This window comes from Hemibagrus wyckioides, linkage group LG04 (assembly GCF_019097595.1).
Source record: "Hemibagrus wyckioides isolate EC202008001 linkage group LG04, SWU_Hwy_1.0, whole genome shotgun sequence".
Classification (NCBI taxonomy): Eukaryota; Metazoa; Chordata; class Actinopteri; order Siluriformes; family Bagridae; genus Hemibagrus; species Hemibagrus wyckioides.
In genome coordinates, this window is record NC_080713.1 from 22624435 (window position 1) to 22768613 (window position 144179).

Consider the following 144179-nt stretch of genomic DNA (forward strand, 5'->3'; position numbering starts at 1 on the left):
TCTCCACTCTCTCTAGTCTAAAAGACATATGAGTTATCTGGGGCTGGGGGACTGGAGGCTGCAGAAGGCCTGGTGTCATCAGTTTAAGAGGAAGAGACACACTGTTGCTTGCACTATATAAACGACCGAGCATCCGCTGACAGTGTGTCTGTGCTGGCCTTGTCTGCTGCTCTCATTAGAACCACATTTCACACACACACACACACACACACATTTTTTCAATGTCTATGAAAATCACCCATAGACATAATGATTACGGTGTTTAATTATTGCTATGTTACATAACCTATAGTTTAAAAAAAATAAAAATAAAAAAAGGTATAAAAACACTGCATTGAGGACCAGGTGATTATCAGGGCTTTGAGTAGTCTTATGATTTAGTCTTTTAGAAAAGTTGTGTGTCAATATCCTCTTGGTCCATTTGTTGATGAATGCCAATCCCTCAAAATTTCAAGTGTATTCACGACACGGCTGATTAATTCAGTAGCAACCACAACTCCATATTAGGGAAAGTATTTTAAACAGATCAAAATGACAACATGATGACAAAATGGTGAAAGAACGGATTCTGTGTGCAGCTAAATCTTCCAGTAATGTATCACAGCTACTGCGGTGCATCAGTTACCACAGACACACAACGACTCCTGTGTTTTATACGGTTTGTTTGAATTGAATGCCCAGTTTTATTTGTCCCACTGAATGGAGTGCTTTTTTCGATTGAAGTCATTCATATGAAGTGACACACAGTTATCCTTAAGTACATGTAGAATTATCCTTAATGTGCATTTGGGCCTTTTTGGTCAGTTAAAGACATGCAATAATATAGAAATATAGACTGGTTGTGCTAGCATACGTAGTTAGTGTAGTATCCTATCTTTTACACTATCCTCTAAGTCAAACTAAATTCACTGCCTATCCTACACAGGGTCATAGAAACCTGAAGTATATATATCTTAGGGAACGCTCATGGGTGGCAACTCAAAGAAGGTAGCAATCACAGACACATTCACATGCTACAGACAATTTAGTGAAGTCAGTCTACCTCTTTGGACTGGGGGAGGAAACCAGAGCACCTGGGGGAAACACCTGAAGCATGGCAAGAACATGACAGACAGGGCAGAATCGAGGTGTGAGGCAAACATACTAACCACTAAGGCACTTCAGGCTTCAAACAAACAAACATCAAAACAAAAACCATGCAATTTTCCAATAGGGACCAGGCAAAAATCTCCACTACTGCACCACACACACACACACACACACACACACGTGTCCCCCATGTGCGGATGTAGTAAAATGGTGATGATATAACTTCCTATATAAGTGTGTCACAGATTCATGGTCTTTCTCTGGACCCCTGCTGTGTGCAGTAGTTAACTCATTCAGATGAGTGATGAGATTTAAGAGGAACTCACCCTTTACGCTCCAAACATCCGCTTCAGCTGTATCCCATGTTTAAATAAGTATAAATCCACATAGCGTCATATAATATATACAATACCTCAATATAAACCTCAAAGGTTCATTCGAAATAAATGTTCATGCTGATACCTACCATATAAGACCTTGAATATGTGTCTCTTTATTTACCATAATAATATCTTTAACTACAAATGCTGTTTCTACAATTTATGTTTGTACTATATGTTACTTACATTAGTTTATTAACAGACTAACCCCAATTAATACATTTAGGAGGTAAATTTATTATTCTTGAGAAAGTTGAGAAAGATTTAAATAGGAAATTAAAACAAATTGAATAGATTAAATAGATACTGCAACGTTCAATGACCAGACTGAACAGCTGTTATCTCATATCAAGTTATTTATTACGTATTCTTATTGGTTCACTTATTTTGAGTAATTTCTTCGATTCTTTAAACATTTATAAGCAGTGTTAGACAGTGAATGGTTTGCTTATCTGTGATAATATGACAAGCTGGATTAGAAGATAATAAGGAATTTCGTTTTCCCATACTTCTTCTATATAAGGACAATTCTATGGGCATTACGTGAACTCACATGGTGTTTATAAAAGCTGTGAACTGCAATCAACCTCACTTGCACACGTGTGGCGCTTGCAGGCATTTTCATTAAGCATCTCCTCTCTCCTCGTTCTAATTTTATGCCAAATTAATATCAGGCACAGGTTATACTCAAACTGTAATATTTATAGAAACTACTGCTTTCCCTCTTTGCAAATGCCACCTGCTTATAGTAATGGAAAAAAAAAGCCAGTTTAGATTTTCTATTTTCTAATTAGAAGAAAAAGCCTTTAAAAAGTCTCTTGTTTTTTTTTTTTGAAAAGTTTAGATTGGCAGTAGTGGGTATTTTCACTCAATACATATCTATTATAGTCCCCAAAAATATGCATTGTAAGCCTGGAAAAATCTTTCTCTCTTTCATATATCTCAACTTCAGATAAAGTTCTAGCATCTGTTTAATACTAAAAGATAAAAAAGGGAGAAAATCACATTTAAAGAAAACAACACACTGCTTGTTAAAATTCAATTCAATATTTTTTTAATTTAGCACCTTTAACAATGAACATAGCCCAACACCAGACAGAGATATATATAGAGAATTTATATTCAACCCTAATGAGCAAAGAGGTGATGGTGGCAAAACTCCCAGAGACAACATTAGGAAGAAACCTTGTGCCTCGTAGTGCAGACAAAGTGGGATGCAGAATATTTTAATGTAGGATATCTCAAAGAACAAACAGAGATTCAAGAAGAACACCCAACTAGAAAAGATGGGCTAGGCTAGGCAAGTCTTGAACACAAAAACAAAAGCTGTAATACAGTGCAAACAATAATCACAAACACATGTAAACAGAAGCACACAGCATACAATGCTCCAGTCATTAAACAGGGGAAGTAATGAAACAATACAAAACAGGTGAGTGTAATCAAGCGAGTTTTGATCAAATACAATGAAGAATAAGGGTTGACCTCTGGTGGTCTGTTGTAGGGGGAATTGTCTGTGGTCGCAATGATGCCTTGAGAAGAACCATACTCAAAAAATAATCCATCACCATTTTCTGGGTGAAGAATACAGATCGCTATTTTTTTTTTTTTAGAGTCAAGCGTAGCATAGCTTTTAAGAAAGGCTAAGACTGCATCTACAGTCATCTGCAGTGTTTCCATGTGGTGCAATCCACAAGAACTTCACAACATACTTTAGGCTATGTATGAAGGGTCATCCTCAGCAGCAGCAAGTGATTTCTTAGGTGAAGGCAGAAGCAGACCATAAGAATCAGGCAGGTCTGGAAGGCAAACATCTGAGCAGACAGCAGGAGTAATGTGTAGCTTGATAGATAGATAGATAGATAGATAGATAGATAGATAGATAGATAGATAGATAGATAGATAGATAGATAGATAGATAGATAGATAGATAGATAGATAGAGAGAGAGAGAGAGAGAGAGAGAGAGAGAGAGAGACATTATTAGTATTAGGTATTCTCTTATCCTATAGTGGTTTATACAATTTATGCTTTTTTATGCTTTCATGTTTGCCAGAATTAAGCCATAGCACAATAAATCCGATTGTTTTTTAATCACAGCCAAATACACAACTTCTCCTATCAATCCTGAATCTATTAATAACAACTGCTGTATAGAGAAATCTAATTGTGGTGGGGGTCAACAAATAACAATGGAACTGTATTTGAGAAAAAACAATGGGAAGGCTTTTTTAAATTAAAAGTAGAAATACTGAGGTAAAAGTCTAGTTGTGTGAAAGCAGCACACAAGTATCTACATATAAACATGCTCAAGAGTAGAAAAGTGAACTAATGAAAAGAGTTGACAAGTTCATCCTGCCCAATTTTACATGACTAGCAAGTTCACTACACAAAGCGTCAAGGAAAATGTTCTAGCAACTCACGCAAACCTAGAATCCGACTCGCTGCTCCTTTAATGTTTAATAGCCCATTTAGAATGAATGCTAAAGCAAATTAACAACAAAAACAACAAAAGCTAGTTATTTTAACAAGCTATTAAAAAAAAAAAAAAAACGTAAAGAGCTAGGCAGTTTAACAAGCTAATTTACAAAACTTACTTTACTGAGACAAAAATGGCATGAGATTTGTAAAAATCTGATCATCAAAATGAAAATGTATGAAGAAAAAGTGTCCTTTATAGAGTAGGGGTACAAGTATGAATACAAACACAAAAAGTACTTAAATATAGAAAGAAAGTGCAATTAACGAAAAAAAATTTTTTCCACCCCGCTATAATGGTATCATATAGTCCTGGTTCTATTATGTAATAACATAACGTGTTAAATGTGTTAAGTGTGTGTTGTGATCTATGTGCTGTGCGCTGATATACTAGATTTTAGCTGGTTTGGATGATTTGGAGCACTTCCATGTGTCTGTGTAGTTAGAACACTGCTGTGTTACTGGTGAAACTCCTGCTGTGTTACAGTCAGAAAGCCTTTCTTTTTTATAGGCACAATGCCTAAACTAGTCTGCAGACTGTTTCTCTCTCTGTGTCTCTCTGCAGGTTTATTTTTTTATCAGCCTCTAAAATCCAGTCTTTGGCTTTTATCCTAACGAATAGAGTAGGGCAGTAAAGCCTTAGAAGTCCAGATGGAGATGTTAAGCATGCAATGGGAAGTCATGGAGTGAGTTAACTTCTGCCATCATCTGAAAACCCATTTAATGAAGTGTGAATGGGATTGGTCAAGGGTCTGTGAGTGTAGAAACTAATGAAGTGCTAATTAGCTCAGTGGGCAAATCCTAAGGGTCTGAAGTATTAGGCAGTTCAGGATGACCCTTGCTGTGGTAGATCTTTGCCTGATAATTAACCATGAGCTGAAGCATTGCTTAATTACCCATTGAATTAAATCCTCCCATGGTGGAGCTGGACTGTCCTTAGTGCACGTGATCGAGTGGAAATAGAAATAAAGCTAGAAAGCCTTTCTAAAAATGATTTAAAAAACAAAGGAAGTAGAAATAAATAGATAAAGCAACCAATTAAAACACTCTTATTTGTGTACTTGAGAAGTTTTCACCAGCAATCATTCTAATTAAAATGGGTTCATGTTTTAAGTGCTATTAATCCACTGGTTTTCCTTCAGGTCTGCTTGCTACCTCCATCTCCTGAATTTCATTTTTGTTCTTCGTTTTTCCTTCTTTTGACTCCACAGATGGTGATTGGTTTGTTTATTCTCCCAACCAATTATATCAAATTACATAGAAAACTTTAGTTTTAGTGGTTTAATTTGACCACGCCAGAACATCCATGACTTTACCTTTTTGAAGTCAAGGCCAAGGCGAACTATAGTGTTCACGTCATGTCTGGTTTACTTTCCAGAGCCTGTTAAGATCAGCATTCAGTAATTCAGCCTTTAATCTGAAGAACCATATAGAGGTAAGGATCCATTTTATAATAATTAGATTAACTACATATAAACAGTATCATTGAGGTATAGTGCTTGTGAACCAGAATTGATTTACTTTTAGTGCTTACTTTATGTATGAAACTTTCTACTTAAATCATTTAAACATTTAAGTATTGTAAATGCTTAAAATATACTGATAAAGGATATATACAGATCTCTTTAAGACCCTTCGGTTTTACCCACTGGAGCAGCAGGTTTTCATTACAGCCATGTAACAGCCACATCTTAGGTCTTTTACGCTGCATGTTCACAGTGGGCTTTTAAGATTATTACTTGTCGTGCTGTGCATGATCCCACTAAAATCTTGGCCAAATTTTATAATAACAGACTCGGCGATAATCTCCTGAAGTCCTCTTTTTCAAAATATATGATGAAGATTAAAAATAAATGACTACATTCTCAAAATATCGTCTGGAGTTGTACAGAAAATGGGCTCGCCTAAGCAGAAGATTTGAGGTGAGCTTGAGGTTGTAAGGATATATTTTTCTGGCCATTAGCATGTTTTGTTTAATTTTGGCAAATTGGTAGTATTGTGAATTTAAAAAATGGCATAGTATTGGTAGCTGTTTTAGACATTTTGTATCATCTTATGTCACTCCTATTGGTCAGTTTTAGATATTAGATATAGATATCATAGCAGCGCTCTCACTGAGATTTTAATGACACTAAATTGGGTGATGATGCATTTTATGACCTTCAATCTCAAATTACGGGAAAAAAATGATCTTTTCTGATGTACAATTCTTGTCTTTGACAGCAAAATCAGGTCAAAAGTCGTTCAGTGTAAACCTGACATTATATTCATGTATTTGTATATCAAGATAAAATTGGAATAAAACCCTGCAGCCAAACCAGCTATTTCTGTAAAAGTTTGTAGAACAAAAACTTTTTAACAGACACAGAGTCAAATTTAATAGGTGGCAGTATTGTATGTTTATTACTGGATTTTGATATTGATATTTGTCTTTAACTTCTTAAGTGTTTATTTTTCCTAAGAAACCTTTTAGTTCTCACCTCCTTCAAGATCCTTATCCTTCAAAGCTTAGAGGAATTCGAGATAACTCCAGATAATGGTGTGGAGTAGATCGTATGGTTTTTCCAGACAAAGCCTGAGCATAGTCATTGACCCTGACCTTATAAATCAGAATTAATTAACTTCAAATTCTCATGCTCATATTGCTAGCAAATATGCCTGCTCTATTATTGGATTTGTGTAACTAGATGATAATAAGCATTACTGGCTTTGTATTTCTAAACAAATCTAAACAAATAAATTAGAAAATGCTGATCGACTGATATTAGTGAATCTTTAACTAGGTTATAATAAATATGCTTAAGAAGTTTGAAGTTAATTAAAGTCGAAGACTAGGTCCAGTCTGTGTCTGGAAATCCATATTAACCTAAGTTATATGCTGAGTTATAGCATATTAAATTCTAAAGTTAATAAATGCCATGTGGGACAGCTTTTAAGAGGTAGAGGCTATAATAACGACCTAACCAATGTCATTTTTTTCAATGCCAGAGCACCAGTTAGTTGCATGCTGATGAGATAGTAAAGAGAATCCAATGTGTTTTTAATTCTGGTTGAACCAGTGTATCAGAAGTCCGACTGTTTAGTGAGGTAGTGGCTATGCTGGTTTGTGTAGTGAGACGTGAAGTGAGATGTTTTGGTGAAAATAAGCTATCATGCAGCTACAGCTGGCTGAGAAATTTAATTCTACTACCTATTAAGAGCTTGGTATTACTGTGATGAAACCATTATCATCTCATCTACAGTTCTGCTGCCTGTGTGTTTTTATTAGAGTATTTAAATCGCCGAAGGCATTTTGAGAAATCAGTGATTGAGAAAGTTAACGTCTTTTACCAATAATGTATTTTATGTAAGTTTCTTACACACTGCTATAATGTGCTATAGGTGTTTCAGAGAAGATGGCTTAAATAAATTAGCCGAGGTGTCCACGAAATCTAGGAGACAAGTCACTCTGGGTAATCAGTTGACATGACTGCCAAAAAAATAAGCTGTGAATCTACAGTCTGGGCTAGATAGTTTACTAGCCATTTAAACTCTGTGCTGCTGTTTTTCCTTGTTTCATAAAACTAAAAAAATATTCACAGTAAGCCACTGGTTAACTGCAAGTAAGATGCCATATGTCAAAAATTGAGTCTTAGTTTTTATGTATTGCTTTCACCAAAAAGAAGATGATGTTAGCCCTGATAATTCATTTATTTCAACATCTTTGTGAAGCCTCAAAGTCCAACGTCATGCACCTTCATTGACTTAGTTTAGATCCAACAGGTTAGTGGATTGTCTCATAGCAGAGTTGAAAAACAAATGTGCCTTGTGCCCTGTGGCTCATATTATCCTTGGTCCAAGCTTTATTGTTTATAAATGATGTGTCAACGCTTGATTTCCTCTCTGCAATATTTTATCATTGTGTCAGCGCTCACTAATGAAAACATGAATGTTATGAAGAACCTGTGAGAGACCTTTTTACCTTTCCTTCGAATTACATCATAAGTGACGTGCTTTTCTCTTGACAGCGAGAGTGGGAGTATGTGTGTGTGTGTGTGTGTGTACAGTATGTGTGGGTAAGGAAAAGAGAGAGCGGGGGAACATAAGATCAATAAAAAATACCTCTGTGCATGAAAGTCCAAACACATTCCCTGTTTGGGCTGGCGACAGATCCATCCTGATCAAAATGACCACAATATGTCATCTTAATGAACCATGCCACTCACCAGTGCACTACCACACTCTAACAGGGCAGAAATATGAGAATGCCCCTACTGTGTGTGTGTGTCTGTGTAGATTGGTGACTAAATGAAGAAGAGAACAGCACCCAGCAGACAGGAAACAGACTGAAAATGAACCCGTGGCCCATTGAACTTTGACCTTTCTGCAACACACCCATCCCCATGTCACTGAGAGGACAACAGTGACACACACTTTTTGTGATTGTGAAGCTGCACACACCCAGCCTGCCTTACGATTTCAACAATATATTCTCCTGACTTTACATTACATTTTTAATACATATTCAATCCTATTAAAAACAAGATCCCTTGGGACAGTTAATGGTTCTTTCAGAAAAGGCTCCTGAAACATTCATGGCATGGAAATTAATTCTAAGTTCTACTTGTAATCATTTCTGAATTGGAAATATTTAAAAATGCTTTCAAAAAAGGGTTCCTCGAAAGTTCCTTGGAGAGTAGAGGGTCCTAGTTTGCAAAAAAAGATTCCTTCTTTTGACAGCTAATCATTCTTGGTTTCAAAAAGAGTTCCTCGAGGGATAATTAATCATTCTAGCATTTAAGGCAGGGTTCCTAAAGAATTTCAACGGTTCTTCTTTTCAAAAGGAGTTCTACTTTGATCCCTTTTACACAGAGAGGGTAGGCATGGAGAACAACTCTGTGTAATGTCCTTTACAAAGGACACAGAAGGCTTACTGAAGGTACTGAGCAAGAAATAACAAAAACTTTTAGGGTGCAAATTTCTTATTCATTTTAAGAGTACATGCTTATAACTAGCAATCTGTTGAAATGAAAACAGCAAAAAATAAGAATACAAATGTCAAATATAAAGACATATAATTAAAATAGTTACTATTAAAATGTCATGAGATGAAAGATTTGCAAATTGGAGCTATACATTTTGCTCAAATTTTTATTTCAAAATGTGAACTCAAGGGGTTATATGTTTCTCAAAGGCAAGTCCTTTGTTATTGGTTCTACAGTATGAAGATCCTTTGAGGGTTCATCCAGACAGATGAAATGAAAGAACCCTTTAAGGTGCTGAATGGAAGCTTATTTTTTTTTCCAAAGTGTGCATTCAACACATTTAAAATAACTTATATGTTCTTCTACATTCTGCTGAAGACCAACACTAGATTAGTGTGAAAATGTTGAAAGAAAATTTTTCCAAAATGTATCCAACTGTGAGCAAAACCTTTGCAGGTGTGTTTTTCTGTCAAATGATCCAGTCACTCCCTGTAAGACCACCACAGCCGGACCCACTACATCAGCACTTCAAAAGCCAAGGCCGCTCTCCCTCTGCCAGCAGACTCCTCCATGGATAAAGTCTCAAACACAATTCCGAACAAACATCATCACGGAGGTCCATTTAGCAGAGTACACACAGACACACACCAGTGTGAACTGTTACACTCTTCCCTTCTGAGTATGTTTCTCCATGATACACACATTCCGTTTACACACACATATTTTCTGAGGTTCTCAGTGGAACCTCATGAGGTCAGGCTGTTTTTGTAGAATTCAGTGATTTCAGACTGACCATCCATACTTTCACTGAAATGAAACATTATTCAAAAAGTGTGTTTATAGATATAGGATATGTAGCTGAGTAGAACCCTACTTGGACAGATGTGCTGGTACACACACCTACAGAAATAACTTTAATAAGAATACACAGCACTTTCAATGGGTATGGAGGTGAGAATCAGGTTTCGTCCTGTGATGGTTCACTTCACAGCTGGTTTTGACCACATGCATTGATTCCATAATTGTATGCTGGGATTACCAAAAGGTTTTCCTAATGAGGAAACCAAAAGTATCAGTCGCCTCTATTTAATCTTTAGGCTTCTGTAGAAAGTACATCAAAGCCATTTAGGACAGGTGAGTCACATCACACTATATAGACTTATGCATATTCCCAATCACAGCAATCATTCCCAGACCTCTCCTCTTTCACCAAGCTAATCAGAAGAAAAATGCCAAGATCTCCGGAATATGACTGATTAAAGGGACTTGCTTTAAAGTTTAAGACCTCTGGTGATGGAGAAGAAAGTTCATCTGGTTTAGTGGACGACTTGTCAGAGGGATGAATCTGGAAACATTTCTCCTGGTGGACAGTGACAATTTATTTCCTTCTGATGTCTGTTGGGAGTTATAGGCCAAGCCCTGTCCCCGGAGGAAGATGGATGGAGGTGTTGGATATCCCTGCCCTGGAGTGAAATATGTGATGCTGCGACCGCAAACAGAGGCACAGACGTTAGGTCATGCAGTGCTCCTGAACCCCACAGTGATAGTGTGATAGAGGAGAAGAGGTAGCCAGGGCTCACACTGAGTGAGATATGCTAACACAGACTTAGAACACAGCTGTCAGACGTTTAGATGCTGAGCCTTAGGACAGATCAGATGTACAGGGTATAGCCATGTATTAACATAATAAAGCAACGCACATATTCCCTTTGCATTGAGATCATTGAGTTAGTCATTGTTTCCTAACAGTACAGAGTGGACTCACTCTTTGGGGGATGTTAGGGTGTGGTGGATTATTGCTATAATATCTGATTCATAAGATGTTCAGAAATACATTGTGTGAACATTAGTGTGATAAACAACAAATTACTAATAGCTAAAACAAATTTGGTTAGGGTGCTTTCTCCGGAAACTGAGGCCATTTCTTCCAATGCATTTAGTCAAGACTGGAATATATTTTTCAACGTGGGTGTGACTTAGTGAGCAAATCAATGATTCATTTCAAAGTCATGGTGAAAACACACCATTTGTGATTCCAGGACCAGGAATTTTTTTTTTTATAAAAGCAAAAACAAATAATAAAAATAATTTTTAAAAAAGCATAAATTGGTTAGGAAATGATGTGCTGTGGTTTGCAGCAAACACAAGTACAAGTGCAATGAATTATTTTAGGATAAAAATTAGGCTTCACACAAATGAACAAAAACCACAAAGTTATATACCTACACCCTTAAAGGATTTTGCTTTCTAAAGCATTCTTTTTTAAAACCTTTCCTGAATGGCAAACCATTTTTTGTGGTTTGGAAGAAATTAATGTATGTATGTAAAAATGAACCTGTGCCAATTGTATTCACCGAAATAAGACTAATATTGATCATGAGTGCAATCCTAGGACAAAGTGTAGAGGACTATAGAAACTTATTGCCCTTATCCATGTGTGACCAATGTAGTGACAGTTACTAGCTGGTCAGAAGAATTTTATGATGCATTTGAAGTGGATGTGGTAGGGGTTAGGGGTTATGGTGTTGCACTACTGATCAGAAGATTGTGAGTTTGAATCCCAGGTCCATCAAGCTGCCCCTGAGCAAGGCCCTTAAGTGCTCAGTTTTATGAAATGAGATAAATTGTAAGTCGCTTTGGATAAAGGGGTCTGCCAAATGCCAGAAATGTAAACGGTGTGGCTTATATTTCTTTTCAGGTATCACACAAAACCGCAAACCTTCATAGAGGTATCACTCTCCTGTCCTGACCCACATCTTCTGACCATGGGCCTCCCAGAATGCCATTTACACCAGGTCTTTATCTGAGATCGCCTAAGGGATGGCACAAGTTCTCTGGTCCCCTTGTGTTTAAGCGCTGGTTTTAACGATGCGTGGAAGAGTTATTGATCAATTAGAATGCCAAGCTGACAGATATTGCCTAGAAGGTAATTAGTGGATGTCTCGGTAGCATAAAGGTAATATGAGGTCAACTCACAATGTTCTCTTATAGAACACTGCACTGCTGCTAAAGGTCATGCAGAAGCTCTCAACTGTACTGGCATGTGTTCCAAGTCCTTTTAAACGCTCCCTAAGGAAGAATATTAAGCAATTATATCGCATTGAATTCTCAATTCTCAATTGGTCAAGATGTGGTTCATTTTCTCAAACAGCAGCTCTGACTGTAGTGGTAGCTGTGTTTCAAATCATAGCGTTATTTGCATGCACAGTGAATGTGGTCAGTCAGATTTAAGCAAAAAAAAATATGTATAATTTCCATAAAAATATTATTATGTTTCTTATGTACTAAACTTAATTTAACTTTAACTTTCTAAACTTAATTTAAACTTAATTTAACAAGTTTCTAATCACTAGATTCAATGATGTAGAATGAGCCTGATTAACTCATGTATTATAAACATAAACCAATTACAATGTGAAATCTCACATGGATGTTGCCACTGATGGGAACTCACGGTGTTAATGTTACTCAGTTCAGTCATGTGGAACTCATGTATGCTTTTGAATTTAGGAAATTCAGTGGGTTTTTATTTTAGTGTACTCTTTCTAACACTTTATCATTTCCATAGGAACAGTGAACACAGTAAATGCTTGTTTGGTGGGAACGCCACGTAAACAGATTTAAAAAATGTGTCATTGTTGATTTGGAGATGTTTTTTTTGAAGAGACAAATATTTAGCATTTATGGAAAGAATCAGTAGTGACAGTCCTTTGTAACAGTCACAGCTGGTTTCTGCCACTGGAAAGTCTTTAGCACTTTTCTGATGGCAAGCTGCAAAATCCTGGAGTTTGCCAAGGAGGTACAAACTGTTTAAAGCTAATGTAAATGATAGCTTGATTATTGGATGTTTCATGAAATTAAAAGAAAATAATAGAAACAATTAATTTGCTAGCAAGTTCTCTGTTTAACAATTTCTCTGTAACATGACAAGCTTCTCTCAAGAGAGTCTGTTGAGAGAACAAATGATTATAACTGCTATAATTAAAATTATCTTAATGTTCCACAACAATGTGGAAATGTAACTACGATTGGAAAAAAATGATGAAGATTTGTTCTTTAATGAAAAAACAATTGTATAAAATAGCAAATTACTGTGGTATAAGAGGAACAAAACATTTCAGGGTTTGGAAAATAATCAGCTTTAGGGCTGTAACTGTACATCAGACAACAAAACACCACCTCAGTGATGATTATTTTCCTATACCAGCATTTCCCATCATGTTTTATTCCTTACTAAAATGCCATTTATCTACAAGGTCCACACACACTCGCACTAGAATACAGGAAACACTGTATGTTTGAGGTCTTGTGTTACAGCGTAGGCTTGAAAGGTCACACATGAATATTGTCAACAAGGTTGTTTAGTGTGTATGCTGAGGACGAACAGGACATATGGTAATGTGTGTAGTGTGAATGGCGCATTTGAAGCAAAGCCCACAGGCCACTGCAGCACGCTAACCCCTGGGTGCTACTATGCAGGTGCACAGTCTAATACAGACCGAGCCTCTTAACTGCTTTAGGGCTTCCTGTGACCTTTCACCCTTCATTTTAACCTCATATACATGTATGTGCACACACACACACAGAGGTCATGAGCATGATGAGCCTTCAGGATACAATGGCTTAAGCTCAGCACAACAGGAAGTGCTTCATCATACTTAAGAGCCTGATATTCCCAGAGTGAGTATAAATTATACATTCAAATAAAAATGAATCGAGTGAAATCAACTCGACAGACATGGAAATATTAAGACGAACTGAAATCCTGACTTGTGAAATGAGTGTCTCACAGTGAGTACTTTAGCTAATTCCCTGGTGAACTGCGTATTTGCATTATTTTTCAAATTGTGGTGGAGAAAGTTTCATGAGTGTCAACAGTGTGGGAACAATATTATACGATATCTTTACGTCTTCTTGCATGGCTTTCTTTTAGCACTCATGGCATGGAAATGTGATTAGCAAAATTAGCCGACATTGTTAGCTAGCTAAGTAGTTGTAAGTGTTCCTATTAAGGGTAGTTAGCAGTAAACGTCATAATTACACAAGTTGGATATTGGATAATGTCCTAACGTATTATTCAGTTATTCATCTTAAAAGATATCATGTGTACTTACTATGAATTATTCAATAATGACAGAGAAGCTAAGTGGAAACATGTGTAGCTGAGAAAGTGAGAAATGTCAGGACCAGCATGTGGATCTTTAGTTTTTAAGGGTTTAATACAAATACATTTTTGACAGATTACTACCTGTTTAGATCTGTTTTATTATGCCTGAGACATGATTTTTTGTTACATAACACTAGAGAAAGAAGAGTTTTATGAAGGAAAATCCATGCAATAAATTGTAACAATAAGGTCTAGAATGCTATTGAGAGGATTTTTAAAATCTTGGTAAAAACATTCATCAGCTAGGTAACATGAGCTAACATAACATGATTTCAAAAAGATTTTAGGTTTCATGAATGCCCACTTGCAATACTGCTAAGGCTATAGCTATCGGCTAAGATGGATAGATAGATAGATAGATAGATAGATAGATAGATAGATAGATAGATAGATAGATAGATAGATAGATAGATTTTTTTTTATTTAAAACATTCATAGCCCTCACTGCTGATTCTATCCAGCTAGCTAACACAAGCTAACATGACAGGTTTTCCTAGAGTGTTTTAAAGTCATATGTAAAAATATTGATCATGGTGGCTTAGTAGGTAGCATGTTTGCATCGCACCTCTGTGGTTAGGGGTTTTGATTCCCACTCTATCCTGTGTGAGTGGAGTTTGCCTGTTCTCCCCATGCTGTTTCCTCTGGGTATTCTGGTTTCCTCCCCCAGTCCAGAGACATGCACTGAACAGACATCTCTAAACTGTCTATAGTGTGTGTGAAGGTTATGGCTAGGAGTGGTTATGCTGAATTTTGTTTATGGTGTCCGATCCCGGTTGTATTCCTAGTGTCCCTGGGATGCGACACTGACCAAGATTAATCTCTTAATGAAAATGATTATCTTTTAGGAATTCAGAGAAACGTTAGAGACATAAATCACAGACTATCAGTCATGTAGCCTACTGAAAAATGAGTAATGAAGAAGTACATTTAGCAAGAAAGGTACACTATAGCACCGTCATAGCTGTAACTCAGCAGAACTAATAATGCTTTAGTTAACGTTAACATCGTTAACTCCTATGAAACCAAAAACTACATTTAAAGCATACCCATGCTATGTTCTTGTTTTGGAAACAAATATCCAAATCATATAGACAACCTTGGCACTGTTTTAAAAAAAGAGCCCTGGGTCAATTCACTGTTTTGGAGTTCACTACCATGTGGTTATGATTAAATTCTTATTAAAACTAATCAGCACATTTCATCAATGGTAAATTCCATTCAGAAACTGAATCTGGCTTTGTTAATTATTATGGTCCATCTGGCATATACAGCTAGTTTGGCAGTAAAGTTATTGGTGTCATTGAGTCAAATGGCCAAATGGCCCTTCCTTTCCCAGGGCACCAAGTTTGGTCCTCCCTAATGAGGCTGGATACACCAGTGTTTCTGAACCTATTTTTACACATGCTTTAAACAAACACACAAACACATATGCACACATTTGTGCCAGAGCGTTCAGATGTTGTTAATGACAGGTCAGGGAGGGCAAGGGTGAGGTCAAGTCTGGATATGAAAATATTATAGAGGAAGAAAATAACAGGATTGGTTTCTTTTAATGAATGACATTAACACTGAGTGCTTGAGTGCTGGCACACTACCATGCTATTTGGGTACCTTAATTGCCCACTTTGGCTGTTCTATGAGTTTTAGTGAAATACTTTGTGAGATTTTTTTGGAAGTGCTACTTAGTTATAACAAAACTGAACAAGCATGTGTTGTATAAACTCTACCTTTTAGAAGCCTATGCCATTCAGGGCTAACTCACTGTTCGTGACTGCTTGATTTGTTTAAAAATAATAAATTATTCGGATGGAATCATGAACATTTGTTATGCTTTCCAACTGACCTTTTAATAAAACTGACTAAAATATATTTATATCTACCAGAAGGGAAGTTACATTAAAAACTCAGCCACGGAGGCGCCACTTTATTCAGAACCACACACTGACCACCAGCCACTGGCAGCACACCTGGATGAAAAAAGCAGAAATAACAGAAATGAAAAGTGAAAGGTACGATTTGCGATTATGAGACTCTGGCATATGGTGCGCGGAAGCCGTAACAGTCCTAATCTAATGAGCCTGATCACAAAGCCTTAGTTGTAGCTGTAGCTGATGCTAAGTGCTGAATTTCCACCTTCACCCCTTTGTTAATGAGAACCAGCAACGTGGACCACAGTGAAACAAGCAATTCCAGACCATTTCACCTTCACACAGAATGCCATTGTGGCAGCACATGTTTTATTTCACACTGTTGCTTGGCTCCTACCACAGTGGTGGTATTATTTCTTAATTGCAGGGAAAAACCTTTTTTACTGCACCATTGGTCAAAGTCACAGAGTCTACCACTGCTACACTGCTGTCGAGAGCCTGCTACTGCATCAGCTTTGTCACCTCTTTATAACACACACACATACACACACACACACTTCCATATGCACAAACCTCTAAGCTGGTCCTAATTACCTCGGAGAATACGAACACATACACATGTCTGCAAACAGTCACTTAAATGCTGCATATTTCCTTGTACATTATTAATTTGGTTGATAAATATCAATAAGGCAGAATATTCTTTATTCATGAATTGCATGCATTCAAATAGATTGGAAAATTGAAACAAATACCAGAAATTTGATACAAGGAATAGCATTAGTGTTAGCCAGCTACTGTAACTGAATTTTTGTTGTAATTAAGGCTATAACTTTGCACTCTCTGGATGAAATGTGCTATTACATGCAACTTGCTGAAGAATGTTACGTTGGTTTTTCTGCACCACATGGGTTAGTCTGCTGACTGCCTGTGCCAAGTAATACACATTCAATAAGAATTCAAGGCTGTGTTCCAGCAGAACAACGTTCTTCACATTAAATCGTATGCCTAAATACCAAACACACCAGTGCTGTACTGACATGTTATGGGAGTATGTGTTTTGGTATATGGTTTAAGTATTAGATATACTGTGAATAGAAATAATTCACTACGATTTTTTAATGAGAATGATAAAAACATTGTTGTGCAAATTAGTGACTTTTTTCAACCTGCAGAACTTTCATTTTTTATTGTCATAAATAACACATATCCTACAGAATACATTAGTGACCTGACATTAGCTAGCTAGCTGAAATATAAGCTCTTTAGGAAGGGTTGCTCCAGTGTAATCTGACAGCAATCTCTGATTGACATTAAGCTAGTCCAACTAACTCTAGATATAGAATCAAGACGAAGTGGATAAAATACACAATCATTGTTGGATGTACAGAAGTACACTGCAATGCAACTAGCCATCCACTACTCATACCCTCTCATATATTCAATTCTTTAGATAATACAAATTCCACATTGAGGCTACATCAGAGGACCATTATTCACAACTTTCCTGCAAAATCAGAAGAGAAACCAGCATCTTGTTTGTTTAAGACTCTCTTATTGTCTCTCACACCTTCTCTTGTCTGTCACTGTGAATGTTATGTTACTTCTTTCTGAATTTGGGACATGACAACATGAATTTCTCCTTTCTAAATTTAGATGATGTGATGATGTGAAGTCATCTTTCAGAATTTGGGAGGTAATTCTTCTTTCTGAACTTGGGACATGATGACGTGAATTTCTTCTTCATAAATTTGGGAGGTAATTCTTCTTTCTGAACTTGTGACGTGATGACGTGAATTTCTTCTTCGTAAAAATTTGGGAGGTAATTCTTCTTTCTGAATTTGAGACGTGATGACGTGAATTTCTTCTTCATAAATTTGGGAGGTAATTCTTCTTTCTGAACTTGGGACGTGATGACGTGAATTTCTTCTTCATAAATTTGGGAGATAATTCTTCTTTCTGAATTTGGGACGTGATGACGTGAATTTCTTCTTCGTAAATTTAGGAGGTAATTCTTCTTTCAGAATTTGGGATGTGATCATGTTTGATGCTATCATGCCGCAGCTCTGAAACAATTTTAGTTTTTCTTGTCCTCAAACAATCTTGATTTTTTCGCACCTAAGGTCATAACTACTCTTTGCTTAATAGTCACGTGTTCTTTAATGGTCATTTCTAAATAGAACTTTCGGAAAATGGAGCATGTACCGGACAGACACAACAAATACCTTCAAAGTTTATAAAAGCAAAACAGAAGCTTTTAGAAGCTTTGAAGGAGTTTGTTATGTCTGCAGAGAGCTTGCTAAGGTTATATTTATAAATAAGAATCCACACAAAGGCAAAGAGAGTTGTAATGCCTGTCTACTCTGCTGTTTTGGACATCTGTGCTGTATGTTCTGTAGCATATTATGACCGTTGTACAGTAAAGTCATTTTCATGTTATGGTATTATCCCTAATTTGATCAGCTAGGCTAAGCTTAACCATGTGTTCTACATGCTCTGGTTATGTTAAAAGAAAAAAAAAAACACCTCTTTTGTAAGCTGATATTTGTCTATTCGTTTTCCCATGTTCAGCGTACAGCGAGGGCCTTAGTGATTGCACTTTTGACACAATGGCTCTATATTAAGCTGTTCTTTATTTTTCTTTCTTACTGCCAATTTCTCATTGAGAATGCAATGTAATTACTATTTCATTTGGCCAGAGCTTAAAAACATTTCAGAGAGTGGTGATAAGTGGCAGCAATCTAAGAGCATCATATTACTGTACTCTTGTAATTAAGCTTCATATAACATTTACAGTATAAGCATTGTGTGAGATCAAACTCCGGCTTAAAGTACTGAGAGGATTAAGCTACACAGAGAAAAATTGAGAGAGAAATTGGCAGAAAGGGCTATTTGTTCAAAAACATTTAATGGTCAGATGGAATACAACGGGCCATCTCCTTGCTTGGCCCCCTCTGACCGTCTGAGTTTACTTAACCAGGGACAGAGTGCTTATCGCTGGCCTACACTTTCCACTCCAGTGAGCGCAATTACAAACAGCGGTCATTAGAGCCTCTCACAGGATACAGCCGCAGCTCGAACTGATTCATATGAGGAATGTAGAACACACACACTCGAACCACGTCCACCATAGGCACGTACAGCCGGATGTCCCTCAGATACACGTGTTAAGATGAGAGCTTTGATTATTTTTCTTTAGTACAGTAAGCTAGTACTAAAACTTTAGAAGCTTATCAATGCAGAATCGCGGTTTTAAATGCTTACAAAAATAAATGTCTGGGTTTTTCTCTGTTGGTTACTGACATTTTGACGATCAGCATTGCAGTCCAGAACACACAAATGTGGTTATCGATGCATGCCTAAAGATCTGGTTACGTATGCACTCCTCCCACAGTCATGCAGGAATCTGAGTGTGTTTATGTTTCTAAAGGTGCCTCTATCAATGGCTGGCAGCTTTATGGACAGGCCATGGGGTCTTCTGGACTATAATTTGCCTTTAGAGCAAAAGATGGCTGATAAGAGGAGCAAAGTTTGCAGCATTCAGACTGAACTAGACCACAGGCGTTGGGAATATGGCACTGTATCCTCTCTAAAGTGGCATGAATTACAGACACATATTCAGATTTTATCTTTCTGAGTTATTTGTAGACTTGACCTTTAATGAGGCCTGGATGCTGAGATCATGGTATAGCTTCCTGTTAAGGCCATTCCGCAGTGAGGATGGGGAGTTGGTTAAAGGAAATGATGTGGCTGCAGTTCAAGCTCACAGTGGCAAGAAAAAGAAACACTTCGGGAAAAGCCCATTATAATACTTCTAATCCACTAATATCCAATCAAATCCAATCCGATGTAATAGAATACAAGACACTAACACAGTAATATTACTAATACACTAAAATGCGACAATCAGTTATTACTATGAGTAAATGTGAACATTATGCCTTGTCTTCCCCAAATCTTTTCACTTTTTAAAAACAAATTAGCCAGCATTGATGCTAATGTCAATGTAGAAATTAATAGGGATGTTTCATCAATATGTCATTGATGTCATATTTAATTTTACAGTTTCTTCTTTTTCTTTCACTGCACCATACAAAGTCACAGTCAAGCCAACCGGATCTGAGTAAAGAAAATTAGGGTTGAGGAAAGTGTTTGCTCCAGCCATTAATGTTACTCTTGGGGGTTTGTTAAGCATGGCCGGGGGTATGTGGTCATTTAAGTTTGTTACAGGGGCAGGACTTAAAACCAACCAACATCACAATGATTATATTTATTATTGAGTGATTGAAGTTATAAACCTCATTGATTCGTCGCTTGAATTAAACGGTTTGATAAATAAATAAAAATATAAATAAATAAATAAAGACACAATTCTAATTTCCATAAGAAACATTTCTACTGATTGAGACTGAATTTTTTTTAACAGTTCAAAAGCTCCCAAACAGAATGCCAGGTCTAGAGAAGTGAGATAATTTGGATACTGCCCACAACAAGCCCATCAAAAAAAAAGAAAGAAAGAAGTTTTCTACTCAATCTTCCTCTTCCTTTCTGTGCCGTACGGAAGCGGTTATCAGTCATTCAATCAGACATCAGGCCACAAAGGACCCAGTGGACTGAATGTAGGAGACGGATACAGTGGCCATCAGTCTCAGACTGAACAGGAAGCATTGAGAACATGTTTCTCACCACCACTTCCTCTTTTACAACTCCATCTTTCCCAGGCTGGGAATCTTCAACATGTCAAATGAACAGAAGGAATGAGACAGGGTTATGAGCTCTGACACCTGTCATGATGTTGCTTTGTTGACGCTGTGCGTGTTCAAACTGGTAAAGCTGAGTTAAGAATGCTAATAAACTTTTACAAACCCAGAACAACACATACCATTGACTGACTCACACATACATACTGCTAAAATGTTACAATCAGTGGTTTGGAAAAACTTGTATATAAACTATATCTTTTACAAAAAATATTTGCCAATTGACTGAAGTTACTGAGGTTTTTATTTAAATGTATGTATGTATATGAGGCTGATCTAATTAAATATGCACAAATATGCATACTAAATCAAACCCTAGTCATTTAATGTTGTTAGAATGAACATTTCGTTGGAATTTAATTTATTTAATTAATTAAATTCATTTATTTTTCAGTATAAAGTCTAACGTAAATACAAATAGAGTCAGAAATGGACGAAAACAGCAAAATTATATTTTTTTCTGTTGAAATATGTTGTTATTGCTACAGTTTAAGAAAAGCCACGTTATAGGTTTTATATCTTATAGAAATTGCCATTTTCACCTGCAGTGTCGTGCTTTAATACAAAAAAAACCCCAACGAAAAAGAAAATGGTAAAGGGAACATTCCTGACAAGACGATCATCTACAGCAGAACACTACACTTAGCTCCAAGGTCTTCGTGGTGAAACATTAACGCTCTCAGTCGATTAGATAATCAAGTCACAGCACAGATGCCTTTCATATGATTCTCGGGAGAAAACATTCTCTCGGCATCGGATGCCAAAACAGACAAAGAGGTCAAAAACAGTATGAGGAAAGTTAAAAGAATTGTAACATAAGAGAGAGAGAGAGAAAGAGAGAGAGAGAGAGAGAGAGAGAAAGAGAGACAGACAGAGATCGGGGGAAGGATGGGAGGAGGAGAAAACACCCAACTAATGGAAGGATCCAATCCTCTCATCTGGATTCCAGCAGGGAGAGATTGGCACTTTGCTCTGATGCCAGGCAGATCTCATGAAAGAATAAAGGTCAGGGATGGCAACATATTCACAGCGCTGTCATTTCCTCTACTCACACATTACACTGGGTAGCTTTAAGAATCTTACTTAAGTACTTAAGTATTTAACTTACATGCATATGGAGGATTTTTACACACGGTTTAATATTTTTGTTCAAAAAGATTCCTTTAAGAATAAATCATCTGCCAAAGAGATTTTTTTGTTCATCATTAACGTGCTGATGTATATTTAAAATGTGCTTTTTATTTAAAGAGATATTAATAAAGAAAGATTAAGCCATTATTATATTATTCCTACTTTATATCTGATAGATGAATATTTGTGTTTTATAAAAATACACTTGGTATACTTTAATATATTGTGTTATGTAGACATATTTAGAAAAGTGGTAAAATATACAACCTTTCCGGATATAAAGAACTGAAATGACACAGATGATAGTCCTAACATCCATACATAAACATCCTGACCTTTAACCATCCATATTCACTGGAAAAAGAGCTAGCAAAGTAGTGTGTGTTTCTTGATTTGTAGCTGCACAAAAGCCTAAAAATGGTTTACTACTATGAAGCACACTTCCGTCACTCCACTGTGACTTGAACTTCTCAAAACATACAGTACTTACAGTAAGTACAGTAGCCACTATACATCTAGTCCAAGTCCAGACTAGCTGAATAAACAAGTGCAAGCTGCAGTTGTATGTGCAGACACAGGTCCTGCTTGGTTCTACAGTACATAGCAAACAGTTAGGCAGGTTGAGTTAAGACATGAAGTCCTAGTGTAAATATCCATTATGCAGCTTGGTTTGAGGGAGATGTCAGACACAAAACACACAAAGCACAGACACACACACATAGAGTGAGAGACAGAAAAAAAGAGAAAAGAGAGAGAGAGAGTTGATTGAAAAGTGCAATCCAATGGAGTCTTCTGCTGTTATAACATATTTACCTCAAGGCTTAATGTGTTGAGCAATCTGAGATGCTTTTCAGCTCACCCACAGTTGTTATTTGAAGTGAAGTGGTTATTTGGATTACTGTTATGTCCTGTCACTTAAACTAGTCTGAAACATTCGCTCCGGATCTTTCTGCCCGCAGAACTGCTGCTCGCAGGATGCTTGAGTTTCTAAAAGCAGTCTTTGTAAAACTCAGTAGAAACGGCTGTGCAATAAAAATCCCAGGAGATCAGCAGTTTCTGAAATACTTAAACCAGCTTTTCCACCACCAACAACCATGTCCCAGTCAAACTCACTGAGATCACAATGACAGTTTGTCTCATTCTGATGTTTGACATGAACATTAACTAAAGCTCTTGACCTCTGTCTATATGCTTTGATGCATAGCACTTTTAACCCACGATTGACGGAAAGCATAATTGCATGAATGTGCAGGTAAACAGGTGTTCAGAATAAAGAGGACAGCGTAGATGGTGTATATGGAGTAAAGTTTGGTGATGTGAGTCTTCTTTCACTAATGGTTTTCAGTAACATTCCAGTCATAGGCTGAAACACAGGCAGATATATTTAACAGAGGCATATCAGTGGTCATGGTCCACAGTCAAGCCTGTTGAGGTTTATTCCAAAAAAACATGAGCGCTCTAGGAAACCAAGACAAAACCAAGGAAACTGAGAACCAGGAATTAGTAATGAAAAACACATGCGTGACTTAAAAGAAAGATCAACTCTACAGGCACTGTACGTCTATAAACTGGTATAACATATCAAAATGATCTAAGTGAGACAAATGAGATACAGGTGAGAACATTGATCATGAGGTCCAGAGGAGCCAGTGACGGAGTGAGCCAAACAGGAGCCGAGGAAGAACTAAAGACCGTTCTGAAGCGATTGGACCGCCATCTGATAATGTTATAACCTTATGGGAGAACTTTCTAAATGTCCCTCCATTGCAGAAGTTGTAGGTGTCAGTGTGTGTTAATGTTTTCTTTTGAAATCTGGTGTCATACAATGGCTGGCACTTATGTAATACATAAAAGGAACAGTGGACAAGCCTTGAAAACATCTCTACACTTCCACCGGATTTCTTTTAGTCTGATTTTGTAGTTGAAGTTTGATCATTTATAAACATAAAATGTGGCAAAAACACTCAATGAACTTACTAAATAAAGCAGGTTATTGCTTCCCAATCGCATTATCTTCATGGACATTGCATACAAATGTATGGTGGCCTGTAAGGACAAAAGATAATACCAAATCAATACACAACCGCAAATTAAAAAAACACTACAACAAAAGAAAAACATGACTCAGAAAGCAAAAAAGGACAAAAAAATACACCACCACTGACACAAAATGGAAAAAAACAAAACAAATGACAATTTTTTAGTCTGCAATCTAGTGAAACTATTCAGGGCACTGGTGGTTTAGTGGTTGGTTTCTCACCCACCATACGGCAGGCCAGGGTTTGATTCCCAGCCAATGCCCAAACCCCAGCACTGCAGGTCCCTGTCAGGAAGGGCATCCGGTGTAAAACCTGTGCCAAGTTGTTGCAGCTGAAAGATCAGCAACAACAATCTAGTGAAAATGTGATGTTGTTTATGTTAACAGTAAGGAGAAGAAGTGTTTCTTCTGAATAACTCAGCCTTTCTTAGGAAATGATCAGTGTTTGCAAAAATCAAATTAATGCCGTGCAGCTTAACCAAATTAACATCATATGAATGCCCTTGGGGAAAAAAATAAGTTTTTCCTAACTCTCTGTATTCCATGCTAACTCAGACTAATGCACACTGCAGCCAATCAGCAACAAGCATGTTCCTTTCCAGTCTGAGGTAATGCTGTTGTATTTAGGATGTGCTGTTGTGTTTTACTGTTGTAAAATTTGTGTTAAGAGTTTTTTCAGAGTTTTGCACTTATGGGTCATGTACAAATGCATGTGCAAAGTTGTAGCAAATCTTACAATTTACAATTACTAAATGTAATGTTAATGGACTTCTAGAAATGAAGGTTAAATCTATAATCCTTAAGGGTCCAGTAGCTTGTCCTTCCTATATGAACCCTTAAAAATGTCCAAAACAGAGGTTTCCCTTTTCAGAGAGGGTAGAAGCCCTTAGAAAGCTAAAAACCCTTAACTATCAAAATGAACCTTATAGAAAATAGTAAATGATTATTTCAATAATCCCAATAAACAGCCCTATGGGTGTCTCTTTGGTCTTTGCTAGTAGTTGGGCTTAGGCACATAACACCTGATGCACAAAATTCCTCCATACACACTTTTTTTCCTTTAACACACACACTCTGTCCATCTATTATTATAGGAACACAATCAGCAGTGCAGCTGGCTGGCATTACCCTCTGAGCAGATTTTCTCCTAAATGATTCCCTACACATCGCCTGTAGCTCAAAGCCACATAATCACATTTCATTCGTCCCAGCTTTCTACATCTCCCGCTCCCCAGGCCTCTCTCACTCTACTCCCACTTTTGTTCCTTTTATCCTGCCTCTCATGCACTGCTATATCGTCTGAATAATCCTATTGATATTGGCAGGCGATTCTGAAAGCTGCAAGGCCGTATAGACGCTCAGTCACTGGAGGCATGTCTGATTATTTCGGCAGTAATTGTGGGTAATTGTGGAGCGGTAGGTCTGCATTCGCCCCATTTACTCTTTGCTGGGTGCTTTACTGGTGGAGGAAAAAAAATGTCTGCCCTATGATGTGGGATTGCATTTTTTCACTCCCATGTTGTGTAGGAGAGTTTTGCTTCGTTTTCTGAATTCACACTGAGCGCACTGTTGAACGGAAAATGTGCAATTCCACAACTTCAAGACTAACAGAATGAAAATAACAGCTTTTTTATTTTTTCTACATTTTAGTCCAAGATTAAACAACTCAGCAAGTTTTTATCAGCCTGACGCTCACTAACATTTCCTAATCATGTGGAAACAACAGAATTGTGGAGTCAACAGAGTTCCTTAAAAAATCCTAGGATTCTTATAAATAGCACACTGAATAGACCTCCATATAGAGCTCAGTAGGAAGCTCAAGGGGATGTAGTAGCTTAGTGGTTAAGGTGTTGGACTTCTGTTTGGAAGGTTGTGACTTTGAATCCCAGGTCCACCAAACTGCCACTGCTGGGCCCTTGAGCAAGGCCTTTAACCCTTACTTGTATAAAAAAATAAGATGCTTTGGATAAGGGTGTCTGCCAAATGCCAGAAATGTAAACCCAAATGGATTCCATTAAAAGTCCTGTAGAAATGGTTCTACAGGACATTAATATTTTCCCCCACAATACCCACAGGAATCTTTTAGGAATTGCTCTAAAATATGAAAGAAATTCTATTTAGAATTCTGGACAAGCCTCTTATTGGAATCCTTTAGGACTATTTGGTTTGAATTATATTATATTATATTATCATTATTATTTATTTTTATTTATTGTGCAATTTTGGCCTCACAAACAATGAGCATGTAAACATACCCCTGTGTTTCTGTGGGTTTCCTCTGGTTTCCCCCAAAGGGTGGATCGGGTATGTACGGTGCCATGTCTATGGTGTATTCCCATCTCAACCCTGTGGTAGGCTCCAGATCCATCATGACCCTGACCAGTATATAGTGCTAAGGATGAACAAATGAAAATTAATTCAGCCTTTTGTTCTCATACAGAAATTTGTACGTTACCCATTTTGCATCTAATTGAGGGGACAGAAAAGATATGGCAGAAAAATCTTGTTTCCATTTTCACAGTATGAATTTACACAGCAGCTGTAAAGCACATCCAGTTCTACTTATGTGTGTTTATCATGAAACAATATGATCTAACAACATTCTCTTGCACTTCAAAACTTTATAAGTAATCATGAATCAGATCAATGAAATGTAATGGTTCTTCTCTGGCTGAAGAATGTGAATGAAAACTGCAGATGTTAGTGGAAGGCCTGTCTGGATAAAAACTGTAAAAAATGTCCCTGTACAGCATGATAAATGGCATGAAAAGTCCCAGAACTGTCTATTTAAATAAAGATGATGCCATCTCACAGCTCTAGGTTTAACCCTGAGCTCTGGTTATTGTCTCTTCAGAGCTTCGCATGTTCAACACAATGTGTGTTCAACATGTTTAACGATGTGTGTGTGTCTGTCTTTTACCTCTGGGAATCCCTTCCTGCTTGCTAAAACCATGCCAGCAGTTGAACTGATCCTAGAAGTACATGAGAGTGTGTGTGTGTGTGTGTGTGTATGTATGGTGCCCTGTGATGTACTGGCGTCTCATCCAGAGTGGATTCCTAGCTCACACCCAGTGTTCCCAGGATAGGCTCTGGACCCATCATGACCCTGAACAGGATAAAGTGATTACTGATATGATGAACGAACGAATGGTGTGTATAAAAAACAGGATTACAGAAGTAAATTAAGAACACATTTTTGTACTTAGATCCCAACCACACACACAGACACACACACATACACAAGAATGCAGATGTTCCTATTATCATGAGCTTAACCTCAGTAACGTTTAGTTTTTCAAAAAGCATAATTTTGAACAAATTGACCTGCATTCCTACCATTAAGGAGACATTTGGTCTGCACAACACACACACACACACACACAGTGTTAAATAGAGTGGACTGTGTGTGTGTGTGTGTGCCTGCCTGTGCATACATGCTTGAGCTCGTATGTTTTTAATCCCAGTCGCTCAGGTTCACAAGCACTTCAACAACACTAAAGAGTCCAGCTGTGAAGACTTGGCAGAAACAAACAAATAATCCTATGCCCAGACGCTTGCCAACGGTCAACAAACTGTTGGTGTAAATAAAGTCTGGATAAAATGGTGGGTGCAAATCTTTATTTTCCCTGGTTTTGTGTGTTCACTGCAATTGAAGCTTAATGGTTCTTTCCTGTGTGTTTATTTACGGTAGAATAAGACTATGTAGACTGTTTATTTGCTGGTAATTTACTCATGGTTTCAGATTGTACAGGCTGAAGAATGACCCGAAAGTATCCCAGAATGCAAACAGTGGATTGTTAAAGGCTTGGTGCTGGATACACACTATCCAAACATGACTTGTTTTGGATAAAAAGAATACAGCCAAGGGGAAAAACCAGAGCAAAGCATGAACTCTGATTTGATACTTTGATCAAAATGCTAAGCTATTCTGACATAGTTGAAAAATATTTGTGTGGGCATCATATTTATCATAAAATTTTTTTTTTAGGATTTTCAGCCAAGACATCAAAGGCTATGTGATAGATAGACAGAGAGGGTGAGAGACAGAGACAGGGGAGGGATATCACTACTACTACATCATTACTGACATTACGACAATTTGTTATGTCTCCTATTCGTACTGTGAGATGACCCTCTACTCCGGTCACACACACCCACATTGGCACACACAGCGTAATCTTCCCTAAAAACATTCCAAGAACGACAAGCTATAAAACACATATGCTTTGTAGACTCCACATTGTTAGCATATTATAGACAGAAAATAATAATAAAATGCTATTTGTTCTTATGTCTTCTGTGATTTAATGATGATCTCTAACAGTACTTCCACAACGCATTATTATTAGCCATTATAAAATTTCTACTTTGTTAAAACATGAATAAGTTTTAGGTTTCCTGCACAAGCCAAAATGACACCAGTGCATTGTTATTTTTTGGGTTCATTCCAGGTTTTTCTGTCTCTGCTTAGTTTTTTTTCTGATACGAATGGTCTTCATAATGTGGATACTGTTTGTGAAAGGCCCACATATGGGTGTGATGGTCAGGTGTTTTGCCCCTATACACCATGATAGTAAAGAGCTGGCTGGTTGGTGCCAACTGGCAGGGACCAATCTGGGAGAAACTGGGGGATAAAAAGAAATGAATGGACTTGTTCAACAACATAATGGTGTGAAATTACAAATTTGCTGGTAGTAGTATATGGAACCCACTTGGCATGAACGTTGACATTTAAATTTCTGTCTCTTTTGAGACTCTAAAGCAATGGCAAGTGTGTGTTCTCCTGACTTCAAATCAAGATCAGTCTCATGTCATCGTTTTTTCCAGTTTATATTTTATTATATACGTTTGTATAGCACCTCAGTAAATAACTGATTGGATTATTTTATTTACAACACATAAAAGCAACTCACTTATGGATATTATTTGTGTGGAGATTGGGGAAAGGCATTATGGCAGAATTCTGGCAATCAACATCATCAGGATTTTCTGTACAATTGTTTTTTTCTGCCTCTAACACAATCCAAAATCCAATCCACAATCCAAAAATATATTTGACTGAAACAATGTGGAAATCTCATATAATCTCATATTTACTTTTCAATATTGCTTAAGCTATTGACTAAAGATGTCAGAAACCTTGCTTTGGGGTTAAAGCTTATTTTAGAACTGCTACAACTTTTCTATTGGTAGAGACACATGCTAAATTGCCCACTGCATGGATGAGCGAGAGGAGCGAGTCCCCTCCGACGCAAAGCCAACCAGACCAAAATATTCCATCCTACCTCCCTAGAAGTCAGAATGAAGATTATCTATTTTGTCTGGTCATCTATTTTTGGATTATCTATTTTGTGTGGTGCTTCGGGGAGAACAGAGAGTTAACATGTTTAGACAACAGAAAAATATCAAAAATTTGTAACATTGCAATGTCATGCTTCATTCATTAATTTATTAGCCCATGATCACAAAAGTAGGGGGGCTGAGCCTCTTCTAAGCTCAGTGTTTGTTTAGGTAGCTTGAAATATAGCTCAGATGCACTTCATGCTGATCTTAAATTAAAATGAATCCTTGCAATCTGTTTGGACAGTTGGAAGGTGACTCATATGTTGAAATATTCTTTTTGTTAATAATATCATAAGTGTTTCTGTTTCGAGTTTATTTGTCATGTTTAAAAAATGTTAGTGACAATATACTTGTGAGGCTCAGGAAGTGTAGAGCTATACAAAACAAAAACCAACCAAGCGACCAACCAAGCGACCAACCAAGCAACCAACCAAGCAACCAGGCAACCAACCAAGCACCCAACCAAACAACCAGGCAACCAACCAAGCAACCAACCAAACAACCAAGCAACCAACCAACCAACCAACCAACCAACAACCAGCCAAGCAACCAACCAAACAACCAAGCAACCAAGCAACCAAGCAACCAAACAACCAAGCAACCAAACAACCAACCAAGCAAACAACCAAACAGCCAAGCAACCAACTAAGCAACCAACCAAACAGCCAAGCAACCAACCAACCAACCAAGCAAACAGCCAAGCAACCAACCAAGCAACCAACCAACCAAACAACCAACCAAGCAAACAGCCAAGCAACCAACCAACCAAACAACCAACCAAGCAAACAACCAACCAAGCAACCAACCAACCAACCAAACAACCAACCAAACAACCAACCAACTAATCAAAACTTACAGTATGTATGCCTCATAAGTATGCAGTTAAAGTACAGAATTTAACTGTGAACAATTGAATATGTGTAGTTAAATATTAGTATGTGAATAAAAGTGTAAATGTTGTACAATAATTAGTATCTGTTTGCAGTTGTATTGTCTGAACAATTTGTTTGAGAGAATAAAAAGCATATGAGGAACAAATTAGCATTTTAAAGGTTTTAAAATGTACAATTAAATGAGATGTAGTAGTATGTGTAGTGTGTAATAAATATGATTAATATAACAATAATAATATATTTCAAGGAGACAAGTCTGGAAAAAAGGTGGTAATAGTGCCCTTGGAAGTAATGCCACATGCCCAAAAGTGACAGAAACACGTGAAGAGATTGTCCATGAGTGTCAGTGAGGTGACCAGTGTGTGGGAGGTAGTGGAGGTATGAGTGTAAGAGTGCTAGAAGGACTAATGACTGGATTATAGTTTATTCAGATAGCCTGCAGGTACAGTAGAAACTATTCTTCAGCCTGCCGGCTCTGGATTCTTTTGTTGTAACATAACACTGAATGGTTTTTATCAGTGATTAAATGTTTCCAGTGTGTTTGTGTGACTGTTTCTGGGTGGCATATTGCTTCATACATACCCAAACTCCTCGAGGACCATCAAGCCTCATATAACCATAAGCTCCAAAAAGCAATCTGAGTGGGTACAACCTTATCATTGATTTTATCCTAATTATTGGTAATGATAATGCAGCATGCTGCAATTTGGTAGTGCCCTGGCTCTTATGGTGCTCTAATAGTATGATTGTCTAATCAGCCCCTCTCTTAGTGCTAATATGTTGTTCTGTAAGAGAAGTAGGGGTGTAAGTAGTCCCTTGGTGTTGTGTTTTTGGCTAAAGGCACTCAGTGAAAGATCTCCTTTAGATAACTCAAAAATTACTTACAGATTTCTCCCAAAGGGCAACGGGGCTGCAGACGAAAACATGCAACATGGCTGTACAGTCTGGCAGGCAAAAGCCACATCGTAATGAACACTGAAATGAGCAGCAGTTATGTTCAATTCCCATGAAAAATTATTAAATCTTCTACTTGAGTAAAAGTACTGCTGCTCTAGTAGTAATTTAGTGAAATTATTAAATAAAGTGCTAAAGTACTTCAACTGGTGCTAAACTACTTAATATTTATTTTTCTTTAAAATTCTTTATGCAGTACATATGTTTACAACTGACACAACTAATCGGAACATTTTCTATATCTGAGGACTGAACAACTATGTGAACGAAGTGTATGACACTGAAGTGAACATTAACTCCATTATCGACTCTGTATAAACATTACAATGAATCATTAGCTATCTAGCTATCTTAGCCAAATTCTGCTTGGGTTTAGTGTCACTAGCTTGCTAGCGCATGTTATTTCAAACATGTATTTAGCTAGCCTGCAAATATGCCCTTTATACACTATCCTGGGCTTTACCTATAGGTTGTAGCAGAAATTAGATATATTTAACACAACAAGCAGTTGCTGTAGAAAGTTAATTTAGCCATTTTTCAACTGTAAGTAAGAACTGAGGCAAAAGTCTGGTGACACTGAAGATTTTGGGTTTTTTCACATGGAATGTTCATGGTTTCCACTCTTATTTCCTAATGCCAAACTTCTGCTAAACTTCTGGGTTTAATGCCCATCTAGATAAAGTCAGTGTGAAAAGAAATTACTCATTACCTCGATAAGTAAATGAGTGAACAAGTAAATTGGCTGTTTTGTGTTTAGTTTGACAGCTACTCATTGTCCCAGATGTCAGTTAATGAAATTAAAATACAGATTTCAGTGTAGCCTCCATTTGGAAACCTATATTATGTGCATGTATCAGATCCAGCAGGTGTGGTTTCCTTCCTTTCACCAATGACACACACCGGAGCTGTTTGAGTAATAGCTCCTGTCATGATTTCTAGAGATCCTTCCACCTGCTCATGAGTGAAGGATTTACTAGCTATGTCCTTGTGGTGCTTCACATCTGAAAAATAAATCTATGTCACTTCAGACTATTGCAAAACCGACAGTGATAGGTGACTGGTCTCAAAGCATTAATATTTCTGCCAAACAATACTATGCTATGTACATGTGCATGCCTCAAGAGTCTGCAAATGAAGGATGATTTAAATAAGAAAAACTAACAATACCAAACACCATCTGGTTTTGACTTTTGAGTTTTATATTATAAACTATGAAATATTAGTGCCTAGTGCACAATTTGTCCACATAGAAAGTCCCCACCTTTGCTCAGTGTGAAGAAAATGTCCAGTCACTTCACACTACCAACACCCAAGCCAGGTCATCTCTCAGACTCACACACACACACACACACACACGGTTCATTCGACTCTGAACACACCCTGCTGGCTCAGAGTGAGTGCTCTTCACTGTGCTACGCCCTTTGCACCGGTTTACTGTCAGGCACAGAGAGCCATGTTTTTTGAGAGCCGTCTGGAACATCTGTAATGTCCATGCCATGATCAGACTTTCATGTTTCAACAAGCATCAAGCTCATGTGTTTAAACAAGGAAAGCATTATACATAAAATCAAATTAAATTTTCTACCAGCTTAGAGATTTCCGTCTGTAGATTTATGTTTTTAAAGGCATATTGTTCCATTTAGCTCATTTCAGCAGAGCTGTAGCGTACAAAACCAGTTATATTACTCCTTTTCATGCCAGTATAGGAAGGAAATGATATCTTAGAGTAAAATTCATGTGAAATGTAGGTTAAAGTGCAGTGGTTCGCTCTACTAAATGGACATGTGCGCAAACACACACACACGCACCCAAACATATAATCATGTGCCTTAATCATAGTTTCCGGGCTGTTCCTTTTGGTCTTAAGGTTTTTTTTGGAAGTAACTTTTTTTAGTAGTTCCTACATGAGAATTCTCCACTTCTCCACTGAGTCATTTTCTGTCCTGAGACTTTTTTTTTTTAATTGAATTTTCATTCTTGACCTGTCTAATGAACTCCCACATTACAATCTTCAGCTCATAAAAGCAGAATATCTCTCTTGTACACCAACACTTGATTTGACTGCACTATGCCCATGGCACAGCTCTCAAACAATGACCGAATTGTTGCATTTATAAGAGCTCTGGGGAATTTTATGTCTGTGCCATCCTTCATAAAGGTCAATATAACTCATTGTACAGACCTAATGACATCATAGTGCCAAATGACTGAAAGGACGTTTATTAGAGCTTTGTGTATACACAGTACAATCCCCAGTGTTGAAGTAACTCTTATGGTGTTTACTGAAGTCAACATTGGCACAGTTAATTCAACACTAGGGATTTTATTGGGTAGGTTTAAACTTTTACTCATTATTCTCACACTCATTAATGACTACCACAACCACCAGAAACACTTATTTTTCGCTGTACTGGTTTTGTTTTTATTTTGTTTAAAATGCTTGCAAATAATGGACTTGTGTAGTTTCAAGTCTGTAAATGAATGCCGTTACGTCCAAACTCTATTGTGGTGTGGTCCTTACTTGGCTATGATCACATGTGGTTTTGGACCTGACATACATACCATATTAGCCATGACTGAAATTGGCCCATAAACAGACATTTTTATTGGTCCACTGTAAGAGGATCTTGGACTGTCTCAGTTGGTTTCATAAATTAAAGTTTATTTTAGTCGATATTATTATTTGAGTTTTGTGTACAATCATGTACATACACCGACCAGGCATAACATTATGACCACCCGGGCACCCTGACTATGCAGCCCTTGTATGCAACAAACTGTGATGCACTCTGTATTCTGACACCTTTCTATCGATCGGACCACACATGCCAGCCTTCGCTCCCCACGTGCATCAATAAGCCTTGGCCACCCATGACCATGTCGCCGGTTCATTACTGTTCCTTCCTTGGACCACTTTTGATAGATACTGACCACTGCAGACCGGAAACACCCCACATGAGCTGCAGTTTTGGAGATGCTCTGATCCAGTCATCTAGCCATCACAATTTGGCCCTTCATCAAAATCGCTTGCCCATTTTGCCATGATGAAGAGATAATCAGTGTTATTCAATTCACCTGTCAGTGCTCATAATATTATGCCTGATCAGTGTACATACTCCTTACATAGCACTCGAAATGTCCACATGTACTGGGTACCATTGTAGCATATACAAATACTGGTCGCTTTAATAGGAACACCTGTACACTTGCACATTTAAGCAATCATCAACGTGCCAAGAAATGAAGTTAAAGTTCAGAATGGGGAAAATATGATCTCAGTGATTCTGACCATTACTTCATTGTTCACACCTGAGATGCACTTGTTTAATTATTTCAGAAACTGCTTCTTTGTACAAAAAGGTGCAAAATCCAAAACGTGCAGTGAGCGCCAGTTATGTTGTCAGAAATGCCTTACAGATGATAGAGGTTAGAGGAGAACTGCCAGGCTGATTTGAGCTCAGAGGAATGTTACGGCAACTACCACTATTTGCAACCATGGTGAGCAGAAAAACATCTCAGAATGCACAGCTATGACATGAATGGGATAGAACAGCAGGAGACCACATTGAGTTCTACTCCTGTTCACAGTGGATCGGGGGTCAATCACAGTATGGCACCCACACACACGAACACACACACACACACACACACTCATTCAGCAGCTTAGATAGGGAATCTAACTGCATGCAAATTTATGGACATTAATCCTACTATATACTTTATACATATAAACTCTGGCTTTGAACATGTATTGCTATTTTTGTACAGTTATGTGTGGCTATTCTAGCCAATAGGATTAATAGTAGACACATCACCACACACAGGCGCTCTCTCTTTCTCTCTCTCGTTATCCTGTCTGCATTTTCCCTACTCTCTCTCTCTCTCCCCCTCTTTTTATCCTGTTTGCATTTTCCCTACTCTCTCTCTCTCTCTCTCCCCCTCTTTTTATCCTGTTTGCATTTTCCCTACTCTCTCTCTCTCTCTTTTTATCCTGTTTGCATTTTCCCTACTCTCTCTCTCTCTCTCTCTCTCTCTCTTTTTATCCTGTTTGCATTTTCCCTACTCTCTCTCTCTCTCTCTCTCTCTCTCGCTCGCTCTCTCTCTCGTTGTCCCGTCTGCATTTTCCCTAATCTCTCTCTCTCTCTCTCTCTCTCTCTCTCTCTCCCCCCCACCCTCCGTTAATTGGCCGCGCGCGCTCTTCAGCTGCGACACGATTCTGTTAAATCGCCACGCGCTCGAGTCCGTTAGGAGAAAGTGAGTCAGTCTCACACAAAGCGGTCGGATTTCTCCCCCGGTGATCATTAATTAGTGATTAAAATGCGTTAAAACCTCAACTGTAAACGTACAGGCGTTTGGCGTTATAAAATAACCTGGAACAGTTCAGTTCTGCCCCTGAGGGAGAAATAAAAGTTTGGTCCCAGCCAGAAAGGTAAGCGCTCGTGAGGTGTCTTCTTGGTTGAAGTGTTATAGCTATAGGATATTCTGTATAAGATATAAAGGCAGACTGTATAAGATGTGTGCTTACAGAATTACATATTTGATTTATTTCTCATGCTTATCAACTAGGATAAATAGTGCTTGATAACTGCTTTTGGCTATAGTGATAAATAAGTGTAGAGAAGACGACAGGAGCAGGTTTATATTTCTGCTGGATTTTTTTTTTTTTTTCCTCTAAGGGAGTTGACTGCTTTCACTCTCTCATTTTTTGGCATTTATTTGTTTTTTTCCACACTGAGTCAGGTTTAGTGGCTTATAAATAAACATTATCACTCATAACACTACTGTAGAGCAAACACTTTTAGCTCTTAACAAGTGCATAACTGTGATAAACTGTGTTAAAAGGACAAAATTCCTGAGGTCTGAATAATTCCCTATTTCTTTCCACACCACTCCTGGATACTGAATATTTACAGTATTTCTCCCTTGCACTACACCGAGGTTCTATACAGCTTCAATAACGTCTTTGCCTATATCTGTGAGATGCAAACTTCCCACACCTCATTAATTCACTGTCCCTATAGAGCAAGACAAACACTCCACTCTACATTAGACTGATAAGAAGCAGCAATTCAATTAATGAAAGATTAACAGGGTTATGAAAGGTGATAAGGGCCAGTTTCAGCAGGCTGAGCCAGAGATTTAGGGAGAGGAATGTTTACAGGGGAAAAAAAAAGGAATCAGGGCTGAGTGTCAGAGGAATGAGAGAACAGCCGTCCCGCCGTCCGCCTCTGCTCGACTTGCACCTCTGTGCCAAGAGCGGAGCTGAAGCATGCCAGTTCACTGCAGACTCTCTGGATACCAAAGTGGGGAAACACCGCTGACCTGGATTTCAAACTAAGAGCAGTCACTCTTTTCCAAGACATATTCGTCCGGAAAATAACTCTCTGTGATGCTTAGACACTTTGTGGAAAGAGTCTCCTTCATGCACCCTGGTGTTTTACAGGGGCAGTTGGAGAGAAAGCTCCAGTCATGAGCTGTGGTCAGTCATCCAGAGAGAGAGAGAGAGAGAGAGAGAGAGAGAGACTGACTGAGAAGAGAGGGTGCTTCTGGCAGACATCCAGGGCGCGTGCTTGAAGAGGACTAAAGGCGTAAATAAACAGTAGAGTTTTGTGCCAGCCTTCAGTCTGATAAATGATATTGAAACACTAACTCAATTTCCATTCAGCTTGTTAGTTCCCAGTAGTGCCCATGAGATTGTCCCTTTACCCTGAGCTGCTTGGCTTACATTGTACTCTGTATCACTTGAAAGTAGTTTAATGATTCAACATGATAGCTGGCCTAAGCAGAAAGCTCCCAAGAACCGTCCATTTAGAGCTAACATGATGAATGCTGTGTGTGGTGTGTGTGTGGTAGCGCTACAGTGTTTGGGTGATAAAAGCTCATAACACTGAGGTGCTACTAATCTTTCTGTCTGCATGCTGTCTGTCTCCCACTCCTTCACCCTGTCTCTCTCCTGTCACCTCTATTATTTTCCACTATATCAACTGAGAGCCAGAAATGAAGAAAAAGGTATAATGACAGTTCAGAAGTTTCAAGATGGATATAACACGTTTCCACAAACATTCTCCTGTGGTTTCCTTAACAGCATTTGCTGACCTTTGAGGACTGACCGCTGTTTGATTCTCAAGAAATGCACAAATGTTGAAAGGTTTATTTGTTTTCATTTTATTCTTTTTCTTTCATTATGGCCTGATGTGGAATTTTTAATAAAAGTCGCACACAATTAAATCCGATCTCGCTGAGGTTTTATCGGCCTTGGTGCTGTGTGATCTGATGCTTCTTCTTCCGTAGGTGGTTGGGAGTGTTTGATTTGGTTTGGAAGACAACTTTGTACCTCTGATGTTTCGCCAAACTTGGCCAGAGTTTGTGAAGATGTTTACTTTTAATACAAGAGCATTATGTATCAGCTAATACCTTAGCTTTGATGTTGGTATTGTATCACTAATCATCGTTTTGGTCATTGTGCCATTCTAAACAAAGAAAATATCTACTCCAGGAGTTAGCATTGCACATACACGATATTGCCAAAGGTTTTGGGACACCCCTCCAAATCATTGAATTCGGATGTTGTTTGACCCCTTAGTTCCAGTCAAAGGAACTCTTAATGCTTCAGCATACCAAGACAATTTGGTGTGGAGGAACTTCACAGTATCCTGATCACCTTGAATTAGAGTGGAGACTGCGAGACGTCCCAGTTTTGGCCTGGCTCGCAATCTCTGCTCTAATTCATCCCAAAGGTGTTCTTTTAGGATGAGGTCAGGACTCTGTGCAGACCTGTTCAAATTCCTCCACACCGAACTCCCTCATCCATCTTTATGGACCTTGCTTTGTTCACTGGTGCACAGTCATGTTGGAACAGAAAGGAGCCTTCCACAAACTGTTCCCACAAAGTTGGGAGCATGAAATTGTCCAAAATGTCTTGGTACGCTGAAGCATCGAGAGTTCCTTTCACTGGAACTGAGGGGCCGAGCCCAACCCCTGAAAAACAACACCTGAATTCAGTGATTTGGCAATATAGTGCATGTCTAGCATCTTCGTTTGTGCAAGTGATGGCACCTTGCATTAGTAGTGGAGAGATATGACAGGCATACACTCATGCTGTATAAATCACAATCTGTGCTTTTTTAAAGTTCAGTATGAGGGGTTCCAAAAAAAAAGGTTTTTTTTGGCAGGTTGGGGTCAAGTAAGTCATACCAAAAACCAGTCACAGATAATAAATAAAGTTGGGCCTGGAGTATTGAAGCAACCTGTTTTTTGCTTCTTAAGAAGATTCCAATATGTGAACATGTGTGAAAAACAGATAGATCATGCCATAGTGTGAATTGTTTTTAAACATACACTATACATAACATGTATTTTTAACAACAACCAATAGAACAGAAACGTACTTGAAGGAGCACTGAAGGAGATTCTTAGTAGTAGGTTAGTAGATCTTGATAATGGTTCAAATGTAAGAATCCATGTTACAGAACTTAGTTGGCTGGCTCAGTAGCTTCCTGCTCACTGCCATCTTCTCTTATGCATTCAACACTTTACAATATAAACAACTTCAATGCTTACCAGTTTCAGCAAGGAGGGCACAGGCAGGTTAATTTCGTATTTTTGTCAGCAGTGTCTGATTTTCTACCTGTTAAAACACGTTTCATTTTTGTGTTCTCTGCAACCTGCTGGACCCGGGGCTTGAAAAAAACATACTTTAAGGATGAAAGGATATTCAGGGAGACAAAATCATACACCAGAACACTGAATGGATAATTATCCAATGAATGTCTTTTGACATACGGTGAGGGAAGTATGTGGGAACAGAAGGACAAAGAAAGAGTTTTCGTATTTGATTACTTGTATACAAGTGTGTATTCCTGTTTGTGTGTTGTGTGTCAGTGAACCTGATTCACTAACTTTATGCTTTCTGGCTCTCTTTGTGACTAAGTCCCCTTGACAGTACTGTCAAACACGCCAACAAGCAGCAAACAAAGTAAAGCAGCTTTATTCTTCTCTGACACTAAGCATGTAAGCGAGTGAACTCCTCACCGTCTGATCCTTCTAAAGCCACACATGGGAAACAGTAGAGTTCTCACTAAAAACTAGAGACATTATCTGAGCACTTTAAAGTAGGTTCACTTTGTCACTCCTTAATTATAGCTATCCGAGTTCCTCTCAGGATGTCTAAAGTTACCCATAATTCCAAAGGTCTGTCACTCGGAGATCTTTAGGAGTTTTTGGCTTAAAGGAATTTCTTTGCTCCTCACTCTCTCTGACATAAGATACCTACATGGAGCTCTCCCAGCTGACTACCTGAATGGGAACTGAACGTTTTCCTTCTGCGGAGATAAGAGGGGGATTAAAAACATGCCATTTAAACATGGATTTGACTAAAGAAAATACGGAAGAAGTGTAAAGAGTATACTTGCCAGAAAAGCAGAAAGTGTTCACTTCAGCCATCAGGTTTTAGCGATATCTGAAACTTTTCCACTTCCTGCTTTTCATCTGAATGGCTTTTCTATATTAGTGGCAGTGCACTGGTCCCTGAACAGGTATCTTCAATCATGTCTACAGATATTGTATGCTTACAGTTAAAGGCGTGTCTTAACAATTTTGACAGTATGCAATTTGAGAAGTGCCTTTTGTGACCTCTCAAAGTGTTGAGAGACAGTGAATCATTACAACACTTCTGTGGGTTCAAATATGAGTCAAATGCTCATATTCACTTAATAATAATAATGTTTAGAGGTTATAATATTCCATATATACAGGGGTTGGACAATGAAACTGAAACACTGGCCATTTTAGTGTTGGAGGTTTCATGGCTAAATTTGACCAGACTGGTGGCCAATCTTCATTGATTGCACATTCCACCAGTAAGAGCAGAGTGTGAAGGTTTAATTAGCAGAGTAATAGCACAGTTTTGCTTAAAATATTGCAATGCACACAACATTATGGGTGACAGTTCAAAAGAGGACAAATTGTTGGTCCACGTCTCACTGGCGCATCTGTGACTAAGACAGCAAGTCTTTTTGATGTATCAAGAGCCATGGTATCCAGGGTAATGTCAGCATACCACCAAGAAGGACGAACCACATCCAACAGGAGTAACTGTGGACGCAAGAGGAAGCTGTCTGAAAGGGATGTCCGGGTGCTAACCCGGATTGTATCCAAAAAACATAAAACCACAGCTGCCCAACTCACTGCAGAATTAAATGTGCACCTCAACTCTCCTGTTTCCACCAAAACTGTCCGTCGGGAGCTCCACAGAGTCATTGTACATGGCCGGGCTGCTATAGCCAAACCTTTGGTCACTCGTGCCAATGCCAAACGTCGGTTTCAATGGTGCCAGCAGCGAAAATCTTGGGCTGTGGACAATGTGAAACATGTATTGTTCTCTGATGAGTCCACCTTCACTGTCTTTCCCACATCTGGGAGAGTTACGGTGTGGAGAAGCCCCAAAGAAGCGTACCACCCAGACTGTTGCATGCCCAGAGTGAAGCATGGGGGTGGATCAGTGATGGTTTGGGCTGCAATATCATGGCATTCCCTAGGCCCAATACTTGTGATAGATGGGCACGTCACTGCCAAGGACTACCGAACCATTCTGGAGGACCATGTGCACCCAATGGTTCAAACATTGTATCCTGAAGGCGGTGCCATGTATCAGGATGATAATGCACCAATACACACAGCAAGACTGGTGACAGAGTGGTTTGATGAACATGAAAGTGAAGTTGAACATCTCCCATGACCTGCACAGTCACCAGATCTAAATATTATTGAGCCACTTTGGGGTGTTTTGGAGGAGCGAGTCAGGAAGCGTTTTCCTCCACCAGCATCACGCAGTGACCTGGCCACTATTCTGCAAGAAGAATGGCTCAAAATCCCTCTGGCTACTGTGCAGGACTTGTATCTGTCATCCCCAATACGAATTGATGCTGTATTGGCCGCAAAAGGAGGCCCTACACCATACTAATGAATTATTGTGGTCTAAAACCAGGCGTTTCAGTTTCATTGTCCAACCCCTGTATACCTTCCTAGAGTACATAACGAGTAAGGGTTCTAAGCTTGTCCATTCCTCTGTTGAGAAAAAGGATCTATACGGCATCCTACAACCAAGTTTTATGAAGCAGCTAAAGACTCTCGGGTATCTAACGAATTCCTTGAAAGAACTTACTGCATCATACCTTTTTTATTGTGTGATTTTGTTAACAAAATATATAAATAAATGAGTGTGAAAATGATGAAGTTCTGAAAAGCAGTTGCTTATTCTTCTTGTGTTTACACAATTGTCTTTATCCATTAGTCAAGTGGCTGAGAGCTTTACTGTTCAGAGTGATGTCTCACAACATTTAAATATCTTATGGCTAGGGCAATGCCACCATCAATCAGATGGTCCTTTGACGCTCGCTGGGACACATCTAATTGTATTCATGTTCACACTACTCATGTTATGCAATCAAATTCATCCCAGACAACAACCGAATGTGGTTTGAGTGATCACACACAGACGCATTTGACCCTGTTCACACCTGTACTTTGGGTACTTTTTGTACAGTACTCCAATCACGTTGTTAATGGAGTTAGCGTGACACTGCCATTGTGCACAAAGCACAGCCCATGAAAGCATAGCTTCCCAATGTTGAAATAGAAAATCTCAAGTTGGGATGCGCTGGAAATTGTTCAACAAGCGGTGTCCAGATACTTTTGGCTAAACAGTGCAGCTACAAATTATAAAGTGAATTATTTGATTAGTGTAAGTCACATTTAGGTTTATGTACTTGTTTTTTAATGACTAGTCACAAAAATACACATACTCGTATGCATACACTATTATGATATATGGGTATGATATATTGGGTTGATTTAATGGTTTTTGACTAAAGGAACCAGCTTTCCACCAGGAGCTTTTCTAATAACAAATAATAAAAGTTATCCATGCATACACACACACACATCAGATCGGATCAGGTGTCTTTTGCTTACAGACACGTCAAGAGACATTAACATGGGATGATGTTTCCAGTGAATTTGATATTTATGTACTTACTTTTATTCAATATATACTTTAATGGACTAGAATTGCACCATTCTCACCGTATAGCAGATTCTAGAGAGTATTTCACATGATGTCTTAATTAGCAGTCAGTTTTTATTTAGGCATGGGAAAGAGAAAAACGGGGAAGGAAACAAGGAGAGATCTTTTTTTATTGGTGCAGAAAGAAGTTTAAAAGTAAACATCCACTTTTATAGACAACAAAACGCTTGTTCTTGTGTTGAAGTAGAGGGCAGTTTAGATTATTCCTACATAAAGCAGCTGTAAATTTTCCGGAAGAGACAGTCTTGGAAGATGAAAGTCGGTCTCAGAAAGTCCATGCCTTTATGTGAATGCTCCACTTGTCCTAATGAAGGCAGATTTTGTTTTTCAGCACGTTGTCATGTAAAAATAACCTGTGTGTGACTTCCTTGCTGATTGGAGCAGTAATGCACTGTGCTGTCAAGAATAACGAAATGAAGAATAATGAAAAAAAGAGGATGAGAAGCAAGTGAAACGGGACAGAAAAAGACTAAAGAAATGAACATTTTCTTCAGAAGTTTATGATTTATGGCAGGAGAACCCAGCGAACAGTAATCACCACAACCCCAGATTTTTCTGCCACATCATTTGTATTGGAGATTTTGTGTGTGCCCAGAATGACTCGACTGGATAACCTCAGTGCCACTGCCTGCTTACTCCCTGCTCACTCCCCGTACCTTCTGTGTACTGCTGTGTGTTTCTGCTCCCGTGTGATCCATCACCTACTGCATTATCTCCTCTACCATGCTCAAAAGAGGACAGCAACATTTCCTTAAGTAAACAGACCTGTGCTTAGATAGGACATTGCAGCTAGGAATGTGTGTAAAGATATAGCTACTAATGATTTTCCGATGAATAAATCAGTTGAATGATTCTAACAATACAATAGCTTACAAAATAGCATGTATTTCTAGCAGTTAACACTACAACAGAATTCCTAAAGTCATTCTTTAATTCCTTACTTTCAGAAGTATGTGTGAAAACGTGTTTGGAAAATGGACTTCTGGTCCGGAATATATTGGGAACGGGCTTAAGGTTTAAAAAACAAACAAACAAAAACATTAAAATGTCGAACCCATCTAATGGTTACAGACTAATTACACGTAATGCACCTTTAACTAGGTTTAGGTTTCAATTCAATTATAGGCCACTTACTGGAAACAACAATGCTGACGCATATTAGATAATCTATCACAACCTGAGAAGATGACCAAGTGCTTCCGTCAACCACAACAGCAGTGACGCTGAAATGCGACAGAGGACCGTACATGGTGTTACTGGGTCTTTATATTTTTAACCAGTTAAGCTACCAACTTTTTGGCCAGAGTAGCTTGAGATAATATCTGATGATAGTGAAGGACAATTTGCCAATATATCCTGAAATGCAGCTAGGAAACACAGCATTCAACCAAGGCCGTTTGCGCTACCATATCCATCTAAAGCATTTTAAACTAAGTGTTGTAATGTGTAAGAGCATGCTCCATAACACTGCCCAACTAATCAATAATAGAAAAGAGACTCTTTATTTTTTTTTATTGATTTTAAGTAATTATGTCAATGAGACATTACAGCCCTAATGGTTGCCTTGGAATGAACAGCATGACTCATCTCTCTTTTTGCAAACTGGACCATACAGACCTTCTCTTTATATACGACAATGCAAACGCTGAATACATACAAAAAGCAGGAGTGTCTTGTGTGTTTGCTCATTAGTTTAAAGGAATGCAGTTTCTGGTAGTGGAGGAAATCCCAGAGGGAAGTTCCAGAATAGTTGTGGGTAATGATTCCTTGTTGAAGAAAATGTTCTAGTAAGGAATAAATCTCCATTGTGTATTTATTCCTTTTTTTCCCCACAATTTCACACCACTTTAATGCCTAATGAACCGAGAATGCAGTCATCACTGACTCGCAGCACCGAATACTATTTATGTTGTAAAAGGAGTGGAGAAGCATAGAAAAGGAACAGAGAACCATGAATGTGAGAAAGAAAGACAGGCATTTAAAAAGAGGCTGGAAGTGGCGGTCTTCCACAAGCTGATCCTTTGTTTAGGGACAAACAGTCGCAGAAAGCGGGAGGGAACGAAAGAGTGTGTGCGTTCGAGGACAAAAGGAAGGACCTGAATAGGTCAGCAGCAGATATAGAAGTGTTCAAATGGACAGAGACGCCGAAAGGAGACCCATGGTTTAAAAAAAAAAGCCAAGCATTCACACAGGCTTAAACAAGGTTACACACGTGCACACACACACACATACAGACACACACACTCAAACAAACACATGCACCTCCCACGGAGATGCTCAACCCCTAACACGTTAACAAGAGTCTCTGCTCTCTACATCACAGGACTGTTTGTCTCCCACTGTGAAGACAGCGACCCTGAACCAGCAATAGGAGATCAGACACCACTGAGAGTGCACACTGAAGTCGCCAGAATGGCTGGTCTCTCATCAGTCTGGATGGGAGTGATGGGGATGCTGTTGCTGTTCTGTCTGAGTGATGTAAATTGCACAAAGGAAAGTGTCCCCAGGGTCAAACTCGGCTATAAAGGTAGGCACCTACACCTACTGGGTGATAATTCAGAGACACGGCATAATGAACTAATCATCCTAAGGTAATTTTGGGATCCTTGCAGCCATGGCTGCGCAGTGGAACATCGACCTGCATGGTAGATTTGTATTTATTGGGATTAAAAATCCATTAGTCATTCAGGAAGAATCATTGTTTGATTCATTATTGTTTATTATTTACTTACATATAAATAGTATGCCTTGTGCTTGATTTATGGTAGTAACACCAATTTATTTCATATATATAATGGAAATAGTTTTATTTGTTTTTAGAATAAAAATAGACAAAGCATACAATGACATGACTCTCAACATGACTCTTTCTGGTTTTATTCATTTAGTGTTTGGCCTTTTGGGTGTGGTGGCATTAAAAAGAGGCATATGTTGATGTGGTTGAAGGGTTCGGTTTTCAAGAATTGAAAGTCTCTCATTACACCTGGCTGTTTCCACGACTATATCCTGACAACCACGTAGCCTCTTACTTATGTGCTTTCCAAAATCTTCTTCAAACTCTAAATGTCTGTCAACATCTTTAAATTTAGATTTAGCAGGTAATCCTGTAGCCTTCATCATAAGGGGAGGTCTAGCACACTTCTTTGACAACACACGCACTTACACACCATCCAGTGTGGATAATGGGAGCTGATAGAAAAACCAGTGCCGCTACTGAAGTCTATATGAGGCGTAAACGAAACAAAAAATAATGGTCATGGTTCATTTCAAACATGTCAAATTTTACCCATGGATAGTTAACTTTAAGAGAGCACTGGGCCATTTTAAATATTTTATACATTTCGGGTCATTCAAGCCAAGCATCACATTGTTACGTGTAATCATAGATGTATAAACCAGTAAATCTCTTAATTACGTTTTCCAAAGGAAATGATTAAAGACTTCTCCATGTTTATTTCATTCTTTTCTGCCCTTCCTTTCATTATGTCCCATGTTCAGACTCTGGTGTGGTTTTGGAGCTGTGCAAACGTGCAGCATGTTTGTTTTTGCCACCAAGGGGAAAAAGTTCAAGCTTCCCCAAAATCCTTGCTGACTGAGAGCTGCAGTAAGCTAGGTTTACTCAGAGTAGAGCCACATTTACATCAACAGCCTCAGGCCAACGAAAATATGAGTGGTGGGAATGCGCCATTTATTTTGACATTGTATAACAGAAAACTGAGGTGTACAGTGCATGGGCTGTATTTAATTCTGAGTATACAGGGTTGCTATGCAGACAGAATAGAAAAGGATATAGGGCTTCTTATAAAAATGAGAGTGCTTGTTGGATGCTAGAAAGGTTTGAGAGCCGATAGAAAATCTTGACTTAAAATGGTTAAATATAGATGAGTGACAAATTAATACAAAAATAATTGCATATAATGTGTCTTGGTATATTGTTGGGCTACCATAATCACCCAGAGCAGCTTCACAATGCACAGGTCCCAATTCTACACATTTCTGAAACTGTACTGGGGGTGAAAACCATTATTCCCTCAATTTGTGTTTTAATGATTTGTATAACTCCATGTCATTCAAAATCTCCCATCTCAATATACACCATAGCATATGATAGGGTGGAGTCATCCTAAGAAACCACTCCCATCAGGATAAAGAACTCTGTATTAATTTGTGTATCACCTCTTCAACCTGTCTGTATATGAATTATATGAAACTTTTCCCATTTGAAAACTTTCTTATTTTACCAAAACATGGAACCCTTAACATCACTGGTGATCAAGTCCTTGGATGATCTAGGACAAATAAAGATATGGCTTATTTTATGGGTAATTATGACATGGGTTATTTCAGGCTCATGTTAATTGAACTTGAAAAGGTTTGTTTTTTTTTTTCCCCCATGTCTGATCTTTATATTGAAGATGAAGGAAGAATCTGAATCAGTGAACTCTTCCAAAACATCAGAACCTTTTCTGTGTCACTGCACACCTTAAAAACAGACTGCTGCTCTGCTGGAGAATGAAACTCTGGAAATATTACTTCCACAAAACTTCACACCTAAAGGCCATCCATCCATGAGGCCCTTTATGTGTGCATGCGCTGGAAAAAACATTTGCACATCTGAGCCCAGCTTTAATTCTTCACAAGTGAAGATCAATAACAGTGAAAGCTTTTATAGCCCCCATAATGTAGTTTATGTGGAGTGGAGGCTCAGTGTTTCTGTAGGCCTGGCATCCGAGTTGAAGTGATATTTACTATGGCTTTAACAGAGAAATGTTAACATGCACGGTGGTCCAGGCTGCAGCTTAGGAACGAATGGGCACACACACACACAACATATAGTCTTAAATTCACCATCAGGGTCATGGTGGGTCCAAGAGCCTGGAACCCCTGAGAGTGACATGAGCATACGACCTGGATTGGGTGTTAGTGTATCAAACACACGCACACCTGATGGCACTCTAGAGTCGCAAAATCACCTACTGTTGTAGTGGAGGTGGGAGGAGAACCTGGAAAACCTATAGAGACACAGGGAGAACACAGTCAAACTCCAAAACAGACAAAAAAAACCCCCTGAGCTCTGGATAAAATCGGGTATCGTCGAGTGACCCGCTGTGCTAGCATTCTGCTTGTCATCATTATTTAATGCTAAAATTACGTGGTAATTTACCATGGTAGACTGGAGGCTATTGAACTACTGAACGAAAAGCTGACGCACAAACCTACAGTAAATAGCTTTTTGTTTTGTCAGTCGCATTAAGAATAGTTTCAGAGAATAGTTAATATATAGAATAGAAAAATAATTTCGTTTCCTCTGCACTGAAGAGTCCGATCTGGGATTGCTTAAAGTAAATCTTTAGTATAAAGCTTAATATTTCAGAGGAATACCATAAGCAGGTTATACTCTGATTATGTATATTCAGTCCAGACATTAATTTGTCCAGTAAATAAACAAACCTGTAGAACTGTTTATATTCAGCCCACATTACAGCAGTGTTGGTGTTGGAGATCTGAAAAAATGAGTTATCCAAAATGATTGTTAAATAAAGAGTAAGCTTTGGTATCGGTTAGGAAAACACTTGCTAACCATTTGCCTTAAAACAATATTCTCAGTAGCATTCCATTTAACGTTTCATGCACAACTGTAGCACAAGAGACCGCATTGATGACCATAAACAAACTGGGGGGATTAACCAGAGCAAAAGAGCTAATCATAGGCTGTTGAGTCAAAGCATGGGGTTGAGTCCCCAGAGATTGATCCACAGATAGGATATTGTGGGCTACAGGACTACACTGATCTTTCAGCAGGGATCAGGCTTGACACTGTTTGTAGAGCAGATTAGCCAGGGCTGTGCTGAGGTTAGCAGGACGGAGGTATATTATGTTTTTTAGCGAGGGTCTCTTTGTATAAATATTGATTGTGGGTAACCTATCCGAGACCCTCACGCCTCAGGAGGATAATGGTTGCGTCAATCTGACTGCAGAATTAGCTATCGTACACGTCTTTTCATCTCCAAATACTCATAGACATGGGCTTGGGTGTTTAAGGCTTATTGAATACCTACCGCAGACCAAGAATTAAAAAAATGGACAAAGGAATGAATTGCCATGTAGGATGTGTGCAAGTGAGAGAAAGGAAAATCAGAACAAAGAATTGGAGGGGACGTGGAAATTAGCAAGAGAGTAAGAATGTCAGTGAGCAGGTGTTGTAATGAGTGTGTTCCAGAGGAGAAATGCCAAGATCTTGATGCAGAGTTATTTCATGGTGTCATAAACCTGCATACAGAGCATACTGAAAGCAAGCGCACCAAACAGGTCCAAGCACATCAATTATTTTGACATTGCTGTATCTGTATGAAAGATTTAAGAATTATGGGCATGTCTTTAAACACAGTTGAATTACATCATGTTGTTTTTCTCTTGGAGACTTTATGGGTTTTTGAGTCTGCAGCCTATTGTGTATGAAGGAAACCATGTGCAGTCACTTACTGAAATTTTGGCCACTTTTCTTCACAGCTTCCCATTGTAGTTGGCTTGTATTCTAAATGACGAGATTAAACAGGTATATAGAGGTAATGGCTCTTTTCCCTCAGGAAGCAGCAGAAAGGAAGCATGAACCTTAAATCTGTAAGTGGCTGATGTGTATTATGTGAAAAGAGATTAGGAGAAATAGACAGACAGATTGGAATTGAGTGAAAAGCTAAGCTCTGATGTCATTGATTTGCGTTGTATGTATAAGTCAGGCAGTGTGAGGGCCAGGGAATGCAGAATAAACTGCACAAAAAATGCAGGAAGGATGAAATTTGAGCTTTTTCTGCCTTCAAAAAGCATTTGTAGACATTTTGTCTACAGGCGTTTTCAATTTTGACTTGAATACTTAAGTCACTACAAATAATTTCTTCATATGGAAGTCAGTAGGCTCATCTGTGCTCAGCAAATAAAGAAGAAAATCTGGCAACTTTTTGGCTCATCTTTGCTCAGCCAGTAGGCTCATCTCTGTTTTTAGTCCATTGCAGCAATGAAGGACAACCTTTTAGTGTGGATGGCATGCTGTGCAGGAATATCTGCAAATGAAGAACTGTTCTTATATAAAATGATGGCATGAGATTTTCATGATGCTCTCACTGAATTAATTACAAAGGTGAGGTAAATACGGTGCTTCAAACTTATAAGTCTAGTTTTAAATGTCAATAACCATTTCCCCAGTTAAAACAGGAAGTAACAGGACCAGTCATGTTGCTTAGCATTCAGCTTTGAGAGAGCGGACAGCTTCCACACCTGATGTAGAAGAGGGCGAGGAATCAGTTCTCTGGATCCGTTTACTGCTCGTAATTCGTGTTCACATTTCACTAATTGTACAAACTCTCTGGGCAAACAGCCATAAGTGTGGAAAAAATGTGAGAAAAACATCCAATCCAGTGTGTATTCCCACCTCACACCCAGTTTTCCTGCAAAAGGGTCTGGACTCACCACAACCCTGACCAGGATGGAAGTTATTGAAGACGAATGAATCGGTTAAAAATGATTACTTATGTTGTATATAAGCCTACTATGATCAAATTTATTAACAGCAGTGTCTCTTTTGCAGAACTGATTCATTTAGGAAGTCTGGTGCCATTTGTAGGCTCCGGTGAAGGAATGCAGTTTCAGACATTCCTGTTAGATGAAGAGAAGAGCAGATTGCTTCTAGGGGCCAAAGATCACATCTACCTGCTGGACCCCGACAACATCAACAAGAACCCTAGAAAGGTATTCACACACACACACACACACACACATGCTCACAAGAACAACCCGCACACCTGCAGGCCAGGTATTTAGTTACTATGAGTGTTCTGGGGCTAAACTTGAGGAATCTTTTCCATGGATTTATTCATAACAACACACCTGACACATTGACTAGAGGAACACCAGTCAGTAAGGCACTATAGCTAAACCAAAAATCATGGTATGCTGCTTTACAATACACACAATGGTGATTAATTCCTCTCTTTTAAAATGCCTTATTATGCGTGTATGTTTTGTCTGATTAGAACTATGCAATTTCTCAGCACCTGATTGCTAATTCTTTTGCTTTCTGTTTTTTTTTTTTTTTCATTGCATGCCTGTGTGTAGGCTTAAAGTTGTGATGGACAGGACTAAATAGATTTTAGTGAAAGCGTTACTTTCAGCCTCGGTTCATGTCCCCTGCACATTTCTTGTCTTGCTGAGTGATTTTGCCTGTCTAAGGTCTGATGGAACGCTTAATTAGACTTCTCTGTCATGTTCAGACAGGTCTAGTGAACTTTTACTGACTTGGATCTGGTATTACAAGGTTAACAGATATTGTGTGTACATGGTCAGTGGACAAATGCCACTGTTCTAAAAAAAAAAATAAAAGGTTATCAATGACTTTCTTGCTCATTTCTCATGTGTGGTTTGTCCGCATTTATTATCAGGATTGCCACAAATGACTGCTCATGCATCAGCCATTTATCATAAGACATTTAGAATTTAGGGAGTCATGACAGCTTGGGTTTTTATGTGCTCTGTCCAAGCTTCAAATGCTGATAAACTAGAAACAAGTTAGCAGATATAATGTCACATGCTAAACTTTGGGTTTGAGGAGATGTGATTTTCAAACAAAATTATGATTACTATTGAGTCTTGATATTACTATTGAGTCTTGCTGTTAAAGACGAGTGAAAATTCCCAAAGATGGAAATTACAATAGGCCACAGGGTTCTCTGACATGTCTGCGCTAACCCTATATAAATGCCTAACATGATGCAGTTATTATCTGTAAGGATGAGGTAATGCTATTCGCGTGTGTGTGTGTGTGTTTGTGCATAATTCGCTCACGTTTGCAACAGAATATATGCATCTATCTCCCGTGTTACCCCAAAGCAAGACAACACACTTGTGTCGCATCTAGATATTCCCACGGCATCCCTCTATAGAACCATTGAGTTCCTCTGAATCGCACAGACGTCATTCCTCTTAAACCTGCCAATCACTGTCACCATGACGACATGGGATGCCTCTGCTACAATAGTGTTGTGACAGTCACAGCTCAGCAGTGAGCATGCACAGGCTCCCCCTCTCACTCGCACTCTTAACATAAACACACACACACACACACACACACGCAAACATATTTAGGAGTTCTTGTTTGAATTACACTGACAACTAATATGTGAATTCATAAATCTAATATATCAGAAGGCGTTAATTTATTTTTCATAGCATTCCATTAATACATTTAGATGGACTTCTATAGTGGACACACACATAAAATAACATTAACAGTAAACCTTTTTTAAAAAATAGAATTTAATTTATTTATTTAACAATGAAAAATGTATAAACATCACTATACATTTTTTTTTCCATTTCATTGTCTGTACCGCTTATCTGATCTATCCTCGGGTCACGGGGAGTCTGTAGCATCATCAGGCATCAAGGCAGGATACACCCTGGACAGAGTGCCCACCCATCGCAGGGCACACACACACACTCATTCACTCACGCAATCACACACTACAGGCAATTTAGAGACTCCAATCAGCCTAGAAGCATGTCTTTGGACTGTGGGAGGAAACCAGGGCACCCGGAGGAAACCCACCAAGCATGGGAAGAACATGCAAACTCATTACTATACATTAATTTAACAATTACAAAAGAAGTGTGTAAGATTCAGTGCTTTGCGGTAAAGATTTTCTGTACGTTTTCTGCTGTTGGGAAAGTCTTCTTGACTGAAAGGATTCTGTGCTGTAACTTCTTAGTTATATAGCAAGTGGCATTCAATTTTATTCAAAGAACAAAAATAACAAGAATACACACTATACTAACTCCTTTACAGTGTGTCATACTGGCCTTCATGTGCACTTCCTTAAACACAAGCGTCAGAAGAATGCACTCCACCCTGATCTATCCAAATGACCAGACACAGCTGCACGGTCTAACAGTTAGTTGGCAGTCTGCCTTGTCTCTTTCTCCCTCTTTAAAAACTCAATGTGTTAGTATTCGTGCTTGTGCCGGGATGTGTGAGTTTGCAGCGACATGCAGGAGGTTTAATAGAGTGCAGAGGTCTGTGGTCTTACCTTTCAGTGTGTGTGTGAGAAACAGAGCATGATAGCTTTTCCAAATTAATCAACATAAATGTCTGAGCCCATAACACGTGCGGGTGCGTGCATGTGCACAAGCGTGTGAGGAACTGTAGGGCTTTGAAAGGTCCGGTCAGAGTGCGTTAGCATGCGCAGCTTCAAAGTGTGGCTGTGTAAAGTCGCCTCACGAGCACGTCTGATTCCATTTAGTCAGAGAGGTTTGTGGGATTTTGTGTTGCATGTGGAGATGGCTCTCAGGGGTCAAGGTTAAAGGTTGGCCCAGTACATGTTAAGCTCTTAAGCCTTTTATAACACATGTGTGCACAGATAAGATCAACTGGCACCGCCTCCTTTACCCAATAATTAAAGATGGACAGTTTATGGTGTGCTAATTGTTTAACATAGCCTTGCATACCCTTCAATCTCCAGCAAATTAAAAGTAAAGGAATGACTGAATGAATTCATTTAGTCCATTGATATATCTATATTGGAAACTCCAGTTTGTTGTAATATATTGCGTTGGACATTCCATAACAATACGCAATCAAATGACTTTAATCAATAGCAATATTAAAAAATTAATAATCAGTAAGTGCATTGTTGTAAGTACATCTCTCTCTCTCTCTTTCTCTGTGTGTGTGTGGTGTTTTTCTCAGCTGAGCTGGCCAGCTCCCAGAGACAGGGTGGATATGTGTATCCTGGCTGGTAAAAACCCTCTCGTAAGTAACACCCAGAATATATGACTGTAAAGCAAACATGTCTACAAACTGCGCATTGTGTTTTTTACCTCATTAAACTGCATTGTGCAAACAGATCTTACATACACAATCTTTATGATGTCACTTAATGTTTTCTTTTTTCTTTCTTTCTTTTTTGTTTTCTTTCTTCGTCTATTAGACCGAGTGTGCCAATTTCGTTCGAGTTTTGCACAATTATAACCGAACTCATGTCTACACATGTGGCACCGGAGCCTTTCATCCAACATGTGCTTTCCTGGAGGTCAGGGGCCACAAAGAGGTGAGAGGTGAAGCTATAGGTTACTGGCAGCAGTACATATTTCCCAGCTAAACACCTTTGTGTGACTTGCAGGTTGTAGCTGTGTGAGTAATTACCTAGCTTTCACCCTGTTCTCTGTATTAACTTTGGCTTGATATGTGTTCTGTAAGGTAAAGAGTGGTGGGCTTCACTTGATCAGCAGCAGTATGGAGTCAGGCAGGATGAAATGCCCTTTCGACCCTCGTCAACCTTTTGCTTCAGTACTTACCGGTGAGTGTGGGCTGTTTATAATGTCCTCCTGCCTCACTCATAGCAAGTTTGACCTTTTATCACACTGTGGAGCAATTTCTCTGACGTGATGCATCAGCTTTTTTCACTCACAGCAAAAGCTTTGACAGATATGGTAAAAGCGAGATGGGTCTACTATAGCCTTTAAAGGAAAACTCGACTGAGTAAGGAGGGCACTAAAACTACGCTAGAGAACATGGAAGACGGTGCTGGCAGGGAGATACAAACACTCACACTCTACATAAAGATTTATAACACAACAGGCAGAAATGGGGAGGGAGTGGACAGAGGGTGATGCTCCCAAACATGAGGAATGGATTATAGTGAAACAGAAATATGTGTAAATATGAAATGTCTCTGTGTGTGTGTGTGTGTGTGAGGCTTCATATACTATATATCACTTATTGGTTCATTTTGGAAACATTGCTCAAAAGATTCTGAAAGAACAAGAATGGGTATGAGGTGGGAATGCATGGGATGGGATGTGGGATGTCAGTCTATATAAAACGATATATAATAAAATTAATACTTGGTAGGGGGTGATAATATCTCTAGGCAGATATTATGAGTAAAAATGATTATAAAATCCATGTGCTAGTGAAGACATTTCACATGTCATAAGTTGTTATTTTGTCATTAATAATTTTATCATTTTAAGTCGTGGAATGTTTGGCGATCTTCTCACATTCCAGGAGCACTTAATAAAAATATCTGGCTCTTTGGCAGTATAGACTCATCAACAAGGAAAAAGCACAAGCAGAGAGCATGCATGTTGTTGTGTGTGTATTCAGAAGGAACACACAAGGAAATATCTCTATTTGTTGGAATTAGGAGTATTAAAACAGCTAACAGCTAATGACCTAAAGCCCTCATTTTCACTCATATATATTCCTATAAATCATTCTTATCTTCATGTAGAATATCTGAAAACAGAAAAAATGTACACCCTACTACCTAAAACATCTACAAACGTATTTGATAGTTGATCCCAGAGATCTGAACGGTTGTGTGTGATTACTATATTTGCCTGAATGAGGACCATCTTAATAGTGATTATTTTACATCTTTCTAGCCATAACTCACGTTCCCAAACTACTCCTAGGTCGGTTGCCTTGGAGACGGCTGCGACTGAAAGTAAATTGTTTATTCGTGTATAAGAAAGAAAGATACTCAGCTGGTGTCAGATATCAAACACAGAGAGAGAGAGAAAGGGAGAGGGAGAGAGAGATGGACAGGATAACAAACAGTCATCATGTGCCTGTACTGAATGTGTCTTTTTACTTTCTGTTCTCAGATCATTACCTATATGCAGGAACAGTGTCTGATTTCCTGGGAAAGGACAGTACGTTTAGTCGCTCTCTGGGTCCTCCTCCAGACCAGCACTACATCCGCACAGATATCTCGGAGGACTACTGGATCAATGGTCAGAATTACACAATACATACACGCTGTTACATTGATATACCCAAATATACACAACAATAACCAACAGAAATGCTCTTCAATCAGATTTATCATAGAGTGAATCAAGATAAAAAAAACCTTTACCAAGACATGGCAAAGTCAGGTCCATAAACCTGAACATTATAAAGTTAGAGTTATTTTAGCTTTCCACAAGTTGACATGAATTAATGAATATGAATTTCTGCAGATTTTCAAAATCAGGTGAATTTGTCCCCTCAAGGTTATCTGACAAACTGATATAACCAAAGATTAAGATTTTTAATACTTGGTTGCAAATAGTCAGTGATTGCCTGTAGTGTGGGTACCATAGACATCATTAGACATTGGGTTTCTTCCATGGTAATGCTCTTCCAAGCGTTTACAGCAGCTTTCACCTCCAAATGTTATTTCAGTAATAGCCTATGTAAAATCATTCAGTTTCCAAATGCTGTATATGAGTAGACCAACAGGATGAATTTCCACCAGTTCAGTTAGTACAATGATCATCTTTATATACAGTAGAAAGGTTGAATTCCAGTGGAATTACCCCTCGGAAAATCCAGATACGACCCTACACACGCAAAAACTCACGAGCTACATGAGAAATGAAACCAAAACCACTGACAATTTAATATTTCCAGGCAAGCCAAAAGGCACAACAGATTTAACACCACAAAGTTTCACACACTGTCTGTACCAGCTCCACCCAAGATTAGTTCTTTTTCCCATGCTACTTCATGTATGGATGTGTTACACTTTATGTTTGAATGAGTGATAAACCACAGCGCATTGTACCTTTTCTCTCCTAATTCATATCATTTGTTGGATTGTTGCAGTGTGTCAAGTTATATTCCCTCTTCATGGTCTGAGTTGTATAGCGCTCTTGGCTTTACTGGTTTATGTGCAAGAAATGATGTACTTTGCTGCTTTATACCCTTTCCTTTCCTCCTGTCCTGTCCTGTCCTGTCCTGTCCTGTCCTGTCCTGTCCTTGCTATTACATTGCCTTGTCTGTCCTCAGTGGAACTGGCTACTGCAAGATTCTGGTTTAGGTAAAAAGGCCCTCTTTGTACAGAGAGGGTGTGCATGTATGTGTAACTTATTTTTTTGAAGAGGTTCTCAAGTGGATGTAAAACCACTTATAAACACTTCTTTATTTACTTGTCCTTCATTAACCCTAGGTTTGTTTATATCTGATTGACATTTATTTTTTTTCCCCCAAATGTAAAAACTAATTGATTTGTGAATACAAATGCAAACATAATTATTTTTTACAACATGAAACTTTGTCTTTTGCTCTAATTATCATCAACTATAACTAAAGAATATATTTATGTAGTTTTACCCGAGAGCCTTTTTCGTGCTCTTTTATAAATATTGTTTATTTCACTAAAAAAACAGATTTGGTTATACAAATGTGGTATTTTATTGATCTAAAGTCGTCAAAGTCAAACTAAATAAACTAAACCAATGGGATCAACCAAGCCACAAAGTCGTGAACAGAACAGTTACGCATTGTTTTTGTTGGCCGTCCTTTTACACTTTAGGTTTTACGGCGTCTATTTGTCATTCTCTTTTTCTCTATCATTTCTGCATACATAATCTACAAGGGTAATGAATAAGAGCTCCCTGGCATTTACCTTCTGTCTTCACAGAGGCCAAGTTTATAGCTGCTCATCCTATCGCAGACACTTACAACCCCGACGATGACAAGATTTACTTTTTCTTCCGTGAGGCATCCCGGGAGGGGAACACCATGGACAAAGGCGTGCTGTCCCGTGTAGCCCGTGTCTGTAAAGTAAGAATTTCTGTGGGACTGGACATGCAGCCGGCCTTGCTTCTCCTGATCAAAACGCTCATCACTTCTCAGATTCAGTCATTTTATTAGCAAATCAAATACATTTCATGTTCCTACTGGGAGCACAGTCTTCCTGGTACATTCCACATGATGAGATCTGTTGAAAACAGACCAAGTCAGGGCTGTCAGCAAGGTAAATCACAGTAGGCGGCTGGCTGTGTAGTCCTTGGTTCATGATGACACCAGAGTTCTTGTGTTCCAGACTGTGTATTTGTGTTAACGAGCTCTCACTTTTGATAGGAGAGCGCTGAAATACCGTAAAAGGCTTCAATGCATGAGCCAAATCAGTCATATACACACAACCATTAATGCTTTCTTAAAGCCTAAAACTGGTCTCTGTTAAATCTAAACTAAAAGAGCTCGTATATTTTTCACTTGGAATCATGTGTCATGGTCATGGTCACTATTAAAAGTGTTTTTGAGCTGGATGAATTTTTCTTTTGCGCTACACTTTCATGCTCTCCTGATAACCTCCGTATGAAGCTTCGCTATATGCATCCTGAGATAGCATTTTTTTTTTCTGTTCGGAGTTTTAAATCATAAAGCTAGCTATGGCCAGATTCCTCTCACTCATCATTGCAGATAAGTGTTTAAACACAAGCCCTTTTATGGTTCTCTCTCTCTCTCTCTCTCTCTCTCTCTCAAGTGAATGTGTTATTCAGTACACATAATAGCACAGAAAAGAATAGCATGTCTTTGCAGACTCCAGTGGAGGCATTTGATCAAACACTCTTGAGAAATAACAAGGACGTTAGCTCATGCTTGTAGCAAATCTCTCCACGAAGAGCCTGCCTTCTGAAGTTCCTACAGTTAACCTGATTCTAAGAATGAACAAAGAGGCCCCTACATATTTAGTCTTACTAACGGAAGAAATTAGATTTGGACTTGAAGTCTGTCTCATTTGCTGTCTCTCTGTCTCTGTGTGTAATTGATGTTTATTAGCTCTCGTCCCCACTCTGTCTTAGTTAAATAAGCTAGTCTGATTAAGGACAGATGGTGGTCTTGACTTCATATAATAGGGGTTTATTTATGGAGTCTATAAAATGAAGTTTGTTAATGTACACCTGTAGGTTTCGAATAAGAACGCTAATTTAAGGCTTGTGTATGCATTTGTGCGTTTCAGAATGATGTAGGTGGTTTGAGAAGTCTGACCAACAAGTGGACAACGTTCCTCAAGGCCCGACTAGTGTGTTCCATCCCGGGAACAGATGGCGTGGATACACACTTTGATGAGCTCCGTAAGTGGGTGAATTTACACACAGCCAAGCTCACACACAAACCGCGTGCTTATTAGAGCATTGTTTCATCTCATAACCACACTTATTGATATTTCTGTGTATCTGTTTTTATATGTGTGCATTATAGAGGACATCTTCATGGTTCCAACTAGAGATGAGAAAAACCCCAAAGTCTATGGAGTCTTCACTACTACTAGGTACTCCTTCTTTTATTGTTGTCACTAGAAGAATACAGGCATGATTGAGTCCACCCAGAACACCACCCAGAGCTCTGGCTCCCATTGCAGTGTTTACTACTTGAGCAGCCTTACAATGTTCTGTACTTTAGTTTATTATGATCAGCTCATCTAAATGTCCAAACACACAGGCACAGTACATACAAAGATTTGCTTCCATTACCACAGATCTCTAGTTTTGCTTTTTTCTGTTTTAAAACATGTTGCCAAAATGTGACATAAGGCCCAAAGAATACAGTTTGCTTCAAATGTAAATGAAATGACTTTGTGTTTCACAACATGCGTGAAAGTTTACTGTACGTGTTCTTGTGTGTACCATCAGCTCTATCTTTAAAGGATCAGCAGTGTGTATGTACAATATGGAGGACATCCGTGCTGTGTTTCACGGGCCTTATGCCCATAAAGAGGGACCAGATCACCGCTGGGTGGAATATGAGGGAAAAATCCCCTACCCAAGACCTGGCACGGTCAGGACATTTTTATTTATTTATTTTTCATTTTAGTAGAAGCATTTTTGTATAACATAACCTCCTGTCATTGTCTTTAAATATCTTATAAAATATCAATATTGTATTCTTCACCAGACAAATTTATTTTCCAGAACAGACAGCTTTTATATATATATAGTGTAGCTTTAGGGTTCACCACTAGAGGGCGGTACATCCAAAGGATTATGCTGTCAATGCCTGAAATAGTTCTCAAAAGAAAAGGACATTTTCTTTAAAGAGGACAACAATAATATTTTTTCTTGTATCTTTTTATATTCATATATATGTATGGGAGATAATATATTTGTATTTCAATTATAATAGGCAGCAGTAGCCGAGTTCAGATCAGAAATTGTGAGGCCACAACTGCTTGGCTCTTGAGCATAGCATGTAGATGCTTCAGAGTCAAGCATCTACCAAATGACTAACTGTAAATGTTTCCTCCATACAGTGTCCGAGTCGCACATATGACCCACGCATTAAGACCACTAAAGATTTCCCAGATGATGTCATTAGCTTTATCCGCATGCACCCACTCATGTACCAGTCTGTGTACCCGATTACTGGTCGGCCCATCTTCACAAGGATCAGCACAGAGTACCGGCTCACACAGATCGCAGTGGACCGTGTGTCTGCTGATGATGGCCACTATGCTGTCATGTTCCTGGGGACAGGTAAAGTCACACACGTACTGGCACTTGAAGTTTTGCAAATAAGATAATTACTCATTATAATATGTAAACACATATCCCCGTGCATACATTACATACAGTACCTTTTATGTATTTGAAAATTTTACACCAATAGAGGTTGAGCTGAACCACTTTCAAAGATATAGTGTTGGTGTTTGTATGTTTTATAGACACTGGCTCAGTTTTAAAGGTGGTTAGCATCACACAGGAAAACTGGGCTGCAGAAGAAGTGGTGTTAGAAGAATTACAAGTGTTCAAGGTAAACTTAAAGAAAACACAGAAGCAAAGATGATCTGTTTCTTAAATCTCTCTTTTAAAACTGTTTTGTGTCTTATTTCAGAATCCTTCGCCCATCCTTAGCATCGAAATCTCTTCTAAACAGGTATAAACGATATATGATACAGGCACTATGTCTCTGCTCTTTCTATAGAGATTGTATGCAGTGTAACTCCACTTTTAGTACTCGAAACTTTTTCTCAAAATTTCCACCATTATGTCTCTCTCCGTCTCTCTCATACATGACACACGCATTCCTCCTTCTCCTGTTTGTGTCATTATCTCCTTAAGTGCGTGGCTGGGTCAGACACAGGACAAACCAAATTCAGTCACATTCTCCAGGCTATTTCTTCTTTCCTCTCTCTCTCTCTCTCTCTCTCTCTCGTTTCATTGTTTTTTCAGGCTATAAATCCTCCATATACATTTGTATTTATTTTCTGTCTAATGTGAAGTTTATCAAAGGAATATGGGTGTAAGAACAAATAAACACAATGCTTATCTAAAGATGAACAAGTTACAGAGCAGTAAGGACAGAGCAAATAAATCACATTTACTTAAGGTTCCTTCAGGATGTTATAAATAATACCGTGCTGATAGTGTCTGCAAGCACTTTTCCTGGCCTTGGGTCTGTATTTGTTCTGTGTGTGAGGGAGTGTTGTACTGTGTGTCTTTAGCAGCAGCTGTTTGTCGGAGGGGCAGACGGTCTGGTGCTGGTGGCTCTGCACAGGTGCCACATTTACGGTCAGGGCTGCGCTGAATGCTGCCTGGCCAGAGACCCATACTGCGCCTGGGACGGCTCCCACTGCTCCAGATACATACCTGCATCCAAGAGGTGAACACATACACACACACACACACATGAATATGTTCACAACTTGTGGTGGTTAGCAATAATGTGTTTATTATCCTGAGTAGATTATTCACTGTGAGAAGCAAGAAAGAATAGTAGGATTAGGAAAAGTATAATAATGCAACAGTGCAAATGAGCAAGGAATTAATACTGTGAAAGGAGTGCTTAGATAAGCAATAGTGCTTAGATAAGCAAAGTAAAAGTAGCCTGAGAAATTAGGGTGTAGTACAGACAGGATGGTGTGGTATGAGGAAATAATGTGAGTTTGTATCCTGTATGAGTTAGTGGACGTGACTGGTATTAGTAAATACTCGGTTAGAGAAGTAAAGAGCTGCTCCATGCCCTTACTATGACCTACTTCTTCAATTTTCAACTTCTTCTACTTCAGGAAAAACAGTAAAAAAAATAAATATTTGATTTTGCTCCGCAGCTCCCGGGGCTGTAGGGTGTTGTGGGAGTGGACTGGACAGGCAAATTGATTAGAGGAGCTTTGTTGTTGAGATGATGTATGTGAGCTGCCAAAGAAGTTTTCTTGCCCTTTTCTCTCTTTTAGGTTTGCTGCTGACACAAGCAGGTCAGGTCATTCCTAACATATGCTGAGTCAGAGAAAGTGAGAAAGTTATTAGTTAAGGAGATTTTGTACATACTGATGGTCAGGTGGTGCACCTCAAACATACTTCCAACCTTCCATTACCTATTAGAGTTCATTATGATCTCATGTTTATGTCTTACAGAAGGATGCTTTTGTATGTCAACATACAAATACGTTAAAATAAAATAAAATGGATTTTAGATTGTAAAAGATTTAGAAGAGAATAGATCAGAAACGGGCAGATATAGGATTATATCCTCAGACACAGCAAAACTCAACAAAACAATTTGTTACAGGAGGGCTCGCAGACAGGACATCAAACATGGAGACCCATCCAGCCAGTGTTGGGATGCAGACGATGGTAAGTGTGATAGGACTGGAATATCTGAGATTTTTGCCAAATATGAAGACATGGCTTGTCCCTATTATAATTTTTGCTTTTGGTTAATGAGGATAAGTTTAGGGTCGGGTTTGGGTGTAGCATAGCATTCATTTGCTGCACTGATTGTTATATTTGAAAAGTCCTTACAAGGATAGTAAGACAAATTTGTGTGTGATGTATAAAAGCTTACTAAAAGCTCTGCATTGTACTTTAGAGAAAATGCAGTATTGTCTAGGGGGGGTCCATGTAATGGGATTCATAAACAAATCTTAAAACTACTCTCTCCCTTTGCCATTTACATATTCAGGCATACAAACAGGCATGCACGTATGCTCCTCATCATCTAAATGCATTCTCTCTTGCATCTCCTGTACTGTGCAGTTTTAGGGAAGAATGTGGAGGAGAAGGTACTGTATGGTGTGGAGAATAACTCCTCTTTTCTGGAGTGTCTGCCTAAATCCCAGCAGGCCAAGATCCGCTGGTTTGTTCAAAGACCAGGAGCAGACCACCGCCAAGAGGTAACTAGCAAACACATCTGTTTGGTTGCATGTTATATGTTTGCAAGAAAGGTGATATTAATATAATCTCTTGTAATAAACGACTTCATGTCACTGAATTGTGGTGTGAATTCACGCTGGTGAATTTAACACAAACATTTATATCTTTGACCAATGACAAAACTCCTTTGGTTGCTCTGACTAAATTTTTACGCCTAAAGGGGCAGCATAGCATTGCTTTTTGTTGTTCTTTACTGTTCATAGTTGGAAAAATAGATAGCAATAAATTTGAACAGCTTGGCAGGACTTTAATTAGTACTATCCAATCAATTCTTCCATCTGAATGTTAACATAACTGTGGATTATGATATAAAAATGTGACTTAGTGTTAGCTTTCAGCATTGGTCAGTTGTGCATGCCTTGTGATGGACATTATATATTACAGAAAGCACTGGTTCAGAATCTGAAATTTTTATATGCTAACTAAGTGTACAGGAAATAACAAAGAACATAATCCACACAATAGACATTTTACAATATACACAATATGACAAATATACAGTAGATTAATTTACTGTAAACATCAGCAGTTATTACATGTAATTACAGTGCAATGGGTTGTTAAATGATTGGATGGCAAGTCCTTAGGGTTTCTCAATCTCTGGATGCCACCACTGACATGAGAGCTGCTGAAAAAGAGACTTATAATGTAAAGTTTATATAATTCACACAGCTTGATCATAACCTGGCTACACCTGAGAGTTGCTGGCACCAATGAGGAAGTGGGCAGATAAGCTTGTCCTTTCATTTAAAGTTGTGTACTCATTCCGAGGAACACTCAAGTCCAACATGTGCAATCAATGCTTTAAGACAGTCCTTATCCAGGTCGTAAACATGCCTACACTTTCTCTCATTCTGCCCCCCACACAGTGGGTATATTGAAAGCACATGCTGCTGTGTACTTGGCTAACATTTTCACCAAACAAATGTTTGGTGCTGCAGGGTTTAGAAATTTTTTTTTATGTTCATATTTTTGGTTGTAAAATGATGTGGAGTTTAATAAAAAAAAAAAAAAAAAGGAATATGGCGTGGACTGCCTCAATAAAAAAAAATGATTGTTTACCTACATCAGCATTACTCAGGAGAGTAGACACGGTATTATCTTGAGTGTAAATTACTGATATGGAACAAGTCTTCTTTAGTACACCTAATTAAACAAAACTGTGCTTAAAGGTTATGCAGTAAATGTCTATTATTAGTTTTACTTGAATATCTAATGGATATATATGATAACTTATTGACCAGTCTAATAGGTACACTGTTCATTCATGCAGCTATTCAGTCAGCCAATCATGTGAAGTCGACACAATGAAATGCACTGTTGGAAAAAGACAACTGGTAAATTAACGTCCAGTTTTGGTGAGCCTTTTCCCATGAAGCCTCCGATTCTGCAGTTTCTAAAACACTCAAACATCAATAACCACACCATTATGATGAGTGACGTGAACATTAAACAAAGCACCTTCATTCCTCAGACTTTTCTTGAAGCCTTTCTCCGTAAAGAAAGATAGACATTATTGCTGATCTTATTTTAGTGCCTGTGCTATTTTTTTTTATTTTTTTTTATTCAGACAAAGGCTGTGGAAAATGAAAAGTAAAATAAGTGGAAACGGAGATCAACAGATAAACTGATAAGAATGGAGAAGTGGAGATAGCAAATTCCATTTCTGTCATCTACTCAGCATTTTCTCTCACTTTTTGAACCTGACCCCGAGACTGAACCCGATCTCGAGACTCTACTATTCCATCAGCTTCTCAAGACTCTCATATTTCTCCATCTATCCCCTAAAGCCATTTCTACCCTGGACATTTGAAAATATTCCATTGCCCTTATTCTCCCTCATATATGCACTGCCGCTACTAATCCAACACCCTCATCACCCACATATCCTCACCTCCTCTGTCTCTCTGAGAGTGGTTCACACTGCAGATATGAAGGAGGATTTGACCTTGTGCACTGTGTGGGTGTTTTTGTGTGTGCTTGTGAGTTATGATGAATGGATAGGCCCTGGACGAACTCCTCTGAGTGTTATATCAGCAGCATTGTTGTATTGATCCATCACTACTGTACTTAATCACTCCTGAATAGCCAGAACACTCATGCATGTTTTGTGTGTGAGGGTGTGCATGTGTGTGTCAGGCTTTGCCTAACCTTTGTGGGGGTCTTGAAAAATGTGCTATATATTGCTCACAGATAACTCTTTAAATTCTCTTTGCGAGTAGACAGAAGCCCCCACTTTTAGCATCGGTTGTATTTTACAGTTTCTCTTTTATCACCTTATGACTATGTCTCTTTATCTGTCCTTCCCGGACAAACAGATGCTGGATGACGCAGCTGCTCAGAGCACCTGCGATACACACACACACACACACACACACACACATTTTACACCTGCAGTGCAATCCTAAAATATGACCCAACACCTCACCTCGCAAAGAACACGCTGTGTGATGGGAAAGGAACTCGTCCTCAGTGTTTGTGTAAATATAGCATGTGTGTATGTCGGTGTGAATGTTTATCCAAACTTAACAGATACAGAGTTCAGCATGCCATCCCTAAAACAGCTTGTTTTCCTCCCACAGAGCTGAAACTCTGTAGCCTTCTGGGTGCTGTTTTGAGAGACAGGAGTTGTGAAGTGTCTCATGGGTTTTTAAAGGAATATTCCAACCATGCCATGTATTCTCTATAAACCACATCTGTAGAGTGTGGGCAGTTAGGGCAAATAATATTTTTAACACATTTCTGTGCATGAACAGAAAACCTGCTCACTTGCATTGGGATGTCTTGAGGGTTGAAATCTATCAGTGAACATTCAAAATGTATGAGTATGTACCGCAGATTCGTCTACAAACATTACAACTGGCCTTTTGTTTGTTAAGATTTTGGGAATTACGCATGTGAAAGTATGTCTGTAAGCATCACCTTGGAAAAAGTAATCTCTTCTGTGAAAGAAGAGATTTGAGGAAACGAGCTTTGTTATTTAGGACTAAGAAACGTGTCAAAATGCACTATACAACAAAGAGACAGAAAAATACTGACTCTTTCGTAGTATAGCATATGAAGAGTCAATGAGAGAGAGGGAGAGAGGCTTGCATGTACTGTTTTGTATTTCTGAAGGTTCTGTTGATTTCCCAGAAGGCTTTATGACTGACTTTGTGACTGATTCTAAACAGAAGGCCTTGCTCTCCTCAGTCAGCAACATGAAAGAATCAGTGACCTCTTCCACAGCTCTAACTATGATCTGGTTCTTTTACACAGATCCAATGCTTCACTTTATGACATACATCTGACACACAACCTTAACACACACACACATTATGACATCACCATGACAAATACACACATGTTTCATCCTTTACATGCCTCAGGCTGTTTGTGTTTTAGTCACAGGCATCACAGGACATAAAGTCAGAGTATATTCTTCTATTTATTGTTTCCTGCCATAAGCATTGTTCAACTCTAATTTGCGTCCTAGGTGTAGTAAAACCTACCTGAGTGTGAAATTTTGTCTGCACATTACGTGTGTGTATGAGTGAGTGTTTAAAAAAGCATTGGTATGCTTTGAAGCTCCCTCATTTCTCTTCAGCACAGCTGCGTCGTTTTAGCGCTCGACAACCGCATGATGTGAATGAAGAACTGGCGGGCATATAAACACAAGCAAGAGTTTCTTTTCAGATAAAGGAATCTAGATTTTTTTCAGAAAGGTCTACAATGAGAGAGTAATTGATAGACGGCACGGCAGTAAGGAGATGCTAGCATGCTTTAGACCGCCTTCTCTTTGACCATTGCGTCTTTATTACTGGAACACAATGCATCCCCTCACAGCCTGACCCTTACAGGCACACAGAGTGAACTTCCTGTGTCAGAGGCCACCAAAGTAGAGAACATGCACCTTGAACATGCATCCGACCTGCTCATTGTCCGCACACACACACACACTTTTTTCAGACAGGTCAGGCCAAGTAATCATAAAGGACGCATCTTTCTCTCACACACGCACGCACATACTTTACTACCTATAATATAGAGCCTAGAGACAGTTTTTCTGATGTGTCTAATAATAATCTAATGACCAATCAATGCAGTAATTATAGGTCAGCAGGAAGCTGAACCCTAAGGTGAAATAGGGACCTTTGCCCCATGTTTGGAGGAGGGTTGGAGCCATGCTGTGCACTGATCCCCTCAGTGTGGCTGTGCACAAACCATCAGAATGATTTATGGCTAGGAACTCTACAGGTGACATGTGAATTCTCCATCTGCAGTTGGAGGTGACACCTAATTATTACACAGAGTGAGAAAGTGTACTTATTTTGAAACTAGATTGAAAAGCATAATGCTACATCTTTTTATGGTTCATGAAGAGGAAATGTTAATAATGTTTGGCTCATTGAGGGAAGGCCATGCAAAGGATGTAATGTAGTGACAAATATACATTTATGTATACATGTTTGTGTGTTACAGATCAAAGAGGATGAACGGCTATTGGTAACAGAGCGAGGATTGCTAATTCGCTGGGTGCATCGTACTGATGCTGGCTTGTACATGTGCACAGCTCAAGAGCACAGCTTCACCCGTACACTCCTCCACCTCTCCCTGAGAGTCTTGGAGCAAGGCCACCTTCCTGGGCACCAGTCAGGCTCCAGTGGACCCTCTGATCACTCCATTCAGGACATGACATCTGAGTTGCGGCACAGTTATAAAGACTACATACGTACTATGAGCGCACCCTCTCTTGAGGAGTACTGCGAAGTGCTGTGGCATAAGGAGAAGAAGCAGAGGCAGAAAGCTAAGTGGAAACACGTCCAGGAGCTCCGAAAGAGCAGAAACCGACGGCACCACCAGGGGGCCGCCATCTGAGTGAACAGTACTCAGAAGAGCAGGTAGGGGAGGGAGGGATAACATCGTCTGTGGATTGATGTCCATGGCCCGCATCTAACCTATTTAAACTATTTAAAGGGGTGAAGCAAATCCTTTTAGAACCAGACCTTTGGCTTTCATGGTGCAGAAGCAGTATCTCTACCTATCATCAGGACACAACAAAGAAAGTATGAAATTGCAAAATCTACAACAGCTGTGTGAGTGGAGAACAGGTTCCACTTGCAGACCTACAGCCGAAAAGTCCCGCTCATGTACTTATCTAGTAAAGTCACACCAGCTCCAGAGAAGCAAGAGGATTCCTTTTCACAATGCTTTAAGTGTAACCAGTAATGAAAATGCATTCATGTTGAATGACTGTAAATATATGTTTTGTACAGCAGATTGTGCATGCAGTAGACGTTGTTGACGTTTTAATTGTTTTCAGATTATGGTGGTGTTCACACAGCGGGGCAAATCGCATTACATTTTAAATAAAACGACTAGACTATAAATCTAGACTTTATGGCATTGTGGTGCAGTAGGTAGTGTTTTTACCTCACTAGTCCAGTGTCCCTGGTTCAGTCATGATCTCAGGTAACTGTCTGTTTGGCGTTTCATGTGTTTCTCCCCCTGTCCATGTGGTTTTTCTCAGGTTTCTCCAGTTTTCTCCAAGAAACATGCTGGTAGGTCGATCGGCATTGCTAAATTTTCCCCTCAGTATATGCATGTACTTTGATGGGACTGGCATCCTGCCCAGGATGTATTCCCACCTCGTGTTCCTGGGACAAGCTCCAGATCTAACACGATCATAACCAGGATAAAATGCTTAAAATTCGATTTGAAACTACATACAAACATGGCCTGAAACTGATTTCAAAAAATATTCATGCTTCATGTGTTTTGCTTTTCAGACTGCAGAAAATATATATATATATATATATATATATATATAATATAATATAATATAAAATGGACTTGACTCCCTGACTGTCTGAACACAACCTAAGATGATAAACAATATAATAAAGGTTCAGTAGAAAAAAAAGTATAATATTTCTGTATATTTCCATTGTGTCTTTTGTAGCTAGTTTGTGTATGGCATACGAAGCTATTTATAATTACAACAGTTGGAATAAACTTTCTTTTAAAGTTCTATGACCTCAAAACCTTTTTTTTGCCAAATACTTGAAGACTGAAGGAATATCAATCTATTGTTTTCTTCCTTTTAAATCTGCTCCATTTTGTCCTTATTAGTATTATTATTTTTTTCTTTTAAATTAGAGAAATTCATGCAAACACAATCCACTGATGCCATGACTGGAGTTCTAGACTAAAGTCATGCTCTCCAGCTCGTGATTGTGAAATGCCGCCAGTCTGGTCAGTTGGAAGAGCAGTCAAACACACGGAGATGAGATTAGAAGGAGCGGGTGTAGCTCACTGCCATCCATCATTCTTCACAGACTGACCTCACATTACCCTCCAGCCTGCAACAGTGACTCCTGCAAACATTGTGTGTGTGTAGTATGTGTCCAAGGTCGAGACTCACTACCAGTTGGTTTTGCTTCTGTTGACCTATAAAAGGGGTCAAGTTTAACAAGTCATTCAGGGACCTACAAAATACAGGTTATATCTGTAATTATACCATGTCACTGCTGAATTCTTAAACCTGATTGGTGAGAATGTGATGTCTTAATGGCCACATATCTCAGTAACTAGTGCTCCACCTACTCCAAGACTAATAGTAAACAGTCTTCAGTATCAGCACTTATAATAGCAACCTTCTGAAGCCTGAGGCAGGTCTTCAGGACAGAGGTCTTTGTGCTTTCTGGGTTCTTGGTAACTCTAATATGTATGTATTGCAGTAAGTGTTTATAACAAGGTTAGCTCACTGGGAAGTGGTAGCATTGTGGTTAAGGTGTGCTGGTCAGAAGGTTGTGAGATCAAATGCCAGCTCCACCAAGCTGCCACTGCTGTACCCCTGGGCAAGGCCCTTAACTTTCTCTTGCTCAGTTGTATAAAAAAAAAATGTTAAGTCACTCTGGATAAGGGCTTCTGCCAAATGTGTAACTGGAAAAATCTGGAAAACATAACACAGGAATGTGATGCCTCTAGCTTTTGCAAAATATGATACATTTTGGCTAATGTAAAATAAACTTGTAAGATGTCTTGTCCACCACATTGTCGTTAGCCAATATGAAATTGTTTTCTCACCCAGCATCCAGCACATGGTAGCATCGTTCCTCTTCTGCTACGAAAGCAAAGCTGCACAAAGTACATCATTTACGAAATTCCTCACTTAGTTTTCTGGCTGAATAAGTTATTTTGTCACAAAGTAATAATAAATAAATAATTGGCTTACAAATGATCTTGGATTCACATAATTACAAACTCATAAATAATTTATCCTGAGACTCAAAACCCTTACCGAGCTAAAACAACTCTCAAGCTAATCTAATACAGAATTCCTACAAGTGAATCACGGTCATTAACTCGTTCCAGTAATTATCAACAGTCTCTGATTTAACTCTTGTGAGTACTCCTGAATTCTCTAGAACTTTTCTTGACTGCAGGACTTCTATTTGTCCTGCCATAGCAAGGAAGATCGCTATGATGGCCACATGGGGCTGCTAACGGAAACAGGATTTTGGCTGATGGGAAAACTCATTAATCTGTGGAACTGGTTTCTTCTTCGTGTCTGAGCAACAAGACAAGCAGAGCATGAGGATATATTCACATCCTTCCAATCACACTGCCCAGGTCATAAATCAGTCCTGTTTAGCCTCATATGATCATCCACATTATTCCGAGTGAACAAAGAGTGGAGCAGATTTCAGTTGGTGGAGGGAGATTATGGCAGGATGAATTTGGTCCAGCTGGGTGTAGTGGAGAAAAATGAGGCTTTTTGCTAATGGGGCCTGTTTAGGCAGTGGTTCAATTGACCTGGTCAGCAGGGTCATTAGCAGTGTGTTTGACTGCCCAGGCTGTCTTTTGTTCTGGTTCAGATGGTCTGTTTCTTCTACTTGGTTGGTTGGGAATTTAAATTAGGCAGTTAGGATATGTTATTATTTTAGGTTAAGCAATCTTGCTTATTTTAATGACCACATAGCACACAAATCTGAAGGAATGAGGTGTTTATAGTCTCCGCTGACCTGTTTCACTTTAGTGTATGTGAGGTCTTATTTGACTAGGTCTTCTTTCTTTCTTTCTTTCTTTCTTTCTTTCTTTCACTAAGATACTAAGGTAATGACTAGCTGCTATATCACAAGAGAGAACTTTTTCTTCCTCAACATTAAATGGATATGAATAAGATGAAAAATATGAGGTTACACTTTAATAAATAACATTTATAAATGTTAGCAAATTGCGTTGGAATAAGATGGATGAAAGACTTCAGTGTGGCGACAGGATCACACCACCTGATCCAGGATTCTTCACCTGTCCTTCACTCAGATTGACTGCTTTTGTGGCTACTTTCACATCCTATTATCAGGTCAGTCCTCTTGCGGCTGTGTTATAACCGAGTGAGTGATCGCAGAGTGAAAGGTCAGTGAATAAGACGTGGTGTGATTCCCTGTTGCAGTAATTCTGCTTCAGACTAGTGTGATGTGTTCCCAGTGGGCATCAGGCTCTCCGTCCCAGTCATATGGAGAATTATTTGAATGTCTGCCTTCTGGAATTAATGTCTTCTTGAATTGCTGAGCAGAACGTTTTACACGACTCAATTAAATATTTTTACAAGGCTAGAAATGACCTATGAAATATTTATTCATATTTACATATGAATCATACCCACACCCATTTTCTTTCCGCTTGCAAAGCTAATTAATATTTCAGGCTGTTGGGTTTTTGAAGGCCCATTGCTTATTTATTGTTCAGGACAAATCACCATTGACTATAAAAACAGGAGGGAGATGGAAAGAGCAAGAGAATTAAGTGCTACAGTGCCATATTTTGTAAGCAGTGCAGTCAAGGATTGGAGGCAGAGGCGAGAATCTGCAGACAAATAGGCTATAAAGTGAAATATAATGTAACGGAATGGATCCCATGCCCAATTCTCATGTCGCCGTCGTCTCATTTTTTATTCATAAGGAAGACTCAAGAAAACACATAATAGAATGTTCTGAACACTTTGGCTCTTATGACTCCATTAATAACTGGGGGGGGGGGAGAAAGAAAAAGTAAAATAGAAACAGAACCCAGATAGACTGTGGCAGACCCCATGGAAAGTACAAACAAGAAACAAACACATTCTAATGAAAATATAAATAATAATAGAATAGAGGGAGGCCAAGTGGGTTTGCTGAATTAGAAATATAATACTCCAAAAGCAACATTTCATTTAAAATAAATGCATTATAATGGCTATGGCTTTTCTGTGCTTATTATAGAGCTCAGTGTCAGAATCGATCATGGTTTTGGCTTTAGATGTCCACACTGGAAGGGACAAATGGACACTGTGGATACAAATATAGCATAAAGCCTGAAATCTGAAACTGGTACAATAAAAAAAAAAAAAATGACTTAATTGTTTCTTGGTGGCTGTAGTTCTTGTTCACTAATGTCCAGTTGGACAGCTATGGCTGATTTCACATATAGCTTATACATTTTTGCAGTTCTGGCAATCGTGGGATTTGAACTCACATCCTTAAACACATTAGTGCAGAACCACTGAGTTATTACAACACCATATTTGATGAACATTTTCATTTATGCAAACTATTGTCTATTATAGGAACTAAACTAAACATATCCAGCTAAACAGAATGAAAGAAAAACTTATCCTCATCTAGTACGAACAGGACAGATTTATGGATTCTATCAAGAACTAGGTCTTCAGTCTTTATTTGAAGATTCAGCTGTTTGGGCAGCTTCCACCATCTGGGTGCCAGAACCCAGACTTTATATATTTTTATTATATCTTGAGGGGTGCAAATCAACATTTTTGCAATTCATTTTAGGTAAAAAAAATGTTGGCCATTCTAAAAAGCAATAATTGTTGTGCATAATTCTTAGAGAAATGTTTTGCATTAGAACAAAACAGCTTATCACCCAAAAATCATCATACCCATGGTGAAGCATGGTGGTGGTGGCATCATGCTATGGAGCTGCTTCTTCTCAGCTGGGACTGTGGCTCTAGTCAAGATATGGAACTGTGGATAGCTCCAAATGCCAGACACAAAACCTGCAGGCATCTTCTAAACAGCTGAGTATAAAGAAATATTTCTCATTCCAGCAGGATAACAACGTAAATCCAGAAGAAGAAGATCAACGTTTTGGAATGGTCCAGTCAAAGCCCAGGTCTAAGTCCTGTGGAAACCTGTGGAATGACGTGAAGAGGGCTGTGCGCCGGAGATCCTCTCTCTATTTGATAGATCTGGAACATTTTTGCAAGGGAGAGTGGAATAAAAAACGAAAAAAAAAAAAGGGCTACGTTGGAAGACTCTTAACTAGAAATGGAAACCTTTTCCCTAAAACGTTTCCTTCTGTTGTGATATCACATTAAAGGCAGGCAGAGATCTGATAAGATTAATCTTAAATCAAAAAAATATGCAATTTTAACATGGGTGTGTAAACTTTTTACATTAGCTGTACTGTGTGTAACACACACCGATCAGCCATAATATAATATTGTGTTGGTCAGACTTTTGCTGCCAAAACAGCCCTGACCCTTTGAGGCATGGACTCAACTAGATCCCTGAAGGTGTGCTGTGGTATCTGGCACCAAGATGTTAGCAGCAGATCCTCTAAGCTGTGAGGTGGGACCTCCATGGGCTCCACCTCACAACTTACAGAACTTAAAGGATACCTACAGGACTCAAAGGATGCTAACAGGACTTAATGGATACTTTTGATAGATACTGACCACTGCAGACCGGGAACACCCCACAAGAGCTGCAGTTTTGGAGATGCTCTGATCCAGTCGTTTAGCCATCACAATTTGGTCCTTGTCAAACTCGCTCAAATCCTTACACTCGCCCATTTTTCCTGCTTCTAACACATCAACTTTGAGGACAAAATGTTCACTTGCTGCCTAATATATCCCACCCACTAACAGGTGCCATGATGAGGAGATCATCAGTGTTATTCACTTCACCTGTCAGTGCTCATAATGTTATGCCTGATTGGTGTATGTGTACTTTTGCATCTATCTATCTATCTATCTATCTATCTATCTATCTATCTATCTATCTATCTATCTATCTATCTATCTATCTATCTATCTATCTATCTATCTATCTATGGTCTTAACAAGACAGGTTGCTACTGTTATTTGGTGTGTTTTTTCTAAATAAACAGGACAATACATTTACTCCTGTTTTTTGTGGTTTTCCTACAAAAACAGGACAACATAGTGCAATAGATCTACAAAGACGTTTTTTTTTTGATCTGTCACTGTATATGTCTTTGTATAACATGAATAAACTGTTTGTAATTGTGGTATAGATGGCCATAGTGCTGCCTCACCATATTAGATGTGTGTGCATGTGTTCGGATTTAGGTAGGGCTGTGTGTCCATGTGTCTTTTATACAGCTATGATTCACTAATACTCACTGTTTAGGATCAAAGTCTGTTGAGAAAACAAAACCAAAAAAGACACAATTGTGTGGTTGTAACCAGCCTGATCTTTATGTGTCAATTTCCCCCCAATGTTCTCCCCAATTTAGTCACCTGGCAATTCTCAGCCACCAGCCAACATAACATGTGCTCCCCCTGAGAGACTTAAAGCCAGCCAAGTGCATTTCTCACAGGGCAGAGCATCACACACAGAGGAAAGCACTATCAGCCTTCTTCCACATACATGATCTCACGAACACTCATGATTGGCTAGTGTCGTTATGATTGACAGGCAAGACGGGGATGCTGTCCCTCCCACCCAATTTTTCTCCCTTGACTCCTGTCCACAGATGGCACTGGCTACAGTATGGTGCTGTATAACTTTGAACTTGCCACTCATCTCCTGAGCTCTTTCCTACATATAAAAAAGCAGTAGTGAGGTTGTACTGGTTTTATGCAGGTGAAAAGAGCAGAAAGAATGATATAAGCTGACACCTGAGTACAGGGCTGAAATAACATTGAGCTGCTTATGTAGTTAGTAAAAATATTACAGGGCCTCTGTACTTCCCCAGATGTGAACGAGACAGATGTGATGACAGAGTGAGCAATAGGAAGACTGAGCGATAGAGATATCAGTGACACAGGGGGGTGTTGAGAGTGTCCTGAGGCCAGTTAGCTGAAGGAATGTGTGACAGAGGGAGAAACAGTTGTTCTCTGGGAGAGGATAATGACTACCTCTGAAGCTCACATCTGATTTATTGCCTCTGTCCCTTTACCTTGCTTCCAGCACTCTACTTACACACCCACAACACACACACCCAGACTGACTGATGGCTTCATTCACAGGAAACACATGAACGCATGTTCTAATTTATTAGTGCACACCCTGTCATTACAAACCACTGTTAGTTTAATAAATGAAAGCCTGGATTGAAATATCAGGCTTCATTCCAGCCAATTTTTCAGTTTATATGTAGGTCTGATTGAGGAGACAGAGGAAAGATAAACAAAGATGCAGGAGACAGAAGGCGTGTCGAATTGAATAGTTTTTGGATCTTTGTAATAATTAAGAATAAACCAGGTGTATGATTCAGATTCAGTAAGTCATTTTAGGTTGAAGTGCATGCTTGAGTACAGGATGAAGTCTTTACAGCCTATCTGTATCTCTGTTGAGTTTTGCCAAGGTTTTGATCAGGCATGAAAGGTAAACGGTTGCTGATCTGGACTGTAAGGATCGCAGAAGAGGCAAATGAGATCAAAGCCTCAAGCAGAAGATTGGCTTCAAGCTGCCATTTCTGATCCATGCTGAGCAAATAACGGGAAGAACACATAATTCTGTTCAGAGCCGTTCAGAATGATTACTGTTATTTACTGACTGCAATTATTACATTACAGCAGATCCAATTCAGTGATTGCACAAACCACTTCTAGACATTTGGCTTTTCCAGACAAAAGAATGACTTTTCAAGGAACATCATTCTCCAACAGTCAGTTTGACCTCGGATCCGGTCTGCCTTGATTGGATGGTGAGAAAGTTTGTCAGGATTTATCAGCCTCATCAACTCGATCAGAGCACGGCTCAGTCCACACACATCACAAGGATGGGCTAATCAAATCCAATCACATCATTATCATGAGAATCTGATGTATATTGTTCAGCTTGCCAGATACAGTATCATATCTAGACAAAATGATTAGGTTTGCTCAATTATTTATTTAATTTTATACCACAGTGTGACTGAATCATTGATATTTCGTATTTCTGTATAAGAGCTCAGCTCTGCAAAGTAGTTCCAGCCATAACTTGAACAATAGGTTAATATTAATGCCCTTGTTCTAATACATGATTGTTTCTATATTAACACACTTGTATGGCAGAAGCTCTACATGGTCTATGACTAATAATTAAGAATTTTATACCACGTATTGTTTAACAATGTAAAACCTAGAATTATTTGATGTGGTGGCAGTTTTTAGGTAAAATTTGGAGTTGTAGAATGGTAACATTTCTGGAAGGAGTCTATTGTAGGTGCTTTGTATGAGTCATGGTGCTTAGCAAAGTTTAGATTAAACATACATACAAACATTAATGAATTAAATGAAATGAATGAAATTGCTGGCTAAATGAGTGGAATAAGACACTCTAGGATGTTCTGCTAAATGAGCGGCACTCAGCTTGTACGTTGTGCCATATCACACCACCTGGTGCGCACTATTTTCTGTATTCAGAATTCAGTACCTGACATTAATTCTGCAGCCTTCTTAACCACTTAGAGTACATCAGCTAAGGAACAATCTGGCTGTTGGTACAATGATTTTTACTAGTCAAAGTACTAGCAAAATTTAATGCTAAATAATAAAATCGCCTGCTAGCAAGTAGAAATAAAGCCAGTCAGGCTTAAATATCTTTTAGATGTGATGCATCTCATAGCCTCGTACCTTAAACCTTCATCATCTACATTTTATTCCAGAGTACTAATGAATTATTGATTCTGATTGGACAGAAGGTTTTGATTAATTTTCCATAACTCTGCTACAGTTGGAATCAGAGGTACTTGTATGCACTTTTATGTGAGAATATGAGTCCTATATTTAGCATTTTTGGAAGGGGTCTCCAGTGTCAGCACTTTGTAACAGTCAGCAATAAAACTTCTACCTTAACCGTAACTGACATTAATTCTGCAGCCTTCTTAACCACATATAGTACACAAAATAAGAAACAATCTGGCTGTTGGTACAATGATTTTTACTAGTCGCATTAATTAGCAACAGAACAAACAGGAATGCGGAAACACTGACGAACCCCAGCAAAATTTAATGCTAAATAATAAAATTGCCTGCTAGCAAGTAGAAATAAAGCCAGACTTGAATATCTCTTAGATGTGATGCATCCCATAGCCTCATACCTTAAACCTTCATCATCTAGGTTTTGCAAACACAATGGACTACAGTAGAAATCTTGTCAGAAGAGGATATTGATTTTTATTTTCTTCCCCCTTAGTTTATACTAAACAAACTAGCTCACCATACAACATTATATTACATTAGCCACCACTTTTTAGTGAGTTATGTTTCTAGACAACAAAACATAGGACTAGAGCGTTGCTTAGCAGGTTAGCTAATAAATGTATGGTTTGTCTACCCCTGACATGCTAACTCATTTAATCCCTCCATGCACTATAGTGAACAGTATGGGCAGTTCAGTTAGACAATAATCTCTCATCTAACAAAACAGTGTGATTACTTGCAAAGTTACACATCATTGCCCTGGAAATGAATTACATGCATCGCTCTCAGAGGAAAGGTCTTGATATCATGCTGATTTACAATCTGTAGCCATTAAAAAGTGATTATCTTCAAGCAGTCCATCTTCAAGTCTATCTACACGTAGGTTTAGCTCAGAGGACTAGGTCTATTGTGTAATGGTACATTAGCACAGGCTTGGCTGAGGCAGACACACGCAAACACACTACTCGCACAATAGGAGCTGACCCTGTAGTAACCCTGCCTGTGGCAGAAATCTTGTCCACCTCTGACTACACACAACTTTAATTTTTCACACATTAGTATTGGGTGGATGTGTGATCATAGTTCTGAAGTTTAAGTCCAAGTATTTCTAAATATGCATATTGTATCTTGGGCTTGGATATTTCCAACTTAATGAAATTCTCTTTTTCTGCTTTTTTTTTTTCTCCCACATGCTTATGCAGATAGAGCTAAAAGATGGCTCAGAAAGTGGCCATAAATACATAGAACTGTAGAATCCACAACAGTTATAATAATTTCTCTTTCTAATTAGAGATGAAGACTTTTCTCCAAGTAAGCATGCATTCAGATGCAAAAGATATTAATGAATAGAACCAGCATACACTCACCAGCCATACTAATATTAGTATGACCTAAAACAGATTTGAGTGAAAAATAAAGGCGCTATAAATCTTCCTTGTGCACATGCTCAGCAACAATACTCAGATGTGGGATTTATATGATTCACCTCAAAGTGTGCCAAGAAAACATTCTCCACCTTCACCAGCAGCAGGTCCATGGAATTATACTCTTGGTGCCAAATTCTGACCCTACCATCTGCATGTTCAGCAGAAATCATGATTAATCAGTGCAGATGATCTTTTTTTCTTTTTCATTTTCTACTGCCTCAGCCAAGCCTGTGCTTATGAACCATTACATAATTACACAATAGTTCTCTGAACTAAACCTTAGGTGATCCTGTGCCCACTGTAGACTCAGATTCCTGTTCCTGGCTGACAGAATTGGGACTTTTTGCTGTTTTAGCCGTCTGACTCAGGGTTCAACATATTGTGCATTCTAAGACGCTTTTCTGCTCACCAATCTTGTAAAGGGTGGTTATTTGAAAAACGGTAGACTTCCTGTCACCTCAAATCAGTCTGGCCATTCTCCTTTGACCACTTTAATCAACAAGTTGAAACCACAAAGTTCTGGAATGTCTACTAGAGACCGTTGTGCGTGGAAGATCAGTAGTTTGTAAACTACTCAATCCAGTCTGCCTGGCACCAACATCCATGCCATGGTGAAAGTGACTGAGATCAGATATTTTCCCTCCTATTCTGGTGTTTGAAGCTCTTGATCTGTATCTGTTGCATTGTGCTACTGAAACATGATTAGTAGTTTAAATGAACTGCTTGTTTGAGCAGTTACTGGTGATTTCAATGAAGCAGCCAGTCAACGTTTTATATGATTTTTGCTCTGGTTAGCATTCTTCTGACTGACACTGACACTTTAACATTTACTCTGAAGACTTGTCTATATACTGTAAGGCTATATTTACTTTTATAGCACTGACACTTTTCACATTTGCTGAGAAGACAGTCTATATAAGGCTATTTCCAATGCTCACTCTTATATCCAATGCTATGTTTTATCATTGTTAATATTATTGCTTACAGACACTTCACTTTGGATCGTCGCTGTGATCTTTGGATTTCGCTCTGAGATTTTCTGTGTAAAGAATTGCTAAACTTTATTACACCATTATTGCTATTATTTCTATTACACCATATTATGATTTACAGTCCTCCCCTTCAGTGTGGATTTAAGCTCTGAATAGTGATGTTCACTATTATGACAGAAAGGAATAAAAACAGACTTTCAGCTATTCCATAGGTGTGCATGAGAGTAAATATACGGCTCTGGAAATCTCCCTCCTGTCATCATTCCTAATATTCATAACATTTATCTTATTACTGTCTATCAAATTGTTCTAGGTTCAAGGCTGAGTTTCCTGAAAGCCTGACAACAGAGACATTATTAAATGGTAGAGTGAGCATCACACTGAACACTCTACCAGTCTCCTGGTTAAGATGAAACCAGAAAAGTATTTAGTGTAAATACAGGTTGTTTAAATCCAGTCATTCCAGAGTACTAATGAATTATTGATTCTGATTGGACAGAAGGTGTTGATTAATTTCCCCTAACTCTGCTACAGGCACTTATATGCAATTTTATGTAAAAATGTGAGTCCTATATTTAGCATTTTTGGAAGGGGTCTCCCTCCCTCTTCTGCTTTAACCGTAAATTTTCCAACTCGAAAAAGTCTTCAGAACACTTTTCAGTTTCTCAATATCATGACAAATAACTGTTATATAGTTCATGATAGCATAAAAATGATTTTGTAGGATTTTGCTCACCATTAAATCTAAATCTAAATTAATAAATATGTTTAAATCATGCATTTAACTGAGACATTTAACACTTTGGGATGTTACTGGAAAATAATAATCTACTGGGTGGTTACACACCATCACCCCAACCTATTGTTTTTACTTTACTTGGAAATTCTGTATCTCAGAATTCAAATGTTTTGCATATGACAGTGTTGGATCAGGTGGATTAGAGCAGGAAAAACAACAATCCATGCAGGGCTGATATCCTCTAACAGCAGCAACAGCAGTGGGAACCAGTCCTGGAATATTTGCAGGAAAAGATGGCAGCAGTGTACAGCAGTGAAGGAAACGTAATACAGACGAGTGTAACATAATGCCTGATTGGTAAAAATGTGCCAAATGTTGGAGATCTTGTGGCTCACTGTAACAGTACATCAGTGTGATTTAGTCAAGACAGCTGCACATGTCAGCACTGTGCTTTTATATCCGCAGATCTACTATCTCTTTCCCCTACACACACACACACACACACACACACACACTTCCTACAGTGACAGTCTACTGCTGACAGACGTGCAAGTGAATTTTGGCTGACTTTTCCAGTCACAACATCATGCACATGTGCATACATATAATATGAGGACAACTGTAATCCAGCGTACACATGGGACTGTTAAACACATTCATAGAAAACATATTCCAGGGATGTAATCATTTCTGTCTCTTTCTGATTTCTCGAACGATTGTTTAGTTTGTAGAAGATGCTCCGCTCATGTGTGTAATGGTGACTGGGTGATAGGAATGATTAATATTTCTGTAGACTGATGTATAATTTCTCAGTGGAGGGAAAATGCTTCGTCCTGTGTAAGTTGATCTGTTTAATTGAGTCCATGTAGAGTTGAAATCACTGTGCATTTTTCTAGCTGTCCTGTGCAGGACAAAAAAACATCTGTCTATATCAAAGCGGTTGATTTCTGAGGTAGAGAGAAAGTAAAAACTCTCTCTCACGACACACACACACACCCTCAATGAACTGATGCAGGATGAATTGCCCCCTTTCTGGGTTTTTTCCTCTAACCCGGAGGTATATACCACACATCAACTTTACTGTTATCTCTAATGCTTTACATATTTATATTCAATTGTCCTTACTAAATAAGATACTCTATAGTGAAAGAAACCCTACAGTGTAACACAACCTTAGCTATAGTTATAAACTCTTTCTCTCTTTCTATGTGTGTGTGTGTGTGTGTGTGTGTGAGTGTTTTCTGGCATCTTATTGATCGCTGCTATATTTCCACTGCTTCACATGCTCCAGGCGCGAGAGTACAATGCTGGATGCCAGGACCAGATTTACTCTAAAATCTTAGCGAGCTTTTCACAACAACACAAAAGTACTTTCTTTATTAACTATTTTTTTTTACTGTTAAGGACAGAACGCTCACAGAAAAATCACAAGAGGATATCTGTGTGGGATATCAGATGATTCACTTGTGGTTTGTAGACACATTTTTCACATGTAGGACATGTGTTTTTATCTCACTACACATTGTTTGCTCACAATATTCGTTCATTTTCACATGTAGGGCATGTGGTATTACTTTAAATGTGATCGAGTCATTCACACAGTGTCACATGTTTACTTCAGGCATGTAGCCTGACTGGTTAGACTTACCAGGAGTGGCAAGCTAGGCAAAACACTAAACCCCATTTAGAGCAAATGATATAAACTGACTTCCCCTCTCTGTGTATGACCTGAATAAGAACATAGAAAACATAACTAAAAACAAGATTTATCTGTCATCTTGTAGACAACAAAAAAGATATTGATCGTAAACCACCTTCAAGAACCTAACCGGTCTGAGTGGCATGGTCCACAGACATTGCCTTTCTGAGATGTTTCATGTCACCAGATCAGCCAAACTATCATCAATCCTCAACCTTTCAGCAGCTATCAACACGGTCCATCTTCATGAGTCGTGGAATTCACGACATGGCATGGCAATGGTTTGCTTCAGGTGCCACAGAGAACATCTACTTCATGTGTCCCACAAGGCTCAGTACTTGGTCCTCTTCAGTTCTCAGCTCTCTAGCTGAGGTCATATCCTCATATGGATTTTCATGCCACTTCTATGCTGATGACACTTACCTCATCTTGATTCCTTTCCTGTCATAGACACAGATCTCAGCATGTCTGGCAGACATCTCATCATGGAGGGCAGCTCATCAGCTGAAACTTAATCCCAGCAAAACTGATCATCCCTGGAGATGCATCTTCAGGATCTTGCAATCTCCCCGGACAACTCTTAGATCTCACCATCTATCACTGCATGCAAACTTGGTGTAACCATGATAGATTCATTCATTTTAATTCACAAATGGCAAACTTTCAATGCCTTGTAATCTTTAAACCTGGCCTACTGCAACTCTCTTCATCCAACCTCTTTATCCGGGCCAGATTGCAGCTGCATATTTTCAACTTTCCCAAGTTCTCACACACCACCCCATTACTGTTAATGCCCGCATCAGATTTAAAACACTACACACTTGCCTGCAAAGCTAGAAATGGACCAGCACCCACCTACCTTAAAGTACTTATTACTCACCACAATCCTTCTGATCCTCTAGCACTACTTGTTTGGACCTACCAGCTCTCAGGTTGCAAGGATGACATGCATCAAGGCTTTTTGTTTTTAGCCATGAGCAGTGTTTTTCCCAAGGCAAATCTGCTTTGAACAGGAATGCTAATGTCAAGGTAATATACTGTGTTCTTTTTTAAGTTGGGTTTTGCTTGGTCATACAATAAGAGCCAGTCTGTACAAGGTCTGAATGATGGCATTCATACTGGTAAAATAGAATTTGAGAAGACTGAGCACACTCATGGCTTAGAGCAACGGATTATATAATTTTTAGCCAGCTGACAGGGGTGAGGATGATTCAGCTGGCCAGCTCATGTGTGATATCTAAAATACCTCATCCTTAACTTTTATCCCATGCATCCATAGTGGATGTGTGATAATCACAAATAAAGATTCAGCACATTAGAAAAGACTACAGAAACTGAACCACAGCAGCTGGGTGAATTCCATTTTAATATTGTGACTATATAATCTAAAATTCAGAACAACACCCAAGAACTCTAATAACAAGGGATTTATGATAACTTTATCTTATGTCTGTGTTATCAAAGCTTAAGTTGTGCATTTCTATCTTTTCTATGCTGGAGTAATACAAAAAAAATGTAATTCTGGCTCTATGGCATCCATCTGATAAATTATGTGTGCAGTTAGAAGGAGTGTTGCAGGCAATAAAACAGGAAAGTGGCATCAGATGGAAGGTAGAGATATTAACCAACATGTAAATTAGGTTTTTCATGAATCCATTTTCAGTAAGCACTTTATCCTGGTCAGGATCGTGGCGCATCCAGAGCCGAGCCTAGGAATACTGGGTAAGAGGTAGGAATACTCCATGAATACATAAATGGGTATTTATTTGTGTGTTAATTGCTTATTCATGCCTGTGGCAAGTTTGGATATTAAAAAAAATAAAAATAAATAATAATAATAATAATAAAAAAAAACATTTGCAAGAATAAAAGTGAAGCTGAAACTTAAATAACATCCAAGCACATTAAAATATTTGAAACTACAAAAAAGCAACAATATAGATGCAAAGAGTTATGAGTGTATGATCAGTTTATAGAGTAAATGGAAATAAAAATCTTCTCACGGCATCTTTGAATGCTGTTGGCTTTGGGGATTTCGTTGGTTGGTAAATATGTCTTATATGTCTTATGTCATATTAAACCAACTTATGCAATAAATAATACCAGTTCATAAAGGAATCAGAAATTTATCCTGTAAAAATACAAAATTGTGTTAATAAATGACATCATAATTAGAGGAATTGCCTTAATTTTTCTTTAAATTAAAGTCGACTTTGTAATTTAGCTCACATTTAATACCCCCCTTGGGTTGTATTCATATACTGATGTAAATCTCTGTACTAATTTAGACACAAAATCCCTGCTTTTTTGCTTATTTGAAAGATATAATCCCTCTTTAGATGCTGTTAATAAATTTACTTGTTTTTCTTAAGTAATTTTGCTGTATTAAAGGTTTGCATACACCTTTGAATGATCAATAAACATGTTCTACGGGAAAATCTGAAAGAACTTGTACACTGACCATTCCACTGAGTGCCCTTAGATGTCCTTTATAAATGGTACAATCCCTCCCCCACACCAAATGTAATAAACCTTAGGGAGTATCCCTTTAAAATGATCCGTCTCTTTATTATCTCTATGCAAATATGTCACAAATTTGCTTTACACATAACTGGGGTGAAATACCAGTGACAGTGAGCATTTATATCTGAGTTAAAGTTTGCATGGTTGAATGATTTCTAGCTAATCACCTGATTGCATATAGTCGTGTGAGTGTGCTTTGGGCTCTGAACCTGTAATGAGCTGAAAACTCAATTTAATATCTTACTGTATATCTCTGTTTGATGTGGAACAGCTCCATTATGTTTGTCTAGAGTCATTGTGTGTTTCACATTGTTAAAGTGTTGAATAAGAGAATAACCTCAGCTGAATAAACAGTAATGAATGGCGGAAAGCCTTTGTTCAGGTGAATGTTGCCTGCTGGGACTCTGCCATGAGACAGCACACAATCAGCCTTTATTCTGGAGGAGCTTCATATATTATCCGCAATACCCTTCATCATCATCATAATCACTGGCATTGTTTAAATTATGGGCATCTACGTTTCACTTACACAATCGTCTGATTTTATGGTGCGCTTTTGTTAGCCATTTTACTGCTGTGCTTCACACACCACTTGTTTTTTTGTTTATGAATAGCAGTATGCTTGCCAACTCGGTCAATAAAACTAAATAATACTAAATAATAAATAAGAGCAAGTGCTGATAGCATGCAATTAGACATGAGTGACTTCTGGCCTCCTGTAAAGTCTCCTACTGCTGCCATGTGAACTCTATGCTGATTCGTCAGTCATTACTAGCAAGGATAAATAAATAATGGGAAAGATGGGAATGGTAATTCCATGTTTCTTACTCGCAGCTTGTCTAATCAGTGCAATTCCAACTGTGCAACAACTGGACTTCAAACTGAAGCGTGTTTCTTTTATAAGACAATTTAGTGTGCCATTCTTTTGGTTAGAGGATAGAGCGCCTGCAGGCATGTTGTAACTTTTAGATTTGAGCTCAAAGAGGCTGCTGGACCCTCAGTGGGCTTTAACTGGGTGATGTCCAACACTCCAGCTTTCTCTTGTCACAGATGACTTTGTTTTGGTTGCTCTATTTATCGCTTGCCAGTGCTGGTCCATTTCAGAACGCTTAGAGAGAAAATGTTTCTGCGTGTGTCTTTTATAATGGAAATGAATGTGTCATCGTGACAAGTGAAGTCCATGAAAGAATATTCAGCTGAATTAGTGGCGGCTGTTGTTTGTATTTCAGACTTGTCTTTATGTGTCAATAAACTGACAAGCAGTTACTGTATTTCCTCCACTTAATCAGTTTATCATCATCATCATCATCATCATCATCATCATCATCATCATCATCATGTTATTATTATTATTATTATTATTATTATTATTATTATTATTATTATTATTATTATTATTATTATTATTTCTGGTCATGGAGAGAATTCAGTATGTGAAATTGTGATTTAAAAACATCTATTGCTCAGTATAGAATACATGGTATTTTTTTACTGATGTAATTAGGTGGGTTTCTTTCTTTCTTTCTTTCTTTCTTTCTTTCTTTCTTTCTTTCTTTCTTTCTTTCTTTCTTTCTTTCTTTCTTTCTTTCTTTCTTTCTTTCTTTCTTTCTTTCTTTCTTTCTTTCTTTCTTTCTTTCTTTCGCACACTCGGGACACATGGGAGATGGTAATTTGTCACCACTAATGCAAATCTAAAAACAAGCAGATGTTTTCATTTTTCAAAATGCATCATTTATGAGTTGCCACAGCAGATGGCATTACACCAGCTACTGATAATGATGTTGAAATTATATATTTTCCTAAGATAGTGGCATCAAAATTGTCCTTCCAAATACTAATACATAAGGAAAAGAAACAGATAAACCAACCAACCAAATAAATAATGCTCATTTGTAAACACATTTTTTACTAATATACATTGGATTATAAGTTTCCCATCTGATTGGTAAACGTGAACTCATGCAAAATTAATAGGGCTCTATGGAGTAAAAAAAGAAAAATCACTTTACAAGAATGATGATGGGAGAAAATCCAGGAGTGCTAAACCCAGCCCTTAATCATTCATCATTTGAATTTCTCCTGAGAATTCCTAAAAGAATTCAGATAATCCATGGATGCTTTACAAGTTCAACAAATATCTATAAATAATGTGCATTACAGTTACTTTTCAATGTGGCTGGTAATGTATACTGTAGTAAAAAAAATTCTATTCCTGTTCTATTCTAAACCAGAACTGAAATCTCACAACGCCATGAACACAAACTTTAGACGATCATGTTAATAAAAATCAGGCATATCTGTATTGTACTCCAATGTACACACATGGAATGAGTCTGGTGATTGATGATGGCATTTGTGTGTGTGTATGCCCACTCCGTCTGGTTATATTGGAGTGTGCAGACTGCTTTGGGCTCAATAATCTGAAACAGATGGCAGTTTGTTTGAAGTGCCGTTATTCAGCACTTGGTGTGTTCCTCCTCAGTACCTGAACTACACAGGATCCTGATATCACACAGAGAACCTAGCATGCAACAGGGACACAGAGACCTAACAGTGAAACATGACCAAAAATCACATATTACTGAGGAAAATCCAGTTCTGTAAAAAAGAACACTGAAAAAATGAAAACAATGTAAATGATCACATCTCTAGGGGTAGAGCGCATAACAAATACAATACAATATAACACAATGGATCAGAATAGAATTGAAAAGATCAGAATAGAATAGAATAGAATAGAATAGAAATAGAATGGATTAGAGTGGAACTGAAGAGAAAGAACTGAATAAAATAGAACAATAGAGATCAATAATAGAATACAATATTCTCAAGAATAAAATTGAATAAAAGACATCACAGAACAGGAAATAACATAATACAATAGAACGCAAAAGAGTTTTATATGCAATAGAATGGACTTGTTATGTCACTAATAAACAGATAAAACAAAGACAGTAAAATAGAATAGAATAGAATAGAGTTGTCCATAATAGAACATAACAGACAGAACAGGCTGTTAAATAAAATAGAATGGATTAGAATTGAACCGAAGAAGAAAAATAGAATAAAACAGATCAATAATAGAAAAACTATTTAAATTAAATTTTAATTAATTAGAAATTAAATTAAAATTTAATAAAATTGAATAAAAGACGTCACAGAACAGGAAATAGCAATACTATAGGATGACACAAAAAAGAATAGAAGAGTATTAAATACAATAGAATAGAAATTAATTGTCAAACAATAGAGAACAAACCCCCCCCAGAATAGAATAGAATAGAATAGGACTAAATAAAATACAGTTGTCCATAATAGAACACAATCAAAAAGAACAGACTAGTATATACTAGAATAGAATAGAATAGAATAGAATGCATAAACAAAAGTTCCAGTCTAAATAGTTTAGAACTGAAGAAAAAGAATAGAATAAAATAGAACAAAACAGGTTAATAATATAAAACAATATTCTAGAGAATAAAATTGAATAAAAGACATCAAAGGACAGGATATAACATAATAACTCTAGAACAACACTGAAAAGAATAGAATAGTATTGAATGCAATAGAATGGAAGACACTGATTAACAGATAAAACAAAGACAATAGAAGAATAGAATAGAATAGAATAGAATAGAATAGAATAGAATAGAATAGAATAGAATAGAATAGAATAGAATAGAAATTCAATGCCATGTGAGTGAGGATGGTGGACATGGTTATTCACACATCTTCCTCATCTCATTTACACACTGATATGGGAGGATGTAGTATCCAGAGTGATGACGATCATATCCACTGATTCATTCACAGCTCCATTAACCATGCAAGGCAGATCAACTAAAGCGTTATGTTTTATGAGCTCAGCATTTATCCCTCAGCAGATCAGTGCAAAAGGTCTTTAAAAAACCCAACACTAAATAAACTTAATACATAGACGCAGCACACAGAACCTTGTGCAGTGTGTTATTCGTGGTTTATCCTCACCTAGCTCTGCTAGTTTATATGAGAAACTATGCTGTGACAGCAGAAGGCAGAGGATCCAGAGGATATTTGGACCCCACTGCTGCACCAGATGCAGGGTAATGAAGAATAAAGACATTATCCTTCAGCCGAGAGCACCCAACCTCTCCCTCCTTTAACTAAAGCCAAAAAAGTTGGCACTGCTGATGGCTGCAGGCAAAGCCCTCAGCTCTGTCCTCCGCCTTTGTTTTTCACTGCATGGATCCAACACCAATATGACAGAGTCATTTCATACTCCAGAAAGCATGAAGGATACAGCTGCTGAAGGGCCAGGCCTTTTCCCCCGCTCGACAAAACACCTCAGGGATGAATTGCTGATCTCATAAAACATAAAACATTAGTTGATCTGCCTTGCATGGTTACTGGTGCTGAAAACAATCAGTGGTTATGATCATCATTGCTCTTCGTCCTACCTTCCTCTCATGTCAGTGTGTGAATGAAAGGGTGGGAAATTGGAGTCGAGTTGAAATTCCTCTGGATGGGTTTTGGAGGAGAGAAAGATATATTTTAGACGAAATAGTCGATTCATTTGATCTGTGTGACTAGAGTGTTACATGTTCCCTGTTGTTAAAGAACGTGGAGTTGGAGAGGGACAGACAGGGAAGGATATAGCAGCCAAATGCTCTCTGCAGTGGTGCCATTACTTTAAGCCAAGTCAGTCAGAGTTAATTTGTTTCAATCAGAAGGTCCTTTTTGTGCATTTTCCATATTCCAAGTTAAAAGAAATGGCTGTAATTACTCAAGTAAATGTTTGAGTTTGGCACACCGTGTTGCCACAAGGTCACAAATTCTTACTGTGTTGTGATTTGCTAAAGCCAAAACCTCCTCTCTTACCTTAGGCCACTATAACTGAGCTAAGACATCACACATTTCCTCCAGCATGTACTGTAGAAAATACTACGAACCTCCAGCCACTCATCGCGCCTCAAAATACTCAAACTCAGATCCCAAGTAATGCATGAGCAATCTGATAAACTGCATTTCTAAGTGGGTGCAGTCTTGCACATGATCTGCAGAGAAAAATAATACTTCAGTGACATCATATGCAAAGTACGTGGAGGAAACGGCACTTACAGGGGATTTGTGCTGAGGGTGGGCTAAGTTTTCCCAGAAGCTAGGGTGAGATTCAGCCTCAGAAATCCTTCAGAAGTTAAACTGCAACAGACACACATACATACTGACTTTTTCAGCATGTCGGTACAATAGCAATCCAAGGCAGATGAGAGATGTGTAGGAAAACTGTTCGGAATATGGTATGAATAATAAATAAAAGCGTAGGCTTAAGTGTGTTTTCAGTTCAGAAACTATTTTAACAGACTCATCTTTCTGTTGCCTCTACCATATGGTATGTAGATTCAGAAAGCAACTATGATAGCTTTATGCTGTGGGTTGGATTTGGGAAAAAATTAAGAATTACATACTAGGGTAAAACAACAACAAAATAAAATAAGGCCACAGAAACAATATATAAAATATATAAAATGAAAAAAATAAATAAATAAAATAAATTAAGAACAAACACTGAAGAGCAAACAGACCAAAACATGGCAAGGGTGTAGAACAGACCAATAAATAAGTAAACAGACAAACAAGCAAACAAACAAACAAACAAGCAAATAAAAAAGCAAACAAACAACTAACTAACCAACTAACTAACTAAATAAATAAAAATACAAAGGCACATAGCACAAGAAGAACCCAAACCACAGAAGAAGACTTTGGCTTGTGACATTGGTATTAGTACAAAAACACACTTCACAGCACTAACAGTAAGTCACAGTGTTGAGAAATATAAATAAAATGTATTTTATTTTGCCTTGAAAATGAAGAAAACATTGAACCAAATTTACCTGCCCTTCGTTTGTATTAATGTATACACCATTCAAACTGTCTTAATGCTTCAATAAATCACACTGCAGACATTTATGTAGACTATTACACTATATTTTTCACCGCAATGTATTGTACACAAAACGAATGATTCGAAGGACATCCTCCTCATCAGACCCTGTTAGATATCGAATTTGCCTGTTTTTTACATTCTACACCCAAAACTTTATTAATTCATAGCCTCAGAGGAGAACTACAGGAAGTGCACTGGAGCATATATCAGAAATTGCATGCAACAAAATTAAACAGCACTAAAAAGATCACTTCATTATTGAAAAATTTCCCTAATGCACCTTCTGGGTCTCATTCTCCAAAAGAAATAATAAGAGACTTGTATGGGGAATGTTTATGTCTTATAATTTGCACCTACATCAATATATAGTGTCTGTAATTCTTCACTGTGCTATATCAGGTCATTGGCTCCACCGTCACCCGAATCATGCTGAAAGAGTGGACAGGATAATTCTCTCTCTCTCTCTCTCTCTCTCTCTCTCTATTATACACACACACACACACACACTGATACAAAAACCATTTTCCTCTGATGGTAGAGAGAACCATCAACCACTTCAACACCTACAAGAACATTCCTCTAATGCATCCTGCTATCTGAGGTCACACAAAGTGACATCAGTAATCATTTCTTCTTTATTTACTAGCTGCAGCATGATGGTATTCAATCCACTAGACAACTAGACCAGAAAAAAAAAAATCTAATAATAAACTTAAACATAAATGCAATAAAAACAAAAAACAAACAACATAAATTCTGTTTAAATCAGGCAATAAAAATGATATTGTATATTGTTCATCCAAAATGACTGACACCCAAGAAATATTAAAAAATAAATGGAAAAATGTTTAATATATTATATTAAATATATTAAATATTAAATTTAATTCGGCCACAGTCCCCAGGACATCCCTTTGTAAAATCTTAGTGTCATCCGTTACCATCAAAAAATTTCGGCACAGAAGAGGTAGATGGCTGTTGATCCGCAAAGAGCATGTAATTAATATTGAATAAAACAAATAAAAAATAAACACAAAATAAACAATTTAAACAAAATAAATGTTTTCTAAAATAATAACAAATTTTTTTTTTTTTTTACATTTCCAATATTTTAGGATTTTGGCCTGAGCAAAAAAATAAGGGTAATGGTGAAGGAAGGAAAAAAGAGCCCAACAATCACTGCATAGTTTAGTGTAACTAAAATAATTCAATCTCTCGACATACACTACCGCTCAAAAGTTTGGGATTACTTGCATATTTCAGCTTGATTTCAGCTACAGAGGAAGACTCCATCAAACCAGTCCCTCTTGTGGGAGATGCTCCAGGAAGCATGGGGTGAAATCTCATCAGATGATCTTGAAAAATTGGCAGCTAGAATGCCCCGGCTATAAAGGGTGTTTTTTTTTTGATGAAGGAAAAATGTGAAGAAATGTTTATTCATCATTTCCATCAAAATCATTATTTCTAACTCTTTTGCTATATTTTCTATTCAGACCAATTTCGTGTGTGTTTCCTTGGAAAACAATAAAATTGTTGAGTGATCCCAAACTGTTCAGCAGTAGTGTATATATTTCTGTATAGGCATCTGGTTACTGATCAGAAAGTTGGCAGTTCAAACCCAAGCACCACCATGCTGAAGCTGTTAGGCTTCATATACAGTATATGAGTGCCAATACTTATGGAGGCCACTGTACATGATAGTTATTAAACATACGTATGAACACAGTCTGATGTTTGCAGTATATTTACAGTGTAAAGATTAGGGTTAATGGTATTTATACAATTTGTTATCATGTCATTTGCCTGAAGTCTGAGTGACACTGTGATACATCAGGGGGTCAATACTGAGTGGTCACTGTCCGTGTCTGAGTTTCTCATGTGCTCCCATTCTCTGTGTACAGTGTGCATACTGTAATGTCCTTCTGAGAGCCGTGTCTGCGATGGAGCGTAAACCCGGTGTAGTGTAGAGTTCAGCTGAGGAATGTTGAAGAAAGCCCTTGACCCTCACTAATTAGTCTGTCTCATACTTCTCTCCATCCCTATAGCTGCTGAACTCACTGTTTACTCTCACTAAAAATAAGAGATTGGCCATAAACATGCCGACCTCCTGCGTGTCAGTTGAAATGGAGACGCACAGAGAGAGAGAGAGACTGGGCTCATGTGTTATACAGCCAGGTTCATGAGAAAGAGAGCCGAGGCTGTCTTCACACCCGGAGAAGAGTGTGAGGAAGCTGGAATTTTCACAAGGGTGGATTGCAGAAGATTTATCACTTCCTGGTATGTCTTAATTTATTTTTTTTTATTAGCATGGCAAAGTTGTAGTTATTTACAGCCTCATTTATTGTGAGATTTTATTGCTACAGATGCAGTGAGCTGGTAAATGTGGACTAGATCATCTTCTACCTTTTCTGATAAAGATAAATATTAGTTGAGATATACTGTGGACAATTTTAGATATATAAATAAATAAAATCATATAAAAACCCAACAGCTGCCCTAAATCTAGTTGTACTTTGTGTATATATATATATATATATATATATATATATATATATATATATATATATATATATATATATATATAATTAATTGAATTTATATAAATATATATATATATATATATATATGTATTCTTTTTTTTCTCATTCTTATTTTATTAATAATATTATATTTTCTTACCCTTCTTATTTTACATTAAAAAACAAAACAAATAAACAAAATCCCAAACAAACAACAACAAATACAACAACAAAAAAATATTATTATTATAATCTATTTTACATGTAAAAACAGTAATAATATGTAATAATGTAATAATAATTTTTGCCTGATTCCAGAAAAAAATATATTAAACCAAAATTAGAATGCAGAAGCCTTATAACTGGTTAGTTTTTTTTTTAATCTCTTGATATAATAAATTGTTTAACAAACAAACAAACAAATATTAAATAAATAAAATAAAATAATCAAACAAATAACAAATTTTCAAAGAGTATTTGTTGTATTTTTGTGATTTTTAAAGTAGAAAAATAGTACATTTTCTAATTATTTACTTACCTAATTTAAATATTTATATATCAACATATTGATTTTTTTAAAATAAAAATATCATTCAAATATAATATAATATAATATAATATAATATAATATAATATAATATAATATAGTATAATATAATATAATATAATATAATATAATATAATATAATATAATATAATATAATATAATATAATATAATATAATATATAAGTCGCATTTTAATTCTGGGGAGAAAAAAAGCCTATTAAAATCTATTAGGATGTAGTACATGGTCTTAAAAGTATTTAAGATACCGTTAATAACAAGCAATGCAGTAATAATAAAAAGCCCTAAAGCTTAGCCATTAGGTTTAAGAAATCTACACTGTAATTATGGCAAATATGAGGCTTTACTCACCGTATCATGTACCCCGTTATGGTAACTTTCTGACTGATGTTGAGTTAAAGCTGACAATCAAGTGTAACAGCAGCCGCGGCTGTAGATGTGACAAAATGCTACTTTACAGCCTCTCAGACACATGCGCAACATTTAACACATAAAATCAGGATGAGTGCTTCTAAGAGTCAGGCTGGCTGGAGTTTCAACCACAGTGGTGTGAAAGGGGAAAGAGGCACGTACATCTGCAGGAGCTGGGGATAGTCTTACAGACCACACGGACAGCGGGCACCTCTTTAATGCAACATGTGTGTGTGTCTCATACACTCACTCGCTTGGCAAAACTGGGCCATGGGCAAGAGATACAGCTGATCTCACTCTCACGCCTCTGACTTTCATCCGACTTTTTGCTGAGAAGATAAGTTTTGTGTCAGGTTGATTAATGAATTTTGTGATTGTGCATGTACTGTAAAACATGTCTCTATTTTTATTTGGAGCTCTTCTTTTTTATTTATTTATTTATTTTTAGGTGTTTGCTATTTTCATACTCTTTAGGGAAATCTGTAGCCTTAACTGTCGGGCAAATTTTGGATGGCAAGAACTGCTTTGGTTCTCAGGAGACGTTTAGCTGAATCAATATATCGCTACACAAAACAAACTGTGTAATAGCTATTGCTCAGCTCCTCCCACATGGAATGTGAATGATTGTACAGGGATTTCCTTATAGAAATGTAAAACTGCATGAGATGAAATGAAATGAAATGTTCCTTTATTAATCCCCTCTAGAGGAAATTCTAATTGAAACAGCAGCACCTGTAAGTGGAGTACATAAAAACAAAATGATTGAAATTTACAACTGAATATACTGTACAGTATATGAAAGGTTTAAGGGTTAAGGATGGTGTTAGGGGTTAGGGTTACCATTTGAGTCTTAAAATATGAGGAATTGACAGGAGTTAGACTTGCCGAATTGCTAAAACTGATCGGTCTGAAGGTTTTTTGATTCATTTTCCATAACAGCAGCTCAGTAGCTCCTGCTGCATGGTTTATTTTAATGTACTTGTTCTATCATAGTTCTCTTGTGGGGACTTAGTATATGGGAGACATTCACACAATAATAAATTGTGTGAATGAATAAAAAAAAAAAAAGACATTGTAGTTGTTGATAAAGTTATGTTTTCTTTTATCGAGCATTTTGGAAACCAGTGTCCAGCTATTTGGAACAGTTTGAGTTTTCCAACAAAGGAATGCATACAAGATACACAACTTTGTAGTTTACATATTTTCAGTAATAGGATAAGTGACATTTTTTTTTGTCTTATTAAAAACAGAGGCAGGTGAGGGTCTAGAGTAACTGAAATGAAAAATTGTCAAACTGTACCATATACAACAAACAAACAAACAAAAAAAAAAAACCTGGCACATTTTCCACTAAATCCAGCGAGCACTCCAGTTGTCTGAAAGCGTGCAGTAGAAGGAGGAGAAGCTCGGTCCAATGCAAACACACGCTGGTTAGACAAACACTCAGAGCTGCTGTCCTTCTCAAGAAGAGCAACTCAAGCTAAACACACCGGGTTATCTGATCCTTTCAGAGACACACTCCTCTCTTCAGAGAGCATGGAGGACCCGGACACATCATCTCCACCCTGGCTCAACAGCTGGTGTCTCATTTCCTTTAGACACATCCAAACATGCAAACGTTTTAACTTCTAGCAAGCCTTATTGCTGCCATGCATGTACAGGCATGTGGTCTTGCCCTGATGCGGAAGTGTCACTTAAAACGTAACATCCTGTAAGGAAATAAAACACCTGGTGGTCTTGAATTTAACATAACATGCCACAGTAGGGAAGCTCTAAAACAGAATTTAATATTGATAAACTCTGGTCCACATGCAAAGGTGGTTTTTTTTTCTGTCTGTTCTTATCCTCGACCTCATCAATCTGTACTGTTTTCATTTTCTCTACAGAGGGCAAAACCAAACTCAAACTCGCTGGCAGGGACTCGCTGTTCATTTAAACATGAACATGCAGCTTTGTTGTGATTTCTCTTGGAAGGCTCAACAGTGTAATAACACACTTTGATGAAGCTTTGAAGAAACCTGCTTTGCTGACTGACCCTTGCCTGACTTTGTAAAGTTTTGAAATGCAATTTTTTTTTATTTCTAGAGATTCCATATTCCTGGTACTGGTTCTACGGATATCGAAATGATCATGTATTTCTTTGCTAATTCTATTGAAAATTCATGTAGGCTTGTGCCTCTACATTGTGTATGTATCTCTGGCTATTTACTTATGAGTAATGGTTGTATAGAATAACACAGAGACCAGTAGTCTGGCTGCGAGCTGGTAATGAATATGTTTTTGATGCTGACACATCCAGTACATCATCCTGCCAGGACTCATCTTCATGGGGGCACATATCCAGGGTGAGAGGTTAAATATGTCAGCAATTCCAGACTATATTACCTTGGAGTATGACCGAAACGCCAGATAACAACCTGTGGTTATGACAAGGAAAAAGCAACAAAGCGCTCTGAATCGGTTAATTGTTAAACCCAAGGAATAGCTTGCACTTTTCCAGACTAAACTACAATTAAAAGCTAACGTTATGAGTTAATTCCCTTAAATCTAAAATCCAGATGTGGGAACAAGTCACACAGTTCATGATGATATGAGTACACTGCCAATGCAGTATAATGTGCTCAAATCTGATAAGGTGGTATTGCATTGTAGGTTTTTGTTGTTGTTTTTTTGTCTCTAGCATCTATATACCATTTTAACACCCACACTATCTGTATCCTTATTTGCTCCTAGTGAAAAGATAGATAGCTTGCAAACAAGCTTGCCAAGTTCTATTTTTCTTTCTGACTTAATCCTCAGCCACCTGACCTTGGACTTGGCTACAGGAGGAAACATGCAATTTATCATTGAACTTAGTTGCTTAGGACAGAACCATGTAGGTGGAGTCTGCAATTAATATATATATATATATATATATAAATATATGACTGTAAAAGACACAAACTATGAATTTTGGTCGAGGCAGACAGATATATAACCATCCTGCAAATAGAGCAATGCAGGAGAATCAAGATAAATAGAAGAAACAAAGAAACAAACAAAGGAAATAACAAATAGAAAAACCAGAGAAGCAGCAAAAAAGATTGTGCATGAGCTTGTATAAATACACAGAACTTGTATAAATACACAGAACTGAATGAAAGTCAACAGGAAACAGGTCTGTTAGATAGATAATTGAGTGAAAGGAAGCTAACATTTTGTCTGGACTATTTCTGGATTCATAGTGGGTTCTGGACTATTAGAGAATTCAGATATTCTACCAAATGAAATATAATGTAATTTCTTAGAATTCAGAAAGCTTTCAGATAAAGAGTGTTCACTTGCTTTTGTATTTCCTAAATATTACCTTTTTTATTCTCTTAATGGGCTTAATTGATCAAGCTTAGTCATAAATTGCTTATTTGTTGCAATCTAAACACAAATTTAAAATGACAAGACTTTACATTAAGACAAATAAGACTAGAATTTACGTAAGGTCAAAATATATGGCATTCCATCAAATAGTGAGTATATCTATATGAGCTAAATGCTAGTATTTTATTCTGTTTTTTTGTCACACGTTCTTCTATGTATCTCTTTGTTTATTACCTTATATAAATATAATAAGAAATATCGGTGTCTCAAACACCCTTGACAGTTTAGGTCTGATGGACACTATGTACACATGAGGGTAAAGAAAATCAGCATTACTGAAAGCTAAGCTAAAACTAATACTAATAGCAGCAGAAATCTGATAAACACACACTAGTGATCGTAGAACTGCTATATGATATTGATATCAAATTTCCCCAAACTTTCTTTTAATTATATTAAATGCTAAAATAAAGGTACAGTCGGGTAGTTTTATGTACTGTAAGTAGTGTTTTAATCAGAATATGCATAGTTACATTGCATGCTATTAAAGTGGTTTAACACAGTTTTAGTGACAGTGTAATTAATAACCTCACACCGACTGGTTTCAGTGTGTGTAACTGTAGCAGCGCCGTACAGCTCGAGTGACAGAGCTATTCCCATCACACAGTTTCCGAGGACACACTGGATGTGTGTGTGCGTGTGAACATGAGCGGACTTGATATAAACTGATTTCTTTGGGATATCGTAAATGATTTGATGGACTAGCTGTCATATTGCTCGTTATATTCATGACATGATATGGGAATGAATAATATTTCATCTGTTCATTATTTTAGTATGTTAAGCTCTTTAATAAACTGTCAGGAGTCTATATAGCATGTTCATGTTGTGGAGAATGCCCTCTTAGGGATTCTGTTCATGGAATGTTTTTTTTTCCATTATGGCTGCTGTGGGTCTCGCTCTCAAAGGCTTTCAAATTGATGTTTTGAGCCTGTAATGGAAATTAAGTCAAAAATACACGACGTTATTTCTATTTACAGACTAGCTAATGAAACCCCACACATTTCATCTAAGAAAAATCAAATCAACAATGTAAAATGAGTCCTAATTATTAATTGTAAATACAGTATATAGCAGCTGAATAGCGATTACGTTCTAAGCCATGCTTTTTGACTGGTTAGGGTTAGGGTTAGGTTTGAAATGAACAAATGGATCAAGAAGAGAGTTTTTGAGCTCAGTACATCAGAGGTTTAGAATAAGATACTCCACAAGCCACATCATGTGATACTGCATAATTTCTATTAAGTGTACATTTGTAAAACAGACAGCTTTTATATATGTGGAAGTCAGGAATAAAACAATGCATGGTTGCTATAGGAAAATAATCAACAATGCAGTGTGATGTGAACTGATGCAAAGTGGAGTTACTCTTACCTCAACGAGATGAAATGTTGTCTAATAACTACACATCTTGAAATTTTTACAATTTAGCTCCTGTTAAATGACTTTCCTGTGCTCTGTTACAGAATTGCTGATGCTGGAGAGTCCTTCCAACAATGCTACAAAAAAACACATAAACTATCAATGGATATAAATATTGTTAATTTGTTTATGTGGCTCATCAGAATTAATGTTTCAGGAGATGTGTATTAATGTGAAACTTGAAGACAGAAAGTCCTGTGCCATTATAGAAAATAAATCTGAATATTTTAACCAATCCAAATGAAGAATTCAGTGCTGTGTTATATTTAGTTTATGTATTTTTAACATGTTGTATAATTCTTTCTTAATTCTTTAGATGTCCTTGGAGTTTCCTCTCTTGTTCCCTGGAGGGGAAGAGTAGTTTTTAATGGTGATATGTGGCAGTGGGAACCCCAGCAGTGTAAAACTGGAGAGGTCTTTGGGGAAAGTGTTTTCTGGACTTCATCTGCACTCCTGCAGATTGGGTTTCAGTGGCTGTGCTTAGGATCTCTCTTCAGGAAACCGGCTACGATGGACAAAGGTGCGGTTGCTCCCAAAGGGCGAGAGTTCCAGGGAGCTTTTTGTTGTGTTTCTGAGTTCTGTTCGACTGCAGATGTTGGTGGCAGCATTTGACGAGCACTGGTGAAAATGCACATAAGCACAGGATATAAGGAGAATGGTCAATGTCACAGGAACACACTCGACCGTGAGTGTTCCAACGCGCTCAGCCGAGGAGAAGAAGGAGGAGGTCATTGTGCTGCTTTTCCTCTGATTCATTGAACTGCGTCCATACTGATTGTCCAGCCCAGGTGCATGTGGACAATATATCTGTGTCCCATGTATTTTAATCCTTCTCTTGTTAAAATTGGTTCATAAAATGTAAAATATTACCATGACAGCTCATTTCTGAAGGGAACTGCAGTAATCATTTGTATATAAATGTTAAAGCGTTTTACATACTGAACATTTGGATTAATGGTAAAGAATTAAAGGTTTTATATATAGATAGATCAGTTTATTACTACCATGTTTAAGATCTTTACCTCATTTATTTATTTATTTATTTGTTTGTTTATTGTTAAAGTGGTGTACATATATGTTTAACTGGAACTGTTCAGAGGCCAACATTTTCAGATGATCCCCAGATCAGACTGTGGACAGAATCTATTGTCTCATAGTTCAAATACAAAATGAACTTAAAAATACTCTTCCATGATTAAAAGGAATCTTAATATGTCCACATTATCTTTCGTTTATAGAACGAAACCTTGTGCAGCTTCCTCATTAGAATAACAATTCTACAATTACGCTTGATACTTTTTTTTTTTTTAAATATGTATTACCATCAACTTCTTAATCCTCTGAACAGTGTTGGTGTTGATGTTGGTGTATTTATAAAAACATTGTTGATAGTTTTTTTGATAAACAGGTTTCTCTGTATATTGGTTGCTTTGTCCAACCCAGTGATTATCCAGTGACACCCCTAGACAAAAGTCTGTGATAGCTGTGTCTAACAAAACGCTTAAACAACTAAAGGCTTGAATTTACAAAAAAATGCTATAAAATAATATACAGCCTATAGGGCTATTACTCAACATTTTTCTAACTATCTAAAATTTACAGGAAAGCCATGAGCTCACATCAATTGTTAGCCTTCAGTGTGATCCAGTGATTGAAATGAATTCCTTTTTTATTATTTATTTATTTATTTATTTATTTATTTTATTTATTTTTTCATTAATTCCTGAAAAATAAAAAAAATATGAAAATCTAAAACTATGGTGGAAAAAAAAAAAGAAATGTTGATAGAACATGAAGACAAGTGAGATGGCAAACTAAGAACCTGTATGTAATTATCAGAGATATGTTACGTTATATTTGGAAAACAGAAATATATATATATATATATATATATATATATATATATATATATATATATATATATATATATATATATATATACTAATTGTTATAATAATAATAATAATAATAATAATAATAGTAATAATGATTATTTTAATGAATTTTACCACACAGTCATAATAGTTAATGCACTTAGGAAGCTGTTTAGCCATAATTGATCCTAGAACCATTATATTTTTATGAGCTGGCATTAATCGATTAATAATATGTTTAAATAAAGCCTTAATTTAAGCGCCCCACCACCTCCAAAAATGCTGATTTGGGTTATTCTAAGTTTGAACCCTTTCCTCTCCTGCTTTTACCGTTAATATGAGTTGACTCCTGCAAATTCTTCCTGATTTGCATTATTTCACACATGCTGGTCTGATCATATATTACAAATATCAGTTGTTATAACCAGGCCTCCCCCAGGGCAGAGTTAATAGTTATGCTTATGGTTAAGCTCATACCTCGACTGTTCCTGTTGATTCTTCCCTCCTAGCTTCTCCTCCAACTACTAATGACCCGAAAACTCTTACAATAATGTTATGCCCTTTCCACCCCCGCTCCTTTCCTGACTTTCTCCCCCACACACTCCAGCCTGATGGTTTTACCACTTGTGCCATTGCTGTTTCTCCAGGCTGACAGAGAGAACACTGTTTCACTGTCCACATAAATCACCACCACAGCAAATGGTTTAGAGCGAGTCACCTAAACACTTGTAGAAGTCCGTAGCTTTTTGCTTCCCACTCTGTTTTTTTTTTGTTTGTTTTTTTGAGAGGAACAGGTGAGGCGTTTTGCTGCAGGACTGTCTTGGAAATTGAAGAGGAAGGCGAGGGGGGGATGTTTCAGCCGTTGCTGTGAATTACATATCGTAAATGGGGTGTGTTCACACATCGTTTGTTAAGGATGATTTATGGAAGCTCCTGATGTGGAGGAAATCAGACTGAAAAGTGGATGAGTGTGCTAAATATGTGCACTGGAGTGCGATGTAACATCTCCTGTTCCACACTATTTGTAAAAGGATTATGAGTGATATTAGGGATGGTAATGAGAACATGTGTGCACTGAATCAGAGAGAGAGAGAGAGAGAGAGAGAGAGAGAGAGAGAAAGTTAGCTCCTGCTGTTAACTGCTGCCACCTGTGAAGAATACAACTCTGTGTGTGTGTGTGTGTGTGTTTTGGGGGTGTTGGGGTGGGTTGTGGGGGTGCCTGTATTGGTGATTTAAGGAGTGATGAACCCCCCTTTCATCTTTTCCCCAAAGTAAGCAGTTAAAAAAACAAACAAACAACAAAACAAAATAAAACAAAACAAAACTGAGCATGAATACATTATTTGGTATGAGCATTATTTTGGTGTAAACAGATATAAATACTGATGCAAATATGACACTATCACTTGGCTATAACCTCTTTCATGTGTGTGAGCAGTCAATTCCCCATCACACACTTTCCCCTATCGGCAATAGCCGATCCATCTACTGGCATGTTTTTGGACATGGGGAGAAAACCAGAGAACCTAGAGGAAACCCACAGAAAATCAAGGAGAACATGCTCAGATATTCCACACAGACAATAAGACGAGCTTGGATTGAACATGTGGTGTGTGGTGTGTAAATCACTATTCCATACTTTTTTACCCCAACCTCACCTCCTTTACCAAGCATACAAAATACCAGCGTGATCACATGACCTTGTATGTGCTTTGCCTACATGTGAGGACATTAATAAGGCTGTGCAGCTCATAACAGTATGCACTAAATCTCATAAGCACAATGGAATCTCTGAAATGAGTTTTGCTTTGGAAGAGTAACCTGATACACATAGCTTAACACCAACCTGTGAAATCTTAGCTGAATGTATGGACGCAGGTCTAATCCATCAAGTCTTTATGTGTCATGTTCACCTTTATGACTAAAGCATACAACTGCTATAATAAACATCTTGGAATAAAATTCTCGCTTGGCATCCAGCAATGGTATGAATGTCTGGTTTGTGTTTGTTTGCAGAACAGGCTGGCATGGCAGGGATTGGATTTCGGATGTTGAGCGTGAGAATGTGTGTTCTCACAGAATGTAGCTGAGGTTGCATCTGGACACTGAGTTAACCTTTTACTACGAACAGTTGCACCTATGCCAGTCTTCATCTCTCTCTCTCTCTCTCTCTCTCTCTCTCTCTCTCTCTCTCCATCATCCATGTGGTTTTCCAATCAATCCTCAAATGCCACACACACACACACTTTCTCAATCATACATTTTTGCCCAGCTGCCATTGGAAATAATCCCTCACCCATCTGATCACACTTAGCTGGAGACAAAACTCCTCTAGGGTCCTTTGGAAAAAAATGTATTTATTTATTTATTTACTTTCCTAAGGGGTTCCATTTGGTTTGTTGTCAGTTCTCATCACAGACAGGCAACAATATTAGAAATGAAATATAGTTCCCCAGAATCATGGTGATCCACTTAATATCAAACAATGACTGACAAGAGGATTAGCAAAGCAGTGACTATTAGTGCAAAGTCAATGCAGTAAATACTGACAATAGTTTTGGATAATTCTGGAACCTTCGTAAAGAGCCAGTTACAGAAAATCCCATGTTTATAAATGTCTGATTAAGCAACTTAATGGTTTACCTTTTAAATATAAACAAGTAATGAAGTATTTATGGCTGTTGGCCATGTTGTCATAATTCTGCATACATGAGCTCACAGATGCCAGGATTGGCTATTGTCGCTGTGATTAATAGAGAGAATATACCACTTATCCGTCCCTCAGAGCCAGTTTTGCTTTCTTTCCGTCTGTCAGATGGCTGTAACATCGTCATTATTCAGTCTCATCTCAGGGTAATAGGGCGAGCGCTTTCTGTTGCTCCACTCGGGACCCACGTGTTACCACATTTCCACTAGTATAATGAACTCAACAGATGAGACATGCATTTTGAATTTGAAGCGAGGAGACTAAACACATACTTCTCTTTCCATTCTCTTTGCACTGTGATTTTTTCAAAGTCATGTCTTTATTTTAATCAGACAAGAAAAGGAAAAATAAATTGAGGAAATCTACGAAAGTCTGTAAATATCTCTAGTTCTGGAGCTAGCCTCTGGTTTGATGGGCTGCTTTCAGCTAAACAGTTTACATACACGCATGTGATTGGATAAACTGCGAAAGAGGATTTTAAATCATTAACTGATAGTCTGCTTTCGGACCACATTCAGCCAGACTCCTACAATAGACTATACTTTACAATAAGCTATGTAGTCGACATTAAACTAACACAATAAATTCTATTGCACAGTAATAATTTGATAATATAGACTCTGTTACCCATCCTGAGCAGCTGAATGAACATTTAAAGCGGCTTTGTTAAATAATTTGCCTTTCAATAGACATTGAGTAGAGCATTTTGGGTAAGCAGTGTGAACTGAAATGAAATGCAGCTCAGACAGGTCTGTTTTAGAGTCCACTTGTCTATGGGAACCAACTTCATGAATCTGATAGATTTGACCCAGATGCTCTGTAGCCTCCTTCCACAAGAACCTTTCATGGTTTCCCCACAGGGGTGAATAAACTAAACACTCAAGCATTCAAGATTTGACCTTTTTCTACGTGTGCACCCTATGAAATACAAGAAGCACTGATGTCTGGATGAAGTATTCCTGTGGACCACACTAAAAACTTGAAAAGGTACTGTAGACCAGAGAAAAATAAAACTGTTGTTAGTGCTAAAAATATAAAACATTGAAGCATTTGTAAAGGCTCTGCTCTGTTGCAATCACATGAATTTCTGTCAATTATTTAGCTGAAGGCAACTCATCAGACAAGAGGCTAGATACAGGGCTAAAGAGATTCTATCTGATAAGGATGAGTTCTCACAAGCTTTTCAGAAATTTCCATTTCATTAACCCTCTCTCGTTTAATTTGTGGCTTGATGACAATAATGCTCAATAACGTCCATGACATCAGATAATAAACCGAGAAGTTTGTTCAAATAAACTTTAATTCTACACATATTTCTTGTCTCAAGAGTTCGTATCACTAGATAAAAATTACATGAAGTGCCATTATTAAACAAAACATAACCACTTCCTACTGATAGCTATAAATGAACTGTATATTGTATAACTGTATATGTAAATACTGTATTCTGAACTTTGTAAGCAAGGGACTTTATGTTACTGATTGACATGATTTCCAAAGAGCTACTCATAAATGGGAAGCATTGCTGTCCATGGCCATGTGACACAAAAATACTCCTTTCCGTTCGGCTCTTCCAGTAAATACTGTACTGTATATCGTGCACACATCTGACATCACATACTCATATACGCCAGTGATGATAATGACTCAACCCCCCACCTCTCTGCTCACAACCACGCACATCCTCCCTACGTATTGTTACTGCTGTCAAAGCATTACATTTCCCTTATGTTCTCGTTTTCATCTCGTGTCCTTCCTCCCTTCCTATGACACATCTTCCTGTTCCAGTTCCACTGAAAGAACTCCTCATGAGACCGAATGCCCTTACCAGCATTGCAGACTGGCAGATTTTCCAAGTAAATTTGCAGAGTGGTCTATTTTTTCTCTCATGGACACAGTGTTATCTGAAATGCTGACAGGTTGCTGTTCAGCAGGAGAAGCAACAAAATCTCCTGGACTTTTGGTGACTATAAAGGAGAAAAAGTCAAGCAGAGTTACAGGAAGTCGTACGCTAGGCTCTGGATGACTCAAGCTACTGCCTCAATGCCATTTAACCTCTTCCTGTTGTGTGGAGTGTGTAGGATATCCGGAAAGTTCCTTGGTGATTTATGTGAATTCAGGGTCATGTGATGTCTACAGTGAATTAATAAGCACACTCGAGTTTTGAAAACAAATACAATGTCATTTTTTAACGTGTGAAGGATTTCCATGAGGCAGAGCATTCTCGTATGGCAATATGCTGACTGTGGGGGTGTTTGAATTGCAGCTTTGTTTCATCAGCTGGTCATGGACAGGTTAGGGACCACTCCTCTGATTTGCTCTGTAATAGGAACACATGTGACAAAGCTTCTTATTATGCAATATGGAAAAGGACAGTGGTACTCTGGAACAGCTCTAATTTCCCATCAGTGATTGCCTGACTTCCTGAAATAATAAACTCAGTGACTGGTCCGGATGGGCTCTAGTAGGTATGTTTATTTCTTTCATACGTTTCTGTGCAGTAATGATTCACACATGGAAAGGCAGAACTTCAGAGCACCAACAAAATTTTGAATAAGAATATATGAAAATATAAGAATTCTGAAAATATATATTAATATATAAGAAGGTTATACTGCATCAAACTACACACACATTATGAAAAGTCTTTATTTGTATGTAATAATTATTTTAATGTTTTTGCTTTTTTATTAATTTAATATATATCATTTTATATTTTGTGCAGACTGAAATATTTGAGAGCATGTTACACAAATTTAAAAAAAGTGGCTATGAATTCCACAAAGTAAATGACTAGGGCTCACACACTAACCACATTGCTATTTGCTGCTAAATTGAAACCAAACTCACACAAACATTTGCTTCCATGTTGACAGCAGCAATAGCAGCTATGCACTTTGTTTTCTTCTTCCCCGTTTCCCCCCCTTAAATGTGGTTGTGCTAATTCATCAAGTTAACATTGTATAGGCTCCTGCTCCTGCAAACAGTCAATATTCAATACATCCACTATAGATGCTAATTCCTATGCACTATTCAAACCATGCCCTATACATTTATTGTTTATTTCTAGTCTCTATATTTTATCGGTCGATGATGTTTCAGATTGTGTCCAGACTACACAACTTTTGTCCTCAGAATATCTGAAGGTCATAATCATGTATGACAGCATTCCGACCTTCATATGACCGTTGCTGCATGAGAATTTCGGACTCCATTAATGTGAAATGTCTGTCCTTACTGCTAGCTGACAGCGCTGTACTCTGATCTGAATAGAGTGACCCAGGGTTCTGCTTCTCAGACACCGAAATGCCTTTCCACTGACCTGCACAGAGTGGCTCATACATGAGCATACGTTTCAAATTTTCTGTGAAATGACATAACATTCTCTGTTCATATGTCAAGGTCAGAATATGTATCAGAGCAGTGCCTGTGTTTAATGGAAAAACACACATTCACAAAAACGTAGCCTCGCTCGTCTACGGCAATGGACAAAGGGTGAAAGAGAATTGGTAATGAAATGAACATTTCAATCACTGAAATCATTTTTTACAGTGTTTTCATTCTGAATTATGTAGACTTCATGAAAGCCTCATGTGTTTAGCTCAACATTAAATTTATATATGAGTGGAAAGCTCATTTAAAGGTTTAAACCAGCTTCCAGAACAATAAATATCATTCTTGTTAACTGCATTGAATCATTTAATATGATTTCAAGCTAAAATGTAATTTATGGAGATTTAATGAAGCTGCTTTGGCCATGGTAAATGGCTCTAATGTTTTAATCTCATTAAAATGCATTTATGTGCATATATAACATGTGCCATTACAACTTTATAGGGAAAAAAGAGGAAGATGCATGTTTCTTTATTGAACATACTACCTACCTTCTGTGTTTATAAAACACTGAAGGGAAATTTACATCTACATGGAAATATTCTGCATATGTTCTGGAAAACATCCAGTATGTATGAAATTGTTTTATTTGTAATTATTCTGTTATATTGCTAGAATGAGTTCTTGCTGATGGAAAAGATCCCGTCCAAGACCAAGTCATCAGTCACAAGCTACAGATTTTTTTCCCCCCACAGAGCCGCAGCAGCCATGCTAATGTAATGTAAGCCCAGACACTTCCAACTAGATGAATTATAATGTTTGACTACCTAAGCAAATACAATCCATCATGCAGCTTAACTAGCAAGGTGTACTCAGCTTTTCTGCTCACTTTAATTTTCAGAGATAGATAAGCAACCATTTATCTTACTAAATTAACTTTTTTTTTTTTTTTTTAATTTGTTTCGAATAATTCTGCAATTTAATTATTTGGTGAAGCAAGTATATCCATTGGAATAATGAAGAGAATAATTATTATCAACAATTATTAAATATAATCATTACTAATAATATTATAATAGTAAATATTATAATAATTATAATAATTATACGAATGATACTAATTATACTATAACACCGCATATATGGTATTATAGATATTTAAAATTCACAATATAAAAATCTGAAAAATTAAACTAGGATGTGAAAATTAGAATTCATATTAAATCAGAATTAATTTAAGGCAGAATTGCCTATTAATATTTTGAATCCTATCAATATTTGAAATTATTTTCACTCCTATTAATATTTCTCAAGCTGGACATAAGTAAATGTAATTTTTTTGGGGAACATTTACACAATAAATGTGTGATATCCATGATATTCTAGACTATTCATAAAATTGTTGGTATCCTAAAAGAGCTCCTGTGTTTGTACATTTCTAATATAATCTGAAATGCTTGGCTTTAGAACAAATAATTTCTGAGTTTCTTCAATTTTCTATACAGATAATTTTATTAAGTTTAAATCACTTGCTTATTTTGCTTGCATGCAGTAGATTTAATGAAATTTTGTGAAACTCAATCCTTAATGGGCTGAAGGAAAAAGTAAAGAAGACCATTCAATGTGCATTAGAGGAACAATGGAGGAGATGGTCTTTCTCCATTAAATTGTCATTTTGTCAATTTAGCTCTCAGAAATTTTGCCTTTTAAAGAGGTTTCTGGGTGTCGCTTAACGCAAATCAGCATTTCCTTGAACATTCTTGGTAATTTACATGTTTACAAAAAATCCTTGGTAACTTTCAGCATTTATTCAAATACACACCAATACAAAGAAAATAGGCATTTCTGAAACTTCTGTAAATCTGTCAGGAATTTTAGTTCACTTTGCCTATGAAAAACATTTACTCATAACTAAAAGACGAATGAATCCATTGCATGAGATCGGGTTGAATATTCAGCACAAAGCGATAAACATGAAGCTGTATGTTCCCTGTGTTGATGTGGTTTATATCTGCTGGCACACACACAGCTGTACTCCATCGTGTCAGTAACTAGTCATGTTTCTCAGAGAAAAGTTAACCTACCTGCCACACAGCATATGTTCTATAATTAAAATAGTGAAATGTGCTTTGTTTAGTAGTGTATGAACCGTGAGCTCTCCATCACTTGTGAGCAACAACCGCTTGAGTCGGACCTTCATGCAAATTAGAAATGGTTTCTCAGCATTCAGAAATTATACAAATTCTCAAGTGTGACAGAGTCTGGCTCACATCAGACCACCGCTTACTTATATTTTCTTAATGTTAAGGGATTTACAAGAAACATGTGGATGTGGTGCACACACACACACACACACACACACACACACACGTTGTTGCTTGTCTATGTAATGACATACAAGGGAAGGCTTTCATAGTATAAAAAATACTTTTATGTTTTATGTTAACTTTTATGTCTACCCATATGACCCATTTCAAATTTAATTTATGTTCAATATAACATTTTTATTTGTTAACCCCAACTTTAAAATGCTAGGTTCTGTTTCTTAAGAAAAGAAAGTCATATTGTAGTAATATTTAAAATTGCTGCAGAGATTATGATCAGGACTTATTCCCTAAACCATGACAGGACAAAAAAAAAAAAAAATTCCTTTCTTATCTTTCCAATGTTTCTGAAAAGGAGAAATACACATTATGAAAATCGGCTAGCTTGGGCTCATTGTTTTGTAGTTGCTAACAACCAACAAATATATCACATATAGAGGTCATTTCACTAATATTCCACAATTGTGCTGCTATAAACCTGAACAGGTGGAACAGCCATTAGGCAGAAGAACACAAGGGAAAAACTGACATTACTAGGAAGTCAACCTTATTTAGACGGGTTCTGCTATTTGGTTTGACTGATAGATAGTAGTGCTGAGTGTCATGAGCATAAAAGGAAAAACTAATGCTTAACCAGTGACTAGATTCCTACACTTCAAACTGGTTTTGATTTGTTTCATAGCAGCACTTAGCAGTCTTGCACTGTTTACACACATGTACTTTATGCATTTCTGTCTAGTTAGTTCTGATTTGTCTTTTGTAGTTCTGTATTTTATGTAGCACTTTGGTCCTGGTTTTATTTTACTGTGTATATGTATGTACAGCTGTAGATTGTTCAACTGACGTCTTGACTTGACTTCATATTACTCCTTCTGTCTAGCGCCATTGACTATGAACACGTGAAACCAATTTGTTTTGAATTTGACATGGACGATAAACCAATCCAATTTAAACATTATGTTTCTATTGTCATCTAACCAACTATGCCATCAGTTCACTATCAGACCAAATAAAATGAAAAATCCATGATAGTGAGTGACAGTCATAGTCACAAATGTGTGAAATTAGACAAGCTCTTGAGGATCTGCAGCAGAAACTGCAACGGCTCATGTTTAGAAAATTAGAGTTGCTGAACTATGGCCAGTTTATACATTTACGGCTTTGCTACAGTACTTATTTTATTGCTCAGTATGGTCCGCTGAATTACTTTACTGGGTTCACATCCAAATCGAGGTCCGGCAGTTGATGACCTCTGAGCTAAAGCATTAAGAATCTCCTGGCAAATGGACTCTAACCAACCGCATTGATCACAGTAATGTATCCCTTTTATTTGGCTAGAACTTTTATACCAATTTCATGGTAACACTCTCAAAAAAAAGATAGATACACAGTACACAAACTTGCATAGCATTAAGAGCAGATGTGTGCAGTCTACTGAATGTTACTGACACATCTATGGAGTCCTTACGCCACTTAACACTATACTACACACAGCGCAGTATTAATCCCAGATGGCAAGATATAAGTGACGTCATTTTGTACACAAGTGGAGCAGAAACACCATGAACCCCAGAGACCTACAGTCTCTGTGCTCAAATTAGAGTGGTTACCAGGAGGATCCTTCCATCTGTGTGTCTTTGTTTCAAGATCCTAGGTGTAATATGAAGACTACTGTGTGCTTCTTATACATCGTGATCAATATGGCTGCAACATAAACCTGCAATTTTTCTTCTGAGTTGGAAGAACCACCGCTGCCCATGACAAGCTTGTTAACTGTGAGTGAATGCAATTTAATGGATGTTGTTTCTTTCACCTGGTTTATATTAATGATGTGTTGTCTTCAATGGGCTGTTGCAGTTTTCTCAGTAACAGTGTACAACTAAAGGTTTTGAGTCCATGCCAAATGAGTAACAGCACACTTGTGGACCATTTGATTTCTCTAAAAGTCCAGATTTTCTCAGTTGGAGTTCTATTTGTCTCACCATTTGCTACAACCTGCCCTATGAGCCAGTTATCTGTACTGTGGTCAATAACTGAGAGTCCCCCTTACTTTACATTCAAGGTTGAATTCAGTACTGTATTGGCCCACTGTTGCTTCTGTAGTTTTGACCTTAGAGGCAAATGATTTTCCATTTAGTATCTCATATCTGCCTTTCATATGCTGGCTTTACACATGCTTTTTCTGGAATATGATTCTCAGATGTAACAAAAGTTACGAGAAGACAGGAATCCAATATCCCTTCTTTTCAAGGACCCCAGATGTCTTAGATGTATTTGGAAATTTATAACAGTTTAACGATATATATAACAACTGATCCCTAACATATAGAGTACGAATTGGGAAATTTCAACTTAGCATCACACTGTTGAGAAAATAAAATGCAGTATGTCATTTTTCTAGTGAAATCTCCTTTAAAGAAAACCTTTTCATTTTCCATCAGATTCCCAGGATAGAGTTGCACACCATGACCTCGCCATGCATTTTTAATTAATTATGTAAATCCACTGGTAATTACTGAAAAGAGCGCTGTATCTGTTGACAGGCGGCGAGATTGTTATATCTGATCATTTTATTCCCAGGGGACTGTTTGAGAGGGAACACACTCACTCATGTCTGCCAGTGTCTGTTTGGCTGATGTTTGGTGAAGTCTGGCTCATTAGGCAGAAATTGATATCTCCCAGCTGTTCAGATGCTGATGTGTGGGCATGTGTGTATGAGATACAGTATGGTTTCAATCTCTTCTGCCATTCCCTCTGTGCATTTCTAACTGATTAGGAATGAAAGACAGGGGCTCATTCAGGGCCGAGGAAGCAGAGACGACCTTGATTTCCGAGGGCTTAATGTTGACGAATGTCCTTTCTGGAGCTCTCCTCCACATTGCAGGTCTGTCTGACCATTATCATGGGATTTCCAGCTTCAAAGACTTCACAAAGACTTTTACGGACTGGCCGTTTCAGACGTGCCAGTATCAGAGTTTGTATTTGCGGTTAAGATGACTTTTGTGCTTGGTTCAAACGATTTAATCAGCGGAAGTAATTATACTATACATGTTTTAATGGTTTAAAGTGTTTCTTTGTTAATGTGTCCCTCTTTTAATCTTTTAACTGGAAATTAAGTTTCGATTCATTTTCAGTTATGGGATTCTGTTGACAATTGTAGAATTTTGCTATAAAAAACTATGCCATTGCAGCTGATAAAGCTATGATCGATCTAATTATATTTTTTAACCAAGTCCAAAAACCATTTTGGACTGCACATATATACATTTGTAAAGATTTTTTTAATCAAATAGAATCGCAGAAATGGTACAAATAACTAGTATCCTATCTGAATTGATCTCTTGGGAAAGGAGGTTTCATGCTTTTACTTATTGAGAAAGAAACCAAACCCAAACAAAGCATTGCGTGAGCCTTAAAAGCAGAAAAACAAAACCTAGTTCAAAAGCACTTATCAGATAAGTGACTATTTTACTGGCTTCAGTTAAGTTGTTGTATCCATATAGCTTACTACTGATCAACACACTCCCTTTAACAAGCTTTTTATAGTACGTGAGCAGACACAAGCATTATGGACATCGGTTAGGTCATTGCCTAACTGACATAACCTCCTTTCCAGAATATACTTTAGCCTACAGTTTTCAAAACTAATAGACAATATAAAAGGCACTACACTGTACCATTGTTTGTTATTGTGGTACTGAATCAAAAGAGAAAGGTACAACAAATTCATTCACTATATCAATCTATATTACTTGTATCACTATAAAGATACAAATGATGTATTTTTGAGAGTATCACCATCATGACAAAACTTTTTGTAATTATTTATGTATAATGAGCTTTTCTATTTAAACGTGTGGAAACTGTGTAAGAATGGAGCCATGGTATCAATTTGTGGTCTCCTCAAATTAGACCCTGGATCTTTGGTTGAAATCTTTAATCACTGTCTATACAGAGATTATATACAGAAGTCTGTTTATTTCCACACACAGAAACTGATGCAGATTACTCCATTCTGCAAATGAAGGCAAAAGCTTATGAATAGGTCGCTTTTGTCTACATGAAGTTTTGGATACACTCACATGCCACTTCCAGCTTCCTCTTGAGCTTGGAAAGGATTCCAGTGTTTAAGTAGGTATTTGTTAGGCTAATCTATCTGAACTCCTCTCCAGAGACTTTTCCCACTCTTACATCCTGGCATGGGCCCATAACTACCCCATACTTGGCCAACACTCCGTCACTCTCCGGGAGGGTTAAAGTTAGAATAAGCAGGCAACTTCAATTACAGCTTGCAGTTCTGTCATTCTGTCATATCTGTAAATGCCTTATATTTGTTGGATGTAATGACCATATGAAAAAATATGCTTATATAGCGGTTTTGCTCTAACAATTACATTACTACCTTTGGAATCTTTGTGAGCTAAGACTGGGCTGTTATTAGAAGAATTACAGTTACAGCAAAGAAATGATTAAAAGTGAGACACAGGCAGAGGTGGTCAAAGTTACTCAAAGGTAGACTCGAATAAAAGTGCAGCAACTTGTCAAAATAGTTGAAGTACGAATTCAAAGAGCAGAATAGCGTGCAATTTACTTCTGTAAATAGACAAAAAAGACTTACAAAAGAAAATAAAACATCTGTTTATGTTTTCTGTGTTTCGTTATACAATCATAGAATGTAGAAAACGTTAGCTAAGGCTTTTTTCAAATCTCTCAAACGTTAGCTTGCATTATAATAAATCTGATGTTCCTGCATGTTACTATCTAGCTGTCACAATACAAACTGCTTCAAATAAAAAAAAAAAACTGTGATGACCAGTGATGGGTATAGGACTTGTCAAATGTTAAAGATTAAAGTTATTAGCAATTAGACCAACTCCTTAAAGATGTCTGGTGCTATAAAGGCACCTAATGACTTTAAAAAGTCTAGGATTATAAAATATATAGAGTTGTTTGGCAATGTAGTGATAGACATTTAGGGAAAATAAAGTATTGAGTAAAAGAACAACTAAAGTAAAGCAGACAATTACTTAATAACAGCTGTAATTACAGAAACAGAACACCTTTATCACTTCCCACCTCTGGCCACAGCTATGTTTCTTATAGTCTTGTTTTTGGTTTTGCATTTCCACTATGATCAGACTGTAATGCAAATACACTTTAAATGTCACACATTTAAAAGTCACACACTCTCCACTTGGGTCAGTGCAGACACTGTCATTTCTGCCCACTGAAAAATTGCCACTGTCAAAAATAGGGGAAAAAAATGTCTGACTTCCAAAAAGAGCACCAGCAAATTACAAGCAGTCCTTTTATGTATTTCTATTATATCTGTTGTTTCAGGAGAAAAAATCCCACATATGCTTTTTTTTTTTTTTTACCATGTTCTCTGACATCTGTATATTGTGTCATTGCTCATGAGTGCGAGTGTGTTGCTTTATGATGCAACGCTGCACCTTTCATTTACTGCAGGACGAACATGTGCTATTGAAACCAGGAGTGGTTTATATTAGTTAGTACTCCTTCAGGCCCTTGTAAAATTTGATCACATTGAGGAAAAGAGGCCCAGGCTTTCATATCAGACTATGAGAAACATGTTATTCAAACAGTCACACACTCAGCTGTCATCTGGTTTAGTGATTTTGATGAGGAATCGTGTGAATAGATCAAGTCAGACCTCTATAGGTGTCTAGACTTAATACTTGAGAGGATATAACATGATCCTGATCAAACTTCAATTCAAAACTTTACTGAATTAATTGCCAGAATAATTTTTAATGTTTATCTACATTTCCAGCTTTATTAAAAAATCTGGAAGTTAGGACTAAACCACAGCAGGGTGGTTTAGTAATATAAATATACTAATATATACTAATGTAGAAAAAAATTATCAATGACAGGATAATGTGATGTGGTTCAGTGTGAAATGGAGTAATTGAGTATAACAGCATATATTGAAATGGTTTATTCCTCTTACACCACAGCAATCTGCAATCTATCTATCTATCTATCTATCTATCTATCTATCTATCTATCTATCTATCTATCTATCTATCTATCTATCTATCTATCTATCTATGTCTGTCTGTCTGTCTGTCTGTCTGTCTGTCTGTCTATCTATCTATCTATCTATCTATCTATCTATCTATCTATCTATCTATCTATCTATCTATCTATCTATCGATTCAATTAAATTTTATTTGTATAGCGCTTTTAACAATAGACAGTGTCAAACAAAGCAGCTTTACAGACCATAAGAAACAGTGCAAAAGTCCTAGATGTTAGACAAAATCATCCCTAAATCATCCCTAATGAGCATGCCTGAGGTGACTGTGGCAAAGAAAAACTCCCTTAGATGGTATGAGGAAGAAACCTTGAGAGGAACCAGACTCAAAAGGGAACCCATCTTCATGTATGTATGTCTGTCTGTCTGTCTATCCGTCCATTCATTCTTCAGCTTGTCCATCTGTTCCTCCAGCATTTCATGACATGGTAGTGGAAACCTGCAGCCTGTCTCAGGGGAAATGGACTACAAGGGAGGGGACACCCTAGACGGAGTGCCAGCCCATCACATGCACACTCACACACCGAAGTCTACTTGCAGAAATCTTAAACTAAAATAGTTATTATTAATGTTAGATGATGTGGATATAAGTGGCTGTGAATTAGCTACTACTACAGAAATGATAACAGGATGGTGTAAGTGCATTAATATAAACCTGAGATTTGCATTAGAGCTAACAGAGATGCATTTATAGAAAATAACTCAACACTGTGGTGTGAGCAGGTATATGGTGCATTTGTGAGATCTTAGATACTTCAACCAGCTATAAGTATGTTAACATCAGAGTCTATGTCGTCGCTCAGATTGACTGAAGGGTCCCTTCAACAGTCTCTCCAGCTCTGCTAATATCTCTCTTTCTGTCTTAATGTAAACACTAAGCCTACATACGGTGCAGCTGCTTTGACAGGAAGACGGTTGTGCGCTAATCTGAGAGACAGGGACAGCAGTTCGCAGTTGCCCTAATGGGAGTCGTACAGCACTGCAAAAAGAGAGAAAATGTCTGTTCTGAACCCTGGCATAATATAAGGTCTAATGTAAGCATTTCTCTGACACGTTTATTTTCACTCACACTGAATTGATTTCATAGTGTTTTGTGAAACACCAGGATGTGTACAATTTTCAAGACTAGCTAAAAATGATGGTATAATTGAGAGAGAAACTTAAACCTGCATTTTTTATTAATATTATTTATGAGTGTCGTACGCATGGAGTCACTTAAACTATTTCAGGTAATTGTCTCCACTTTTCCTAAATGGCACATAGTAGTTGGACACATGGGTAATTGAAGCTTGACAGGAAAAGCGCTCTGGATTGTAGCAGAAAATGTGCTACCAGTTTCACGTTCCGCAGACGCCTCTGTGCTCTGCGGCTGAGCAAGAAGCTAAGGACTAATGTGACTTCTGTCAGGAAGGGAAATTGCTTTGAAATGCTCGCTGACAGCCAGATATTTCAATCATTTGTTTGTGTTCATGGTCAGACATTATACAGGCTCGCCTACGTGCTCTCTGACGTGCCGTCATGCCTTATTTATAATCACAAAAGTGTATTCGGTGTAGTTAATGCACCAGAACGTTCTAACAGCAACAGAACATTTTACCTTTTACAATATACATTTTTTATACTTCCAAAGGTAAGAATGTGACAAAATGGCAAAAGTGGTGGCTTTCGGATGATTTATGTGGAATTAACTGAATTTACCATGCAGCACTGTGCTGTAATTCTCTTTCAGTTGTGAAATATGAGCTCTAAAGACCTGTTTCTGTAGTCGGTCACCCTGTGTCACAGGCCTCCTTTCCTTATTTGTTCTGATGTATGGAATTTTAAGCACATTGTTTCTACAAGGAAGCCCTTAAGCCTAATTTTATCAGCAAGGTCATCATGAGAGAACCCTGTCTTAGGTTTCAAATTTACTTTGACAATCTGCCTGAACAAATGACTTCTGGTTAAAAGCGAGCGAACCTGAGTTTCCCGAATCACCACACCGACCTCACTGCTCTTACCGATTCTCTCAGCTTATAACAAAGAGGCGTTCTTGTTATTAGTTATTACCATCGTTCCAGTTCATCTCAATGACATCACTTTTCTGTCTCTCAGTCAATACCTATTGAAAAATGTTGACTGAGACAGAAAAGTGATGTCATTGAGATGAACTGGAGCGATGGTAATAACTAATAATGAGAAGCAGGTAGTGACATAATATGAGCAGCAATATTGGTCATATTTAATATAGTATGCAGTTATTAAGTATTACTTAAATAACTAAGAAGCAACACGAGCTATGAGAAATCATAAAAATAGAGCTTTCATAAAAAAGAGTAAATAAAAACACAGTAAAGTGTAAAGTAGAATTGATGAAATTACAACAGTGAGATTAAATAAAATTGAAGAATATAAACAAGAACATGATTAGAAATAAGAGAAAAAATAATAATTAAGAAACCGATTGAATAAAGACAAATAAAAATACATACAATTTGGAAAAATGTTATTATAGATTGTATTTTGATATACCGTGCACAAAATACATAAAATAAGCAGACTGCCTTGTGGTTAATGCAGAATTACATTGGATGGATGTGCGAAAGTTGCCAAAAATCCAAAGTCACCCAATCCTCTGCCAATTCTAACCTCAGACTTGGCAATGCTAGATCATCTAAATCATATAAATAAGTTATACTTATGTAGCTATGTATGAAGCATGTTTATTTTCCTGGACACTAGTGTTATGTCACGTGTCCACGATGTATTTGCTCCATGTCTGTTGTAGCTTCTTTGTTTGTGAACTGTGTGTGAGGATCAGAATCCCCTTTGACTAGGTGCACTCAGCATGGAGAGAGCGTCGGTTCCGGCACTCAAAAATCCACCTCCACCTCCACCTCTGTGCTGTGTGGAGAAGGTCAGGCTGGGTTGAGCAGCTCCTAAAGCTCAGGTCATGAGCTGAGGCCTGGGGGTGTTTTAGTGTCTGCTCTCACCCTGAATGACCCGCCTCTCCCCCGGTGCACTCTGCAGCTGATTCAGGCATGTTATTGGAGCTCCTGATTCCCATCATCCTCTCCACTAGCTTTTAGTTAACGTGTGTCTATCTTAATTCACATCCAGAGGAACTTTTTAAGCAGGAGAAATTCCTACAAGGACTACAAAAGATGCAGAGTTTCCTGACAGGAGGTTGACTCAAAGTTAAATGAAGGATTAGATAATAAAGATTTACACGTCTCATTCATTTTTTTGTCCGCATGCCTAAAAATCAGTCTTTTAGAAACAAAGGATGGATGTCTCAATTAAGCAAACTCGGAGTTCATTAAGAACATGTCGTTACTTAAATGTGCTGAACGTTGCGAAGGCTAATTAAGATAACAGTAATGAATGTACGTTTTAATTTAGATAAGAGTATCGACATGTCAGACGTCCTTGTTAGGAGAACAATCCCAACACGCTTCCTTCTGTCTTGTTCAAACCTACCACAGAGTGAAACTTGGGCTGTGAGAAAGCACTGTGTGTTATTTCTTTGATAGAAAAGAAATTAATTTTTTTTTACTGAATGAAAGTGTTCGTTTTTATCTGAAATGAATGTAGATGAAAAAAAAAAATCACTTGACCGAATGAAGTCCATTACAATTCAGAATGTGTTCATAATGTAAAAAAAAAAAAAAAAAAAAAAAAAAAAAAGCAATAAAAAGTTGAAGAAAGTGAAGAAATAAAGTTTATGCAGGAGTTGCTGCATTAGTTAAATGCTCAGTGGTGTTCATGTTCAGTTCATCCTCTCTTCAGAGTGAGACTTCAAGACAATAGAAGTGCACCATGACCCATTTCTTTCCAGGCAAAGACACTCCTCTCTCAGTGAAATTCATTAGCCCGGAGCAAACAAGAGCACTACACACAACACTCAAACAGGAACACAATCTCTCCAATGCATTATTCAACACCACAGCAGAGTATATCTTGCCTTTTAGCAATTAGGAAAAGAGGACGGCTTGTCGGAGCTGTTTCATCACACACTCGCTAACAAGCTATCTGAAACCGTGTTAAACACTACCCGTGTATGACGTCGATCAAGTTCAGCCAATCACCCCAAATGAATGTCACTGGCTAAATGGACGATATAGATTGTTAAATATTTGCGTTGATGCTTTCGGGGTGCTTTTCAAATCCTCTTCACTTGAGAGTGATCACATTAAGCTGGCCTCTCTGTGAGGAGTGTGTGCCCCTCGCTTCTAGCGCAGTGAGCTGGGGTTGGAGCTCTTGGGTGTTGAGGATGTTTTGTAACTACGGGAGATCAGCCAGTCCAGAGACAGCCACTTTTAGAGTCCTTCTTCAGTCCATCACACACACACACACACACACACAGTACTGCCAGCATTCGATTGACGTTCCAACTACTTAAAGCTGAAATGGCGTGAGAAAGAGATAGCAAGTGAATGCTGTTTATAATTCATTAAATTAACCTTGATTAATATTCAAACAAAAGTACATCACCTATCAAGGAAATTATTAGTGAAGCTTATTGTGAGTAAACGATATATACACAATATGTAAAATAATTTTTAAAGAGTTAGACTAGTAGAAGAACTTTATTTACTCAAACTGTTAGGTTAACTTGATTTAACTTGACTTGTAGCATTTCAACTGACTTATCGCTATAAACAGGAGCTTTCTGCTGTTTGAAACCAGAACATGGTTCCTGAGTAGCGTTCAGTGCTTGTTACCATGCTCAAATCCTAAATGATGCCGTGGTTGTACTTCCCGAGTCACACATAGTTCTAATCTTTTGGTTCTTAAACTTATTGGAGCCAAGGACCTTTTTAACTGTAAAATAAATTTCACGGGTCTCAGCACATAATCCAACTATTCAAATACTATTCTGCTTATTTAATGGAGCCATAGAGCTTGTTATTCCTGAATTTCCCACTGACAGAACACATTAGAAGTCCAGGAGAACATTATTTATGATCTGACTGGTTTTTGAGATTGGGGGGGATAATGATTTTCATCACCATAACAAAATGCAAAAATTGTAAACTGAATGGAAATGCTTCACAGACCACAAGATGTCAAAGCATTGGATTCCTACATGTTACATGAACAGCATTTTAAAAGATATGGCAGCTTCTCGTGTCTCTGGCGAAACACGTTCATTCTTGACCATTTTTATTTGATATATAAAAAAGTAGCTAGATTTTTGCTGTAAAGTGTACCTTCAAGCCAATCTCTAGTTTACACCACTACCGTTGGAGATAAGTATTGCAAAACTTATTTTTTGCCATTTTACATACTTCTAGAGCACTACTTAATATCCACTTTACATTTACACGTACAATGTCTTTTGACTTTGTACTGATTTTGTTCAGACACCACATTAGTACTATGCTGCAGTTGTGTTGATGGGAATTAAAGCTTCAAGACATATACGAAAACAAGTAATTAGCTTTTGGCAGCAGTGTGTTTCATTCCACTTGGCAACTCATGTTCGATTACCAAAGATTACCAATGTCCCACTCTTCCAAATAAAGTCAGGAGATTGGCTACTGGCTAAAATTGACTTATTTGGGCAATATGTTTGGGTATGTCATCTTGCTGAAATGTCTGTTTTCTCAAATTCAGTTTCCCAGGCCAATGAGATGAAAACCCCCTCTAATACAGTACATCCTGGTTCATTGCTCCGTTCATGTTTCCATTGATGATGTGTAATGTCCCAGTACTGGATGCCTTGTATCATGTCAATTCTGCCTCTGTACTTCACTATCATTATGGAATCATGTGCTCTTTGTTTCTTTTCTGATTTCTTTCAATTACTTTAGACCTTCATCTCTGTGTTTATTTGTTAATCATGTGAGAAGGGAACAGTGTTCATTGCTTATTTTTCTCTGTGTAACCGTTGTTCCTGCTGCTTTCAGGTCCTCCTGCAACTCTTTTCAAATGACTGCTTGGTTCTCCCTTTCCTTGCTTATTATAAGTCTAAGAGCATGTTGTGAAATCTTCCAGGGATTAGTTGTACTTCTATTAATCTTTTGCATGCACATTGTGTTGAAATTGATGTTTACTCTCTGGTGTAGTTTTCCATGTGACCATCAACGTGCTGTGTGAAATCTGTAATATGGCAAATAGTTTATACTTAAATTGTAAGCTAATTGTATGGCTAGTGTATTAACGGGATATACAAAGTATTCCTTAGAGTTTATAGTTTTTAGCAAGTATAGTGAATGGGCAATATGCAGCATAAGTTGTAATAATCATGCACTCACAGTACACGTTATACATGTACTAAGTAAAGTATATATTTAAAAAGGAACTTTCAGCTATCACATGATTGCACAAGACTGCATGGAGCCTCTGGACATGGAGGATTGACAGTTTTGTTGGGAAAGTTCTCCCTCACAATGAATAAGTCTTTTCTCAGACTGGCACCGGAGCACATGCTGGCAACACCAACGCTACGCTACGTAATGTGGCATGAGCTTCTGGTTGGGTATCAAAGGGACAGCTCAGTGTGTGTGAGCGAGTCTCTGGCCCTGATGAGAAGCGCCAGCGGAAGCTGTCTTATTCTCTCACTGCATTCCTCTCTTCCACTGAGCCTCTATCCATGGAGAAAGTGTTTCTACTTATCAACATTGTAATCAGAGAGATGTGTGTGTGTGTGTGTGTGTGTGTGTGTATTAGCACTCTTACCCTTCTGGTTAAGAGGGCTTTTGGCAGTCAGGCATGAGCCAGGATAGTTATACATGTGTCACAGGCTGATCACTCCTCCATTCTCTAAATGTTATTGTTTTCTTTTAAGCTAAATTCCTCCGCTTTTTCCTGTGTAGTCAGTCAGTCTTCCATAATATTTGGTTGATATGTTTTCCAGGTAAAAGGCACGTGGGATCATAGCAAAAAGCAAGTGGGATCATAGCTGCCAGCTTACCCAGGTTAAGTGGGCTGACAGAGATCTTTGACATTTAACATGAGAATCCTATACTCCATGTGAAAGCAAAAAAGTGCAGATTTTGAAGGTGCTTTTTACACTATGAGTAAACATGACACAATTGGTTCATGTGCTGCTTGGATTGTTTTTGTTTCACAATGCAAATTACTAAATGAACCAACAATGTTGGCTTGAGGTTATATAGGGCTGAAGAAATGCTTGTAAAATTCAACTCATTCATTCATTTGTCAGAAATAAAACAATGGAAGAAGGTAAATAAATCTTTGGCAAGCGCGTGTAGAAATCACAAAAATCACCCAAGCACAGAGACGTTGGTGGTCAGTAAATAACTCGTTTAAAATTTATTGTGTATGTATCCACCATTTTATTTTCTTTAATAATCCAAGTCTCCATTAAGGATTAAATCGCTTTCTCATTGCAATCAAACCACTCTAAAGATTACCTGGAACTGAACTGGGACCACTTCGCTCACATCGTCTCATAATGCTTGTTTTGGTCTGCCCCCAAGTGCAATTGCTGAGTTCTCACGCTTTAGTGCATTCACGTTTAGTCCATTGAACTCGGTGCTGTTTGTTTGGGAAAGTGTGGACACACCAATCACACTTGGGTACAGAACAAACACCTGGTCTAGGAACATCGGGGCGAGGTGGTCACTGAACGGTTCCAACCGAACACTACTGTGGTCTGATTGCAGTAAGAAAGTGGTCTGACCCTACATTGCCCCAACCTTAAGATATCAACCCAAAATGGAAATTGGGCTGTGGGTGACTTTTTTTTTGCAGAAGTGAGGTGTTGAACTGACCCATGCCATGCAAATTGAGCCACAGGACAGAGTTGTGATGCTGTAAAAATGAGGTGTGATGGATATCTGAACCAAACAAAAAGAGAAACTAAATACTGGTTGCTTTACACAAAATGTTTAAAACTTTTCTTTCTTTATATGATTATCTTTAGCAAAAGCGTCATGTTTGGGTTATTTCTGTTATTTCTAATCACACTTGAAAAAGGTTATTTCTCAATGATAAATGAATAATGTTTTATGAGTGTGTTTCCAGGCATCCTCTCCCTCTGACTCATCATTTTTGCTTTTTGATTCATTTAATAATGTGCAGTCTGAGAACAAACCAAACAAAATGATTTGGAGTTAGATGGACTGATAGTTGTGAAAGCACCATCAAGACACAATTTCATATTTTGTTCCTGTTCTTTGTGCAAGTATGCATATCTCCCGATAAGCAGAATTTCACACACCTGTTAAAGTTAAGATGAAGCTAGTATTTGCACCGGGACGTATCCACAAAGATAAGATCTTTCTTTCTTCCTTGTTCTCCCTCTCACTCTTTTGCCATATTTCTGTGCATGAATCAACACCTGGTCTGAATGGGCTCAAAGGCATGCTGAGGCGCATATCTGCCCCCATCAAGCAGTAAATTAAAGCAAGGTGCATTTTCCTCCAGTCTGATTAGCGGTGAATTGGTGGTGTCTGTTTGAGCAGTCTGCCTAAAGGCATGGGGAGGTGGGACACGAGTGCTGAAAGGAACAGGATGTGTGTATTAGGAATACTGACACAAAGCCTATAGGAAAGGGGGAGAATGATACGCATCAGAGCAAATCAGCAGTCTTTCAGAGGGACTGTTCTCTGTCTTTGATAAAGCTGTGTGGAATTAATTTGCCTGCCTGCTTCTACAATGATGCAGTCAGTATAGAAATGTTGGCATTGAATATATTTTAGATACGGTGTGTATGTGTGTAATATGGCGTATGATTTGGATTGGTCTGAGACTGCTAAGCAGCTGTAAGGCATTCCTGACTATTTTTATTCTTTCAAAAGAATGGAGAAAATGTGAAAATAGAACAGCCCAGAACTCTATCCCAACCCCCAATGACTTTCCATTCTCTCTCTCTCTCTCTCTCTCTCTCTCTCTCTGTCTCTCTTGCTCTCTATCTCTCTTTCTCTGAGCTAGTTGTGATCTGCTGCTGAAAGACAAGGTTTGTAGGAATGTGTCAAAAGACTGCCCAGCTGTACTTATCCATAACTCAGCACTGCTTCCACAAACACAATCACTTTCAGTTAGCATTTATTTTGACTCATTTTCTTCTCTCTGTCTGTTAACTTTCATTACTCTCTTCTTACACATCCATCAACCTCCTAATGGCCAGAGTGTTTATTAAGTGAATATTAAGTGCTACACATTTTTAAAAGCAAGGAAGTAAAGCCCATGATCTTTGCAGCTTCAGCTTTCTCTCTTGCCTTTTCATTGCTGATGCTAAAGTCACAAGGCTGCTGATATATTCACCTGCATTTATTGTTGTGATTGATGAGCTTCTATAACTACATTTGATCAGACGAGGGCAATTGTTCCTTGTTTCAATTCACTGAGCTTGCTTGTGCCTCCACTGTACTTCCACTAGACTGATGGAATATGGCTATGAGGATTGCTCATTCAGCTATAAGAGCATTAGCGAGGTCAGATACTGCTGCAAGGTTAGAAGGCTTGGTGTGCAGACCGTGTTCCAGTTCATCCCAGTGGGGATGATGGCACGGTATGTACATGCTAATCAACTTTTTCCACACCAACCTGTGTTTCTATCTCTCCATGCAGTGTGCACATGGGCTCTATCATACAGGAGCAAGCTTGGGGCTTTACATTCTATAGCATTGAGTTGTTCCAACTTTTGGCAAGGGTTTTTGAGAAGCCATGTATGGGTGTGATGGTCAGGTGTCCACAAACATTTGGCATTATTATTTAGAATGAACAGATAACATGCTTTGAACAAATACAGATATTAATAGGAGACAATTTTCATTTATTTTGAGAGTACTGGTATGCACTGAGACTGGGATACCTCAGGATGCAACAAAAAAGACATACAAATTTTTTATGTGTGTCTGAGCAAGCAGTCTGATGTAAAGAAGCTTTAAGAAAGATGCTTTAAGCTTTAAGAAAGTGCTCCTTAGTAGCTGTCTCAATCTGAACTAGTTTGTAAAATAGAAATAAATAATTATGTCAGAGGTTGACAGAGGAGTCACAAAGTAAGAAGTTTATTGCATTGTGATATTAGAAATATTTTTGGCAGGTATAACAAAAAAAATGAAATTCATTACTGTTACTATTACTATTAATAATAAACCCTTCCATTTCGCCCACAGCCATTGTCAAATTAAACTCTGACAATTAATACACATATTTGGAGCACTAAACAGATGCTGACAGTCACATCCTTGCAATTTGAATATAATTATGTACATTTCCAACATAGTTTATTTTAATATACACTTTTATTTTATTTCCCAAGACTCTTTATGTACTGTTTGCCATTAATGAGGGATGAAATTAAAGCTTTTCCTCCTGTTCAGCCACTGATAAGGGCTTCTTTGTCTACTCTTTGACTTGTTATTCATCTTCAGAATCACGGGGCCTATTGTGTTTTATTGATTTTAGCTCCTAACAGTACCGTCACTCATCTTTTAACCTGACTGAGGGCTATGGGCCACATAATATGGCACAGACCAATTTAACACTCCTTTGTTAAATCAGTCTATGGATACAGTCAATCTTACATCCACATTATACATTTAGAAAGTCTCGGAGCAGATAAATGCACATAAAACATGTTTCCCATGTTTCCAAATTATAGATCTCTATCTACTAAATCTTCATCTTATTAGAAAGTAATTGCTTTGGAACAATACTGTTTGCCTGCACAGGATCCAATGATTTATGCCAACACCTGGTGAAAATCAATCTTGTGTCTTGTTTTTTGTCTTTTCCAGTCCCGCAGTGCCAGAGTACTGTTTGTATTTTGTGCTGTCTCTACCCTTTCTACCTAATAAAGTTTCATGAGTTTAATCAGGTATGTTGAGGTAGGGGAAATGCTAAACTCTACGAAGCTGAATCTACTCATCTCTATACCTAGAGAAACCTTGACGAGAAAAAACAGACACAATATAGAATGGGTTCTTCAATTTGTTCCTATGCAGGAATGCTATAGTTTCTACAACAGAGGGTTTCCTTTATTTATTTATTTATTTATTTATTTATTTATTTTTTACAGAACATTTAATGTCAAACACATTTATGAAGACCCATGAACTCAAGCACATGGAGATCTTTGGAAGGAGTCTCCAGTGTCAGTGCTTTGTAATAGTCTGAAGAAAAGTTGACAAAAAGAAGCTGGAGAACATCTGGAAAACATCATATCGCTTAGATTACAGCAGCTATAAACAATCATTCCCTCCCCAGCCACTTTTTCTTCTCTCTTGAAGTTAGTGAGAAAAAAAATGCCACTTGTCACGTTACCAAGGATTATTCATGTCATTATTCATATGCAACCATAGAGCCTGCATTCACATCTAACAGTGTATGGCACATATCCAACATCAACCATGTCCAACTAGTGATCAAAGTCTACAGGCAGTTTTCCTCCATGCAGCTTAAAAGGAATTTAATGAGATGGCCGGCCTTCCATCAATTCCTGCCAAATAGTAATCTCATCTCGTTTACCTTTACTCAGCGTTCTTACTTTGAATTTTGTATAATTAGCATCAACTTGATTTACCAATGTAGTTCTATTCAGCAAAATGCACAAAGAGCTAACTGTGTGAATTTTTTGCACAAGTGACTGATTTAAACAGACTACTAGAAATATTCACTAATCTGAGGTAGAAAAAGTTTGTGTTCCAGGATGCAGTGTTGAACGATGTCGGTTTATAGCAGCAAATGAGACAGAAGAGTATTTGTAGCGCCCAGCTTTCATCCCTGTGGCACTTTCACTTAAATGGGAGTTGGGGGAAGGTGGAAGCACATGCGTTTTTGGCTTCGGTAAAGTTTATTGTTATGTCTACTTTTGAAGGTGTTACCTTACATGCTGGGTAGTGCCTAACGTTCAGTTGCTCTGCTGTTTCCCACTGTCTTACATGATCCCTCACGCTTGGATTCTTGGTATATTTGAACCAAGGTCTAAGCTAAAGAAGTGTAGAAGAGACCATGAAGTGGTAGACCTTAAAGTGAGCAACATTAGCACTGTAACATGTAATCTTCTGCCTGAGAAGTGAACTTTCTTTAATAGCAGATTTTTGTGGGATGGCAGCTTTTAACATGGGATAATTTTTCACTACCATCTCTACACCATCGCTGTGTCTTTAAGGCAAGACATTAGAGACCACTAGAAACAGCATTTTTGGTTTCACCAATCATTTTCGACGTTTGAGTAAAGTGAATGATATAACAGTTCTTATAAACTGTCAATGCTCACAAGTCCACTGCATTAGTGTACCAAATGGGTGGAGGTTAAAGTCTTCATCAATCACAGCATGTCATATATGCCTGAAAGGCTTTTTTCTGCTTATATACTGTATGTCAAGGTATGTGTCATTATAATATACACATCTATTACTTTTATAAAGCTTACAAAGCTTGTTCTTTTATAAAGCTTACAAAGCTTTATAAAGCTTGAAATTGTTTTTATATTTCTTAAGTAAAACATATATATTTAGATGTGGAAAATCTCAGCTTCTAGATGAGCTGTATTCATTCATCTATGAATATGGCAACATATTTTCTAGTGCTTTTTAGAGACAGAAGTCTCTGAAGTGTTTTTGACAGACATAGCATATATGTCACTGTTTATGTTTTGACGTAAGGTAGTCCTGAATAAATAAAGTATGTGATTGAAGCATTTCTGAATGCAACACTGAAAGTTCTTGCTATTTAGACATGATTTAACTTCCTAATGTATGTAATGTGCTATTGAATAACAATATTCAATTGAATATTAAAAAAAGGCATATACTCTAATTTATCTTCTTGACAAATTGAGTTTTTAGGATTGTGTGTGTGTGTGTGTTCCAGCTTTTCTGGAAATGAAGATCTACCAATCCCATTTTACACATATGAACTCTTTTTATCTACATTTTATTAACCTAACTATTAACCAAGAGGAAGGATTTAAATAATGAGGAAACCTGGAAAAAAGTATTAAAAATATTCTGTCTACAAGTCTACAAATGTAAGTAAACACACATGCACTGTACATAGACAAGTAGTGCTTAAGTTATAGACATATTAAAAAGTGTATAATTGGTTAGTTTTGTTATTAATACCCATCAATACGATGCGCACATTCAATAATCTTTGGATATGTCATTGTTGTGTAAATATTATTTCGACTGAGTGTGTAATGTGATTGATATGCAAACATACTCAGGTATTGTTTCTTATAGAAATGCAATACAGATATAAACGAACTGAAACCAAAGAAACCAAGCAAAGCTGGTTTATAGTGAGGAAATATGAGCAGATAATAATGCACAGATTATTCTAAGATTATATGGGTAAAATATACTACTGAACTGAATAGACACACTTGTTGGGTGTTACATTACATGTGCAGAGTGGAAGATCACATCAACATGTTTCTCATGCTATGTAAAATTCCTGAAAATAATTGCTGTCAGATTTTGAACTCTTGAATGTTCTGTACTGATGTGGCAAAGGTCAAAATCATGGCTTTCTGAATAAATGACTTAGTGGGTTAACTTGGACTATAATTCCACTTGAACTCTGGGAAGGGTGGGACCTGCACACTATCACATGCAGGAGAGCACATTGCCCTGAGTAATTTATTCATAGCTGTGTGGTTTTTCACTTTATTTTACCATCTATTTTTTATTACAAGAGAGAAAATGACTCACAGCGTGCAGGGTATGTGTGCATTAATACTGCATACTGGGCTTGGCCTGTCTTCTGCAGAGAAAGATTTTATAGAGAAATCTCTTATTGTCATTTTGGCTGTATAAATTAAAAATAGTAGTCGATCCCTGAGGCATGTGGGCATATCCCAAAGTTTTATATCATTCACACACACACATACACACACACACACACACACACACACACACACATATATATATATATATATATATATATATATATATATATATATATATATATATATATATATATATATATTTATCATGTATATCTCATCCTCATATATCATTCCATTTAAGAGAGCATTTTTTATTTGATATTACGGAACTGCCATACAGGAGGTCAATTTCAAATATTTTATGGCACGGAAAAAAGATGCACATGTAGGGATAGTACTGTGTTATTAGGTGCTGTGGCTTTTCTTGGCAAACCCTTCAGGATGTGGTGGAGATTAAGGTCTAGTAAAGGAAAAGTACACACCTTATCTCTCTTAAATCCATACCCTTTTCCTTTTTGAGGATGCTTCTACAGCTGGGATCCATCAGAGTGGGAATTATGCTTTGTTCGTGTCTGGAGAAAGCCAGTGCATCTGTCCTCATTGCAGAGAGAAACCCAATATCCGTGGCCACGAGGAATCAGGAGCTCCATCTCTTGTGCCTGCAGTGACAGCAGGTAGAACCATCGTTTCTCACTTCCTCTCACAATACCACAATGATTTTTGGTAGATATTCTAACACAACAATTCCATCTTTAAGACTAAAGTTCTCTATTCAAGCAAAAGGCAGAGGTCTGAGTAGGCTTAATGGCTGACCTCAACACTCTCATTTATGAGCTTATTTTCCCCAAACTGTTTGAGTGTAACAGAATGTCTCTTCTCCACCCAGACATTTGGCAGTTTGAGTGGGTGGGCCAGAACCAAGGAGATGAAGAATGGAGGGAGGGCATAGAGGAAGTGAGTAGGTATGGGCATATGGCTCTGTATGAGTCTCTTTTTTGTGTCTATAGGTGTGTATACAGTAGGGGGTGTATGTGTGGGTTGGCATTGAATGAATTGGCTAAGTAAGTGCTGAGTGGGTTCCTATTGCCCTCAATGATCTCCAATTTAAATCAAGAACAGCCCTTGCACTTTGGGATTGAGAGGCTTGGAACTAGTCCCTGAGGGCGTTTTTTTTAAAGGTCAAGTGGTTTTTGTTTAGTGTACCTGCTGGGGTAGCAAAGAAAATGACCAGAATTTCAGCCTACATGCTGAAGTCATGATAAAAAAGAATGAGTAGAAATATTTACTTCACAGTTCCTCTTAGCAATATTAGAGCAAATGACCTCTGCTTCTATTCATACCTTTAATTCTGAGAGAGAGAGAGAGAGAGAGAGAGAGAGAGAGATACATATTCATTAGTACTAATATGCTTTGGTAATACTGTGTTTTATTATCTGGTTAATGTGTCTACTGTAAATTTAATTTAAACAAGTTTTGATGACAAGATTGAGTTTTACAGGGTTGTAAAAATGAAATATATCACAGTTATATGAAGTAGAGAGGAGAGAAGATGAGAGGAGACAAAAGGAGTGGAGAGAAAAAGAATAAAAACCCTTTTAAACGTCAAAAGGACTAATTGCTTTGTCAAAATTATTATCCACAACATTTTAGTCTTTGTAGTTTATATTATATTGCCACAGTTAAACACTTTCATGGACAAGGAAGCATGTGAATCAGATCAGCTTTCAACAGTTAACTGTCCTTGCTCCCAGTAAGCAACAGATTCAATATTAATACATCTTAATAATAGTTACATGAAGAACGAAAAAGCCCATTCACAATTCTTTTGTGATATTTAAGTAAAAGGTTTTAGCAGATTAAAGGAGGCAGACCAGCTTACACTGCAAGGACAATTAACCTTAGACATACCTAAGAGGGTTTTCAGGTGGAATTAACACTGGCTTGCCCTTAACTCTTTATTTACTAAGATGATGAGTTAACAAGTCTTACACACACAGCATGTTTTGGCTGGTTTGCAGATGCAGATGGATTAACAAGTGTGGATCTTAAATCCCATTGAAATAAAATAAAATAAAATAAAAAATAAATAAATATAAATGAAATATTTTATATAAAACTAAAATTTAGTTATAAATAAAAGCTACAAAAGTCAGAACTTCTGCCTGATCAGAACAGTGTGGTGTATCAGATTACTTAATGCTAATCTATCCAACTAGTAAAGTGCTAGTGCTAGCATTAGCTAGTGTGCCGGAACGACAGAGTGACTCTTCCACTGCACTGTTTCTTGAGGCATGAACATTGCACGGTGTGGGAATGTATTATGCACATATCGCATATAGCAGCATGCTAAATAGCAGCAAAAGAAGCAAAACCAGGTCCGATTATGGCTTGGGTGCCTTGTGTGCCCATTTTCAGGTAGATTAAAAAGCTACACTAATCAGAAAAACATGGAAACATACACTACCAGTCAAACGTTTGGACACACCTTCTAATTCCATGGTCTTTCCTGATGTTTATTTCTTTCTACATTGTAAAACAATGCTGAAGGCGGCCAAAATACACAATAATCTTGTTTGAACAGTTGATATTGAGATATGTCTGCTACTGATGCTCTGTAAAGCCTTCATAACGGCTCTAATCTGAGGTGCTGTTAATTGGTGATTTCTGGTAACTCTAAATGAACTTCTCCTCTGCAGCAGAGGTAAGTTTTGGTCTTGCTTTACTGGGATGGTCTTCATGTGAGCCAGTTTCATCATGGTGCTTGATGGGTTTTGCAAATGCACTTGACAATACTGTTCTTGCAAGAACTATTCCAGAACACCTGACCTTCGTGTCTTAAAATAACAACTGACTGTTTTTTGTTGTCGTTACATATGGATTACTGAAGTCCATGTGTGTTATTTCCTAGTTTTGAAATCTCCAGTATTGTTCTAGAATGTAGAAAATAAATCCCTAAACAAAAAACATTGAATTAAAAGGTGTGTCCAAACTTTTGACTGGTAGTGTATACTGGACACAACAGGTTTAATGTAATAAATTAAAATGTCCTCTGACTCACCTGTCTACCATTATGTGACAGTCAGTAGCTTATTATCATTAAAAGTCAAGTCAAGAGGCTTTTTGACCATATATAGCTGATGCAGTACATAGTGAAATGAAACAGCGTTCCTCCAGAACCATGGAGCTACATAAAACAACACAGAGCTACATAAAACAACACAGAGCTACATAAAAATACAGAAATCAGGAGTGAAAAAGTAACTTAACCTAGCCACCTAAAGTGCATAGTGTGCAAACAGTGCAAGACAAAAGACAGTGCAGATAGACAATACAATACACTATAAGACAGATACATGAAATAGCACCGTCCAGTTTATAGTCTATATGAACCATTGGGTGAGTTTATAAAGTTTGTTGTTGAAACTCAGCAAGATCAGATTACCTTTGTCATATTTTTCCATTTAAAAAACTGTGCGATTTTAACTATACAAACATGAAAAACAATGTGAGAAATTGTGGTTACTGCTGTGCTGAGAATAGTCCACTACCCAGTTAATATCTGGGCAGTCATGGACCCTTTCCACTGAAGGACAGGGTATTGGACACATTTTACCAAGCAAAAGGTTTTATAGGTATTTTTCTAATACCACTGAGATGGAACTATTCACCATTAACCCATAAACTTAACCAATATATATAACCAATGATAAAAATTCTAATTAGGTAGGTTTTGCTGAGACTCAGGCACAAAAAGTACAACTTTAATTGCATGTTTTCTCATTATCCCAGTCGTGATTTTTAGCTCTTTTATACCCTGTATAGCAATGTAGGCAGAGCAGGTCAGCACCAGTAGAAGCATACACAGAAACCTCAGCACTCAGTCATCTGATCACAGCACAGTAAAATTTCTGGGAACAGACTTGGATGGGCTGTGTGACGCCTTGCTGCTTGGGAGACAGCTCACTGCTTTAATATTCCTAATGTAATGTTAGAGGCTTGGGGTCACAGGAAAAGATGGCTACGTAGACTTTTTTAGTCAGTCAGCACCATACTTAAGCCTCATGAGACTACAAGCTGTTATTACGTGTAATTGCTGGTGGACAATAACTTATTTGTGGCTTTATTTGGTCAGTGAAGGGACACAGACGGTAGGCTGATGGCAGAAGATGCTGTGCTGCTATGATATACGTGCAGTCCAATGAATGAATGCATGAATCCACTGAAGGAATGAATGAATGAATGAATGAATGATGGGGAAAAGTTTCCTGGAGTTGAAAAATGGGGTAGAAGAGTTTAAAGGGTTTCCTTCATCACAACACTGTAAATATAAGTAAATAACAGAAACTAATACATGTTAGCTTCATCATTTAATGTTATTGGTGAAATTAGTAGAGGATTTCTATCATGTTGGTTCAGTATACATCAGCTTGCTCACATACACAGCATATTTACACTGCAGCCACACTACATCAGGTGTGTATGCTATGTACATAAGCTTCACTAATAATTTAATAATTCATAATGGCCGTTGAAGGGAGATGAACACATTCAGCTAGCTAGTTACCGTCCTACTTGTGTAATAGGAGTACCTGTGCCACTGCACAAGTAGGAGGCTTACTAGCTAGCTGAAAAACTGTTTTATACAGTACTTTATTCCCTATCTAGCTGTATTTTGCCCTCTTCTGGAATAAAACAGACTTTCTGGCAATTTGAGCACATACATATTTTCTCTTTTTTTGTAAGAACAGACAACAAAACTTTGAAACCTCAGTTAAATTATAGTTTGTTGTACTATAACGAAGCATCCCTATTGTGAACGATCTTACATGTTGATCAAGAATTTAGTAATAATAGAACCTATTTGTGCAGAAAAAATTGCAAATAAGCTATATTCAGAACAACACCAGTCAGGAAGACTTTTATAAGTACATTTTCTTGTAATTAGACTGATGAAGGCTCTGTATGTAACTACACACTATATGCCTCATACAGTGTTAAGCATGATTTGAACTATTGTTTCTATTGGAGCATTTTATGTTATTTAGAAGTCTATGAGACTCATTTGATCTTATCGATAAACACTTAAAGGAGACCGTTAGCCAACCTGTCATCTCCTTAAAGCAAATCTATATTTGGACTGTGGCAAGTCTATATTTGCTGGTTTCTCCATTCATTGTTCCACGCATGGGTGGCTCCGTGTTTCACCATGATGGTGAAGCTCACTGCAGAACTCCTTATTGACTTATTTTCTTTGAATAGACCATATTTTTCATTCATGCTTTTAATAGATGCTTTCTGTCTCAATAGGATTACAATAACAAACCCACACGTTCAAGACCACATCTATTGTGGAAGTGTTAATAGTACTGAATTCTGTCTTTCAATGCTTTTCCATGACATGTCACACACACATACATACACACACACAAAGCTGTTGGGTCTCGAGGGGGCTGCTGTTTGGTAGTAACTGTGTGATGTTTACAGTCTTCTGTCTTGCTCTTTGCTCTTCTAGAGCTCACTGCTGAAGGATCGATGCTGTCAATAGCACACACATTTAGAAGTGTTCATGTGTCACACCATATTAAAACCCAATTACTCAAGTATTCCTGCAGTGCTCAGGCACTGCCAAATGGAAATATGAGGAGGAAACTGCTGACCTGGAGGTCAGGATCAGTGTGCTATAGTTCACTCCATTGGGGCTGCTGGGCGGTGCTAGGAAAAAAGAACACTGCAAATTTTGCCATGAGTGTATGACCTAGACATATAAATCTGACTTATTGTCTTGTGTGTCTATGGGCTGTTAATCTGTTGTCACTGTGACTATGAGAAATGTGTTAACCAGCAGCAGATATCAGTGTTAGTTAAGCACAACAACAGCACTGAGAGTACAGCTTTCTTCTCTCTCTCTCTCTCTCTCTCTCTCTCTCTCTCTTTTAGTTTTATGTTCACTGTTTACAGGATTGACCCTGTCTTTTCTCATAAGACAATCCTCTCTCTCTCTCTCTCTCTCTCTCTCTCTCTCTCTCCTCGCTGTCTTCACCTCTTGTGTGGGACAGGCTAAAAATAAATGTCTGGTGTGAGGGTTGAGCTGAGCTGAGCAGAAGGATCAGTGTCTGGTTTAGTCCAGAAGCAGTATGAGGAGGCTGGACACAAGTGAACATGACTAGTGGAGCAAATTATCATGGTTGTATTTAAAGGGCAAAAACAGTGCACTTCAGCAATTATTGTAGAGGTTGGAAAAGTTGCAGAGTTATACAAAAAGTTGTCAGTTTATTGTTGCCACAGTCCTCTACACAATATTGTGGCATGGTTGTGTGTATGTGGCTTTGTGCAGTACTAAATGACATTGTATGAATACTTTATTTAGACATGCCTACCTTGTTGGTCTAGAAATTGTAGCTCATCTTTTTACAGTCACTATTTGTGGTTATCATTTTGTAATTTTTCAAATTCAAATTTCAAATTCAAATTCAAATTCAAATTCAAATTCAAATTCAAATTTTATTCATCACATACGAAATCATACACAGTACGACACTGAATAAAGAAAAGAGTAAACATTAAAGTGTGTGGACATGAAAAATAAAGGGATATAATTAAAAATAGATAGAGAAAAATATGGAAAATTAAATGGTAGAAATTAAAGACAAAATAACTGTGAAAAACCAATAGTTATCGGATATGCATATGCAAATATATGTGTATACATATAGATATATATGTATATAAATAAATATGTATATATAATATAAACATAAACATTAAATAATAATAATAATATAAAAATAATAATATAAAATATAATATATAAAATATAAAATAAAAAAATAAAATAAAATAAAATAAAATAAAATAAAATAAAATAAAATAAAATAAAATAAAATATATTATAATATAATAATTTCTTCACCATAGCATCACTGGATATTTTTTGTACCAATTTGTGCCAGCTCTCACTTACCAACAGTTCCCAACCACTAAGAAGAAGCTGACAGTGTGCTTTCTCCAAAATACATATCCTGTGTAATGCCCTTTCTATGTCACATGGCAGCTGTCTGCCCTCTTTCTCATACATGTGCTCACAGACGTCCACCATTGGCTCGTGTCACTGTGATTAACAGGAGAGAGTAACACCATTCCTTCCACCCAGATAACATGGCCAATTTTGCACCCTTGGCTCCCAGCCACATTCTCCTGAAGAAAGGGTGAACTCCTTTCTGCCATGCCACTTGGGAACCCAGCTGGATATGTTTCCTTGGTGGACTGTTCACAAGCCAGCAGCAGTGACAGTGAGGTGTTTAAAAACCCCAGCAAAGCTGCTGTGTCTGATACACTTAGCAGCACCACACATGCTACCATATTAGTGTCACTGCTGTGCTGAGAAAGAGACACTGCACAAATCATCTGCACTGTGGTGGTCCCTCTGTGTTCCCTTTTCACTGATGGAGTGATGAGTAAAAAAGATATGCACTGCATTCAGTAATTCTGCACATATAAAGCAATCTATAAGATACATTACCTAGGTATAGCTATTAAAACTTTTACCTAATAAAAGTTCCAGCATGGTCATTGTTTTTTTGGATCTGTAGGCTGTTTAATTTAGAGAAAATCATCAATGTGCATAAATGTTAGGAGATATCATTCGACCGTTATGTCATTATTCAATTTTCAAATCTGATTGGTCAGAAGATTTTAATTGATTTCCTCTAAGAGCAGCTTATAAAATGACAGCTGCAAGGTTATAATAGGTTATAATTTATAGGTTATAATTAGGATATAAATATTATTATTAATGCACTAATGATGTTTTCTATACAGTTTATAGAAAGTTGTTTATTGTAGACACAACTATACCTTTAGGGTTTTTTTTTTTTGGTAAGAAGCATTTTACGGACAGAACTTCAAAAGAAAGTGATAGAACAATGTTTTATAGCTGTTTTAATTTAAGTAAGTAATTTTTTAAGCTTTAACTAATAGCAGGAGCTAACTTCATAGACTTTCCATCCATCTATTTACTGTGCTGCTTGTCCTGAAAAGGGTCACAGGGAGTCTAAAGCTTATCCCAGAGGATCAATGACACAAAGCAGGGGACACCCTGGATAGGGTGCAGGGCAAACCATCTCACACACACTACAGACAATTTAGATGTGGCAATCAGGCTACAATGCATGTCTTTGGACTGGAAGAGGAAACCAAAGTACCTGGAGGAAACCCACAAAGCATGGGGGGGAGCAAACTCCACAAACAGGATGGAGGCAGGAATCAAACCCCCAACCCCAGAGGTGTGAGTTAAATCTCTAAGCCTCCATACCCTCACTTTATAGACTTCCCTCAAAATATAAATAGATAAAAAAGTATGTATCAATAATTACTGAACAATTTTTAATGCATCACACCACACTCTCATTGATTTATTTTCCCATAGCAGCACAATCTATTATGTTCTTTTCATTGAGAAAAAAAAATATTACAGATATTACATGTTCTTAAAAAACAAAGCATAATGGTTTCTGTGGAACAAAACAGTTGTATCAATTTTATTTTCTTAACTAGCTATTTAAAACGATATTTTTCTAGTCTTTGAAGTATGTAAGTCCAGATATTATCTAAACAGAGAGAAAAAGTCTGAGATAGTCAGATTCTCTCTGTGTGTGTGTGTGTGTGTGTGTGCGCTCAGATGGGTGGAGGATCTGTTGTGTCAGGCGGAAAAAAGAGAAATCTACCTACAGGATCCTCTCCTCCCAGCCCGTCCCCCTTCCCCCTGCTCTATCCCTCCCTCTCTTGCTCACTTGGCCAGGCTTTCTCACTTGGCTTCACTCTCTCTTTCGGCTACGTGCACTGTGGACTTGTGTGTGCTGAGCTTTACAGGGTAGAGTGTGTAGGTGCGTGTGAGGGAGCTAGTGCAAGTGCTTAGAGCTTCAGCAAGCTTAAGTTCACTTTTGTCTCAGTGTGCTTTCAGCTGAGGTGCTACTTTTACACGGATCAGGACAAAAAAAGGGAGAAAAGAAAACAAGACAAGGGGACCAAGTAGATACACAGCCTGAGGGCTTAGAAAAGACAACACACACACACACACACACACACACACACACACACACACACAGTTTTTAGAACTGATTCTGGTGGTCAGTTTTTCTCATGCCTGAGCTGACCAGTTCACCAAGAGGGATGTGATCGTTGTTACTTTTACACCCTGACTCTACACACATCCATACACCTGCTCCATCCTCAGGTGCTGCTCTGAAGATCTGGACCTCTGTTAATAGCTGTGTATCTTTGGGTTCATCATGGACTACGTTTGGGGGATAGCAGTGCTACTGTGTGGGCTCTGGACACCGCATAGAGGAGCCGATGCTCAACGTGCCAAAAGCAACGTGCCCCGGCTCAAACTCTCCTACAAAGGTGAGAGCTCTTAATGTCCACTACTGCTGCTGCTGCTGCTGCTGCTGCTGCCTGTCTTGCTGGTCTGCTAAAAGCATTGTTTTTTATATATAGAGAGCTCAGGTGCAAAGGTGACTTTAACTGAGTCACATTTTGATATTTATGCTTAGGAAATGTCATGCTGGTTTTTGGGGTGTAATGATGATTCTGTTTTCATATCCTAAAGAAAATAAAAAGATATGATAATGTTGATTATATATGGGTTCGTAAAATGTCATGTACAGTAAATATATATTATATAACACCAGCTTGGTTTGCTTGATTTGTTGATCAGGATATTTAATCCTAATTTAGTTTCACTTCTGAAGCAGAAATAGTCACTTGTTTTGGGTTGTTGCTTCTTGAAATTGTATTCTAATAGTAAAGTTTCACATTGTCTCAAAAGTCAGACAAGATGGCATCACTGTGTGTTAAATCTCCTTTCAGCACAGTGAAGTGCGCCTAAAACCATTTTAATAACACGTGAACAAATATCCGAGTGTTCTGTCTGTGCAAATTTTAATGTACGCTGCTTTAATAACCACCCAGGTACATGTGTGTGGTGTGTGAGGAGTGTGTGCGATAAATGAATAGAACTGCAGACAGATGGGAATGCTTAAACTGCACTCTGGGTTGTATTTGCATGTATAATTCAGCCCTTATTATTTTCCACGAGCTCTGAGCACAATACGCCGGTCCTTGTATATATCTTCCTCACCTTGATCTGCTCTTCTGCAACATGCAACATGCCGCATGGATGAGTGACAGTCTCTGTCACTGTTTTTTTTTTAATTACACATCATTTATTACCCAGTATACGCCAATTACGTGCCCGAATGTGTGCCCTTTGTGTCCACGTTAAGTCTGCCGTCTCTTTCTGGTGTTGAACACGTGTGACAAGCTCATAACTATACCATGGGTAACTAATTGAGCCGTTTTTGTTTTCCGTGGTAATGCAGGATATGATTTAGTGACGTTGAGTTTCTCTCTTCCTCCTCACAGTTTTTAATTTTCTCTGTTTCTCTGTCACAGTTTAGCAAAATGAACTGTCAAGGAGTGTAAGCTAGAAAAATAGGGAGATAAAGGGAGATAGGATGGCAGGCTGACAGTAAAGGCAGGAAGAAAAGTGTCATCATTATTTCTTGTCAGATTTCTAGTTACACTGACAGCTCCTCATTAGCTAGGTAGTGGAAAATTACGTCTTTATACAGTCTATAAAGCTCTGGGCTTGACAGCCGCTGTTGAAACGCTGTTACGTCTGAGAGGTGTGTGTGTGTGTGTGTGTGTGTGTGTCTGTGTGAGGTTTAACTGGTGCTCGCTGCAACAAATACTGACACCTGCAGGCACCTATAAGATATCTGTACTCAGCATTAAGATATATACGTGTGTGTGTGTGTGTGTCTTTGTGTGTCTTCATGTGTGTTTGATATGATCAAGAGGGATAGGAATTGATATGAAAAAGTGCCAGATTTTTACATGGAGGAGACTGAAGAAAAATGGTTCTGTGGAATGTCTAGTGAAATTGTAGGGTTGGATTTAAACAACACACACACACACACACACTGTATTCACACTTTGTCACAACATTTTTTTATAAACCTCCCCATTAAACCCGAAATACTCAAGTATACTACCATTTAACATTTCCTTACACAACACCTAGACATCTCTGACTTATATCTTTAGAAAAGCAGGGTTCCTCAAGTGTTCTTCGAATGGCTTTGTGTTCTATTGTTCCACAGTAAATCAACTTGGAACCCACTCTGAGACTAAAAGAATAGCCTTTTGTTTTAAGGTTTTACTTGATGCATTTCCAGAAAGCGAAAGCTTCTGTTAGGGTTCCACCTATACTATACAGAGTGAAGAATCCTTCATGAAGTAGCCTTACACGTTCTGTGATTATTTTTTTCCTCCAGGGAAACACTGTCAGAAAATTGCCAGCTCCCTCTAAGTAAAAACTGAAGTAGTTGGTTCTAACACTAAAAGAGAGGACTATTATATTATGTTGTATTGTAATGCATTATAGTGTTCTACTTGAAATCTCTTCTGGCCAAAGCTTAAAGGTAAGAAGATAAATAAATTAAATAAATGGGTAAAAATGAACTCTTTAATACCTTAAGGGCTATGTGGTTGTTCCTCCAGAAGAAAATTATTTATTTTGTAAATAGAAAAATAATGCATAAATAAATAAATAAATACATTAATTAATTAATTGATTAATAATATTTAATATATTAATAATATTTAATAATTATTTATTATCAGCTAAATTTTATTTAAAAAAAAAAACACTTTTGTAATTTCTCCTGGTGATGAGTAGCTGGGAAACTGCATGCAGAGACATTAGTGATAGGGTGAAATATGCCACTAAATGGTGAAACTGATTACTTAGGAACCCTTAGAGGTGGGACATCCTTAACGACCCTGGACTAAACTGTTTTCATTATTACACTGACTGTATGGATAGATTATAAGAATGATTATCCACCTACCTTTAGAATAGATATTTCCCAGTGTACTGCCACTTCGTCTTCACCGTAATGGCATTCGGACAGATGGGGCATATCTCCACAGAATTTGTTACTTGGCACAAAGTGCTGATATTTCACATTATAATTCTCTTTCTACCACCCTGGTTACTTCAGCTGGGCTGTGTGGCAGACGTATCTAGCATGTTTAGCAAAAAAAATAAATGAAAATTACAACACAACCTCGAGCTAAGTTTAAAAACCGGGGACAGGGTGTGGGGGTTGGGGTGAACATGTCCCCAATGGAAACTATGCCTTATGCCTGTGAACACATGTCTGTGCAGTCTAGCTGAGACAGGTTTTACACTGTCTTTACAATGTGTCCAGTACCATCGCTCACAAACTGTAAACCTGCACATGGAAATCAACTACATATGTATCGGTTTGTAGTATCAGTTATTTCCAGGGATTCAGTATTATTTGGGTGATTCAGTGACTGGGGTCACATTTTATGATCCCAGCCTAGCATAACTACACCTTTCCATGAGGCAGGAGTATCTTATTTTTAAATGAATATGTGAATCCACGTAACATCTTATTTTTTAAATATCTTATTTATATGATGATATTTCTATGACTCCATGATTATAGCATATAAAAATCTACATTTTTGGTTAACTTAGCTACCTGACAATGTTCAGCCCTGTAAAATATTTGTAATATTGTACAATCTACATGTTCATCTTCTGAATTTCATGAATATTAAGGAAAGAAATATTTTTTTCTGTCTTTTTGAGTAATATTGTTTAATTAAAAGCAATTATATATTGAGAAAGACAATTACAAAATGTTTTTAATCTCTTCATGTCATTAACAATGATGTCCACATTTAAATATTTGCTAAAAATTTGCTAAAAAATACAAGCGCTTACTGCAGGCAGATTAAGCAAGTGCACCCCTATCATGGAACTGCCTGTGTAACTTGATGCCCAAAACGAGTACAGTGTAGAGATATCATATGCTACAGAGACACTTGTATATATCTGGGAATGCCATTGCTCCAAAGGTCTCCTTCCTCCACACACACTCACCCATGCATACACACTGCTCCCCAGGCTTTATTTCCATCATCATGGGGGAAACCTGCCCTTGGGGGTGGGGGTGAGGGTGAATGTTGGAACACTGGTACCACCCATGGGGAATTCAGCTGGACCAGTAGGCCTGAATGACGAGAGAGAAAGAGAGAGAGAGAGAGAGAATATGTGTGTGTGTGGTGGTGGTGGTGGGGGGGGGGGGTGATTTGGGTGGATAGATAGGTGGGCAGTCCTACACCCCCGTGGAGCCCAAGGCAGAATAACATTAACACCCTTATATAAACATCAACCAATGTGGCCTGACAATATCAACACAGACACACTGCTTATGTGTGTGTGCATGTGTGTGTGTTTGTGTGTGTGTGTGTCTGCATGACCAGATGTGACTGCTGTAATCCTGTGAGGAAATGGTGAATGGTGTTAAGCTTCTAACCAAAAAGAAAAAAGAAAAATGCCAAGTATGTATTGAGTTTAAGTTTAATAAGAGTTCTTTAGTTACAGACAGAGGATCTGAACTCTCTGTACCTTTCTCAGCCTTTTGTATAGATGGGGAATGTGTACTAATGTGGACACTGATACCTGAAACAATTCACACAGAGATTCCTGCGAAAGCACAGGCTGGGTGAATTATACCCAGGAGTGGATATGAGGGGCTGTGAGGGGAGGGGATCCTGTAAAACCTGGCACCCACCTTTAGATTTATGTTATTATACAACACTGTTACAAGATTTGAATTCCTGACATTCATTTACTGGATATTCCAAGCGTCAGTTCTAAATGTAAAAACGAACACATTCTGCTCTGTCTGAAGCACAAATGATTGTTTGTGGTTTAATGCAGTGTGTTGTAGCACACTCTTGAATCCTTGATTCTGATTGGTCAGATGGTGTTGATTTTTTTTCTCTATAACATCTTTACAGAACGTTTTGTGCTGCTTTCTCAAAATTGTTTAGAATTTTCTTCCCCCAAAAGTCTTTAGTGTCGGTGAGGAGCTTTACAACAGAGCGGCAACTTTTCCTGCAAACCTTCAGTCACAGGAAAATGATAGAGATAAAGAGATTTTTATCGATAGATAGGGAAAAAAAGATAGAGGGATTTATGTGTTCACAGACTCTGTATCACAAATAATTTGTTTATATGTATTTATAACATATTAACAAATGCTTTTAGAAAACAGGAAATGAAATTACAACACCCTAGGAGACTAGAAAACGTCCAAGTTAACAAGTAGCTGGCAAGGGAACAAGCATTTATAGCTATTTTACTATAAGTATAATTTGTTTCACAGACCTTTAACAACATCAGATGTAACTATAAAAGCAGGACATGGTTCTTTACTTAATAGCAATTTGTAGTCACTGGCATATTGCTGTATTACAAGAGGAATGAAACACTTTAGAGCATGCTGTCAGAGGGAAAATAGAGAACTTTAGGGTTTGGTAAAAATCATTACATCATACTGGTGTTGATCGCTGTTGATATTTTCCTCTAACAGCATAGCCAGGTTTGTTTCATTCCTTGTATAATAAGAGAAAGATACAGCAAGTGCAAGTTACATCATTGTTATAAACAACATATTGTGTATTATTCCTAATTAGAAAGAAAGAAAGAAATATTAAGATATGTTTACACTCCTAATAACAGCTCAATAGTTAATTATGCCTATATATGCTAATTATATCCACAGTAAATCGCAATGAATGGAATTAAGTTGTTGTTAGTGCTATTTTTTCCTCACAGGGTGTTGATAAGGGCTGCTGCACCAGCTACAGTACAGAACGTTCTGGAAACACAGGTGGATCTGCTCAATTGCTTTATTAGGACCACAGCAAAAAAGACAACAATAAGGATAGTTTTACACACACACACACACACACACACATACATACAGAGGGAGGGAGGGCAGGATGTATGTAGGGTAGAGGAGTTTATTTTTATCACTCTCAGATGGGACTATTCCTCTGCCTCCATCTGTCCTCTCTCTTCTCTCTTTGATGTTTTTCATAACAATAGCAGTGTGTGTGTGTGTGTGTGTGTGTGTGTGAGAGAGAGAGAGAGAGAGAGATATTGCACTGTACATACAAAACCTATATGTATCTGTGATGCTGGAGTGTGTTGTGAAGTTTGTTGAACCCTAGGACTGATTGAGAAGAAACTAATTAAATAATAATAGTAATAATAGTTACTGTTTATTAATAATAATAATAATAATAATAATAATAATAATAATAATAATAATAATAATAATAATAATAATAATAATAAAAAGTAATTAAAGTACCATGATAGTTTCAAAAACTTCAGTTCATGTACTGTGTTGATCAGGAAGACAGCAAGATGCTTCTTCATGCTCTTCTGTTCTCAGAGGAGGAAAGAAAACACTGCTCATTCTGTCCACAAACACAAAGTTCAAAACACAAAATTCCTGCTTTATCTAAAAGATTTATGGAGTTCAGCTAGAAAGAGTGATCTGGTCAGATTTTGTATGAAAAGTTATAACATTTAACCCTATAACTAAAAGTATGGTGTCTTCTTCTTCTTTTTCTTATTTATTTATTTATTTATTTATTTATTTATTTATTTATTTATTTATTTATTTATTTATTTATTTATTTTCTTCATTCATTCATTCATTCATTCATTTATTCATTCATTCATTCATTCATTCATTCATTCATTTATTTATTTATTTATTTATTTATTTATTTATTTATTTATTTTTAAATTTAACTCTATATTTTTGTGCTTCCCCTTTCCTTTCCTTTCCTTTCCTTTCCTTTCCTTTCCTTTCCTTTCCTTTCCTTTCCTTTCCTTTCCTTTCCTTTCCTTTCCTTTCCTTTCCTTTCCTTTCCTTTCCTTTCCTTTCCTTTCCTTTCCTTTCCTTTCCTTTCCTTCTTTGCTAGAAAATAGTTAAAATAATCATCTGATACTGTCTCCACTATCTCTGTAGCACTCTGACTAAACCCTAGGACTCATGATTGGCAGATTTAGTGTGCTAGATTTTGTGTGAGTGTGTAAATACAGTATATATGTGGGTGTATGTGTGTGTGTCACTTATATTTGCTGTCATAACATCACCTGTTACTCAAACTATTGTTTATTAATCATCACACAGATAATGTAAATGCGTAGACAGGAATGCATCTCCCCTGCCCTGATGTGTCATGATAACAGATGAGCTATACTGTGGTCATAATGAACTAAACCAACCAACACACACGGGAATCATATACACTAATGCTCCACTAATATAATACCTGCAGGCTTTTAGTTGATGACACACTTTTGTATTTTAAACACCTTTAAATAAAATACAGGACAGATAAACAATGAGATTTGTCATTAGGTGTTGCTGTAAGGGCATACTGGATTTATACAGTGTTTATAATGGAGAAAACACACACACACACACATACACACACACCCACACACACACACTTTTTTAGACACGTAAATGTCAAATGTATTGTAAAATTCACATATGAGTAACTAATGGCTTTATTTACTCCTCTTTGTGTGTGTGTGTGTGTCTGTGTGTGTGTGTGTGTGTGTGTGTGTGTGTGTGCATCTGTGCAATAAATACACTCAC

The 144179-nt window shown here is 37.7% G+C and overlaps 2 protein-coding genes and 1 long non-coding RNA gene across 5 annotated transcripts in view; 2 read left to right on the plus strand and 1 right to left on the minus strand.

Annotated features, from left to right (window-relative positions):
• Positions 1–2537: 2537 nt before the first annotated feature.
• Positions 2538–32416, minus strand: LOC131352181 (uncharacterized). Of its 2 annotated transcripts, XR_009204477.1 has the most exons (4): positions 32326–32416; positions 26130–26266; positions 23814–23882; positions 2538–3311 (listed from the first exon to the last, which is right to left on the minus strand). It is a non-coding gene; the product is annotated as an uncharacterized LOC131352181 (long non-coding RNA). The 2 variants fall into 2 exon arrangements; XR_009204476.1 differs by lacking the exon at positions 32326–32416 and having other exon boundaries at positions 26130–27214.
• Positions 32417–35235: 2819 nt separating this feature from the next.
• Positions 35236–68078, plus strand: sema3d (sema domain, immunoglobulin domain (Ig), short basic domain, secreted, (semaphorin) 3D). 2 transcript variants are annotated; one of them, XM_058387933.1, is made up of 18 exons: positions 35236–35493; positions 44471–44674; positions 49730–49890; positions 52883–52945; positions 53124–53243; positions 53393–53492; positions 54805–54933; positions 56607–56749; positions 57933–58047; positions 58175–58244; positions 58606–58750; positions 59223–59445; positions 59634–59722; positions 59804–59845; positions 60417–60571; positions 61478–61542; positions 61945–62081; positions 66583–68078. In XM_058387933.1, the coding sequence occupies exons 2-18, from the start codon at positions 44560–44562 to the stop codon at positions 66976–66978; spliced, it is 2268 nt and encodes a 755-aa protein (XP_058243916.1). In that variant the 5' UTR covers positions 35236–35493; positions 44471–44559; the 3' UTR covers positions 66979–68078. The 2 variants fall into 2 exon arrangements, with proteins under 2 accessions (XP_058243916.1, XP_058243915.1); XM_058387932.1 differs by having other exon boundaries at positions 35237–35493; positions 60414–60571; positions 66583–68076.
• A 68337-nt stretch (positions 68079–136415) lies between these two features.
• The window catches only part of sema3ab (sema domain, immunoglobulin domain (Ig), short basic domain, secreted, (semaphorin) 3Ab), a 27767-nt gene continuing 20003 nt past the window's right edge, over positions 136416–144179 (plus strand). Inside the window, exon 1 of the mRNA XM_058388017.1 lies at positions 136416–137010. Within this exon, the coding sequence (XP_058244000.1) occupies positions 136896–137010 (115 nt within the window). The 5' untranslated portion in view covers positions 136416–136895. The remainder of the gene's footprint in view (positions 137011–144179) is intronic.

Excerpts from the sequence above, each read along its gene's own strand:
- sema3d (XM_058387932.1), top strand. The coding sequence starts at position 44,560 with ATGGCTGGTCTCTCATCAGTCTGGATGGGAGTGATGGGGATGCTGTTG. Across the intron at positions 53,244-53,392 it reads AGGTCAGGGGCCACAAAGAG|GTAAAGAGTGGTGGGCTTCA; the intron begins GTGAGAGGTGAA and ends GTGTTCTGTAAG. Across the intron at positions 58,048-58,174 it reads TACACACTTTGATGAGCTCC|AGGACATCTTCATGGTTCCA; the intron begins GTAAGTGGGTGA and ends TGTGCATTATAG.